General features: G+C 43.3%; 2 protein-coding genes across 5 annotated transcripts; both read left to right on the forward strand.

Moving 5' to 3' along the window:
- Nucleotides 1-3,351: 3,351 nt before the first annotated feature.
- NPHP1 (nephrocystin 1) lies at nt 3,352-68,069 on the forward strand. 3 transcript variants are annotated; one of them, XM_004435796.3, is made up of 20 exons: nt 3,352-3,427; nt 6,005-6,078; nt 12,121-12,181; nt 13,272-13,396; nt 20,227-20,458; nt 20,773-20,874; nt 25,847-25,947; nt 26,281-26,323; nt 27,192-27,279; nt 28,892-28,986; nt 30,605-30,733; nt 45,390-45,464; nt 47,192-47,302; nt 48,349-48,431; nt 50,330-50,406; nt 51,374-51,473; nt 59,331-59,443; nt 61,521-61,594; nt 65,233-65,277; nt 67,376-68,069. In XM_004435796.3, exons 1-20 carry the CDS (start codon nt 3,359-3,361, stop codon nt 67,646-67,648), a joined length of 2,070 nt encoding a protein of 689 aa, XP_004435853.1. In that variant the 5' UTR covers nt 3,352-3,358; the 3' UTR covers nt 67,649-68,069. The 3 variants fall into 3 exon arrangements, with proteins under 3 accessions (XP_004435853.1, XP_014647108.1, XP_087282251.1); XM_014791622.2 differs by having other exon boundaries at nt 27,195-27,279; XM_087426125.1 differs by having other exon boundaries at nt 67,468-67,639.
- An 11,564-nt stretch (nt 68,070-79,633) lies between these two features.
- Nucleotides 79,634-106,329, forward strand: MALL (mal, T cell differentiation protein like). 2 transcript variants are annotated; one of them, XM_004435798.3, is made up of 4 exons: nt 79,634-79,741; nt 100,414-100,581; nt 102,749-102,871; nt 104,693-106,329. In XM_004435798.3, exons 1-4 carry the CDS (start codon nt 79,634-79,636, stop codon nt 104,753-104,755), a joined length of 462 nt encoding a protein of 153 aa, XP_004435855.2. In that variant the 3' UTR covers nt 104,756-106,329. The 2 variants fall into 2 exon arrangements, with proteins under 2 accessions (XP_004435855.2, XP_087282481.1); XM_087426355.1 differs by lacking the exon at nt 79,634-79,741 and adding an exon at nt 88,377-88,568.
- The last annotated feature ends 26,526 nt before the right edge of the window (nt 106,330-132,855 follow it).

The raw sequence follows: 132,855 nt of genomic DNA on the forward strand, positions 1-132,855 counted from the left end.
CTTCCCTAATAATACAAAACTTTCCCGAGTTTCCAAACTTCTACTCTTCGTGCCTTTTCCAAGTTCCTCAAACTTCAATCCTTGGTCCTGTGCTCTGTCCTTTCCTTTGGCTACCCCAGCCATTCTCTAGGTTCAACTATCACATCCAAGCAGACCCCCTCCAAGATCTTAGTATCCCACCTGATCCTTTAATTCCAGCTTCACACTTTCAACTGCGTAGTGGACATTTTCTTTGAATGATTTTACTCTAGAACTCAAATGCAATGTGTCCAATTGTCTACAGTTCCATTGGCAGGGAATTCTGTACACGAGGTGATACTTCCGTGACAATCTTTTGTAGTTAGTGCAACTTCACGTTTCTAGTCTGATACCCTAGCTCATAAGCTCCTTGAGGCCAGCGCCTTAAACATCTTGTCCCACAGGTCCAACCAGTGCTTTGCAACAGGTGCTCATAAATATTTGTCACTTTTTGTGTGTGTGTGTGTGTGAAGTAGACTAGCCCTGCACTAACATCTGTTGCCAATCCTCCTCTTTTTGCTGAGGAAGATTGGCCCTGGGCTAACATCCGTGCCCATCTTCCTCTACATTATATGTGGGACGCCTGCCACAGCATGGTGAGCAGTGCATAGGCCCGCGCCCGGGATCCGAACCTGCGAGCCCGGGGCCGCTGAAGCAGAGCATGTGAACGTAACCACTACGCCGCCAGGCTGGCCCAATATTTGTCACTTTTATTTGAAGTAGATTGTTTTCTTGAAGACCCTGAAATGGCAAAATGTCTCTATCCTCTTTGCTATAATCAATCTCCTGTTGGTTGGTTTCTAACCACCTTGTTCTACTAGTTCTACATTATGAATCTCTTGGAAGCCTTTAAATTCTTTTTCAGTGTCTCCCATGAGGACGCAATACAAAATTGATATTCATGTTAACACTGATGGAAGGAAATCATAAGTTTTATGAAGTAGCTTGATCTCAAGAGAAACAGTGGCCATGGTTTGCTTTGGTGTTTTGGGCTACCTCACTGCAAAGCTTTCTTGTTTTAGGTTACTTTGATTTTCATAATGGCCTCAAGGGACGACAACAGAAGCAATGACTAGCATTAAGGTGAAAACGCTGAGCATTACAAGAAGTCAAAAGAAATGTAAATTAACGAAAAAGGAGGCAGTTAGCCGAGTAATCTCATCCCTTATTGCATACTAAATACCTAAGTAGTATTTCTCAAACTTGAATGTGCACATGAAACATTGGGGTATTATTAAACTGTAGATTCTGATTTTGTAGGCTTGTGGTGGGGCCTGAGAATATGCATTTCAAACAAGCTTCCAGGTGATGTTGATGATGCTGATCCAGGACTCGAATAAATGCTTGTAACTCTGAATAAGGTACCATAATGTATAAAGTCAAAGTCATCTTTCCACCTGAGGTGAACGAGAGTAATAAACTTTTGCATTCTTCCTCATTGCTCATACATACACACATATCTAGGGGGCTTATTAGTTTATTTTTACCAACATAGAATTATACTATATTCATAACCCTGTAATTTTTCCATTTAAAATTTGGAAATGCCTATAGATCAGATATAGAATATTTTTCCTACTTTATTTATGGACATATATTTAATTTAAAATACATAAGAATTTCATAAATGGTGGATTGTCTTCTGTGCACTTTTTTTTCCTTTTTGCTGACCTCTTACAAGATCGCTTAGAAGTCTGATTTATTAATCCATTTAAAAGTATTTTATAGCACTCATTATTTTCTCATTTGTTCTTATAAGCATTTTTAATGGAAATACTATGTCTGGCCATTTAAGTGAACTTTTAAGTATTATGAACCACAATGGAGAAATTAATTCAAAATAAAGACACGAGCTACAAAAAAAGCAGACAATACCGAGCATTGTCAAGGATATGAAGAACTGAAACTGATACACTCCTGGTAGAGTGTAAATTACAACTAGGCGGTATCTACTAAAGCTGAATATAGAACATGCCCTGCGGCTCAGCACTGTGTACATATGTTCACAGTATGTATGTATGCAAATAGCAGCACCGTTTATAAGAGCCCTGACCTGGAAACAACCCCCATGCCATGCCCAGCAACAGTAGAATGAGTGAGTGTATTAGGGTGTATCATACAATGAAATGTCAGAGAGCAACAAGAACGAACAGACTACCACTACACAGAATGATATGGCTGCATCTCACGGACGTGCTGTTGAGTGAAAGAAGTGAAGCAGCCAATACTCACTGCATGATTTCATTCTATAGTTTTAAAAGAGGCAAAACAAATTTTTGCTGTTGGGAGTTAGGACAGTGTTTCCCTGTGGTGTAGGCGGTGGAAGTAGGTAGACTAGGAGACTACGAGAAAGGAAGACCACTAGGGTGCTGGTAATGTTCTGTATCCAAATCTGGGTGATGTTACATGGGGCGGGGGGGGCTGGGGGTGGGGTGGGGGGAGTCTGTTCAATGTGAAAATTCAGCGAGGTGGACACGTGGTTTGTCCCTCTATATTGTCCTTGAAGGAAAAAGTACGTAAATAAATGAACAGTAAGGCAGCGGGGCCTGTGGAATCAACTTAGGTGTTGTCTTGAAGAACATTCACTTATATTAGCGAGGTTCATCAACTGCAAAGTGAGGTCAGATCATCATCATTCTTATTCGGCGAAGTGGAAAGAGTTTGGGAACTGGATTTAAAGGATTCAGTCCCACTTGGGGAAACGTCATGACGCTCTCCCTGAGAGTCGATGTAAAACGGGGCTCATCATTCCTTGCTCACAGGCTTGCTGTAGAACAGACAAAATCACCATCCTCACAGAATTCAGGACAGCGTGCAGAACCAGCGCGAAACGAAACGTCAGCACGACCTCCAACAGCAAAGAATTAAAAACTGCCTTTTGACGTGAAGAGTACGCAGCAGAACCACGCATCATCCCGTGAAGGTCACGCAGGAGAGCTATCCTTGCAGTTAATGAAAGAGTTTTAGGATGCCGAAACTGTATTCCAGGGTTAGTGTAGCAAAAGTGCTATCAGAAAACAAACGCCGTGGTGAGACTGAGGCGTTGAGACGTGTCGTTTCGCCCGCCGCGGGGCCTTCTGCTGCACCCCTCACTCCAATCCTTCGGAATCGGCAGGGAAACTAAAGATGACGGCCTGCGCAGCCACCCTTAGCTGAGGGCTCAGCACCTGGGGGTGGCGGGTGGCACCGCCGGAGAGGACTGTCCCCGCAGCTCCGCCGTCCCGCCTTCTCGGCCCCGGCACCGCGCGGCGGGCGCGCCGTGATGGCGTCACCATCCGGCGGGCGCGCCGTGATGGCGTCACCTTCCGGTGCCGCCGCTTTGGTTTCCCTGGCGACGGAGATGCTGGCGAGGCGGCCGCGCCGTCCCCTCCAGGCCCTGCAGCGCCGCAGTCAGGAACTGAAGCAACAGGTACCGTCCGGCTGTCCCGCGGGGGACCTGGGCACCGCGAGGCGGCCTGGGCTCTGGCGGCGGGCGCCAGAGAAACGGGGCGCGCCCCAAGCCCGGGAACCTACCCCAACCCACTTACCTTCCCGAGTTGTAACACCCCGCAGCATCCCAGCACCGAACTCCGATTCCAGCCCCTCACGCTCCCAACCCAACCCCCAGCTGCAGGTTGTACCTCCGGAAAATCGTGCCCATCGACTAAGCGCTCTTCCCACCCGCCTCCCCGCCCTGACGTCTCAAGCTCTAACACTAACAAGCCCTTAACCCCACTCACCTCGAATCTCAACTTCTAACGGTGACCGTTTCCAACCAACTCTGCGCCCAACATCTCTCCACTCGCCATGCCCCCTTTCCTTTGAGCCGCCTTCGGTTGTTGCTTCACATGAACTCAAGCGAAGTAGGGTCAAGGAATAGTCCTAATATGTAAGAAAAATATTAAGATATGACTAATGAGCAAAAGACATGAACTAAAGAAAAAATACCAGTAACTCATAAACGTGAGAAATGTTATCCTCAAAGATAATCAAGTAATTGTAAAGGAAATAAGATATCACAAACATTTAAAAAATCACAATACTCAGTATGGGGAGGGTGTAATGAAACAGGTACTCACACGCACTGCCTCGATGTATAAGGCACAGCATTTCTGGAAAGCAGTTTGACAAGGTGTAGCAAATGTTCATGCTCCTAGGCTGGGTACTTACATTTTTGGGAATTTACCGTAGGTAATAATAAAAAAATTGGGACAGAGATTGATGTATAAAAGTGCTCGTCACAGTATTACTTATAGTAGAAAAGACTGGATACAACTCAAATGATCAGTAATAGGGGAATGGATAAGTAACTTATGATGGGCTAATAATCCTGTGATTAAAATTTTGTTAAAGAGATTTTAATGTTAGGGAAAATATTTGTGATAAAATGTTAAGTTAGAAAAAGAATATAAAGTTGAATATACAGTATTTACAGTAATACAATTTTTTTCTATATATAATATACATAGAAAAAAGATAGACGGAAACATGCCAAAATGGTAATTCTGTGTTTCTTTTCATACTTTTTGATCTTTTCAAAATTTTGTATACTGAATGTATATTACTTTAAAAAATAAGAAAAAACTAGTAATTAATGAATTGTTAATTTATTTTCTGAAATTCTTATTGCTCTTTACTAATTTTACTTTTTGTTTTTCATTTGATCTATTACCGAGTATAGTTTCCACTAAATAAAATTATTTTATAATCTTTGGCAGACAAGAAATTTACTGAACGCTTATATTTTATTCAATTTTGGACTCTTGTTTAAAAAGTACAAAAGATTTGATGGATAAATATTTCTCAAGTGATTCTATTGGAATTATGGTGGGGCAACAAAAATACTCTTCTGGTAGAAATAAATGTAAAACTTGAGGAGGCATTGACTTTTGCTGAGGTTTGGCTAGCCGTATCTAATTTTAAATTTGTTGGGCAATTGGGAGAACCAGGAAAAGCTTCAGAAGTAAACTACAAAAATTATTATTAAAACAAAGATGAAACAAACAAATGATTATAAGGATTATTCAGCCTGGAAAAGAATTGGCTCAGGAACCTTTTGACAGTTTGGGAAGGGCTCTTGGATAGTGTGAGCTGATTCTTCCCTGTCCCCACAGAGGACACAGGACAGATTTCCAACTCGATGTCCATCGGACAAGTAATCAAGAGCACATCTGGGGCATGCCTGTGTTGACTGACTCTGTCACTAGATGTGTGCGAATTTTGTAAATAACAGTTATATAGATACAAAATAGAAGAGTAGAGAAGAAGCTATGGAACTTCTATTTCTCTTTTTTTCATTCACTTTTTTTTCTCCACATCATCTATAGAAAAGAACCCCCAAAAGAAGTGTGTGCCTCTTTTGTGGGTACATTGGCAAAGTTACATGTAGTGTTTGGAAAAAACAGGTCAAGATAACAAGATATAAGAATGAGGATAGGCAAATTCCTGGTATATTCTTACAATGAATACTACTCAGCAATAAGAAGGAATAAACTAGTAATCACACAGCAATATGAAAGTATCTCAAAAACCTGAGGTGTGAAACGATTACACAAGAGTACATACTTTCTGGGGTAATGGTAATTTTCTATATGCTGATAGGGGTTTGGGTTACCCCGATATATGCATTTGCCAAACCTCAGCAAATGTATACTTAAGATTTGTGCATTTCATTGTATGTAAATTTTACACCAAAATATTGAACTCGAGTTAGTGATACCCATGGTGCGTTATTTTGCGAAAGTGTACAGATGATTGTGATTTACTTTGACGTACATAAAAAATCAGATGGATCGATGAATGGATGGACCACATAAGTCTAGTAAAATGTTAAAGGTAGAATCTAGGTGGTGGGTATACGGGTGTTCACTGTAAAATTCTTTCAACTTCATTATATGTTTAAAAGTGTTCATTATAAAATGTTGGGAAAAGAGAATTAAAATTTTATTTCCTAAGGTTATATGGCATTTAACAATATGATGTTTTAAACTGTCTCCATTTGTTGCAGGTTGATAGTTTGCTTTCTGAGAGTCGATTGAAAGGAGCTCTAGAAGCCAGTAAAAGGCGAGATATTTACCAAAGGTAAAGCATACTAAATTACTTAAACTTTCCAGGAATTGTACTTACATTCCAATGAGCAGTATTTACAGCCTGGAAATTGTTTGAGGCACTATTTCCTTCCTTTTATTTATTAGTACAGTTTCCCAAAAGACAAAATGATAATGGGAAATGATACATATTAAAGTAACAGTGAATGAAATTTCCCAAAACGTATTAAAATACTTCTTGCCATTATCTGTATGTACTGGGTCTAAATATTGAAATGATAAGATTAAATAGAGAATCAAAAATGTTTAAAAGAGGCAAGTTACGTTTATTTTGTACTATGTATGTACCAAGCAGTGTGGTCCATGCTCTAAAAACTTTTTCTTAATTAATTTTTACAATAAGCGTGAGATACTTGTTAATGCAGATGAGAAAATTAAGGTTCACAGTGGTTAGTTAGTACATCTAACATTACTATGCTATAAGACATTGAAGTGGGAAGACAATAAAAATGTTTTAAGACGGCTCAGAAATGCAGAATTCAGTCAAGCAAGGGAAGGAACTTAACTGCCGTCTTCAGTGGAGTTTCCGGCTTTGGTCCCTTTGAATTAAATGGAAGAATTACATCATAGTTAACTGGATCTAGGAGAAACCAACCTAAACCTGAAGGTTATGGACTTGCTGTTGTGACAGCAACTATGAAAACTGTTCAGAGGGAACGTCTGTGGCTTAGGCAGAATTACAGTAGGCCCTTGGCCTATGTAGCCCCAGATCTGTGACCTGGTCAGAAATCTCTATTAGCAGGATGGTGACTTTAACTCTCTTGAAATGGGAAAACTGTTCTCTCGGTGGGTAAGCGTTTTTTTTTGTTTTGACATTTTTTTTAATCCATGGGAGAGTTTAAAATTAAATTGAGTTTAAAATTCCATAGACATGATGAACTAAATCAAATTAGATTTTTAATGCTTTTGTATTAAGTTTAGGACATCATTAAGATAATCTGTATGTTGTGGGTATTTAAAGAGTTTATAACATTCAAAAGAACAAGAGATTCATTCTATTAGTTTAAATGATTCATTAGAATCACTTGGAAAGTTTTACTTCAGTCAGGCATTCAAAATGTTAAGAAATAAAATTAAATTTATTTTAAAGTGTTGAAGGGAATTTAATTAACTGTATTTATTAGTAAGATTGATTGTTTAAGGAATTTAGTTCAAGTTGAATTCATCAAACAATGAAAGAAAAAGTGAAGGTGATTGCACTTGCTTTACTAGATTTAAAAATAGAATACGATTTATAGGCTGAATTTGAAGTCCCAGGGAAATCTAGGTTTTTAAATTTTATTTTAATAAACTAATAAGTATTTTTAAACCCAAGTAACCATAAATAGTCTTCTCTATGTATAAAGTGATCCCCTCACAGTCATTTAAAAATGCACATTGACATTTGCATGTCTGAAAATATCATTTTGCCCTTATGTTTGATTAATAATTGGCTGGATGTGGAGTAAAAATAATGTCTACTTAAACCTTTGAAGCCTCTTTACACTCAGTGATGCTGATAAGTTTGATGATCATTCCCTTATAATTGACCTGTTTGGGGCTTTTCTCTCCAGCTTTAGTGTTTTGAAATTTCATCATGATGTATTCAGGTATTGTTTTTGTCCTGCTCAACACTCAGTGGGTCTTTTCAGTTTGAAAATTCTTGTCTTTCATGAGTTCTGGGAGATTTTCTTTTACTAAAAGATTATTTTTTACTTCTGTTTGTTTCTTCCTGAAACACCTTTGAGTCAGGTATTTAATCTGGACTGTTGCTTAGATCTCTCATCTCCCCCTTAACGGTTTACGTTTCTTTGATTTTGTTTGTGCCTGGGAGATTCTCTTGACTGTTTATTTTAACTTTTCTATGGAATGTTTTATTTCAACAGCCATATTGTTAATTTACCAGTGTTTTTTCTTGTTCTTTGTTCTTTTTTCATAGCGTCATGTTTTCAGATTATCTCCTACTTTTATGTTAGGCGATTTTTTTTTTTTTGTGTGTGAGGAGATCAGCCCTGTGCTAACATCTGCGAATCCTCCTCTTTTTGCTGAGGAAGATTGGCCCTGAGCTAACATCTGTGCCCATCTTCCTCCACTTTATATGGGACGCCGCCACAGCATGGCTTGACAAGCGGTGCGTTGGTGCATGCCCGGGATCTGAACTGGCGAACCCCGGGCCACCGCAGCGGAGCGCACGCACTTAACTGCTTGCGCCACCGGGCCGGCCCCTAGGAGATTGTTTTTTAAGTTCTCTTCTATTCTCTGAGTTGTCTTTGGTTCCTCTGGGCTCAGATTATTTATTTATTTACTTTTGGTTAGTTTTAAATTTTATCTTCCATGTTGCTGGTTTTCCTTATTATGCCTGGTGGTCCTTGGGTTATCCACTTTTATTTAAGAATAAGAGACTAGGTTGATTATTCTAGGGAGCTGTCATGGGTTCTTCTGCTGTTGTGTGTAGGTCTCTTTCCTACTACTGCTGTCCTCTGAATGAGAATGCCGTTCTTTGTACACGGGCAGGGCTTCTCAGGGGCCTAGAACTAGCCTTTAGTCTGAGGAGCCCCCAGTGCCAGCACAGGTTTATCCCTGGGTCTGATTCTCTCCAGGTCGTTCATTAATTTTAGAAGGGCCTCGTGGTAAGTAGAGAGGGATGAGGTAAGAGAAAGGGAAGCTGTCAGGTTTTCTGTAAAATAGACTTTTTAAAAAGTCAAAGACCTATTATAAAAGGGCCTTAACTACATCTAAACTTAATCGGTATCTTTACTCCTTCCCTGAATAATGTAAAGACCTGAGATTGTCTTAAGGCTGATTTTCCTCTTAATAGCTTAGATGTTATGGATATTATTTAATTTACATAACATAGTATAGAAAGCAAACCCCAGCCATTGTGCGTGTCTTTTCATCTGTAGACCTTCATAATGCACTGCCTTAGACACACTTTGGTCAACCCTTCTGTCCTTCATACCTGCTGACCCAAATGGTGGCGTTTTCTGCCTGGCAGATCATGTCCCTCTTATGCTTGTGTGGCTACTTCCTCTCTTTATAGAAGAACATGGTTCCATCCTTTTTCCATGCAGCAGACCTTTGTTGAAATCTCTTATTGACAGGTGGTCCCTCTTTCATTCTCTTGTGTCCAGGGTACATTACCTTTTAAAATGTTGTAATCATTTTTGTGGGGGTTTCAGGAAGCAGTGAAGATGAATATGTGCTTAGTTTTTATCCTAATCCAAAAGTCTTAAAATATCTGAACAGTTTGGGGATTTTAATAATTTTATAGATAGGAAGGAGATAATTATAATAAATAATTTGTTTTATTTGTATAGTATATGAAAATAGTTTTCCACTCTGGCTCTTACATGAAATCTCTGAGTCTGAGTTTCGGTTGGGATTCTTTTGGTCAAGTAACAGGACACCTGTTACAGCGAGTGGCTTTGCTGTCAGTCTCATGCAACGAAAAGTCTGGGGGCAGGTTCTCCCAGGGTAGGTCGGTGCTCTTGATGCCCTCAAGGACCCGCCCTTGCCGTCCTTCTGCCTCGTCATCCTCAGCTTGTCAGGAATGGCCCCCCTCACTGTTACCAAGTCCGCAGCATCAGTATCTAAAAGCAGAAAGGAGGAGGATTCTTTACATGCTGCATGGGGGGGGGAAATGGAGGAGGTGCCTAACATGTTTCTTTGCTGCTTCATTGGCCAGCGCTTGGCCACACGCCCGTCCTCCCTGCAGTGGTGGCCGAGCGCTTGGGTGTCAGTGGGAGGCCGCCCTGCCCGCATAGAGGAAGGTGGCAGAGGGGTTGGGGTAGGTGACCAGCAGGGTCAGCACAGTTTGATGTTTCCGCTTCTCTTTTTCTGCCTCTTTCAGAAAGCATTTTTGTCCCCTTTTTCACTGCTTATTTCATTAGCCCCTGTACAAAGAAAAAAGAAACGGCTCAAACAGCAGAAAAAATACGGACTTTTGCAGGTTATTGTCTGAAAAAGCGTTTGATTTCTGAAAACTCACATCATTAGCTGTAGCCCATTTTCAGTAATTTTGGTACTTCTCATTTGGGTGTCAAAGACTTCAGCTAAATTATGTGAGGTGTCTATGGAATAACTAAAACACTGTGCCCGTATGGACAGGCCAAGTTCAAAGGGGAAGTGTGCCGTGGTGAGAAGAGGCCAGCTGGAGAATCCTAAACTCTTCCTTCACAGTGTTCCTCTACCGTGACTGGCTGTGGTCACTTTTTAGAACCTCACTGTCTTCAGCTGGAGTGACGGCTGTTGTGAGGCTCAAATGAGGTGATGCTTGTAAATGCTGGCCATTTTGCTCATGCACAATAACCTGTAGCTGTTATCGTCATTATTAGTTGTGTATCCTTGGCTAGGTCCTAGGTTTATGGAATTTTAGAGCTGGAGAAGCATTTTAAAGTCCAGTGCTTTTCTTATTTTAGAGATAGGAAACTGAAGCCCAGAGTCACTCAAGCTTTCTGAAACTTGGGTATCGTATGTGTGTACCTTAGAGCTTGGCTGTGAGGATCACCCGAGCCAATGGGTGGAAAAGCACTTACATGGGAATTTTTATTTATTTTATTTATTTATTTTTTACTGATGTCTTAATAGTTTATAACATTGTGAAATTTTGGTTGTACATTTTTGTTTGTCGATCACCATAGTATGTCTCCCTTCACCCCTTGTGCCCACCTCCTACCCCCATTGCCCCTGGTAACCACAATACAGTTTTCTCTGTCCATGTGTTGGTTTATATTCCACATATGAGTGAGGTAATACGGTGTTTGTCTTTCTCTTTCTGGCTTATTTCACTTAACATAATATGCTCCAGGTCCATCCATGTTGTTGCCAATGGGACGATTTTGTCTTTTTTTATGGCTGAGTAGTATTCTCTTGTATATATACACCACATCTTCTTGATCCAATCATCAGTTGAGGGACACTTGGGTTGCTTCCACTTCTTGGCTATAGTGACTAATGCTGCAATGAACATAGGGGTGCATAAGCCTCTTTGGATTGTTGATTTCAGGTTTGTTGGATAGATTCTCAGTAGTGGGATAGCTGGATCATAGGGTATTTCTATTTTTAATTTTTTGAGGAATCTCCATACCATTTTCCATAGAGGCTGCACCAGTTTGCATTCCCACCAGTTGTGTATGAGGGTTCATGTTTCTCCACATCCTCTCCAACATTTGTTGTTTTTTGTCTTGGTGGTTATAGCCATTCTAATGGGCGTGAGGTGATATCTTAATGTTGTTTTGATTTGCATTTCCCTGATGATTAGTGATGTTGAACATCTTTTCATGTGCCTATTGGCCATCTGTATATCTTCTTTGGAGAAGTGTCTGTTCATTTCCTCTGCCCATTTTTTGATTGGGTTGTTTGTTTTTTTGTTGTTCAGTTGTGTGAGTTCTTTATATGTTATGGAGATTAACCCCTTGTGAAATATATGTTTCGAAAATATTTTATCCCAGCTGGTGGGTTGTTTATTCATTTTGATCCTGGTTTCATTTGTCTTGTAGAAGCTCTTTAATCTGATAAAGTCCCACTTGCTTATTTTTCCTTTAGTTTCCCTAGTCCGAGTAGACGTGGCATCCGAAAAGATTCCTTTATGACCAATGTCAAATAGTGTGTTGCCTATATTTTCTTCTATGAGTTTTATAGTTTCAGGTCTCACCTTCAGGTCTTTGATCCATTTTAAGTTAATTTTTGTGAATGGCAATAGCAGATGGTCCACTTTCGTTCTTTTGCAAGTGGCTGTCCAGTTTTCCCAGCACCATTTATTGAAGAGACTTTCCTTTCTCCATTGTATGTTCTTCGCTCTTTTGTCGAAAATTAGCTGTCCGTATATGTGTGGTTTTATTTCTGGGCTTTCAATTCTGTTCCATTGATCTGTGTGTCTGTTTTTGTACCAGTACCTATATGGGAATTTTTTAACATTGTTCATACAATGGCTAATTGCCTTACCTGCTTGAAGACTTAAGTATGACTTTATAAAATAACTTTCTGGTTCTGACAATAGAAAAATTAATGTTTTTTTCCTGTCTTTTTTAAAATTTAGATGTATCCAATTAAAACAGGCAATAGATGAAAATAAAAATGCTCTTCAAAAACTAAACAAAGTAAGTATTACAGTTAATCTTATTATAAAAAATCTGTTTTTATGCAAGTATTTTCATCACGTGGGAGTTGATTAGAGCGGGTAAGTTCCTGGGTTTGTGCTCTGCTCGTGACGACGTCTGACGTGGTCAGCGCTGGCCTGCCCGGCACGCTTACTGCGTGCGTGCTTCAGAGTGGAAAAGCCAGGGCTCCAAATACTGGTGAAAGTTCAGCTTTGAGGAACTTGCCCAGCACTGAGGACTCAGAAGATCCAGGAAGAGCTATTTTTATTTTTGCATTGTGTAAGTTTTATGTTTTACAGTGTAGAGTTGTTTTAACTTTAATGACATTGTGGGGAGAGAGTACGTAATCTGTCCCTGAGGGTAAGTGGTAAGGAAGCTTCCGGTGCCACGTGGCAGCTCGGATGTCGATGACGCTGTAGGAATGGAAGAGCTGGAGTTTACTCTTGGCCGTCCCCTCAGGACTTTTTCTTTTACCATGAGCATGAGCTTCAGCTCGGGGTCCAGGGTCAGAGACTCATCGAGCGCCGGAAGTGGAAGGCATCTGAGAGTCATCTCCCTGCCTGTGTAATGAACCTACTTTACTGCATCTGAGACAAGTGGCCACTGAGCGTCTCTTCTGAATTTCTCCAGTGACTCACAACTCTTTAATTTAGGAGGCGGGCTGACCTTAAATTTGAAAACCTAATTGTCCCCGTTTCACAGAGGAGGAGACACAGGAGTCCCAAAGATGAAGCAACTTTCCCAGTGTCTCACCTGGGAAAGTGGCAAAACTTGGGGTTGGCACCTGTCTTTTTGACTGCAAAGCCAGTCTTCTGTCTGGAACCTATCTCTTCCTGAATACAGAGAGTCTGCAGTACCCGGGCAAGAAAACAAAACAAAACAAAACGTATTATTTTATTTTTTCATTTGGTTTGCATTCCAACATAATCATGTACATTTCTTTTAATCTTATTTCTCTAAGGTAAGTGTAGTCTCATATTGATATTTACTTTGTCTTCTAGCACTTATTGGAGGTTTTTTTCTTTTAAAATAAATATAATAGGAAACTGAAATAAATTTTTAAGTGAAATAGACTTATATTCTCTCATAGGCTGATGAACCTGCACCTGTTGGGAACTATAATCAGAAAAAAGAAGAGGAGCACAGTCTTTTGGATAAGCTTACCCACCAATTGCAGGAGCTTGCTGTGTCCATGAGAAGAGAAAATATAACAGAGTATGCTTCTTTTCTTCCTCTTTTTCTTTCAGATGTTATGTCACCAATAGTTTTAATGCTTGACTTAGAATAAAGACATATAACAGTATAGATATAAACAAATGGCGGTAACAGTATAATCGATCGACATTAATTTATTGTGTATAGTAGAAAGTGTTAGGTCCCATGAGACATACAAAGAAGTGGAAGTCAATCTCTGCCCTCAGGTAATTTATAATCTAGTTGGGGAAACAAAACAGAGATCTGAAAAGTAAATAAACAAATGTTAGAAAATAAGGATGATGCCTTTAACATCAGTGTTGATATGTAAAAAGAAAATTATTTGGATTGTCTACTTGCATATTTCTTCCTTTCATGAATATTCTTTAAAAATTAGAGGCAGAAGCATGCATTGTTTTTCTGCTGGATTGGGTGTTAATAATAGCCTTTGCAAAGTGGGAAGAAAAATTGATGGTATAAACAAACCCAATTTGTGAGAAGCCAAGAGAAAAAATCAACTATTGAGACTCTTCATATGCTGTTGCCATACTTTTACACTATATCCTGGGAAAAATGCTTAAGGATGAAGATACAAGAATTCTAGAATTTCCACTGATTTCCAGTACTGATAATGACAAAGTAGCTGGTATGGGACTTAACCTTCCTACCATAAACAACTATAAAATCTGGACGAAATATACAAAACAGGTGTTTGAAGTCATTGAACATCAACCAAGCAAGCCTGATATCCTTAATATAGGGAGACACAAGAGATGAGTCCTACATTCCCCAGACCCTCTCTGTGGGGATTTTATGGGCTATGGTGCAGGAAGATTGATCCTAAACAGGGAGCAGCAGCCTCACTGGGCTGAAGAGGCAGAGAGCAAATTTTGGAGTTGCTAAGGCCACTGGGACTTGTGGAGAGAGAGAAGGGAGTTGCAGAGAGACAACTCCAGAAATGTGAGTGACCTCCTGGGCTACACAGAGCATCATTCCAGAATGCCTGGCAGAAAGCACCTGCTGGGAGACTGAGAGCTTAAAAGATTCTGGAGGTCGCATAGTCCTGGAAAAATAGTGGAGTTTGTACCAGCTAGAGTAAAGAGACCTTGGTGAATGCTTCAGGCATTTAGTGGTGATCATGGAAGGCCCATGCTCTAGGAGTGAGGAGAACACCCTAGTATTAAGAACTGTGATCTTGGAATAAAGACAAAACTGAACTAGATCTTCTCCAACAAAGCCTAAAACCAGACCTTAACAGGAACAAGATAATTTAACTGTGTAACAAGACAAAATTCAACACTCTTTTAAGGAAAATGACATAATCCAAAGTCTCTATGTGTATCATCCACAGTGTCCAGTAATAAAAAAAAAATTACTAGAAATGCAAACAAGCAGGGGAAAATAAATGATCCATAATCAAGCAATAAGACAGTCAATAAAAGCAGATCCAGGTCTGAACCAGATAGCAGAGTTAGCTGACAAGGGCTTCTAAATAATATGATTAATATTTTAAAGAAAATGGAATAAAAAATGGATGAAGTGGAAAAAAGGTGGAGTCTTTTAAGAGAATTCAAATGTAGAAAATAATCAAATGAAAATTCTACAACTGCAAAATATAATATCTGATAAAATAATGGCTGAGAACTTTCTAAATCTGATTCACTATATAGATTCAAAAAGGTAGAAAGTGTCTTATAATAAAGAGACAAAATAATCAGTAGAAGCTCAGGTGACCCAAATGTGAGAATTAGCAAATAAGAACTTTATTATAAAACAACTATTTTGAATATATTAAATAATTTTTTGGAAAAGATGGAGAGATTGGATAAATAGAAATCTTAAGCAGAGGAAATGGAAGGTAATAAAGACCAAAATGGAGATTCTGAAACTAAAAAATACAATATATGAAATTAAAAAAAAATTAAAAAGAAATTATTGGATGGTTAACAGAACATTGGATACAATAGAGGAAAAGATCAGTGAACCCAAAGACAGAGCAATAAAAAACTTTGAAACTCATGCACAAAAGGAAAACAAGAATGCAAAGAACAGAACAGAATGTAAGAGAGTTGGGACATGATCAAAAGTTATAAAATACTTGTAATTGAAGTCCCAGAAGGAGAGGAGAGAGAAAGAATGGAGCACAAGAAATATTTAAATAAATATTTAAATTGAAATCTAAAAAAGGTATCAATCTGCTGATCCAAGAGTCCCAGAGAACTCCAAGCAGAATAAATATAAAGAAAACTACACATAGGTGCATCATAGTCAAACTGCTGAAAACCAATTATAAATAGAAAATCTTAAAAGCAGCCAGGGAAAAAGGAAACATGTACAGGCATACAACAGTTAGAATTAAAGTTGACATCTTATGAGAAAAAATCTAGGACAGAAGACAATAAAAGTGTTCAAAGAAAAAATCTTTCAACCCAGAATTCTGTATCCAGCAAAAGTATCTTTCAGAAATTAGAGTGAAAGAAAGACATTTTCAGACCAAAAAAAAAGCTGAGGAAATTTGTGAAGCAAAAGCTGACGAATTTGCCAAAGGAAGTTTTTCAGGCTAGGAGAAAATGATCCCACATGGAAACTTGGATCTGTAAGAGGGAATGAAGAGCACTGGCATATGGGTTAATATAAAAGCCTATTTTTTCTTTTCTAAATGCCTTTAAAAGACACTTGATTGTAAAGCAAAAGACATATTTGGAGATTTATAATATACAGTCAATTCTCATTATTTGCAGTACTTATGTTCCATAAAGTTGCTGCAAACATTGAATTAGTGAATACTAAACTGTTGCTTCTAGAGGAAATACAGATTTAGGTTCCTGTGAGGCTCTGGTCACAACTTTTTCGTCAACTGGGTAATACATATCCTTGTTTTATGTGTGTTTCTGTTTAAAGATACCTTATTTAATACATATTATTGATTCATTAACATTGAACTCACAGCCAACAGCACTATAACTCATGCCTGAACAAATCTTATCTAACACTAATTTTCTCCATTAGGCACATCACGGTCTTCTTGTGCATAAGAACACTACACAGCATTTCAGCAGTATATTTGGGGGCCATTTTAAATGGCAAAAGCACCAACAAAAAGCACAGAAATGCAAAGAACATGGCAGTAAATAGACAAAGTAGATGAATTTGCAAATACAAAATTTGCAAATAATGAGGATCACCTATATGTAGAAGTAAAATATGTGACAACAATGGCACAGCAATTGTTAAAAGGGCAGGGAGGGTAAATGGAATGATATTATCTTAAAGTTCTTTTAATTTTGGTGAAATGTAATATTAGTTTAGGTTAGACTATGATAAGTTAGGGATGCATATTGTAATATCTGGAACAATTACTAACAAAATAAGAGGAAGTAGCTAAAAAAAACATAAAAAATAAGATGGCATACTAAAAATGACTCAGTTAGCCTGAAAAAGACAAGAAAGAAGGAACAAAAAAACAGAGAAGGCAAATAGAAACTAAATAGTAACATGGTTTGAATGCAGCCATGTGGATTAAATCTAAATGGAATAACACTCCAATTAAAAGAAAGAGATTGTCAGATGGATTTTTAAAAAACCCAAATATATACTGTTTTGAAGAGATACACTTTAATATAAAATCACAGATATGTTGAAAGTAAAAGTCTAAAAAAAGATATTTTATGTGAACCCTAACCAAGACAAAGGTGATGCAGTTATATTAATATCAGGTAAAGTAGACTTTAAGGTTAAAAGTAATTTAATAGATAAAGACATTTCATGGTAATGGAAGGATCAATTCAATAGGAAGAAATCATCCTAATATGTATACACCTAATAACATAGCTTCAAAATATATAAAGCAAAAGTTGCCAGAACTGAAGGAGAGCTTAACCACCTTTACCTAATTACATATGTATTTACAGAACACTGCATTCAACTAGGTAATACACCTTTTTTCAAAGTGCACATATAACATTAATCAAAATGAACCATATTGGACCATAAAGTAATTGTCAACAAATTTCAAAGGATTGAAATCATGTAGTGTAGTCTTTGATGACTTGGAATTACATTAAAACTCAATGACAGCCTAAAACTAATACAATGTTATAAATCTATTATATCTCAATTAAAAAAACTTCAATGACAGAAAAATAACTAAAATGCTCAAAACATTTGCAGATTAAGTTGCAAACTTCTATATAACTTAAGGGTCAAAGAAAATATTACAATAGAAATTTAAACATATTTTGAATGATGATAAAATACAACTTGTGGGCTGCAGCTAAAGCAGTGCTGAGAGGGAAATTTATAGCTTTAAGTGCATAGTTTAGAAAAGAAGAAAAGTTGAAAATCAACGATTAAAATTTCCAACTTAAGAAGCCAGAGAAAGAACAGCAACTTAAACCCAAGGAAAGTAGAAGGAAGGAAATAATAAAAATAGGATCAGAAAACAGAGAATAATAAACAGACACACAGGAGATAAAATCAATAAAGCCATAAGTTGGTTCTTTGGAAAAATTAATTAAATGGATAAATTCCTAGCCATGCTGATCAAGAAAAGAGAAAGAGAAGGAAAAAAACAATGGAAAACCAGGAATAAAAACTGTAATCACTACAGATCCTACAGAAATTAAAAGGACACAATGAAGATATTATGAACAAGTTTATGCCAATAAATTTGAAAATTTAGATAAAATAAATTCCTTGAAAAATAAAATGTACCCAGACTGACACAAGATGAATAGAAAATCTTATTAGTCCTACTAAAATATCTACTAAAGAAGTTGAATCTATAATTAAAAACCTTCCCACAGAATAAACTCAGGTGGCTTCACTGATGAATTATTGCAAACATTTAAGAAAGAAATAATAACGGTATTACAAAATCTTTCTGGAGAGTAGAAAAAGAAACATTTCCCAAATTATTTTATGAACGTTAGATAACTTTGAGATCAAAACCTGACAATATTATAAGAAAAACAAGGCCCTCGTGAACAAATGCACAAACCCAGTATAAAATGTTAGCAAATAGAGTCCAGGGGCATATCAAAATGACAAAGCATCATGATTAAATGGGATTTATTCCAGAATGCAAAGTTAGTTTAACATTCAAAAGTTAATAATTGAAATTCATTATATTAACGTAATGAAGAAGGACAACCATAAATAATCACGTCAAGTTCCTGTTACCCTTGGCAGCATTTTAGAAATATTGACCCATATAAAATATGTGTGAAGTATCTCCTGAAAAAGGAAAGGAGCACACTGAAAATCAATATGACACATTTTATAGATTTTTATTCTTGTGGTGTACAAATTGTTTTTTGTTAAGTCACTTTTTATGTTTGGGTCTGTGTGGTGTGAGAGTATCCTACAACTATTTTAAACAAAGTGAACCCAATACTCCTCTTTTTTTCCAGAGTATATCTTATATTTGGCTAGTTTTATAGTAAGTAATGTCCATTTGCATAAGTATTATTATCCCCATTCTAAAGATAAGCTTCTCTGATAGAAGCTTTAGGAGAGCGACGATCTGTTTTGTTCATTCATATATCCCAAGCACTAAGTGTCTGTCACACAGTAGGTGCTCAGTAAACGTTGGATGACTATGCTGAATGTTGAATGAATCAACTCAGATTTAGTGACTTATCCAAGCTAGGATTATTCTAGCTCCTCTCTCTTCCCTCACCTTCCGTTTTGCCTCTTAAATATCTTTCCAAAGCATCTTTCTCTTCATCCCAATGCTGTGTTCTTAGTTCATACTGCTGTCGTGTCTCGCTTGTAACAGCTGTCTCTGCCTTTGGCCCTTGTTCCAGTCTGTTCCCCACACTGTAGCCTAGTCATCTTTCTAAAGTGCAGATCAGATTATGCTCTTCCTTTGCTTCATTTTTAGGGACTGCCTTAGAGGTAAAGCTCACATGGGCTGCATTGTGCTCACCTCTTTCCAGCCTTATCTCTTACTCATTTCTGTTTCTCCAAGGCTTGTCCTACCATTCATGAGCTACTTGAAGCTCCCTGATCTTGAGCCTCCTTTTCTCCACTCCCTTCCCTTCCTTTCTACTTCCTTTTTACCTGATTAATTCCAACTCATCCCTCAAGACCTAGTTCTAAGCCTTTCCTGATCCCCTCCACCCATGCAGTCTAGGTTAGGTGTCCCTCTTGTGTGTTTTCTTGGTGGTATCCTGTGTATACCTCTACTGTAGTGCCTATTGAACTAGATCTACTACTGTAGTACCTATTGTCTTCTTGTGAGCTCCTTGAGGACAGAGAATTGTGTCTGGTTTGCCTTTGGATCCACTGTGTCTGACATACAACATCATCATCATAGCTGATTTTTATTAAAAGGTTGCTGTGGGCAGGCACTGTTCTAAACACTTTGCAAGTTTATAACTCATCTAATCCTCAGGTCAACCTTATGAGGCAGGTTCTATTATTATCTCCACTTTACCATTGAGAAATGAGAGCTTAAAAGAAACCTACCCACGGTTACTCAACAGGGAGGAGATAGAGCCAGAATTAAAACTCAGTTCCCATACTCTAACCATTATGTAATAGTGCTCGAGCAGCATTTGCTGACTGGATGAATCCAAGACTTAAATACCAGTCTCTTGGCCTCAAGTCCTGTGCGTGCTCTTTCACATCACATACATTCCTCAGATACATTAACTCCTTCACCACTCTCAGTCCCTCAAGTCACATATTCTTAGCTAGATGGTAGAAACTATTAGTTGTACTTTCCCCTTATTTCTTTAGTCTGCCAGTTCCAAATATGGCCCAGTTCTTCTGTATATAGAAGTTATACTTGGTCTGTTCTTGTATGTTATTTCAAGTGGTCCTCATCATAAAACTATTTTTTGCAGAATTGGGGCACTTACTGAAAGAGAGGAAGATGACAATTCTGCTGAAGAAGATGAAGACGACGACGATGACGAAGAAAGTGAGGAAAGTGAAGAAAGTGGTGAGGAGGAAGAAGAGACAGAAGAGGAAGAGGAAGAGAAACAGGAAAATGAATCCCACGGACAGGCGACAAGTAAAGAATACATTGCTATTGGAGATTTTACTGCTCAGCAAGTTGGAGATCTTACATTTAAAGTAGGTAGAAACAAGACTGGAACCTAACCTAAGGGTAAATTTTCATTCCTAACAGAATAAGAAATCTCTGCTTGTGTACCTGTATTACATATTCCTGACATTAAGTTTTTTCAGACTCAATGTGTTTAAATAAAGTCAGTCATAATTATGATTTACAGGCAGTAGTCATGTGAAATTCTGTTATCAAAGTTACCTGGTAGTAAAATGGTAAAAGAATAAATGCTTCTCTGTTTTTGAAAATAGTTTTAATGCTGATAATTCCTAACTTAGGGGTAAAGTTTAATTAAAAAATTTTTACTTTGTTATGTTTTAAGAAAGGGGAAATTCTCCTTATAATTGAAGAAAAACCTGATGGTTGGTGGATAGCTAAGAATGCCAAAGGAAACACAGGTCTCATTCCCAGAACCTACTTGGAGGTTAGTCTTTGTCGTTTTCCTTTGCTTTTTCTCCTTCAAAACTTTTTTCATTTTTAATAAAACATTAATCTATATTCTTTGATCAATTGACTAGTGAATGACTGGAAATATAGAATTTGCTTTAATTTTAGAGAGAGTCAGGGCATGAGAAAAATACTATGTGTTGTGTCCTGGGGACCTGTGAAGGACTCGTGTGCAGGCAAGCCCTTGTACGTTATCTCACAATGAAGATGATTTGTGGATTAATGCTGATCACAAAAATTAATAGGCATTTATTGTTTGTTGTAAAACATAACCACAATGAACTTTGTGTTAACTTCTACAAATATATGATCCCTTACTAAGATGTGAACATACTATAGATGCATGTTTGTAGCCTATTTTTTTCATTTTTTGTAATATAGCATGGCCATTTTCTGTGCTAGTCTAGATATCTGTCTGGATCAGTGCTGTCCAGTTGAAATATAGTACAAACCACAAATGTAATTTTAAATTTTCTAGTAACCACACTGACATGTCTTTTTTTTCTTTTAAAACATTTGTAACATTTACATTTATTTATTTTTTATATTTGAATCACTTTTATTTTTTATTTATTTTTTTTAAATTTTTTGTTTATTGCAGTAACATTGGTTTATAACATTGTAAAAATTTCAGGTGTACATCATTGTACTTCTATTTCTGCATGGACTACATCATGTTCACCACCAAAATACTAATTACAACCCATCACCACACACATGTACCGAATTATCCCTTTCACCCTCCTCCCTCCCCCCTTCCCCTCTGGTAACCACCAATCCAATCTCTGTCCCTATGTGTTTGTTTATTGTTGTTATTATCTACTACTTAATGAAGGAAATCATACGGTATTTGACCTTCTCCCTCTGACTTATTTCACTTTGCATTATACCCTCAATGTCCATCCATGTTGTCACAAATGGCTGGATTTCATCGTTTCTTATGGCTGAGTAGTATTCCATTGTGTATATATACCACATCTTCTTTATCCATTCGTCCCTTGATGGGCACTTAGGTTGCTTCCAAGTCTTGGCTATTGTGAATAATGCTGCAATGAACACAGGGGTGCATGTACCTTTGCAAATTGGTGTTTTCAAGTTCTTTGGATAAATACCCAACAGTGGAATAGCTGGATCATATGGTAGTTCTATCCTTGATTTTTTGAGGAATCTCCATACTGTTTTCCATAGTGGCTGCACCAGTTTGTACTCCCACCAGCAGTGTATGAGAGTTCCCTTTTCTCCACATCCTCTCCAACACATGTTGTTTCCTGTCTTGTTAATTATAGCCATTCTGACGGGCGTGAGGTGATATCTCATTGTAGTTTTGATTTGCATTTCCCTGATAGTTAGTGATTTTGAACATCTTTTCATGTGTCTGTTGGTCATCTGTATATCTTCTTTGGAGAAGTGTCTGTTGAGGTCTTTTGCCCATTTTTTAATTGGGTTGGTAGTTTTTTTGTTGTTGAGATGCATGAGTTCTTTATATATTTTGGAGATTAAGCCCTTATCAGATGTATGGTTTGCAAATATCTTCTCCCAATTGTTAGGTTGTCTTTTCGTTTTGTTGATGGTTTCCTTTGCTGTGCAGAAGCTTTTTAGTTTGATGTAGTCCCATTTGTTTATTTTTTCTATTGTTTCTCTTGCCCGGTCAGATGTGGTGTTTGAAAAGATGTTGCTAAGACCGATGTGGAAGAGCGTACTGCCTATGTTTTCTTCTAGAAGTTTCATAGTTTCAGGTCTTACATTCAAGTCTTTAATCCATTTGGAGTTAATTTTTGTGTATGGTGTAAGGTAAGGGTCTACTTTCATTTTTTTGCATGTGGCTATCCAGTTTTCCCAACACCATTTGTTGAAGAGACTCTGTTTTCCCCATTGTATCTTCTTGGCTCCTTTGTCAAAGATTAGCTGTCCATAGATGTGTGGGTTTATTTCTGGGCTTTCGATTCTATTCCATTGATCTGTGTGTCTGTTTTTGTGCCAGTACCACGCTGTTTTGGTTACTATAGCTTTGTAGTATATTTTGAAATCAGGGAGTGTGATACCTCTAGCTTTGTTCTTTTTCCTCAGGATTCCTTTAGCTATTTGGGGTCTTTTGTTGTTCAATATAAATTTTAGGATTCTTTGTTCTATTTCTGTGAAAAATGTTGTTGGAACTTTGATTGAAATATAATACAAACCACAAATGTAATTTTAAATTTTCTAGTAACCACACTGACATGTCTTTTTTTTCTGACACCACTTCTAACACCATGTGGTTTTTCTCTGACACCAAATGCATGGTGTTTTTCCACACCAGTTCTCTGAAACCAACCAAGTTCCAACAATTCAATTCAATTCTGACACTAACCCCTGGAGTTAGTGCAGACCCCACAAATTAATGGCTCAGTCTCGCAAGACTGCCCTACTTCAGATGCCAGTCACAAGTCCCATGGGCCACCCTGTACTTCTGAGTGACAGGCTATAAATTCAGAGGTACCCGCACCCCTCCTCAGGTTTGATAATTTGCTAGAGAGACTCACAGAACTCAGGAAGACACCTTACTTGTGTTTACCAATTTATTATAAAAGATACAATCCAGGAACAGCCAAATGGAAGAGGTGCATAGGGCAAGGTATTGGGAGATGGAGGGAATGAAAGCTGGATCTTCCATTGGTGATTGGGTTCAACCTCCAGCTCCTTTCCCCTCCCTGAAGATGAGCAGGGAGGTGCACTGAAAGTTCCAACCCTCTAATCACCTGATTGGTTCCTCTGGCAACCAGCACCCTCCCCCTCCAATCCCCATCACCTCATGAGCATAAACTCAAGTGTGGTTGAAAGGGGCTCTTTATGAATAGTGAAAGACACTCCTGTCACTCAGGAAATTCTGAGAGGTATAGGAACTCTTGCCAAGAACTGGGAATAAAGACCAGCGGTACATTTTTCATTATACCATGCGCATTTAAAAAAAGTAAAAAGAAACACATGACATTATTTTTGACAATATATTTTGTGTTATCCAATAGATCAAAAATATTATCATTTCAATATATAATCAATGTTAAAAAATACTTTCTTTTTTTCATACTAAGTTTTCAAATTCCAGTGTGTATTTTACACTTAAAATAGCATATCTCAGTTTGGACTAGTCACATTTTAAGAGCCAGTAGCCACACGTGACAAGTGGCTGCTGTATTTCACAGTTCAGGTCCAGATCATCTTTTTCAGTGGTAGCATAGTATTCCAATTTTCATGTAGATGGACATTTAGGTTGTCTTCAACCTGTAATAACTATAGATTGTTGCAAAGATGCTATGATTAGCTTCCACTATGCGTTACAAAGATCCCCAAAATAGTGGCTTAAATAAGGTGGGAGCATATTTCTGTGGTGCATGGAAGAAGTGTGGAGGTAGACAGTCAAAGGACGGTAAGACCCCATCTAATATTTTACTCTGTAGTCAGCATGAGGCAGCTCTTCCTAGGGTCATCTCTTTAAGTTGGCTGCTAGATCTTTTAACACTTCCAAGCAGCAAGAGAGGAAAGGAACAAGAGGTCAAAAGGCATGAGCTGCTATCTTTTTAAGGTTTCCTGGAAGTTACACAAAAACTTCCAATTATATCTCCTTGACCAGAAGTTAGTTTCCTGACAGCACCTAGCTGGCAGGAGGGCTTGGAAAATATGTTCTTTTAGCTGGCTCCCTGCTAAAATCAGGGGTTCTGTTAGAAAAGAAGAGGTGGAGGTTAGGTGGTAGACAGCCAGTGCCCTGTGTGGTGATCGGTCTGCATAGACATCTGTGTAGACTTGTCTGATTGTTCCCGTAGATAAATTCCTAGATGCTCATTGCTAGTTCAAAGGGTTTACACCTTTATATTTGGATTTAATTTTCCATTTTGCCTTCTGGAAAAGTTAATGTCTATCTATCCTCCCATCCCCAGCATCTGCGAGTACTTGTATCCCCAGACATTTGCCAGTAATGGCTGTCATCAATCTTTTTGCCAATGTGATAGGCAAAAAAAGGCTCATTATTGTCTTTATTTGCATTCATTGTACGACTAATGAGGTTGAGCATCATATCATATGCTCTGTGACCATTTCTATTTCTTCTTTGTAAATTGCCTTTTCCATTCTTTTGACCATTTTTCAAAGGAATTTTTAAAAATCTTATTGATTTATAAGAGTTTTTATAATATTTTAATAATAAGGATATTAACTCTTAGAAACTTGTGACAGATATTTTCTTTGTTGACTTTCAGCCATGTTTATTTTTATGTAGCTAAGTCTGTCAATGTTTCCATTTAGAATTTTTGGTTTTGGTATCATAATTGGAAAGGGCTTCCCTATCTCAAGATTCTTTTCTTTTTTTTTTTCACTAGGCAATTTTTTTTTTTTTTTGTAAGGAAGATCAGCCCTGAGCTAACATCCGTGCTAATCCTCCTCTTTTTGCTGAGGAAGGCTGGCTCTAAGCTAACATCTATTGCCAATCCTCCTCCTTTTTTTCCCCAAAGCCCCAGTAGATAGTTGTATGTCATAGCTGCACATCCTTCTAGTTGCTGTATGTGGGATGCGACCTCAGCATGGCGGGAAAAGCGGTGCGTCGGTGCGCTCCCGGGATCCGAACCCCGGGCCGCCAGTAGGGGAGCGCGCACACTTAACTGCTAAGCCACTGGGCCGGCCCCAAGATTATTTTCTTCTAACGCTTTTGTAGTTCTTTTATTTCTATCTTTACTTCTTTTTTTTGATTTGGATAAATTGCATCTGGAATTCATTTTGATTAAACTTACTCTCTACCTCTGTCCTTATAATTTTTTCAAATAGTGAAGCTATCAACCATGTGTTGAAATCGTTTTCCCACTGATTTTTGATATATTCGTCATAAACTAATTCCTCTCTACACTTGAGTGTTTCTGAAAGTATTTTTGTTGGTTGATTTTTGCGTTAGGTAAAAAGCAGTTAATATTTCAATATTTTTTCAGCTTTATAATAAGGGAGGCGGCCAAGAATCCAGTGAAGAAGGCAGTGAAGAAGATGCAGCAGGGGGGGATGACACAGCAGAGGGAGCGGAAGTTAAACAAAGGTAAAAAGCCTTCAGGGGATGTCAGAGGAGGTGTAGGAAACTTTTTGTTTATTTTTACTATCATAAATAAAGAATTTCTTGAAATGGAGACAACTTACAGTTTGAGAACAGTACTTTTCGTATTACTCTAGTATTGCTTAAAGATCATTACTGCTTTAATTTTGTGATTATTTTTAGTGCATGATATTATACTATCTTGGTTTCATCTAGAGACTGTTAGGTTTTCAGAACTTACTGACAATGATATACTTTGTTCTTTGATTACTGAAGTTCTCTAACTGAGTGAGTAGGCATGACCTGTCTGTGCACTCACCTTGCTGTTTTGTCTCCCAGAAGCGATTCTCACTGGAGTGCTGTCCAAAAAGCTATCTCAGAGGTTTGTATCTCCTGTCTTGTTAATGATATCTCGTTTTATTACCTAATAGTTCTGAAAGAGTTCAGATTCAAAGCAAGATGGAGACTTTGGAAGATAGCATTGGATCTTAAACAGGGTACAGGGCATGGAATATACAGAGCATAGAACATATATTTCTGGTTTAGTAAGCCTGTGTTCCAAGTAACATTTCTCATTAGGTCTTTTCTATGAGAAGAGTAGATCTGAGGGCTTGGAAAGTGATTCTGCCTGAATTTTCTATCATTTGGGTAAAGACTGATGTTAAATTTCAGTTAATATGAAAAACTCCAAAAAGCTCAAAAAAGTAAGGAATTATCCATAATGCTATCATTTAAAGAATTACCTAACAAAATGAAAATCCACTCCCCCCGTAAGTAATCACCATTAACATTTTAGGCAAGTGTCCTTTCTGATCTTTTACCCTACTTATCACTTACACGGACATGCTCTTGCGTGTGTGTGTGTGCACACATATACGAAAAAGCCATGAATTCTCCAGCGCATTATCAATTGATGATGTTGACTCGTCTTTGTTACATGGAAGTCCATTGTGGACAGGACAGGAGTCGGGACGTTTGATGAGGGATGTCCAGGGAGCAGCTGGTTTGGAGCACAGGGCTCTGCCCACTGGGCACTGCATGGGGCTTAGGTCCTTAGGAGAGGCCAGGATTCAGTGATGGCATCCTCTCAGGAGTTTGGGGTTAAATTGCTGTATGCTTCCACTAAAGTCTGTTCATTTGTGTTTTCCCTTTTTGGATGGTAGTTGCTATAGTGATAAAGAGAAAGTATTGTAGAGACAAGGAAACGTGAATGAAAACGAGCAGATCAATTTTGTTTTTACTGTCTTCAGCAGATAAACACTGTTGACGTGTTAACCACGATGGGAGCTATTCCTGCAGGGTTCAGGCCTTCCACACTCTTCCAGCTTCTGGAGGAAGGTAACAGGTGTCTGTCAGCCACCTACACTTTTAGTTAGGCAGTCAAAGTTTACGTCTAATTTTCTGTCACTGCTGAAACAAGTTGTCTTTTTAGATGTTGAATCCCACATCTCTTTGGCGCTCATCCTTTCCTTCATCTTTCCTGTGACGGTGGAGAAACGATTCCTGATCCCAGCAGAGGTCCATCTGTTTACCTGTGCTCTGGGTTATAGCTCCTTTCCTTTATTTCAAAGACATGACTCTTAATCATTGGTCCTTTCCTGTATCTTCACCCCGCCCCTGCCTTCCCCCCACTGGCTCATTCCCTCATCAGTAGTACTAGCATGCCTAATACCTCCCACCTTTAGGAACTAGCCCCTCCAACCCTATCCCGTTCTAGCCGAGGCCTCCGCTTCTTTGCTTTTCTTCACACCAAGACTTTTCCAAAGAGTTATCTCCATTAGCCGTTGCTGTTTATTATTCATTCCTAGATTTCCCTGTATTTGGAAATGTTTGTATTTAAGCTCATTTTAAAGAGGAATAATGTCGGGGGAAAGCTTTCCTCTACATACCCCGAGTTGGTGTGTTATCTGTGGAAGGGCTGCTTTGAGGTTGCCTCTGCTGGGAACACTCTGCTCAGCCTTCCCTGAATGCCTAGCTGCTTCTCATCCTTTGGGTCTCAGAGTACATTCCACCTTCCTGGAGATGCCTTCCTGAGTAATTCATGTAGGTTCCCCCTACTCCCATCTACTTGAGCACCCTTTATAGGTCTAAGTCAGCTTATAATTATTTTATTTATTCTTTTGTCTACCTATTTTTTTAAATTGTTTCCCCTGCTCAACTGTAAGCTAATGAGGGCAGGGGCCATTTTTCTCTGATTCACATTTGTATTTCCATCTCCTAATACCTGGCACAGTGTAGGAACTCAAAAATGATTTCTTGAATAAATAAATGACTTTGTAATCAGTATTCATTGTGACTAAAGTATGGAAAATGCTTTTGTGTTAAGAAGTGAAATTAATGATTAAAAATTTTTTCTAAAATCTCTAAAAAGCGTTTACAGATTTTCCACATTTTACAAAAATATTTGAATGGATCGTCTTCATCATGGGGCGATTTATTGGCCTGTCTTTAAGATATTTCTTAAAGCTGCTTTAAGAGCAGCTCTTGTGTGCTGCTATCTTTGTGTTTTCTGCTGTTGTTTTTATGCATAAGTCTCTATTGGTACATCTGTCTTAGAAAGCAAGTTCCTAGGGGCCAGCCTGGTGGCGCGAGCGGTTAACTGTGTGCACTCCGCTGCGGCAGCCTGGGGTTCGCCGGTTCGGATCCCGGCCGAGCACCGACGCACTGCTTGGCGGGCGATGCAGCATCCCATATAAAGTAGAGGAAGATGGGCACAGATGTTAGCCCAGGGCCAGTCTTCCTCAGCAAAAAAAAAAGAGGAGGATTAGCAGATGTTAGCACAGGGCTAATCTCACAAAAAAAAAAAAAAAAAGAAAGAAAGCAAGTTCCTAGTAAGCAGCTTGGCATTTTGGATGCCTGTTTTCTAAGTTTGTACTATAACATCATGGATTTTGGATTTGAATTTCATTCCTTTCTTTGTAAGAAAATAAAAGAAACATTATTTTTGCAGGGAATCAATTTCAAGCAAGTTACTTCTTACAACCAGAGCTCACTCCTTCACAGCTGGCCTTCAGAGATCTAATGTGGGATGCTAAAATGGGCACTGTAAGTGTGGTTACTATCAGTAAAATGATAATGTTTCCAGATTTTGTCATGGTTGCAAGTATACAAATAATATCTACATTGATGAATGCGTTATAGAAAACGAAAAAATATTGTTTCTGTATTGTAATTTTGAAACAGTGATAGTTTCATAGCTAAGACAAAGCTTGGGTTTGTTACCTTATCTTGTTTCTCTTCTCCATTGCTATCTTCTCCCATTGTTACGAAAGAAATAATACTAGGTATCTATCTTAACCATTTTTGCCTCAATTTCTTCATTTGTAAAAAGGGAATAATAATAATAATAATAAATAATAATATTAATACTTCCGACATAGGGTTATTGTGAGAATTATATTATATGCGTAAAGGGCTTAGAACAGTGCCTGGCACATGATGATTACTCAGTAAATGTTAGCCGGTATCATTAGTAGTAGTAAATTATTTTAATTAAGTAGGAATGAGGAAGTTGGCAGTACTTTATGATTATAATCTTTTGGGGAACACTTAGAGTCAAGGATTCCTGGTATCCCCAGTATTTGAAGTAGGAAATACTCTTGCTACTTAATTCTACTCTCCTCCTTTTTGGGAGATATAAACCACAGTGGAGCACATCACTCCCCTTCCTATTTACCTTCTGCTTTTCTCCCTTCCTCCCCCAGAGTCTCAAGGGAAGAAGAAGAGGACCCAGTGTGGTCAGGTTTTGTGGCAAGGGGTGGTGCAGAATTTTAGTGTCCTTTTTCCTCTCAACCTAAGGATTGCCTAGAACCTTCTTAGTATTAAGTTTCTTTTATTGCAAGTCAATGAAGATGTTGTATTTGGTCTGTTTGGTGTACTAATTGTACTAATACTTGAATAAATGGCGTTTAATATTATGAACTTGTACCCAGATAACTAAATATTCAGCTCTCATTTCTTAAATTGAAAAGATAACAAGCTGTTAGATACTGTGTTATTTTTTCAATGATATGAGTTATTTAAATGGAAAGGCTTATGACCAGAAAGCAGATGTTAAGAATTGAAGATGTTCTTAAATAGGAAACCAGAATGCCAATTTATTTATTGACATTCTGAACTATACCTGTGAAGTAGAATTGAATAATCACATCCAGTGGTCGGTGCATTCTGTCTGTCAAAACATCTGTGTAAGAAGCCAAAGAACAATGTAGATAAATGTTTATATTAAATTAAGACAAGGAGGAGCTAGCTGGGTAATATTAATGCCCGGTGTCATTGGTTATATGCTCTAGTGACTTTCTATACTTAGCCACATTATGTAAGAATGAACCATAAGAATGAACCTGGAATACAGTGATTCCATAGTCAGGTCATGCATTTTACCTGATTGTACTGACTGTTCTTTTCATTACAGTTTTTAGGTGTTCACCTAAAAAATGCAAATGTTTCTAATATGAATATTTATGAAAAATTTAACTGAAGTTTTGACTTGAATTGAACAGACTATTGAAACTTCTCTTATGCGTATATGTTTGTGTGTAAAGTTTTTCCTTTTGTTCTTTTTTATTCTATCTATATTTTAAGTACAAAAGATGCTTTGAAAATGAATTTGTCTTATAAGTCAAAAAAGTAAACCTTTTTTTATAATTAATTTTTCTCTCAGATTAGGTCAAGACCAAGTCGCGTTTCATTGATTCTGACCCTCTGGAGCTGTAAAATGATTCCTTTTCCGGGAACGAGCGTCCAGGTTCTCAGCAGACACGTACGCCTCTGTCTATTTGATGGTAATAAGGTGAGCTTACTGAGGAGTTAAATCAATTCACACCAGGATAGAAAACATTTTGTTAATGCCACATATTAAGCATGTACTGCACAGGGTCTGTCTGTCTCTTTCTCTCTCTCTCTGTATATGTGTGTGTGTGTGTGTGTGTGTGTATGAGTATATGCATATGTATATGTATATATATAAAATAATATTTGGTAGAGTGCACACCACATGGGTTCTGAGGACACAGGCTTAACTCCTGGCTCTTCCAGATGCTGAGTGTGTGAAGTTGGTACATCACAGTTAACTCCTCTGAGCCTTATATTGTTCACCTACAGAAGGGCACTGATGCCTGTCTTCTAGTATTGTATACAGTTCAGGTCTTAAGAGTACAGAGTATTGCATTTTTGACAAACGGACACACCTCAATAGCCAACATCCCAGTCAAGATATGGAGCATTACTATCACTTTACAATGTTTCCTTGTGTCCTTTTTCATTCTATTCTTCCCTGATTCCTAAGAGAATATTTTTTACCCAGTACCAAACAAAGAATTTGAAAGACTCTTAAAAATTAATTGATTTATTTGTGAGATACAGCTTAAACAGTGCTTCGATGGAAATTTATAGCTTTAATTGAATATACTGGACAAAAAGAAAGTCTTAAAATCAGTGATCTAAGCTCCAACTCAAGAGGCTGGAAAAGAGTGAGTTAAACCCAAAGAAAGTAGAATGGTGGAAATAATAAAGATAAGAGTAGAAATTAATGAAATAGAAAATAAAACAAAATCAAAACAGACAAGAGTTTATTCTTTGAAAAGATTAATAAAATTGAGAGATGCCTAGTAAGACTGATCAAGAAATTTTAAAAAGAGAGAAAGGAACAAATGATCGGTATCTGACATGAAAATGTAGACCTCACCACAGATCTCGCAGACATTAAAGGGAGAACAAGGGAATATTAGAAACAACTTTATGCCAATAAATTTGACAACTTAGATAAATAGATAAATTCCTTGAAAATTATAGTTTACTGAAACTGACACAAGAAGAAATACAAAATTTGAATAACCTCTGTCAAAGAAATTGAAACTGTAATTAAAAATCTCCCCATCAAGAAAACTCCAGGCACAGATGGCTTCACTGGTGAATTCCTCCAAACATTTAAGGAAGAAATAATACCAATAGTATACAAACTCTTCCAAAGAATAGATAAGAGGAAATGCTTCCCAGCTCATTTCATAAAGCCAGGAAAAACATGATACCAAAATATGGCAAGACATTACAAGAAAGAAAAAGTACAAGACCAGTATCCCTCATGAATATCGAAATTAAAATCCTAAACAAAATATTAGCAAATTGAATCTAGCAATATATAAAAAGGGCAACATATCATGACTATTTGGGGTTTATTCCAGGAATTCAAATGTACACCCGTGTGTAACCAACATTTAACATTTGAAAATAGATCATTGTAATTTGCCATATTAACAAAATTAAACAAGAAAAATTATGTGATCATCTCATAGATGTAGAAAAAAGCGTTTGACAAATTTCAACACCCATGCATGATTTTTAAAAAATTCTCACCAAACTAGGAACAGAAGGGAACTTCAAATTGGTAAAGGACAACAAGAGAAAACTAAAGCTAGCATCATCATACTTAATGGTGAAATACTGAACACTTTTCCCCTAAGATCAGGAACAAGTCAAGGATGTCCAAGAAATAAAAAGGTAACTCGTTTTTTTTTAATGGGCAAAAGACTTGAACAGGCACTTAAAAAAATATGAAAAACCAAATAGGCTTATAAAAAGATACTCAACATATAATAAGTCATTGAGGAAATGCAAATTAAAACCACAGTGAGAGAGAGCCAACTATATGCTATGTACAAGAAACTACCTTAAATATAATAATGTAGGCAGGTTAAAAGTAGAAGGATGGAAAAAGAGAATACCATTCAAAAGATATTAATATCAGATAAAGTAGACATCAGAACAAGGAAAATTACCAGGGATAAAGAGGGAAATTACATAATGATAAAAGGGACAATTCATGTCTTCACGTAGACGTAACAATCCTAAATGTGTACATACCTAACATCAAAATACATGAGGTAAAAACTGATAGAACTGAAAGGAGAAATGAGCAAAGCCACAATTATAATCGGAGACTTTAACACTTCTATCACAGTAATCTGTAGAACAAGTAGACAGAAAATTAGTGAGGATATGAAGGCACTGAATAACACCATCAACAAACCGGCTCTAATTCACATTTGTACAAGACGTCACCCCAAAATAGTAAAATACACATTCTTTTAAGTGCATATGGAACATTCACCAAGATAGATGGTCCTGAACAGATTGAAAAGAATTGAAATCATACAATGTATGGTCTTTGATCGCATGGAATTGAATTAGAAATCAGTAACAGAAAGATAATTGGAAAAATCCATAAACACTTGGAAATTAAACAACAGATTTCTAAATAATCAATGGGTTAAAAGGAAATCTCAAGGGAAATTAGAAAATATTTTGAATTGAACAAAAAATGAAAATGTAACATAGATTTATAGGATGTTAGCTAAAGCATTGCTTAGAGGGAAATTTTTAGCACTAGAAAGGAATTTTCAAATCAATAGTCTAACCTCCTGAGGAGGTGATGCTTGAGTTGAGATCTGAGGGGTGAATAGGCCTTAACAAGGTGAAGAGAAAAGGGAAGTGTGTACCTGCCCAAGGAACAGTACAGGCAAAGGTCTTGGTGGGAAAGGACTTGAGAAGTAGTAGGCCAGAGTGGTGAGTGGAGAGAGCATGAGAAGTGTAGGTGGGATGAAATGGGAGATGTCAGGAAGGAATACAGTGTAAGGCTTCGTAAGCCACGATGTAGGGGAGTTTTGTCTTTATTCTAAAAACAGGAGAGTCGTTGGAGGAAGTGACATGATTTAGATTTATGTTTTGGGAAGATCTCTGGCTCCTCTCTGGAAATGGATTAGAGGGGGGCCAGAAGGGACCTGAGTAGACCATTTGGGGGCTGTGTCACAGTGTGTTGGCCAAAGGGCAGCAATTGTCACTTTCAAGAAAAAATCGAGCCAGCTTGCCTAGGATTAACCCTGGCTCCAACAGCTAGGTGTGAGACACGGACCAAATTGCTTGACCTTGCTCTCTCTCACTTTCCTTGTCTGGTACACATCTCTTAGGGTCGATGTGAGCCATAAATGAGTTAATATAAGTAAAGCACTTGGAACAATACGTAGAACATAGTAAGTGTGACTAGATGAGAGATGATGATGATAACTTAGATTAGGGAAGTGGAGGTGGAGATGAGAGCTAAGGCTAGTGGGATATTTAAGAGGTAAAAACCAACCCAAGGGGGCTGGCCCAGTGGTGTAGTGGTTAAGTTCGTGTGCTCCGCTTTGGCGGCCTGGGGATGGCAGGTTCGGATCCTGGGCGTGGACCTACGCACTGCTTGTTAAAGGCATGCTGTGGCGGCATCCCATATAAAGTAGAGGAAGATGGATGTGGATATTAGCCCAGGGCCAATCTTCCTCAGCAAAAAAAAGGAGGAGAATTGGCAACCGATGTTAGCTCAAGGCTAATCTTCCTCAAAAAAACCTCACAAAAAACCAACACAATTTGGTGATAGTTTGGATATGGAGAGTGAGGGAGAGTCCGGTGTCAAGCATGACACTAGGTCTCTGAGTTCCACATCTGGAGGGATGGTGGTGACATTCAGTGAGACAGGGAACATTGATAGCGGATCAGGTTTGGAGGAGTTTGTGGGTCTAGCTTTGTTCATGCTAAGTATACTTCTAACTCCCAGCGTGAGGAAAGTGCCTTTCTTTCATCTGAACTGGGAGTAAATAAGTGAACTTGGGGTCTTATAGTGACCCTCCTTCACTTCTACACACTGCACAAAGCCACTGCCATAAATGAGCCAGTAGGTGTCATCAGTGACCAAGAAACGGTGAATTGCCTTCATTTACTTAGATCTGATTTGATACTTCTTGCTGTACCTCTCCCTATTCTCATATATGAGAACATAAAACAAAGATTGGAATTTTATTTTAAATAACATATCAAAATAATAGAAGTTATTTTATATAAAAATAATAGAAGTTAATTTATGAAACTAATTTATGTCAAATTTTCAAATTGAGAAAGAGTATGGAGATTCCTCAAAAAATTAAGAACAACACTACCATATGATCCAGCTATTCCACTTCTGTATATTTATCTGAAGAACATGAAAACATGAATTTGAAAAGATATATGCACCCCCATGTTCATTGCAGAATTATTTACAATAGCCAAGATATGGAAACACCCTAAGTGTCCACTGACGCATGAATGGATAAAGAAGATGTGGGGTATATATACAATGGAGTACTACTCAGTCATAAAAAAGAATGAAATCTTTCCATTTGCGACAACATGGACGGACCTTGAGGGTCTTATACTAAGTGAAATAAGTCAGATGGAGAAAGAAAAATGATTTCACTGTGAAATCTAAAAAAATCAAAGCAAATGAACAAACGAAATAAAACAAAAACAAACTCATAGATAGAGAGAACAGGTTAGTGGTTACCAGAGGTGAAGAGGGTTGGGTCAGGAGGGTCAACTGTGTGGTGATGGATGGTAACTAGACTTGTGGTGGTGATCACTTTATAGTGTGGACAGATGTCGAATTATAATACTGTACACCTGGAACTTATATAATAAAAAAAATAAAGGAGAGCCTTCCTCTCCTAAAAAAAGAAGACAGACGGGTTAATGATATAATGGTATACCATCCACAAGATAGACCAGGCAAACACCAAACATAATTAAACTTGTGTAAGCTGTGTTAGTATCAGAAACAGTAGATTTCAAATAAGGAGTCTTACCAGAAATAAGGAGGGTCATTTCATAATGATGAAAGCAGCAGAGTATAGTGATTATAGGCAACAATAGTGTATTATATACTTCAAAATTGCTAAGAGACTAGATCTTAAATGTTCTCATCACAAAAAAGAAATGATAATTATGTGACATGATAGAGGTGTGAGCTAAAGTTACGGTGGTCAACATAGGGCAGTATGGAAATGTATCAGATCAACCTGTTGTACACCTTAGACTCATACAATGTTATATGTAAATTATATCTCAATAAAAAATCAATCAGGAGAAAAATTTTTCAAATTAAGGAGTTCTAGAACATATTTAATACTTACCCAAGTACTCATGCTATTTACTTAAGAATACTTCTTTAATAAATCTAAGCCTAGTTAAAAATAAAAAGTGTTATTATTAAAACTAATTAATGAGATGCCACTTCCAATAATGTCTGAGGAAGTTCCTCTGGGAACAACTTGCCCAGTGATGACACCTATAAATTTTGGGTAATATACAAAAACTACCTGAAGGCACTGAAAAGCGTCCAAAAGCAGGCAGATACCAGAAGAGAGTCTTAAATCTTTAGCCAGCTGTGTTTTTTTCTCTTTATTCCCTTTCTTTTTCATTCCTCTGTTTTCTTTTTCCTGCCTTTCTGTGTGTTACTTGAACCTTTTTTAGAATTCCATTCTGAATTATCTGTGGTGTTGTTGTTGAGTGGATCTCTTTGTATAGGTTTTTTAGTGGTTGCTCTAGGTATTATTTTATGCTAACCTAATTTACCGCAGTCTACTAGTGTCAACATTCCGGTTTGAATGACCTATAGAAACCTTACCTCCCTTTAGTTCTCTTGACCCTCCCTCCTTTATAATATAATTGTCGTAAATATTTCTTCTGCATACATCGAGGACCACGTCACACAGTATTATAATTTTGCTTCAACTATCAAGCATAATTTAGAAAACTCATGAGAAAAATCTATTGTATTACCTGTATTTTTACTTTTTCTCTTGTTCTTCCTTCCTTCCTGATGTTATAAGATCCCTTCTTTTATCATTTCCTTTCTGTTTAGAGAATTTCCTTTAACCATTCTTTTAGGGTAGGTCTGCTGGCCACAAATTCTCTTAGTTTCTCTTTACCTGAGACCCTCTCTGTTTTCTCTTCATTCCTAAAGGATATTTTCACTAGATATAGAATTCTGGGTTGGCGATTCTTTTCTTTCATACTTGAAAAATATCGTGCCACTTCCTTCTGGCCTCTGTGGTACCTGATGAGAAATCCACTGTCATTGGAACTGGTTTTCCCCTAGCAGTACATCTAGGTGTTGTTTCTGTCTCACTGCTTTGAAGATATTTGTGTTTAGTTTTTAGAAGTTTATGGTGTACTTTGTCATGGATTTCTTGGGCTTATCCTGTTTGGGGTTTGCTTGGCTTCTTAAACTGTGGCTTTATGTCTTTTGCCATATGTGAGGATTTTTCAGTCATTATCTTTGAGAATACTTTTCCAGCTCCAAACTCTCCTCTCCTCTGGGACTCTGGTGACATGAATGTTAGCTCTTTTGTTATAATCCCACAGGTTCCTAAGACTCTGTTCATTTTTTCCCATCTATTTTGTCTCAGTTGTTCAGATTGCATAATTTCTATTTTCCTATCTTCAAGTTCACTGATTCTTTTTTCTCTTTTCTATTCTGTGGCTGAGTCTATCCCCTATGTGTGTTTTTTTTATCTTGGTTATTGTATTTCTCAGTTCTAAAATTTCCATTGAGTTCTTCTTTATATCTTTCATTTCTTTGTTGAGATTTCCTTATTTCCTTCTTGAGACTTTGTATTTCTTTGTATATTTTAAATTTGTTTCAAGCATGTTGGTAGTCACTTACTGAAGCATTTTTAGATGGCTACTTTAAAATGCTTGTCAGAGAATTCCAACATCTGTGTCATCTCAGTGTTGGTGTCTGTTGATTGTCTTTTCTCATTCAAATTGAGATTTTCCTGGTTCTTGGTATAATGAGAGATTTTTTTTATTGTATCTTGGACATTTTGGGTGTTGAAAGTCTCTGGATCTTATTTAAACTTCTGTTTTAGCAGGACTCTGACACCATGCTGGATGCCACCTCACTACTGCCAGGTGAGAATGGAAGTCCAGGTTTCCCACTTGGCCTCTGTTCACAACCCTGGGGGAAGGTGTGCCTCCTCACTTTTGGGCCCTGGTGGAAGTTCAGGCTCCTCGCTAGGCCTCCTTGACAGCACTCACTGTGTCATAAGTCAGGACCTGTGACCCCTAGACAGTCCACTTTCCTCTCTCCACTCTGGACATTATGTATAAGATAAAAATAAGGTTTGTGAATTTCATTATATTAAATTTTACATCAAAAAAAGAACCATGGGCCCTGCCCAGTGGTGCAAGCAGTTAAGTGCACGCGCTCCGCTGTGGCGGCCCGGGGTTTGCTGGTTCGGATCCCGGGTGCGCACCGACGCACTGCTTGGCAAGCCATGCTGTGGCGGCGTCCCATATAAGGTGGAGGAAGATGCGCACGGATGTTAGCCCAGGGCTAGTCTTCCTCAGCAGAAAAAGAGGAAGATTAGCAGATGTTAGCACAGGGCTGGTCTCCTCACAAAAAAAAAAAGAACCATGAACAAATAATGAACTCCAGTTAATGATATGCATGCTAACATATTTAGGGAAAAGTTTACTAATGTTTGCAAGTTGGCAGTGCATCAAAAAATAAGGTGAATTGATGGGTGGATAGATGATATCTGTGATAAAGCAGGTGTAGTAACATGTCAGTGGTAGAATCTAGATGTTGAGCATATGGGAGTTCACTGTAAGGTTCTTTTAACTTGTCTGGTATGTTTGACACGTTTCATGATTAACCACTGTTGTATGTTTCACTCTTTTAAAAATTAATTGAAAATCCTTAAGAACTCATTAAGAAATAGTACATCCTTTTCATATATATATATTTTTATATTTTATAATATTTCCTTTTATATATATATATTTCTACCCCAATCTGATTTTTATTGGAATTAGCAATATTTTTAAAATTATGAACTATTTCAAATACCCAGAAATGTGTAGAGAAGCATAACAGATACCCATGGCCTTATCACCTAGTTCTATTGAAGCCTCTCAGTTTGCAATATGTACTTCTGACTTTTTCAAAAATAAAAAATAAGTACTTGCTTAAGCTCTCTGTAAACCTAAAATTTTTCTAAAAAAAATAAAGTCTATTAATTTAAAAATAAGTGCTGCAAATATGATTGAAATCCCCAGTGTACCCTTCCTCCTCCCCGTTTCTTTCCTCCCTCCATATGGGTAACCACTATCCTAAACTTTGTTTTATTAATTTTATATAGCCTAATTTTTAATATTCTCATGCTTTATAAAATGATATCTTATGCTTGTATCCTTCTGCAACTTTCTTTTTCCCCTCAACATTATGTTTTTGAGATTTATCCAAGTTGACAGATTTTGTTCTTGATCATTCTTTTTAACTGTTGAATGATATTCCATTATATGGATATACCACAATGTATTTATCCATTATTCTGTTGAGGAACATTTTTACTGTTACAGACTTTCTTTTTTTTTTTTTTTTTTTGGGTGAGGAAGATTAGCCCTGAGCTAACGTCTGTTACCAATCCTCCTCTTTTTGCTGAGGAAGATTGGCCCTGGGCCAACATCTGTGCCCATCTGCCTCTACTTTATATGTAGGATGCCTGCCACAGCATGGCTTGATAAGTGGTGCATCGGTTTGTGCCTGGGATCTGAACCTGTTAACCCCAGGCCGCTGAAGCAGAGTGTGTGAACTTAACCACGACACCACTGGGCCAGCCCCTGTTATAGGCTTTCAATGAACATCCTTGTACATGTTTGTGTACATGTGAGACAAGTCTTTAGAATATATACTTGGGAGTAGACTGCTGGATGGTGGAGAGTGCACATCTTCTACTGTTCTAGATAATGCCAAATTACTCTCCTAAGGGCTTCTTCCAGTTTATACTGCCACTAGCGGTGTGTGACAGTCCCCATTTCTCCACATCCTAACTAACGCGTGGTATTATCTTGCCAATATTTTGGGTATGAAATGGAATCTCGTGGTTTTGGTTTTCATTTCTCTGATTACTAACAGGTTTTTGAATATGTTTTCATATGTTGATCAGCCAATTAGATTCCCTCCATCATGAATTGTACTTCATATCTTTTGCTCATTTTTCTTTTGGATTTTTATAGATTTAAAATTTTTAGTTAGGTTTTCAAATTTCATGTAATTTAATATAATATAACAATATTACATTACATATATAATTTTTTTTTTTAATTTTATTTATTTATTTTTTCCCCCAAAGCCCCAGTAGATAGTTGTATGTCATACATGCACATCCTTCTAGTTGCTGTATGTGGGACGCGGCCTCAGCATGGCCAGAGAAGCGGTGTGTCGGTGCGCACCCGGGATCCGAACCCGGGCCGCCAGCAGCGGAGTGTGCGCACTTAACCGCTAAGCCATGGGGCCGGCCCTACATATATAATTGATTTGTACTTCTGGATAAATACTGGAAATTTTGTTGGTTATTTGTTTTCCAAACATCTCCAAGTCTGTGGGTTGTCTTTTAAGTTTGTTTATGCTGACTTTCAAAGAACAGAAGTTTTAAAGTAGTTAGGTGTATCAGTCTTTTCATTTATGGTTTATGATTTTTGTGTCTTGTGTAAAAAATCCTTCCCTATGTCAGAATCATAAAGATATTCTCATATATTCTTCTAAATATTTCTCTCCACTTGGTATTGAATCTACCTTGAATTTATTTCTGTGTTCTGTAAAGTAGAGATTTAATTGTTTCTATTTATTCCCATTTTTATTTCTCTTCCATTCCTATTTATAGCAATTGTCCCAATTACATTTATTGAAGAATTTGTCCTTTCCCCATGACTTGCAAGATGGCTCTTTCGTGAAACAAGTGTTCATCTGTGTGTGGGTCTGGTTCTGGTCTCTGTTCTGATCAGTTGGTGTATTTGTCTTTCACTGGACCAATACTACAGTCTTCATCACTATGGCTTTGTAACGTGGTACATCCCCTCAGTTTGCTTTCTATATAAATTATTCTTAACTAATCTAGATCCTTTGCTTTTCCATACGAATTTTAGCATCTGCTTGTTAAATTACATGATGAACTATGTTGGGATTTTTAGGAGAATTGCATTGAATTTATAGATTAATTTTAGTAGGATCTTTACAATATTAAGTCTTGTAGCCCTTAAACATATGGCATGATCTTTCCATTTATTATGATCTTCATTTTTATTTTATCATAATGTTTCATAATTTTCTCCATAAATGTCTTGCATACATTTTGTTAAATTTAAACCTAAATACCTTGTTTTTATTGTTACTTTTAGATAAATGTACAGCCATATTTATTGCAAATTAAATCATTGTCCAGCACTCAAATAACAGTAGCCACTAGCTGAATGGCTATTTAAATTTAGGTAATTTATTATTTAAATTAAATTTAAAATAATTTTAAATTAATATCAATTGAAGACAACTAAAATTAAATAAAATTTAAAATTTAGTTCCTCAATGTCATTAACTACATTTCAAATGCTCAATAGCCATATGTGGTTAATGGCTAGCCACCCTATTGGATAGCACACACAGAACATAACCATCATCACAGAAAGTTTTAATGGAGTTCTCTTGCATAGCACTGGGTCATTCCATCAAAAGAATAGTATTGAATAACACATTTGATATTATGACTTTAAAATGTAGTAAAACGTGAAGTCACCTTGGTAATAGATTAACATGGTTATTTCTAATCTGATCTTGTCTTTTCATTTAAAAATCAAATTTTTATCATGAAACGTCAAACATTCACAGAAGTAGAGAGAATAGTATAATTATCAAGATTTTGCTAAACTGGCTAATCTATCCCCAGTGTTTTCCTTCAGTTTTTATAAAAATGTTGTAGTGAAAACTTGTGACATTTCATTTTATTTCTGCGTATGTGCATCTACATTTATACATGTATAAAAAATATCAACATTTTCTTACATAGCCACTTTTCTTATATAACCACCATTATCACACCCTGAAATACTAAGAATCATTCCATATTTTCATCTAATACCCAGTCCATATTCAGATTTCTCTATTCTTTCAAAAATTTCTTTTTGTAGTTGTTTTGTTTGAGTCAGGATCCATACAAGGTCCGCACACTGCATTTGGTTGTCATGTATCTTAAGTCTCTTTTAATCTAGCAGTCCCCCTTCTCTCACCTTTTTTGTGCCATTGACTGGTTGAAGAAACTGGGCCCATTGTCATGTAGAACGTCTCACGTTCTGGAGTAACACTGTCAATAGACCTTTCTGTGATAATGGAAACGTTCTGTCTGTGCTGTCCAGTGTGGCGACCACTAACCCCATGGAGCTGTTGAGCACTTGGAACATGGCTGGTATGCCTGAGGAACTAAATTTTTAATTTAATTTGATTTTAAGTGATTTGAAGTTAAATAGCTGCATGTGGCCCGTGACTACTGTCTTGGATAGCACGTTTCTGGGGGATTTGTCTGTTCACTCCCTCGTGTTGTCATTTAACTCGCTTCTCCATCTGCCCTCTCCCCGTTCCGTTACTTCCTAAAAATCAGCTACTTTTGGTGGCTGTGATAATTGGAATCTTTTTCTTCTCATATTTTCTAATTGGTTACGATTGATGTATAGAAAGCTATTGTTATTTGCAAGTTGATCTGCTATCCTGAAACTTTACTCAAATCGCTTATTATTTCTACTACTTTAAAAAAATAGTATTATTTAGACATTTTATATAATCTCTTAGATTTTTTTATGTATATAGTTGTGTACTGTATGCTTGCAAATAAAGACAGTTTTGTCTCTGCCATTTTTATACCTTGTATCTTTTTCCTGTTTTGTTGTTTTGGCCAGGGACTTCCTTGTCTTCTTCCTGATTTAAATGTGAATACTTCTAGAGATTCACCATTGAGATGTTTGTTGCAGATTTTTCAGATACCCTTCCTTAGGTTAAGTTGATTTTGTTCTGTTCCAAGTTTTCATGTTATAAGTGAATGTTGACTTTTAGCAAATTCTTTTCTGCATCTGTTGAAATGATCATATGATTTCTCTTTTAATTTGTTGATGTGGTGTACCACAATAACAGATTTTCTGATATTGAAACATCCTTATACCCTGGGATAAGCTCTTCTTGATTATAAATTTTTTATTTTGTTTAAAAACAAAACATTGCTGAGTTAGATTCACTAATAGTTATTTGGGATTTTGCGTTACTGTTTATAAGTTAAATAGGCTTATAATTATCTTTTTTTATATTGTCTATATCTGGATTGAGTAAATAATGTTAGACTAACCTCATTTGTTATAATTATCCATATATTTGGACTTATTTCCCCCATTTGTGTGTGTGTATTTTCTGTTTATCATCTTTTTCCTTTGTTTTTGTTTCTCTCAGCTGTTGAAATGTTGTTGTCAGCATTCCATTTTTTTCTACTGTTGGTTTGAAATCTATAGATTATATTTCCCTTATTTAAGTGGTTACCTTTAAATTTTTAGCATACCTACTTAACTACAAATTATTCTCATAAATCTAAAACCACTGTGTATTTCTCTCTTCCTTCTTAACACACCAAAGATACTAACATGCTTTCGCTACCTACTGCCCTCATCTTGTTCTTTTTGCCTAGAAATTTTTTTATGCAAACAAATTTGGCTTTTTTTTTTTAATAATCAAGATTTAATTACATATACCAACATATTTTGTTAATTTCTATGCTCAGGGTTGTTTCCTGTATTGTTTGTATTTGATTTTGTCATGTAAATTTAGAGGCACATTTTATGTGGAAGATACTTTGCTCTCTTTTCCCCTCTCTAGTAACGTTGTGGTTACTACCACCAGTACTACCTCCCGACCCCGGTCCAGAACCAGATCTTATAGTGGAGTTTAGAGTTCCTGATCTAAGATGATGTCAGGAATGTCACCGGTTCATTAAAAGACCCACTTGTTGACTTGGTTCTGATCCTGGTGTCGTGGCTCCATCTTTGTCCTCCTACCTGCTTAGGCTCGCTACTTCCTTTGAGGAGGAAAGTTGGCCACCATTTCTTTTTCACCCTGCTGGCTTTAAGTGGTAAAGCTGGCTCTATTCCTCTATCATATGTATTGAGTACCGTTAGCCTCTGTGACATACAAGTCCATCTCCTTGCCACCATATCCTGCTTCTAGACTCAGAGCCCAGGAGACCCCCGGTTTTAGTCTCACCCTCTCCTTTGCTTGTCTTTTCTCTTTATGGTCCATTGCAGTGTTCATCTTACTTTTGAGTGCTACTCTGTCTTTGTAACTATTGCTGCTTTATGTTTGTAGCAGAGCGGTTATGTTGAAGCATAAATGCATCTTGAGCAGAAGTCCTTGTGCGTTCTTAATGCAGTTTGCTAAATGAAAAAATCTCAAGTTTTTGAATCCTCGATTACTTTATCCTTTGTGTTCTGGTTTTGTGCAGAAAACAGACTGATTCTCAACCAGTCACTCACCCTCTCTGGCTACATTTTTCTCAAATGTATAATGAGATGGTTCGACTAAGTCCTTTTTAGCTCTCCGAGTCTATAAATGAAGAAAGATGTAAAATTACCAAGCAGAATAATTTACTCCTGAATCTAAAGAAGTTGCTCCTGAATCAAAATCAGCATTCTCCAAGTTGAAAAGATAAAAGCAGAGATAATGTGAGATCTCAGTTTCGATGATTGCAAAGGACTTCTTGGCTGTTAGAAGTGGGAGACACTTCTTGAAAAACCAAGAGGGACCTTAGAATAGATAAAACGCAGTTTTACATTAAACACCAGGTAATAATCAGAAGAAATTTTCACTCTAAGAGTCCAGGTTGAGAATATATATTATTTGGGGAAGAGTTTAAATAATTCATTTGTATTAGTTGTTAAAGGTAATTGGGATTTACTTTATGTGGAAACAACTTGGCTGCCCATAAGGTACTCCTTTTGCTTACCAATAGGGACACGGAGGACAATGTATTGAATTTGACCTAATATGATGTGTTTGGGATTATTTCTAATTATTTTTAAAGCTTAGTTTTAGAAGTGTTATACTAAAACATTTTTATCTAAAATAAAAATTATATATTATCTGTCCTTTGGAAGATGTCAATTTTGGCTATAGCATTCCAGAATTTGAACTCTTTACAGTTTTTGCTCCTTTTGTATTTCATTGTTTTATGTATGTTGTAGGATTAACTTCTTGCAATAGCATTTTATAAGAGATTAAATTGCAGGAAGACTATAATTTATGGGCCTAGAGATCTTGAAGAAAACTGTAACTGTGTATCTGAGCTGTTAGCATTGTCTGTCTTAGGGGCAGGGTAATGGACTACATATGAAATGCTTTTATGGGTCACATTTGTTAAAAGGTCATTTGTACCTGAAATTCACTTACTTTTCTGGTAAACCTATCTCAGATATTAAGTATTTCACTTACTATAATTTATTACTAGTGCAAAGATCTGAGTCTGAATTCATTTTGTCAGTTCTTCATTGTTTTATTAATAAGTGCTATAACACTTGTTTTGTGTTAATCATTTTAAAAGTTATATATGTACTTGATGTAAAAAGAAAAAAAATTACAAAATTGCACAAAGTAAGAAGTGAAAGTTCCCCCTCCTGTGCTGTTCCACGCAGTGTGGCCACTGGTTAAGTGTTTGGGACCTGGAACTGGTGATGCTTCAGACACCTTTGATCATGCTTTCCACAACGTGATTTCAGATGGGAAAATCTCATTTCAGGTTCTGAGCAACATTCATACAGTCAGAGCCACATGGCAACCTAAAAAGCCCAAAACATGGACCTTTTCTCCCCAGGTAAGTAATCTGCTGAGTGAATGGAATGAAACATGAACTACTTTTACCTGATGAGTGTTATACGATTAATTTCTAAAACGAATCTGTCCAAGTGTATTCCTGAAATAACGTTTTTATGTTATGGACAGAATATATGGGGCCAGGTTTGAATCTTTAGATTCTTTAATGTTCTTTGAAGACTTTGACAAAAATTACTCATGTTTTTGACTCACCAAAGTAATAATTCCTATGAGTCATCTCATTCAATGGATTTCAGGGTTCAATTCTAGAAAATACCCTTTGATGAGAAATGAAAAGAAAAAGATAAAATTTAGGAAGTGTTTTTCAAAACTGGAGTGTCCAACTGTGCTAATGAGAACTGTGCTTTCTTCGGATACAATGAAGGGTGGCACCTAGAGGCCTGGTGCATTATACCAGGTACTGTCAACACTGGAACAGAAGAGACTGGAATGGGGTTAGGTGCTTTCGAACCACTGAGTCAGTGTGAAGACGAAGATATCTTTATGTTGTTTTGATAGTATTAATTGTCTATAGTTTATTTTACTTTACCTTTTTTTCTACCTCCAAGGTTTCATTACTTTAGTATTTATTTCCCTCCCACAGCTAACTTCCTTGTGTCACCGCACCCTAAGAACCCTTCATTAACCTTCCTCTTACTGCATCAAAAGATATTAAAGCAAGATAGAGGTTCAATGAGAGGGCGCGGGACATGGAGGAGGCCCAGCCACCTCGCTTGTGTGCTACGTCTATCTGTACTTGTCTGTAGCACAACTCCTAAAGTCCGGTTTGATCTGCTGAGCACCTCTCTCCTTATATTTTCGCACAACACTTCACAATTCTGATATTGCATCTCTGTGTATGTGAAGTGTTTAAGGTAGAATTTTCTAGTGTTTTCCTGAATATAAAGAGGAACTATTTGGAGGGATAAATGATAAGAATGTGTGACTTTGTTGAATAAACCTAAGCATCTGTTAGGTGCAAGGCATTCTTCTTAGGCATTGTGGGAACTTACATGTTAGTAGGGAAGAAACGTATACACATATAATAACAATATCCTTTATTTTTGGAGCTCTGACTACATGCCAGGCACTCTGGTAGGCCCTTATATGTATTATTTAGTCCTTAGCGTAGCTCTTTGGGGTGGGTACTGTTGGTAACCATTACAAAGGCAGGATGTAATGGTCATGGGGCTCCAGGTGCTGTGGAATCACAGAGGAAGGTGAAATTAATTCTGGTCCTTAGGCTCAGGGAGGCTTTGTAGAAGAGAAACTACCCTTGAAGGATGGGTGGGATTTTATAGACAAGAAAGAGGGATGCAGTTGTCCAGGGAAAGGAAATGGAATAAGCAAAAGGGAAGGGAAAGGAAAATTTACAAGGCACACATCGGGAAAGTTGCGCAAATGTGTGTATGCGGTCTTTAATTTTAGTTCTGTTTACAAAGAACAATAGTTAATATAAATATCTTATTATATATACATACTATTTTCATAACACCTCTGGGAACCCAGCTACAGTACTTGTTTCACATTGGCCTCTACGCTAAGCAAAGAGTAAGTGAAGGTAAAGGTATTTCCTTGGAATAGATGAGTCCAATCCGTCTGCTTTTGGTTTCCTTTAAAAGACTTTATGATGGTGCAAAGGCGTAAACCATTTACAGATGAATAGAGCAGAAACCTCCCTCCCATCTTTAGTTTTTATTAGTAACTTTAGTTTCCTTATTGTTTCAGGTTACTGGCATCTTGCCCTGCTTGCTTGATGGTGATTGTTTTATCAGATCCAATTCTTCATCTCCGGATCTTGGACTATTATTTGAGCTTGGAATTTCTTATATTCGCAATGTATGTCAGTTGAAAGACAAAGCTTTCTAATGTATCAGGGAAGTTTTTTTTTTTAAAAAGTCTGTATTTACAAGTAAAATAATTGAGGTTTTTATGTGTAATAGAATTTTAATCTGCTGAGGAATCAGAAGGGCAGTGACTCTAATTTTATATCTAGTGCTGCTTTTTCAGTAGCATTTAAAATAAAAGTGTATTTGTTTACATTTATGGCTTGAGTGAACTCCAGTCCTTTTCAAGATTGAAGATTTGAAAAGGATGGGACTTTGCAGAAAGTGATAAAAGATGCTCAGTGGCGTTCCAGCACTGACCCTAGAGGGTCAGGGTGCACCTAACCTTGTGGCTGAGGGTTCTAATTAAGGGACCTGTCAGAGTGGTAATTTTTATAAAGGGAATTTATTAATTTATGTGTAGGTCTGTGATAGTACTTAAAGGTCTCCACATTCTAATAATACTTTGATAGGTGTAGTACATATACATGGCCTCGAGGTAACCCAGAGAGCCAATTGTTGTTACGTTAATGGTATTACGCCATCCTTTCATGTCTTTGAGGCAAATTCATCCACATGTGTTATGGGTGGGTAGGATATGAGAGGGGAGTATGTCCCCCAAGCCAGCCCCCAGTGGCCTTTGGCAATTGACAGTAGGGGTAGAGTTCTGGGCAAAAAGACCCTTGAATGATTTAATTGTGCGTTCCATCTCTCAATGAGACAAAGCTTCATAATCCCATGTAGTATTGATGTGGTTTGAGATCATTCCACAAAATAATTTATATCACTCAAGAAACAATAGCAACAGTTACTGTGTCATTAGGTTTAGGGGATTTTCAAGAGCAATTTGACAAGATAGGATTTTCACTTGGCATACTGCCTTTACCATCTGACCTGCAAGTAAAATGGGACTCCACTGTGTTTCACTTTATTTTCTTGTGAAGAATTTTTTCGTTCTAAAGATGAAGACTAATTTTTTTCCTTTAAAAGGACTTGGTATGTGCTTAATAAATTTGACTGGTTCAAACATTAACTTTCATACACCTTTTTATTTCCTAGTCAACTGGTGACAGAGGAGAATTAAGTTGTGGCTGGGTGTTTCTTAAACTTTTTGATGCCAGTGGAATTCCTATTCCAGCCAAGTAAGTTGGCTATATATTCTTTCCAAATGAGTAATTTTGTAGAAATTTATTTTTTAGAATCTGGATACCTCAGGTTTGCAGAGTGTATGTTCTATTAGCATCGCAATAACTTGTGGGGAGAGGCCTTTGGACGTTGATTTTAATGTTCTTTGAGGTAGCATATGAAAACAGCATGCCCAGTCTCATCCTAGGGAGGAAGAAGTGCCACATAGGGAATAGGGATTTTAAAAGATGTTTGCACCAGCTGTCTGCTGAGCATATTCCTTCAGTAATCCTCTGTGGTATTTGCACATTTCACAATGCTGAAACAGAGCCTCATTCTCAGCCAAGAGTGGGAAAGCCAAATCCAGGGTCCCTAGGTCTTTTATGACTCCACCTTTCTTCTGTAGGTGATTCATTGAAATCGTAGTGGCAGCCACTGTAAACAAATTTAAAATTCAAGACCAAAAGGCAGACTGGTAGCAAATATTTGCGATATATACATAACAATCAGCAAGTTATTATTCCTAATATAAAAAGAGCTCTCAAAAATGAATAAGAAAAAGACAACCCAAATTTTTAAATGGGCACACACAAAAAAATCTAAGTCTAGGAGATAAACAAGAAATTCACAAAAGAGATGCAAATGGGCAGTCAGTAGGATGGTGATTGAGATTCCAGGTTTGGAATTATAAAATTCAGAGCTCTAGTCCCAGCACTGTCTGTGTTAACTGTAAGCAGTTTCCTTAATGTCTCCAAGCCTCAATTTCCCCCGTATTTAAAATGAGTGATTATAATAGTCCCTACCCTAAAGGGTTGTTGTGAAGATTAATTCTGATAATGCTCCCTGCCTCCTGTGCCTCCTAATTAACCCGCAGGGGTGGGTATGGCCTCCTTACCACAGGGCGGAGATCCTCCTCTGACATCACCCCAGTGGAAGGGGAGGGGCAGCTCATTCCCCCCCAGGGGATGTAGAAGCCCAGGATTCTTGTGATTTTTTTTTTTTTTTTTTTAAAATAATGTTCAGGGTTTTTAGTTGTAACTAGTGAGAGGGAAAAGTCTACTCCATCTCTCTCAAAGTGAAGTCACAGCTGTTTTTTTAAATGAGGTGGAGACCTATATATTGGTTCAGAAACATCTCCAATGTATATTATTATATGAAAAAAGCAGGTTGCAGAATCGTGTGTATACTGTGACTCTACTTTTGTTCATGAAAACCTGTATCTGTGTGCGTATGTGGGTGGGATCTATAAACTGTTCCCGGAGGTTGTTGCCTCTGAGGAGCAGAACTGGGGAGGTGGTGCAGGAGGATTAAAGAGGCCTTTTGCCGTCTACTTTCAACACTTGGATAGTATGCACCCTGCAAAGAAAACATGTGTTAGTATTGAGATATACTGTGTTTATAGATTTGTTTGCATCTGCATAGGAAAAGATAGGACAAGAGACTTACCAAACTAGGGGGGAAGGAATGGGAAGGGATTTTTCATTTTCTACCTCTCATTTTTCTATGCCATTCACACTTTTTACAACAATCCACATGTTACTTTTATATTTTAAAAATAATATAAATTCACAGTAGCTTTATTTCAAACGATTGTTTAAAACATTTGAAAAATACATTTAAAAACATCATTAACTTGTCGTTAACACAGTCATTAACACAAGTCAGAACACTTGAATGACTCAATAAATCTTTCTCATTTTAATGTAGAAAAATGTATTTTCTGCAAGAAAGAAAGAAACTGTTTATGTACTGAGATAATACCTCATGGAGGAATCAACAACTTTGATTCTCATTTACCAATGAGACAAAAATAAAATGCCTGTGAATGTGCCTGTGCTAAAAAATACCTCACTACGGACTCCATGTTTCGAACTGTCCACAGTATTTATTGTCATAGTATATTATTCTTTTGTAGAACTTATGAACTCTTCTTGAATGGCGGCACCCCTTATGAAAAAGGTGTGGAAGTGGACCCTTCAGTGTCCAGAAGAGGTACAGCTCTTCTGTGTTTCTTTTCTTCCTTTCCTGAAAAATTAAACAAGCAGAAGATGCATCAGAGAAGATAGCTATATTCAAATAGGCATAACATTTTTCACTAGAATTCACATTTTAAAAAATATGTCATTTGATATTAAAATCTTAATCCATTTTATCTAAGTGCTTGTTTTCTTGGCAGCACGTAGGAGACTCTAATGTGGGAAATCAGGCAGCATGAGGACCCTGTGTTAATTCCTTTTCGTGGAACATTGGGCTGATACTTGTGACCACGCAGGGTCAATAGAATAGGCTAATTCAGAGATTGCCTATTGCTAGTTAAAGGGTGTGGATGTTTCAGATTGTGATATACATGCCAAGTTGCCTTCCAAAAGTACTGAACATCTTTTAATGTCTTCATTGACCAGGCACTGTGCGAGGTGATGGGAAAAAGGAGAGTAACACGGATATGGTCTTTGCCTCATGGAGCTCAGAGCCTGACAGATTTGAAACTCCCCTTTTGCTTCTCAGACATCCCTCTCTTTCTTTTACGATTTAGGACACACAGCACTGCTGCTGCCCTGGCGGTGCCAATCTTCACTTCCTGAAACAGGAAGGAGTTTGGAGTCTGGGAGACAGTTGGTTCTACCTGGAGTCAGACATGTGTTTTAAACCCCCTTTTTTTCTTTGTAATTTGGCAGTGATGATGCTGTTGAAGCATCTGATGTAGTGGCAGCTCTAGGGGCCAGTTAGTTACCCTTAGGGAGGCCGATAGGCATTATCACACTTGATCTCTTTATCAGCTCATTAGGGTGTGTGGGTGACTCCTGCTTTTCATACAGTTGTGCACCATGGGTGCTGAAAAATGCTTTGTTTTATTATTTAAAAAATACTTTTTTTAATTATAAAAAGTACTTTGTTTTATTATACCCACTGTTCCAAGCACTTTAAGTTTTGACATTTATTTTTGTTTTTGTTTTTAAAGCACAGGGGAGTATTTTCTATCAGATGATGACGATGAGAAGGCAGCCTCAACTTCTAGTAAAACTGAGATCTTTGAACAGAAGATCAAGAAACATACTAAGGTTGGTACCTGCTTTTACCTGTCCAGTGAACGTTAGGTCGTTCAGCATTTGTCGACCATCTCTACTTTTGACTTCTCCTCCTGCTTGGTCATCTTTTGTTGGTTATTTTTTTCCTCACTAATTCATCTGCCAAAGATCAGTAGGGAAATGGAATAGTAATAAAGTTCAGATTCGCTTGCTCTTCTGTTTACTAGTTAGCTCAATTGATAGATTTGGTCAGAAATAGTGTAGAAACTTTGACTAAATGGGGCTTAACATTCATGGTTTCAGGGAACTTTTTTTAATGTCGTTTGTTGTACAATTTATATGCAATAAAATTTACCCATTTTGGTTTACAGTTGAGTCTTAACAAATGCATGGAGTTGTCTGACGACCACCACCATCAAAATAGAGAGTATTTCTGTCACTCTAAACAGTTACCGCATAGCCCTTAGAGTCAACTCCTCAGCCCCAGCCTCAGGCAACCACTCATGAGTCTTCTTTTCCAACAGTTTTGCCTTTTCCAGAATGTCGTGGAAATGGAATCATGCAGTATATAGCCTTTGGATTCTGGCTTCTTTCACTTAGCATAATGCGTTTGAGATTCATCCATGCTGTTGCATGTATTAGTAGTTTATTCTTTTTTGTTCTAAATAGTATTCCATTTGATGGATATACCATAATGTGTTTATCCATTCACTAGTTAATGGACATCTAGGTTGTTTCTAAGTTTGGGCAATTATGAATAAAGCTGCTCTAAATATTTGCATATGAGTTTTTTTGTGTGTGGACATATATCTTCATTTCTCATAGGTATAAATACTTAGGCATGGGATTGCTGTGTCATCTGGTGTTTTTTAAACTTTGTAAGAAATTGCCAGACTGTTTTCCAAAATGACAATACCATTTTACACTCTCACCAGCAATGTATGAGAGTTCTAATTACTCCATATTCTTGACAACACTTGGTATTATCAATTTTTTCCTGTTTTTATCATTTTAATAAGTGAGTAGTAGTATCTCATGGTGGTTTTAATTTGCATTTTCTTCAGGGAGCTTTTATGCTAGTAGAATCCCAGATATATCAATTTCTAACTCAGTAACCTCTTGGACAAGTCGTTTCACCATCTCTCACATGGTCTCAATGTCTACATTTTTAAAATGGGCATAATAATAATATTAACCCCATAAAGCTGTAATGAGGTTTAATGAAAAGAAAGTATATAAAACACTTAGCTTGTATTTATAGTGCATGGCACACAGTAAAACACAATAAAGTGTTAGCAATAATTATTTACTATTATCATTATATGTATAGATAAATGCAAATATAATGCTAGGTAGATGGTGCTGTATATTGTAAAATTTGTTCAGATGAAGATGTACTGTGTAGCTAATAAGATCAGGGGGAATTTGAAATAGGCTTTGAAGCACTGGAGAGATGTGCCCATGTAAAGCTGTGAAGATGTGGAAGAAAGGAACTTTCCCCAGAGAGCACCCAGTGGACAAGAGGGGTGCAGAGGAAGAGTGTGGCGTGGGAGCAGAGACTGATGCAGTTGAGCTGTCCCACCACGACCTCCTCACTGCTTGCAGATTATCAAGAAGTGGGATGATACTTGAAAGCTTGGCATACCCCTCTGAATGGTTGCTTTTCTCATTCTAGATCATGCTCTTAGTTTAAATATCCCTTGTTCTTATATCTGATACTGAAATGTGTTTTGTAATTATAGTATTAACAGTTAAATCTTTCAATAACTGTTAATAATATGTTCATAGGTATTATTTATTCTCTTGGCTTTTTTGTTTTTTACCTCGTGGATGTTCATAGAGCCTGTAGATTCTCTTTTTTGGCCAATCTGTCCTTGGAAGATTGTTATTTTTCAAGATTGGGAAAAGAAACACAGTAGCAGTCTTTGCAACAGAAACGCCTGAATCCTGTTTGGCTTTATTCCTCCTACTTCTTCAGCCTCCCACTACTCACCTCGTTGATAAGCCTCCGCGAGTCCCAAAGCACTCCCAAGTGTATCTTTCAAGTACAGCTCTTACTAGTGTTTCTTTGGCCCAAATACTGGTTTGCAGATACTTTTTACAATCTAGAGGTCAGATTTGATGGGGAGGTGCAGAGGTCAGATAGGCAGGCCCGTTCTTCCAAAGCGGTGAACCGTTCTCTGTACGCTGGCTTCTTAGAGGGGGGTCCTGAGTCCTTGCCCTCCAGACCTCAGGAACTGAGGCACGTGTTTGATTACAGCACACAGTAGGCACTCGAAAAAATGTTTGTTAAATATTTTCAGAGTAGAGATCTTCCTGCTAGTGTAAAAGTGTACTTCTCAGGAGCTCTCCTCTGCCTCCTGCTGTCCCCGCCCTCTCCCTCCTCCTCTCCACTCCCGCCTTGTCTTGGTGTGTGCTCTTTTCTCCTCTTAGAACCCACAGAGAGACTTGAGCACTGCTTTGAAATTGCTACTCCACTTTGCATGATCCGGAAACGTGCATGCCTGGTAGTGTCAAGTGTGGGTTGGGGCACCCTGCTGGTGTGGCCCCAGGCCCAGGCTGGTTCTCATTGAAACCAGGCCATGGACCATGGTGTGAGGGCTGTGCTGTGGGTTCAAGGTGAAAGGCTGGGCACCAGCGTGGGTTGCTGTTGGACATCACTGCTCTGAGCCAATACGTCCTGGAGGTAGAGACTAGGCAGGACTGATCTATCTCAGTCTCCTCTCCCCTGACCTGCCACCTTCAGTGAATGGGAGAGGAAGGCAAAAAATGGGACCCACAGTCCTCCTCCTCCCCTCCTTCAAAAGTACATCCCACCTCTATCCCCACCCTCCCTTGCTTAAAAATTTCACCTTTATTTAGCCAAATTTCTCTGCTTAAAGGAGAAAGGACAGAAGCTCTTTCCATTATGCCAAGAGACATACAGCAATGGGGACAGGGCCAAGGGCAGGAAGCCCAGTTAGAGTTTGCCTTCGTGTCCATTTTTACCCCTTATCCTTGCTAGTGGGCTTCATACTGCCCTCTCACCGGTCACCAGTCTTACATGTGTGTATCCTTTGGATGTCAGGAGACTTGTGAAAAGGCAAATGAATTGATGTAGACTCATCTCCTTTACCAAAGAAACAGCATCAGAGTCCTGCTCATGGATCTCATTTTGTGGAGACAGTTGTGAACACGGTGACCCTCTCACCATAAGACGAAAGAGGGAGCAAATAGATCCTTCAGTTTCACCAAGACTTGTCTTTCTGATTTTGGAGCTGTTTTCCAAAGGAGTTTAACTCGATGTGGTTTGGCCAAAGGCACGCTTCTCAGGCCTTGAGGAGGGAAAGTCCTGATTTTTAGACTCAGACTCCCAGTGCGTGAGTTCTGAACACCAAGAAACACTGGTCTGTAGAAGTAGGCTGTATGTGTATGTATAAATTTGCTATCAATTTATTTTCCTTCGTCTTTTTGATGCATTCCATCTTTTTTTCCCTCTTTTGCTTCCATTGTATTGTTGCTAAATATAAATGAGATAATAGTGTTACTTACATGGGGCTCGTGATTACGTTAGTTGCACTCCTGCCACCAGAGTTTCCTGGTCTCTGTGAGGTCAGAAAGCAGCGTGTTGCTTCCCCAGCTCAGGCTCCGTTTAGGAGCTCAGAGCTTTCTGATCATCTCGGGTTTGGGAAAATGAGAGGATTTCTCTCAAGAAGACTCTAATAAAGAGCAAGCAGCATTGCCTCTTGTTGTGGGGAGGTGCCGGAAGGAAAGGAGTGCCCGCGCTGTGGGAGGACCGAAGGCCTCTCAGGCAGGCTGGAAGCGGTGCCTGCCGGACAGATAGAGCAGGCAGGTCTCTGAGAGAAGGAGGGGGTAAAATGGAAGGAAGGAAGGAAGGTACCACCTCTTCCCGTAGCAAAATCTATGGCTGTTCCTCAGCAGGAGACGTGAGTTTGGGCATACAGCTGAGGCACTGCCCACATGAGCCCTAGACCGGAGGACAGGGTGTAGAACAACCCTTGGGAATCACAGTGTGGACACGGAGAAGGCATATGGTGGTATCAGGGCAGCTTAAATGTCCCCTGCAGCCGGTCGTTGAAATCTGGGTCAGATACACACCAGATCAGAATTTTAGCCAGGGTTGGAAAAGATGGTTTCTGACTTGTGTACCAAATGCTATGGATGACTCTAAGTGTGGTAAGAGAATTTGTCTTGCAGTTTTGGATGTTTCTGGAAATGCAGGGGTTAGGGAGTGGTCGAGGATACTTATTTAAATTCCATGAAACTAATTACCCATGGGGATCCATTGCTCCCGCACCATCATAGGGGTCACATTCTTTCTGTTGTCTGCCAACAGGCTGGACGCCTGTTACCTCTGTGATTAACTTTTTCTTCTTAAATTCTCATCCTAGAAGTTAAAACAAAGGATTAATTTATAAAAGTTAAGGTCTCTTTCTAAACTTTTGGTGGTTTTTCTTAGCCCAAAGACATTCCTCTTTGATAGAGAACGTTGTTTGCAAGGTTTTTGAGATTTCCTATATGGTCATTCTACATGCTTAGTGACAGAGTTCATGTATTTCTAAAAATAACATTTAGAAAATGTATATTTAGAATGACTCAAGGCATTTCTTGAGTGTCTTCTAAGATTGACTCTTGTGCTCAATAAATTCCCAGTAAATATTTAGTATGTGTCATGTGTCAGGATTTTAAAGCATTCACTTGTCATGTTTCCAGATTATTATTTGAAATCTCAGTATTGAAATTTTGCTTATATTTTATTATTCCTAAGTATTTTCTTCTTTTTGTTGCTATTGAAGTGGAATTGTTTTAATTTCCTTTTCAAATTGGTTGTTGTTAGTATGTAGAAGCATGACTGATTTTTGTAGGTTGATTTTATATCCTGAAACTTTGCTAAATTTATTAGTTCTAACAGTTTTTTTGTGGAATCTTTAGAGTTTTCTACATTTATGTTCATGTTGTCTGTGAACAGGGATAATTTTACATCTTCCTTTCCAATTTGGATGCCTTTATTCATATTTCTTGCCTGATTGCTCTGGCTGGGACTTCCAGTAAGATGTTGAATAGAAGTGGTGAAAGCAGGCATCCTTTTCTTGTTCCTCATCTTAAAGGAAAAGCTTTTGGTCTTTCACCATCAAATATGATGTTGGCTGTGGGATTTTCATACATGACCTTTATTATATTGAGGTAGTTTCCTTCTATTATGAAAAGGTATTGAATTCTGTCAGATGCTTTTTCAGCATCAATTAAGAAGATCAGGTGGGTTTTTTCCTTCATTCTGTTAATGTAGTATACCACACTGATTGATTTTCTTATGTTGAACCATCTTTCTGTTCCCACTTGGTCATAGTGTATAAACTTTATAACATGCTTTGAATACTATTTCATTGAAGATTTTTTTATCAATATTCATCAGGGATATTGGGCTGTAGTTTTCTTTTCTTGTAGTATCTTTGTCTGGCTTTGGTATCAGGGTAATGCTGGTCTCTTAGAGTGACTTAGAGAGTGTTCCCTCCTCTTCAACTTTTTGGAAAAGTTTGAGAAGGATTGGTATTAGTTCTTCTTTAAGTGTTTTGTAGAATTCCCCAGTAAAGCCACCAGGTCCAGGGCTTTTCTTTGTTGGGATATTTTTGATTACTGATTCAATCTCCTTACTAGTTAGAGGGCTATTCAGATTTTCTATTTCTTTGTGATTTAGTCTTAGTGGGTTTTGTGTTAGTAAGAATTTGTCCATTTATCTAGATTATCCAATTTTTTGGCTTACAGTGGTTCATACTATTCTCTTATGATCCTTTTATTTCTGTAAAATCAGAATTAATATCCTCATTTTCAGTTCTCATTTTAGTAATTTGAGTCTTCTCTCTTTTTTTTTCTTTTGGTCCATCTAGCTAAAGGTTTGTCTATTGGGTGATCTTTTTGAAGAACCAACTTTTGGTTTAATTGATTTTTTTCTGTTGTTTTTCTAGCCTCTATTTTATTTCTCTCTGCTCTAATCTTTAGTATTTCCTTCCTTCTGCTAGCTTTGGGTTTAGTTTTTTCTTCTTTTTCTAGTTCCTTAAGTTGTAAAGTCAGGTTGTTGATTTAAGATCTTTCTTATTTTTTAATGTAAACTTTTATAGCTATACATTTCCTCCTTAAGACTACTTTCACTATATCCCATAATTTTTGGTATGTTGCATTTTCTTTTTCATTCATCTCTCAGTATTTTCTAATGTAGCGTGTGATTTCTTCTCTGGGCCATTGGTTGTTTAAGAGTGTGTTGTTTAATCTCCACGTATTTGTGAATTTTCCAGTTTTCCTTCTGCTGTTGATTTCTAGTTTCATTCCATTGTGATCAGAAAACATACTTTGTATAATTTCAGTCTTTTAAATTTATTAAAACTTGCTTTGCGGCCTAACATATGGTCTATCCTGGAGAATGTTCCATGTGCACTTTAGAAAAATACGTTTTCTGTTATTGTTGTCAGAGTGTTCGGTATATGTCTGTGTATTACAATTGGTCTACAGTGTTGTTCAAGTGCTTGATTTCCTTATTGACTTCCGTCTGGTTGTTCTAGCCCTTATTGAAAGTGGGGTATTGAAGTCCCCTACTATTATTGTAGATCTGTTTGTTTCTCTCTTCAGTTTTGTTGATGTTTGCTTCATGCAGTTAAAAACTCTAATGTTTGGTGCATATGTATTTATAATTGTTATATCTTCTTGGTGAATTGACTCTTTTATCAATATATAGTACCATTCTTTGTCTCTTGTAAGAGTTTTTTGTCTTAAAGTCTATTTGGTCTGATATTATTATAGCCACCCCTGCTCTCTTTTGTTTACTATTTTCATGGAATATCTTTGTCCATCCTTTCATTTTAACCTGTGAGTGTCCTTAGAGCTAAATTGAGTCTCTTCTAGGTAGAATATAGTTGGATCCTGTTATCCATTCTGCTAATCTATGTCTTTTGACTGAGGAATTTAATCCATTTACATTTAAAGTAATTACTGATAGGGAAGGACTTACTATTGCCATTTTGTTATTTGTTTCCTGTACGTCTTATAGATGTTTTTGTCCCTCATTTCCTCCCTTACTGCCTTCCTTTGTGTTTGATGTTTTTGTAGTGACACATTTGGATTCCTTTTTCGTTTCCTTTTGTGTATATTCTATAGATTTTTTTCCTTGTGGTTACCATGGGGATTACATATAACATCCTAAAGTTATAACAATCTATTTTAAACTGATACTAACTTAACTACAATATTGAATTTTTTTTTCTGTTTTGAGCCCTTACTGTGTCCCAGGCATTGCATTAAGCACTCCACGTTTACCTTACTTTAATGCTTTTAGTAACCTTCTGAAAGGCAGGTGTTACTATCTGCATTCTGCCAATGAGGAAACCAAAACACAAGGAAAATAATGAATAATTAACCCAAAGTCTCATAGCTAGGAAGTAGCAAAGTCAGAATTGAGTCCAGGTCTGCCACACCCTCCCATGTTCCACCCAGCACCATGAACCATCTGAACTCATGTTTCCTCCACATTCATCACATAAAGTTGGGTGGCCACATGGCTTTGTTAAAACTTGTAGCTGACTAGTCCCTTTCTATCCAAAACACGTAATTGATGACTTTTCTTTTTTATTTGACATTTACCATGGGTGTGTGTGCTCAAATGGAAGCACATGAATGGCAACACGGAGTTGAGACTTGAGAGTGTACACATAAAGATATAAGTTATCTGAAGTTTAATGTGGCCAACTTATAGTGGAAATTTTCCTTTAAATTGTTGCCATATTTTCCAATAATGAAGCAAAACTTGGAATTGTTCATTAAGGTAAAAATTTACATTTAAATAACATTGTAGGTTGGAGTGTAGGGGTTGTTTAATGAATACTATTTTTTCTTCTTTAATAGTCTACTGCCAGAAACATTAATTGGAAGTATGTGCTCCATTCATTTGTTGATATTTTATCGCCAAATTCTTGGAGATGTACTCCTGAAAGACAGGACGAGTATGAAAAGTGCTGGTAAGGGATCTTTGTAATTTCCTTATGTTCAATAATGCATCATACTTTGAGTAAATGTAACCTATGCCAACCATATCTTCTGTTTCTGAAGGTGACATTTGAAATAAAATATTCAGAATAGCATCAACATGAATACATTTCAGATATAAAATATTGTACTCAGTGTGTATTCTCTGTGAGCTCAGTACATATTCAATTCATTACAATATACATACTTTCACGTTTCAAATTATGGAGATCTGAGATCCTAAAACTCAGATATAATCACATTTTCCCTGATTATCTCTGAATAATCTGTTTTTACCATGTGTTTGATATGCACATCATCTTTTTGGGAAAAGACTGAAATCACCCAAAATAACTGGTTCTTAACGTGTACAATCAGTGGATTAGTTAAGATTGGTGAATCCAGGTGAGAGATATTCAAGAGTTCTATGTACTATTTTTATTCTTGCAACTTTTTTGTAAGCTTGAAATTTTTTCCAAGTAAAATGTTAAAAAATACTGTTAAAAAGTCAATGAGTTGTCACACATGATTGAACTTGCAAAGAGGAATGAATGAGTTACAAGAATTGCTTCCAAAAAACGTTTAATTTTATTGGCTATTCTTTGAATTCAGTAAATCAGTATGCAGATAGGTATTGAGTGCCTACTGTATGCCAGGCATTGTGCTGGGCCCAGTGATGAATGAGACAGGCACGGTCATGCCTACCCCAGTGGAGCAACAGACCTCAAACACGAATACATGAGTCATCCTTTTCACCTTTTAAAATAAGTGATCTGAAGGAAAATACACAATGAAAGTATGCAGTAGGAAGACCTGAATTAATGTGTAGATGAGGGAAGCCTTCCCTGGGCAAGTAATATTTAAGATAAGACCTGAGAGAGGAGTTCGAGATTTGGGTGAGGTTGGTGGAGGACAATCCTTTCTGGATAGAGAGACCAGCATGTCTGAAGACCCAAGGCAAGCAAACGTGGGCATGTTGGAGGGATTGAAATTGAAAGCAGGCGAGGGTGGGTGGAGCAGTGAGTGACAGGGAGAGCCCTGTGATGGCTTAGCACCACGGACAGTAGAGTTCGTGGTTAGACAGGAGTCCTGTCCCAGGGATTCACCACCTGGACAGGTAAATAGAAATGGAACTCAAAGTCAGAGAAGCACAGACATTTCTCAAGGAATAACGATAACTCTAAAGAAGGACAGTTAAGCCTTTTAATCATCACTTGCCTTTGAATTTATTTCAACGACTCTAGCAAAACTTCATGACTGACATGACTTCTTAAAGAGGATAAGGCTTATTAGTTTTCCTATAGGTAAGGAGGAGTTTCTTAGAATTATTGACTTCATTTGAGCCTGACCATCAGAATAAACCTAGTAAAATCTGGAGAAAGGATTTTTCTCTACTAAGGACACAAGCTTATAGAGTATATTGCCCTCGCCATTTCAAAAGTGTTCTTCCTGGTGTGCTTCTGTGCACAGGGTTTTCATGTGTCATGATTTATGGTGAAATATCCATATTCTCCCATACAGTATTTAGGCATGTGGCCAGAATCTCTAATACGTGATTCCTTCTAGTTTTTCCACCATCCGTTGACCCCCAGACATAAGTCTGGGGTCCTTCCCTGAGCTCTGGTGGACTGGAGTCAGACCCAAGCAGCCCACCCTGCACCTCCTTTCCATTGGTGCTTCCTGGTTCCTGCTCAGCCTTCCAGGAGCAGGGGTGCCTCCTAATTGGAAGATTCCTTTTACCACACCACAGTCATAAGGAAGAAAGAGGGGTTGAAAAAAATCCTAGAAAGAAGAACAAAAATTTCTAATCTTATTCTGTTGGAGCTACTTCACTCCCACCCTAGAAGTTCTATCTACTTGGGCCAAGACTCATTCCAGAGCTCCCTGGGGTTTGGATGTAGGGGCAGGTGGAGGTTGAGGGGACAGCTTTGAGCTCTCCTAGAGGTTAAAGAGTGCAGAATGTGTTATGAATAAATCATGTGGCACAATAATTTGATGTTTTATGTCTATTGCAGTAAAATAGATTGGATAAAGTTTGTGTAAAACCCTTTTTCTTCTTTTGTATTTCAGATTTAATGAGTAATCCTGTGCTGGCCACCTTCCCCACGCTCTTGGAGCAGCCTGACGTGATGGATGCTCTCAGGGTGGGTAGAGGGCATCATGATGGAAACCTCATGGGTTCTGAAACCAGTTAAACTCACCACATTAGTGAGTTCTGACACCTGCTCTATGTTTCTTTTTCCCTATTTGGATGATGTCTCCCAATCCTTGTCCACTGTCTAGCTAACGTGGTCTCATCCTTCCTGTCTTAGTATGAACGTTGCTTCCCCCGGGCTGACCCAATAAGCAGATACAGTGTGTGCTACGTACACTATTGCAGTCTCTTACCTGTCATTTGTTCCTTGGCTTAAGATGGCCACTGATGGTGTCCTAAGAGCACAATTGCAAACTGGTTTGTTAGATAAATCAACTGAGTTTTCAGGCAGAGTAAGGGCATGTATATCATTTTTACCTTAATTTGGTATCTACTGTCTATGAAATGGCAGCTGGATCTTAGGTTGACCCATATGAAATCTTTAATTTTCAGCTGTTTTTTGACCTTCAAAAATGGCAGTTTCATAAATTTCAACTTGATATCTCAAGGGCAACAAATATTAGAAGACCCGTATGCCTGCAAGGCAGATACTGAGATAACATGACAAGTGTCCCAGGGGCAGTGTCATCCAAGTCCTTGGAGTTTTAAAGAAGGAAGCAAATGAGGACCAGGAATCTGATGCATTAAAGAAGTTGTCAGTGAGATGGACCTAATAAGAGGCTGAGGGCCCAGTCGGATTTTGACGTGCTGAGGTGGGAGTGGAAGACACTACAGGTGGAAGGATCAGCGTGAGCAAACATTCTGAGGCAGGACAGAGTAGAGCGTGTTCTTGAGAAGAGCTAATGATCCAGTTGGCACGTCAGGTGTCCTCTGTAGGTGGGCAAGTCCATCAGGGTCTCACGCCGAGGGTGGGGGGTGTGGTAGGGGTGGGTAACCCGTGAAGGTGTTTGCTTTAGGAGAACTCCTGACAGCACAGTGAGGTGGAGAAGCACCCGTGCAGGAGGGAGGTGAGCTGTGTTAGGAGGGGGCTCCTGTTGATAAGGAGGGAGGTCATGTGGGCCTGACAGAGACGTGGCCGGAGGAAGGAATCACCTGCAGAGATTTGTGTTAGACTTTGAAGCTGATTTCGTGTGCTGCTCTGGCTAGGGTGAGGGTGTCATCAGTAACAATAAAGTTTCCAGCAAGAAGACTTAAGAAAATGTTCATGGCATATGATTACCCGTAATTTCAGACAAATTCATTTGGCAGTATAGCTAGATAACGCAGAATTTCTCATTCTTCCTTTGTAAGATCATTAGTATCGTAATATTTATTCATTATACAGAACATATGTTCATTGATTCATTCAACAAATATTTCAGGAGAGCCCGTTATGGCTAAGGCCCTGTGCCAGGTCTGCAATATTTCTCTAGAAGTAGAATGGTCACAGAATCTGGACTTTGGTGTCAGGAGGAACCTAAGGCTGATCTGGTCTAAATTCTGCATTTCCTGATGAGCAGGTGGCTCAGAGAAGTGCAGCGACCTGGCGACCGTGGAGCCAGCAGCGGCCAGGCCAGGACTGTCGCTGCAGGTCAGCTCTGGGTGTCCAGATCCACCACAGGCTCCTCGAGAGAAGGCCTGTGGGTGAAGTTGTTCACAGATATTACAAAGTGAAAACACCCAACTTTGAGTTATAATAGTACATTTAAACATATATATGTGTATATCTGACTGTGAAAAGATCTGAAAGAATGTACCCTAGGAAGGTAGCAATGATTACCTCTGGATTTTGTTGATCTGTATTTTCTGAATTTTTCCACAGTGAATTATTTGTATAATGAGTCCTGCCCTCTTGAGCCTTCTCTTCATGGCATCCTGTGTTACTTAGGATAAGCCAGGCTGTGTGGTGGTAGCTACACAGGTTTATTTCTCACTCGTGGTACCTTCCAGAATGGGTCAATGGAAGACCCTGCTCCATGGTCACCCCAGGGCGCAGGCTGGTGGAGGCTCCACTTCCTTACAACATCATCTGAAGGAGTGGCTTCTCTGCTGCCAGCTGCCCCTCCAGGAGAAGAGGGAATGGAGAACTGCCCTTGGACTCTCCTCTGCCTTTGCCCCCAGGCAGCATGGGCACTTCTGCTCAGAGTTCATTGGCCAGAACCAGTCATGTGGCCCCACTTAACTTCAGGGAGCTGGGAGGTCTACTCCTCTGTTTGCTCCAGAAGGAAGGGAGAAGAAGATCTTGGTGCATAATAGTGATTCCCCCACATGTTTGCTGTTCCCCCCTGAGTTACTGTGAGTGAAACACCCTACTGCTCGCCGGGACTCAATGCAAATGAGGTGGGACCTTGATGGTTAACTAACAAACAATAGGCAGATTTACCAGACAGTAAGTCAAAAGTTGGCTAGTGATACTCATGTTAAGCCAGATACCTTTCAAGTTTACATTATGAAGTGTGTGAGCCTCCTTGTGTTAATTTAGGTAAGTTCAGTTTGTTGTTGGTGTTTTAATTATAATAGTGGCACCTGGCCTGTTTAGTAAAACACTCTGGCTCTCTAAGGGTCCTCTTCAAACTCTCCAGGACCCACAGGCACAGTAGTCAAGAGAGTGGAGGACCACAACCCCATAAGATAGGTCTTTCATGGTAATAACCATGACCATTCCAAGACGCAACTCGTGAGGGCACAGCCTGTGGTCTCTTGGTGGAAACTTCTCCTTTATTTCATGGAGAATCTCTTCCTTGGTGCCATATGTCATATTCACCCCAGGGGCTCCCTCTTGAAAAAGGGCTGATGGCTTTCACATAACTCACGAAATCAGGCACCAGCAGGAGGATGCCTGTAAACAGGCACAAAACTGAGGCCCTGGAAGGAGCAGCTGGGAGACTGGGCACATTCCCCACGCTCACAGTTTGCCCAGAACTGGCACTGTGAACGTCTTCAATTCATGCTTCTGTGGGATTAATTGAACTCTTGTTTTTTTTATTTCTTTAAAAAACCTTTGGGGCGCCGGCCCAGTGGCACAGCGGTTAAGTGTGCGCACTCCGCTTTGGCGGCCCAGGGTTTGCAGGTTCGGATCCCGGGTGCGCACCCACACACTGCTTGTCAAGCCATGCTGTGGTGGTGTCCCATATAAAGTAGAGGAAGATGGGCACAGATGTTAGCCCAGGGCCAATCTTCCTCAGCAAAAAGAGGAGGATTGGCAACGGATGTTAGCTCAACACTCATCTTCCTCACCAAAAAAAAAAAAAAAAAAGCTTTGTGAAGACTTGTGGACAGATTGAGAATGTTTACTTGCAAAACTGTCTTTTAATTTATTTCACCCTGACCATTGTCATCAGGGCAGAGAGAATTGTAGAGAACTATGGTATTTGGCAGTTTTCTATTTTCATTAGTGTCTTACCCTAAAAGCTTCGTAGTATTCTATTGTTTAGATGGTGTGTTTGTATGGATGTGTTAGGGTTTCACTGATTCTGTTCTTAAATTAGTTTTGACTTGTAAGAATCATGGGCTCTGAGGTATCTTGCACTGCCTGGTCAGTCTGTCTCTGGGTCATTAGGATAGATGCTAAAGATTCACTTCTTACATGTGTCGGTTCTATACAGTGTTTTTAACCCTGTCCATAAGTTTAATTACAGTGAAGTTGCAGAAGTGTGGCAGAGACTTGTTAATACTCGGATTAATATAATATTTCTGTCTGCTTTTTAGAGTTCATGGGCTGAGAAAGAAAGCACATTAAAGAGATCAGAGAAGGTAATCTGATTTTCTACGCTGAGCTTAATATTTTCTGTGCTCACTGTTTGCTTGCACATTCTAATAATACCTCTTTTTTAGCTAAAGTAGCCATAGTTATAATCCCTCTTAATCAGTTCAACTATGTCATTATGGTTGTAAAGACACTTTCCAAGAAGGGTGTGGGTGATCGATTCCTAATGTGAAAAGAAACACTGGATCAAGACAGTCATTTCAGATCACTGAGTTTTATTGAATTGAGGGAAAGTTTCTAAACTAAAAGCTCCCAGTTGGCTGTCAAAATTCTCTTGTTTTTAAAAAATTCCTCCATCTCTGAAAGTCTATATCAGATAGGGAGAAGGAAAAATAAAACTGGCCTGAGCTGAGTGGTACATTGGAAAAGTTCACGGCTCCTGCTTACATTGCCGTAGAGGTCTGATCATCACCACATGGAACTTGCATCAGTCAGTGTGAGTAGTGGCTTCACTGCTCTGACCCAGGCTCTACAGACTTGTTCTGTAAAAGGCCAGAGAGTGAATATTTTTCATTTTGTGGGTCATAAGGTCTCTGTCACAGCTACTCACCTATGCCATTGTAATGCAGAAGCAGCTAGTGACAGTACACAAACATCTGAGCATGGCTGTGTTTCTATAAAACTTCATTTATAAAGAGAGGCAGTGGGCCACATGTGACCCATGGTCCATGGGTTTTGGACTTCTAATCTAAAGTGTTAATTATCTACAAGGAACATGGGAGAACAAACAAACTAAAAACTCTAAAAATTGGAAAAAAATATATTCATATTGTATCCTTATTTGAGCTTCCATTTGACCAGTACCATCTACACTTGAACTTTGCTAAAATTGTCAGGTTTAATGCGATTCTGGTACAGCAGTGGACAAGGTGCTGGGCCTCAGGCCTGTAGAAATTGCCCCTGCACATGTGCTGTGCGTGGAGAGGTGATGTCTGTGTGCAGACCCTGCTGCGTACAGACACCTCCACCCTCTGACCGCTGTGCTCTCTGAGATCCCGCCCCACCTGTCGGGGTCAGGGGCTGACTGACTGTGCTGATACTGCAGTCCTCGTGTTATCCGGGGAGGGTCTCACCACAAATCCTTACTCCCTGGGTCTCCTTTCTCTGGATTTCATGCGGAGCGCTTGCTCCCCTTCTCTTACAACAACTCGACAATGATCTCTGAGATGCTGAATCGAATTAAGTGCATACAGCTGACTTCACATTGTGTCTGAGTTATATTTACCTGGAGCCACATCCTTGTCACCAGAATTAGATTCCAGCGCCCCATTTTCCTTGATGGAATGTGTGGGACACCCTCAGTGGAGCTTAGGAGACCCCCTGGTCTCCAGGAGCAGCTCCCAGACTCTCGGGGAGGAGTGCTTGTCTCTACTCCATGGTGACTCTTGCTGCTTCCCCTTCACAGAGTGCTGCTTCCTGACTGAGTAACTGGTTCAGAGCCATCACCTGCCAGGCGCTAATGGCCCCTCCGCACCCCTTAGATGGTGTAGTGGAGGAAGACAAATCCTCTACCCTCTAGGTCCTTCTGCCTGGGCTATGAATTAAATTGACATGAGACAGAATAACAGAAGAAAATCAAACAAAGCTTTATAACATGTATACATGGGAGAGACCAAGGAAAACTGAGTAACTCACCAAAATGGTGGAGGCTCTCATTTTAAATACCATCTTCAGCTAAAGACAAAGGGGGATGCTGGGGGTAGTGTTTTGGTACTTCAAAGGGGAGGAAGGCAGTTCACATGGAGATGGAAAAGCAAATGTTTGGTAGACAGAAGTTTGATAAGAATGGGCCTAGCAAGGACCCTTACAGTCTACCAATACCCAGAGTTATCTATGGTGATGGCCTGTCCCCAGGACAGCCCTTTTATCTTAAATTCTTTTAGGCACTTAGGGGGAAGGTCAAAGTTTCTTTCAGAGTCTTTCGTTCTTAAAAATAATCAAGCCAAGCCAAAGAGACACATTTTGGGTTGGCCAATTCTGAGCCCCCATAATGGCTTCTAGTTAACAGAGTCCATAGAGTTTAACACTGAAAAAATAATGATGCAGATCCACTCATAGTTATTTGTGGTGCTGATATTTTCCCAGAGAGACAAAGAGTTCCTGAAGGCCACGTTTCTCCTGGTCTATCACGACTGTGTGGTCCCTCTTCTCCATTCTACTTCCCTGCCCCCATTCAGGTGGGCAGAAGAAGAGACTGAGGCTGCCCGATGGAAAGCAATCGCTGACTTCCTTAAGCAAAACCAAGAAAACGAGGGCGCCCTCCCAGCTCTGCTGTCCCCAGATGGAGTCCATGAACCTTTTGACATTTCAGAGCAGACCTATGACTTCTTGGGTGAAATAAGGAAGACTGCAGCCTGACAGTGGTGGCCCTGGTGGACCCTCCATAATGGCCTGAATAAAATGACAGAACCAAAAGAAACTGTCACTCTGTAACTTAGGCTTTACTCTTTTTTGTACAGACCACATTCTATAAGAAATATTTATCTGATAATTTGAATATGTTTTAATACAATAAAATTTTTATAAGGAATACTATTATATCTAAATTTAAAGAACTTTTTTCAAAAACCAAGTAACTTGAATTTAAGTTGACTGTATCTATAGATTTGTATAAAAGCAAGATTTTATCAAAAGCTAAATTTATGATTATTCAAGCAAGTGAAAATATGATCCACACAATGGGAGAAGATATTTACAAATCATATATCTGTTAAGAGTCTAGTATCCAGAATATATAAATACATGATTATTGCTAATAAAATTTATGTTGTGAAATGAAGGGAAAACCAGAGTAATCTATTTGAGAAAGTTGTGTTATTAATCACTTAATTCGGCCTAATATTTGAATGTGAATTATCCTCATTAGATATGAAAGCAGAATCTAGTTTTGCCTTTTCAAGTCTATATAATAAGTGCTCTTTAACAAAAAAAGTACTTTCAGGCTTTGAGGAATGAGTTAATCCACCCCTGTGTCAAAGAACAAAGGTTTTTTTTTTTTTTTTTTAATTGATGTTTTAATGGTTTCTAACATTGTGAAATTTTGGGTTGTGCATTTTTGTTTGTCCACCACCATATATATGACTCCCTTCACCCCTTGTGCCCACCCCCCACCCCCACTGCCCCTGGTAACCACAGTCCAGAAAGAACAAAGGTTTTATTGCATTTCAAATGAACTTGTGACTGCTGGTAAATTGTCCCAAGCCTCACTGTTCATAATAATAGTACAGTGGGCATTTCTTGAGTGCCTACTATACTTGTTCTCAATTAACTTGGTTAATCCTCACAGCTCCTGTAGGAGGTAGATACTGGGTTTTTCTATGTTACTGCTCAAGAAACAGGCCAGGCAGGTAAGATAATTTTCCTAAGGTCAGAGCTAGCAAGTTGCACAGCTACTATACCAAGTAAAGATACGATGGATCATTTCCTACAACCTAAGATGTTACCTCATCTGTGCAAATCTTTAAGAATTGCATGTGAAGATAAAACATGAGAAGGCTGTTTGTAGAAAAACATGATGAAATCAGAAAGAGTTTAACCTAAATAATCAGAGTACCATTTGAGGTACTTTTTTTGGCAACCTGCCGCTTCAAAAGAGGCATTTACTTTTAGAGATCCATCATCTTAGGAAACTTCTGGGCTACATCCTAGTTAGTTTACCCTGAACCCTTAACCTAAACTTAGCTTGGGCCTTCATCTCAGAAATTGACGTGGTATGAAAGAGTTCCCACCACAAACGTGACACGAGAGCTTGGCCTTGGAAAAGAGATTTCACTCCATCTCCAAGAGCTGGTTTCCAGAGATTCTGTCCCTCTGCATCCCCTCTGCCCCCAGTGACACGGGAAGCTGAGCGTCCAGACACCGTTCATTTGCCCATCACGATGCAGCTGCCCCGTCCCCTCCTCAGGTGATGGCTGCCCTTCCTCTGGGACCCTGGCCTCCCTGCCTCCTGCTTGGCCAGAGGGAGAGGGTTTTTGCCTTTTCAAATGGAGGTGGCGAGAGAGTGTCTGGGACTTTTCCCCACTCTGTCACTGAGTTGCCTCCTCTTAGGCCCCTGCAGTCCTGTGTAAAGGAGATGAAACCATGTCACTCCCCAACGTGAAGGTCATTTTTCTGTAGAATCTTTAATTCCTAATTTCCACCTTTTAACTTTTTTAATCACTTAGCTTATTCTTAGCATTAAGCAGAGGTGGGGCATTCTGAATGAAAGAAAATATTGCTGGTGAATCCCTTTCAAAGAGTGTACAGCATGAAGAGAGAGAGCTTTCTTTAGAGTGTGTTTTCAGAGACTGTCTTCCGTGGTCATGTGAAATGTGCTGTGATTGATGAATGTGAGCAACTTTATGGTTTCTGACACTGAGAAAAATATGGGGACATGAGAGAAGACAGTTTCAGTAATGCTTGGCCAAAAAGTGAGGCACAAAGGCAGTTAGTCTAAATGGAGGGGACAATCCCAGAGGGTGAGGGCGTCTGCCATTGAGAGACTCATGTTTCCTCTTCAGTCAGTGGAATCTTTTTTTTTAAACAATGAAACCTCTCTGGCTTTTTAAATGCCACTTTTTAGCTTCCAAAACAGGAAGAGGTTGTCAAGGAGCCAAAAACATCCTGGAAATGAGTCCTGGGGTTTGTGTCAAGGAGCGTGACTTGGCAACCCACTGAATTATCATGAGAGCCGTGGTCGCGGAGCAGGAACAGGGCAACCAGCAGGCCTTTGCTGGGCGACCGTGTACATATGCGGTACCTACCAGTGAGGCCAGGGGACTCCCCACATCAGGACCACGCAGGGTGGGCAGGGCGGGGATTCTAAAGTGTAAACTACGTGGCCTCCTCTCCCCATCCTCCCAGCCTCTTATAATTGGTTGAGTGTCTTCATCCATCAGGTCTGCTGGAGGTGAAAAATGTTGCATTTCCCTTACCTGGGTGCTTGGGCTGGTTGGCGAGGGGACGGGGCATGTACTAAAGAGCAAGGACAAACTCAGTCTTCAGTGGTTTTATGGTCTAATGTGTGAAGCCAGAACTCACGAGGAGCCAGCTGAAATAAAGAACAGCACACACAAACGGAGCAGGTTTGACTTGCTAGTCCAGTAGCATGTGGGAAGCCCATCACTTTGACAAGGGAGGGAGCTAGAAGTGTCATCTCCCAGCTGAGGGCTGTGTTGGTTTGCAGCCTCGTAGGATATCCTTTGCCGTGGACTGGGTCAGCATCCTCATGTGTGAAGCATGCCAAGTTGGGAGGTTTTCTTGGGGCATGGAGGTGATCAGAGCTGGCTGTCGCCTCGCGGCTTTGTATTCTGTTTCCTCAAAGCAGAGAATCAGTGACAGAACCCTCCTTACTAAGGCCCTGTGCATCTGAGGACTGTGGTTGTCCGTGTAGTCTTCCATTTATTCAACATACATTTGTTGAGCACCTGCTATACCAGGCACAGCATGAGGGTTTGAGGACATAGTGGGAGCAGCCTTGATGTGATCCCTGTGCTAACAATGCATGAGGTGGACAGTCATTACACAAAAGAACCACAAGGGAAGGGTACAAATTGTTAGATGAGCCTATCATTGTGTCTTTTCGTTGTTGCTGTTATTTTTAAACCCCAACAATACTGTGGCCTGGGATAATAACACTGCAGCAGGCACACAGTGAGCAGTCAGTATAGGTGTTCTTTCCTATCTGCATTTTCCCTCTCCAAACTCCACCATCCAGCGCGAGGGACTCAGATTCAGGTCAGTTTTCCAACAAATCCACTATCTGAAACTCAGGAACACATGGATTCAATAACCTGGTATTCCTCCACATGCAGATTTGCTCTCTGAACTCCTGGTATTTGAACGCAGTCACCCAGTAGCTGTGGATGGGAAGGGATGGTGGAACAATAAGTCAAGGGCGAGTGAAGGCTGTGCCATCTCAGGTGGGAAAATGGAGGCCCTGGGCTCGATGGCCCCGCGATGACTGACACTGAATGAGGGCATGCAGGTTTGCGTGCAGCAATATAAAGTGGAGATCATTAATGGAACGCAGCTCCAACTCAGGACTTTGGTAGTGTGTCTCTTGTTTCTCACGTTCTGGAAGACAGAGTGGACCTTAGCCTGCGCATTTGTGTCTGACTTTGCTGGCAGAGATTGACTTTGCTAGCAGAGATTAACTTTGCAGAACTTTGTGCTTTCGAAGAGGCCACTTTGAGGGATAACAAAAAAATGCTCCAAGCTCTCTGAGCTCTTCTCCAGGTAGGTGTCTCTGGATAACCCAAACATTTTCCCACTGCGTCTTTCCTCTTTCCTGCCAGCTGTCCTTTGACTCTGAAGTGTTCTGTGCCTGCCCAGTCCCCATGGATACTGGGAGTCAGACTCAGTTCTGCCTGACAGCAACAAACAGTGTTAACCACAACCTGCTCCCAAACCTGGGCCTATCTGTGTGGGCACTGTAACTCCCCCATCTGAGAGTCGAAGTGACCTGGATTTATAGAGATAGTGGCTGCAATCCAGTTGTGTCTGAATCAGCAGGCGAGAGCAATGGGGCATATGTGTCCCTGCAGCATAAAGGGGGACCCCACTTACACACACACACACACACACACACACACACACACTTTTATCCCAGCTCCAGGAGTGGGTTCTGATTGGCTCAAGCCGATCAGCATATCCCATTCCCCTGGTCACAGTGATTGGATTGGGAATGGGCCAAGAGAGATCAAATTCCAGAAGATTTACTCACCAGAGCACTCTCGTTCCCTGCCCAGTATAGTGGGAGAGGTGAGATCTGGAACCACTGTGTGCTATGGCGATTTCTCACCAGGAAGGGGGAGCCTAGAGCTGTGTGTGCATGGGGGGGACGGGGTGTGTGTGTGTGTGTGTGTGTGTGTGTGTGTGTGTGTGTGTGTGTGTGTGTGTGTAGGGGTGTGGTGACACTGAATGAGGTTAAGAATGAAGCCAACTGCAGTGACAGTGACAGGCAGAGCCTGTCAGAGGGATTCTAGGTCCTTGGTAGCATTGTTTGACTCTCACCTGAAGCCAACAATCCCTCTGAACCTCTCACTTACCTAGGGTAATAAATTCCCTTCAGGGGCCGGCCCCGTGGCTTAGCGGTTAAGTGCGCGCGCTCCGCTGCTAGTGGCCCGGGTTCAGATCCCGGGCGCTCACCAACACACTGCTTCTCCGGCCATGCTGGGGCCACGTCCCACACATAGCAACTAGAAGGATGTGCAGCTATGACATACAACTATCTACTGGGGCTTTGGGAGGAAAAAAATAAATAAATAAAATCTTAAAAAAAAATTCCCTTCATTGTTAAAGCCAGTTAGAATGAATTCTAACCCTTTCCATGGGAAGAATCTTAATGGATAGAACTGTCTTCTTTCCCTAAGCAACTCTGGCTTTCTCCTGGCCTGCCCCTTATTTGTCAGGCAACCAATAAAGCTTTTTTGAAAAATGTATAAAGCAATTTATTGGTAGGGAGAAAAAAAAGATATAGGCAGTTGTCTCCAAAGTCTTTATGACTGAGAGGGTAGATTCAATCATTTGAAACATCTATTAAGTGCCTAGTGTATGCCAGACAGTATTCAATATGAACAAAGTTAGTGGTCTCCTGAAGCCAACATCCTAGGAAGGGACAGGGGCAGGGAGACAAAGAATATGCAAATGAATCAATAAACAATAAAAATACTAGGTAGTGATAGGTGCTATACAGATAATCAAAACAGGCTGGTGTAGTCCTGATTCTGGTGAAATCGAGATGGATATTCCACCCGCTCCTCCTCTCCTCTGAATGCAACTAAAAGCCCTGGAGAGAATGCATGGAACAGCGATCTCAGGACTCAAAAATAAAAGGGAGCAGGAAGATTTGGGCAGGAAACTGGAATTCAAAAACTACCAAACTGGTGATGAGTTTCCCATTTTCCTTCCCCTGAGATCTCCAGGCCTGGGCTCAGGGACAACATGAAACCCTGAACTGTGCACAGGGTACAGACAAAAAACATCTCCAAAAGAAGCCCTCTATTTCTGCTCTGGAGAATGAGAAAGAGAGCCCCTACACGTCAGAGAGAGTGTAGAAAACCTTGTTTATTTTTGTTTTTTCCATTCTTTCCTGCCCCAGTCCCCAGGAAACCTAGTGACAATAGTAGTGGCAGTGGCAGCCAGACAGATGGCTAGAACTCTGAGGGAGGGGAACTCTTCTCTCTGACCAAAAGAACTGTGGTCCTAAGAGCATGAGGGAAATCCCTGTTGCTTTTTTTTCTCCTATATATCTCTTGTTGCTTTTTGGCACAGCAGGGCAGGGAAACTAAAACCCTGGCCTTTTAACCAGAGGGCCAGGGTGAGGGTGAAGGGGGCAGGGTCTCCTGGAAACTGGAAAGTGTTGGGGGAGCGCATGGAGAGGAGGGGCTAAAGAAAGTGACCCCATAAAATAGTGTATGAATGTCTGAGCCCACCCCAAAGCAGACCCTAACAGCATACCAAAGGATTTTAGAACGAGGCCGCCCCGGTCCAAGACTAGCACACACACTGAACAGGTGGGACTAGCACTGCAAAGCCTTAAAAATTGAACTAACATTGTTGTTTTTTTTTTTTTTTTTGTGAGGAAGATCAGCCCTGAGCTAACATCCATGCCAATCTTCCTCTTTTTACTGAGGAAGACCAGCCCTGAGTTAACATCTGTTGCCAATCCTCCTCCTTTTTTTCCCTTTTCTCCCCAAAGCCCCAGTAGATAGTTGTATGTTGTAGTTGTACATCCTGCTAGTTGCTTGACATTGTTTGGTTTTACAGCCTAGAGAAGGCAGCCAGCAACTTGCAGCCTGAACCTAACTAGGCAAATTGCCTGATAAAACAAATAAAAAGCAACATTTTCCATAAGACTTAAATAAGACCCATAATCCCATAACAATATTCAAAATGTCCAGATACAATCCAAAATTTCTTGATATTCGAAGACCTAGGAAAATCTCAACATCGCTCAAGGGAAAAGACAATCAAGAGACAACTCTGAGATGACACAGCTGTGGGAATTGAGACATTAAAGCAGCTATTATAATCATGCTCCAAGAAGTAAGGGCACATCTCCCTAAAATGAATAGAAAGATAGACAGTCTCATAAGAGAGATAGATGATACAAAAAGAACTAAATTGAAGTTTTAGAAATAAAAAAATAACAAAATTGAAAAAATATAACCAAATTAAAGTTTTAGAAATAAAAATATAATATTATAATTCATTTGTTACATAATGAAAATGAAAAAATTTATTGGATAAACTCAGTAACAGAATGTAGATGACAGAGAAAGAGCCAATGAACTTAAAAATAGTTCAATAGATCAATATAAATCAATATAGATAAATCAATATAAATTGTCCAGCTGAACAACAGAAAGGAAATAGATTGAAAAAAATAAATCCTTAGGATCCTGTGAGACAATACCGAAAGGTCTAACATTCTTGTCATCAGAGACTCAATAGGAAGGAGAAAGTGTAGTGCAGAAAAAAACTTTTTGAAGAAATAATGGCTGAAAACTTCTTAAATTTGGTGAAAGACATAGTTACAGATTCAAGAAGCTCAATGAATGCCCAAAACAGCAAACTCAGGAAAATCCACGTTCAGCCGTATCATAATCAAACTACTAAAACTAAAGACAAAGACAAAAATCTTAAAAGCAGCCAGAGACAGATAATGCATTAAATTTAGGGAAAAACAATTTGAATGACGGCAAATTTCTTGTCAGAAACCAGAGCTCGGAAGGCAGTAGAAAGTTTTTAAAGGACTGAGAAAAAAAACAAACTGTCAACCCAGAATTCTATATTTGGCAAAAATATCCTTTAGGAATGACGGTGACATAAAGGTATTCTCAGATAAAGAAAAACTAAGAAAATTCATTGTCAACAGACTTTCTCTAAAAAAAAATGCTAAAGGAAGTCTTTTAGACAGAAGGGAAATGATATCAGAGGGAAGCTTGGAGCATCAACAACAGCAATGGCCAATATCTGGGTAAACATAATGGATTATTTTTTTCTCTTGAGTTCTTTAAAATATGTATGATGGTTGAAAGCAAAAGTCATAATATTGTCTGATAGAGTTTTCAATTTATGTATATATAATACATATGACAACTACAACTGAAAAGCAAGAAGGTAAAGATACCTATATGGTCAAGGTGTCAAAAGGTTCTGAGAGGACCAAAAAGTTATCCGTGTATATTGTAATTCCTAGAACAACTTCTAAACAAATAACAGAGACATGGTAAAAAACTCAATAGATAAAGTAAAATGAAAAACTAAAAATGTTGAAAAGATCCAAAAGAATGCAGGAAGGAGGAAATAAAGAAACACAGTGAACAAACAAAAACCAAAAAATAAAATGGTAAACCTAAATCCAAATATATCAATAATTACATTCTATGTAAATAGTCTAAACATACCAATTAAAGGCAGCAAATTTCAGAATGGATTAAAAAAAGAAACCCAACTATATCATAACCACACACAAAAAACCCAGTATAAATATTGATGTATGTAAGTTAAAAGTAAAAGGGTGGGAAAATATGTACCATGCAAGCACTAAGCGTGCTATAATATTCATGTAAATATCACTTATAAGCAACAGCATTTGCATACATTGTTGGTGAGAATATAAACAGTTTAACCACTTTGGAAAATAGCTTGACATTATCTTCTAAAAACACATACCACGTGACCCACAATTCCACTCTGAAGATATTCTCAATAGAAATGCATACATAGATACACCAGAAGACAAGTTCTAGAAAGTTCACGGCAGTCTTATTAATTATGACCCCAAATTGAAAGAACCCAGATGTCCATGAACAATAGAATGGATAACTAGAGTGTGGTATATTTGTACAACGAAATACTATCCAGCAGTGAGTGAACTACAGCAATGCACGATGACGTGGATGAGTTTCACAGGCATAACATTGAATGAAAGCAGCCAGACACAAAGAAATCCATTCAAAAACAGCCAGAACCGACCTACGGGCTCAGACATCATGAGAGCAGGTGTCTTGGGAGGAGCGAGGGAGAAATGATTGAGAAGAGTCTGGCAACATTCTATTTCTTGCTCTGGGTGGTGGTTCCATGGTCTGTATGTTTCGTGCACTTTTTCTGCAAGTGATTTATACATCAATAAAAGCAATTTTGAAACAGTTTTTGAAAATCAGGATGGAAACATTAACAGAGGGTGTGCTGGTCTTGTTGTGGAAAGGAAAGAGAGCCAGAAGAGAAGTGATTTCAGGATTAGAATTAGATAAACAAGTACTTATTAAGCATCTGACATATGCCAGAACTGTCCTGAATGTTTTCATATATATTATCTCATTTAATCCGCCCCAACTAACAAGTGAGAAAATGGGGACAATGATAATAGTAATCAACTGTGCCAAGTACTGTTTGAGTGATTTTCAGGATTAACTCTAATTTTTAGTCCCATGAGGTTGAAACCAGCAGGGCCTTCACAGAGGAGTCCCCAAGGCTCTTCTTCTGTGCCTGGCATTCCCCACGGCCTCACACCAGACTTCTGACCTTGTCTCCAAGTGCATTTACACCCACAGTCCCAGAGACGCATTGACTGGCCTTTTTTTTTTTTTGGTGAGGAAGATTGGCCCTAAGCTAACATCCATTGCCCATCTTCTTCTTTTTTTGCTGAGGAAGATTAGCCCTGAGCTAACATCTGTGCCCATCTTCCTCTATTTTGTATATGGGACGCCTGCCACAGCATGTCTTGGTAAGCGGTGAGTAGGTCTGTGCCTGGGATCTGAACCTGCAAACCCCAGGCTGCCAAAGCAGAGTGCGCGAAATGAACCACCATGCTACCGGGCCAGCCCCTGGACTTTTTTTTTTTTAATTAGGAAATATTTTATTGTACAAAATTGACATTTGTTGTATATGATGAAAAACATGGCAACACCAACCTTTTGTTAATCTATTTTCCTTTGAGATTTTCTTTGAAAAGTGAAGACATTTCCTAATACATTCTCAGACAATACAACTTTTTACATAGAATGTTTAACAGTTGTATTGGTAATAAGCGTCTTGGGATATAAGGTACAAAACTGAAAACAGATCAAAAAACCGCAGAGGGAAGACCACTGCCAAAGAGCAATCTCCAAGAAGGTGGCGTTTTCCACGGCAAGGCAGATGCTCTGGGGTCACGCCCTAAAAGTGGTTTGATTATCTGAAGCCATTCATTAAGACCCTCAACGAGACGTAATGCATCTGGGATATTGTCTCCTTCTGAGACAAATTTCAGCAGAACCGCCACTGGGATTTCTTTGAGCAGCTTTCATCATAGAGTGCTTTTGTGATACCTCCTCCAGGAAGATGGATACAAAACTCAGAATTATTTATTTCAGGAATGCATGGGCTTTTCCCCGTTTCTTCCCAGTTCAGGCTGATCTTACAGCTGTAAACATCTGTCCCTCCTTGGGATCCCACTGTCTGCGGCGCATTATGAATCCTGTAGTTTTCTTATAAATAGGCTGGGCAGAGTGTGCCATTCTTTGTTGCATATAATAAAACATTACTTGGTTAAACGTAAAATGTTTAAAACACGCCAAAATTTTTATAACCTTGTTTTGTCACATCTTCATTTCTTAATATACACATTGCCTCGGAAGGTGGAAGGGCTCAGGCCCGTCAACCTCTAAGGGGCTCCAGGTTCTCTCATTACCTCCAATTCATAGATGAGAAATGACCCTGAGAAAGGCTGTTTTCCTTCTTGCTTTCCAAGCTGTTCCCACTACAGCATGTTGTCAGTGGTCAAGTAAAGGCATCCTACAGCCCATAAGAGTGGCACAGGGCTTATTTACAACACTCAGGAGAAGTGGCAAGAGCTGGGATTCCTAGGGCAATGCCTGCTTTGCCTGGGCTCATCCTGCAAACGAGATGGGGCCAAATGGCAGGTGGGACTGCGGCCTCACGTCCTCCCTAGACCTCCCAGGCCTGGAAGAAGGGCATCACCAGGCTGGCCAGAGGTTTACTCGGGGCCTGTTGCCTCTCCTGGCAATGCCTCTGCTTTGGACTTCATTTGTCCAAACTCCTGTCTCCCCTGGCTCTCCCCAGACCAGGCAAAGGCTGGCTGCTCCACCCACGTGTGCCCAGGAGGGCAGGCCCTGGAATGCACTGCTCTTGCTAATGAACAGACCCTTGCCCCTCGTGGTGGATATCTCATGACTCAGGAAGCAAGGCAGTCCTCCCCACAGCCCCTCCACACCAGGGAGCGGTTCCCCCACTGGGCTGCCCAGGGAGAGACTGAGGCCACGGAGGGCAGGGAGAGGGGACCTCGACCCAGAGCATCCTGAGCAGACTCTGTGGCGCCAGGTCATTCTGCAGGGTGGTCGACTCTAAGGCAGAGAGGAAAAGGGCTCCAATCTCCAGGACCTCTCTTTAGAGTGAAAGGAGTTGCTTGGCAGCTGGGTCACAGCCCCCCAGCTCCAGGAGCAGGCAGGCAGAAGGCAGGAAGGAACCGCCTGGCCCCAAGCCCGGCTCCTGGCAACACTGGCTGGGGGTCCAGGGCAGGGAAGGGAGGAGGGCTCCGGCTTGGGGCAGCACCCAGCCAGCCAGGCCCTTCTCAGGTGCCTGCTGGGGCGGATTTCTGCCAGAGAGCGAAGCCCCCTCCATTTGCCCTCTGAGGTACGGAGGAGAGGAGGGCGGAGAAAAGGGTGCAGAGAAAGAAGGAAGCCCAAGTCCCCAGGACAAGACAGGAGCTGGAAGTGAGGGCGGCTCCTGCCTCTGGTTTGAGGCTGCAGGTGGCCCCCAGGGGTGGAGAGGGAGGGAGCCACATGCCCTGCCCCCAGGGGCAGAGGGATGTAAGACCCAGCATCACCAGTGACCAGCTCTGTGACCTTGACTTGCCCTCGCAGATTCTTGGTTTCCTTACTTGGAAAAGGGGCGAAACAGCCACGTGCAGGACTATGGGGAGCACCAGAGTCGCCTGCAGATTGCTTGGCTCATAGTAGGTCCTTAATAAACGTTATCTGTCCTGGCAGATGGCCTCTTCGCCTATACTCAGGCACAGGGTTGGGGGGTGGCGTCTGTAGCTGGCATCCCCTGGAATAACATGCTCCAGGATTCAAACATTCCTTAGGAGGAAAAGTCTAGGAAGAGACCCCGCTTTCCTCGCCTCCGTGCACCCAGCGGCCCTGCCCCAACCCAGCGCAGACCAGCTGGAGCGCAATACGCATTTCACGGAGAACTCTTGGCTGGAGCGAGTGGAAGGACCTGCTCGGCTGGAACGTTTTTTTTTCCCTCCCAGGCGACGTCCGATGGGTGTGTCGGGCAGGAGGTGATATTTGAAGGGCTGCGGGCACGAGCCAACTTCTGCAGAGCCACGGGCGCCAGGCAGTGGCTGAGAGCATGGCCTCCCGGGACCCGCCGCCCGCCACCAGCTACGCCCCGCCCGACGTGCCCTCGGGGGTCGCGCTGTTCCTCACCATCCCCTACGCCTTCTTCTTGCCGGAGCTGGTGAGTGCGGCCGTGCGGCCGCCTGCAGAAAAGGAGGGGCCGGGAGGGGCCGGGAGAAGCCGGCCTGGGGCTGGAGCGCGCTTCCCGGGGCAGGCGCACCGCGGCCAGGGCTGCTGTGGTCCCCCATGTCCCCCGCCGGACTCAGAGCCGGGATGTTTCTTCCTCCCTCTCTGCGCGCCTCTCGGTTCTGCAGTGTGGATGGGTTTCTTCCTTCCCAAAGGAAACCCACCGCGGGTGACGGGCAGGCCACGTGGTGATTGGAGGGGTGTGGGAACGCTTAAAACATCCTGGATCCTCAGAAAGATGTTGGAAATGGACTTTTACTGTATGGTTTCCTTTCTCCAACTACTTGTTTGTGCTTTTCTGAAGTTCAGAATGGGGGGACTCTGTCTTTCCTGCCGAGAGGAGGTCTTCCAGTATTTTCTTAATTCTCATATCAGCTGACTTTGAACTTTGGCTCATGTGGACTGCCAAGAGGGGGTCATTTAAGACAACATCTGCCGTAAAGCAGTGTGTGAGATGCCCCGGTTGCACATGAGAAGCTGTCACAGCATTACTGTCTCAGTGCCATGCAGCTGAATTGTGGCCCTAATCTCTGCCAGGTAGCTGGCATATTCCAGTCTGCAGGGCTCTGCACAGGGTGTTCAGAAGAACTCAAGTAGAAGAGTTCGAAAGACCTCTCCGAGCCAGCTGTCAGCGTCCCCTTTTCACTGATGGGGACACTGAGTTCTGGTGAACAATTCAGGGCAAAGGAGTTTGTTTTTCAAACACTCTCTGAAGTGTCTAGCTTGTGGGTGATATTTTCTTACCAGGTCTGAGTTTGGCAGTGCTGCCCCTGGCAGGAAGGAAAGATAGAAAGTGGTTCCAACTTTCAATTGGACCTGAGCAGCCCTCTCACTCTTGTCATCTCCCTGGAAGGCTGGGCCTAACTGAGTGACCTTTTGGCAAACCGGTTAAAGGGTATCCATTGATGCCAAGAGGAAAGGGAAGCCAGGCAGGGCAGGCCCAGCATTTGGATGGCTCCAGCTGAAGCCCCACCCAAGAGGCAGGTTTCTGCCAGGCTTGCCACCAGGAGGACACAAGCCTGGGCATCCTGCCAGACTTTTGACATCTTAGGCTGATGTGAGTTCTCTGTGCCGGGACCTGGGCGTGCCCCTCACCTCAGAACAACCACATGAATGCCCAGGATCGTGGTCGACTCCACCACTTTTTATTGAGCACATGCTTTGTGTCAGTCACGCAAGCCACTGGCGACAGGGCCACTGCCTTCCCAGGTTCCCCGTCTGCTGGAGAGAGACTTGTGAGCACTTCCTCGCCACAGTCAGACTGTCCTGGGTGTGGCATCAGCAAGGAGAGATATCCGACTGTGTCGAGTCCGGGAGGGGTCCAGGCCTGTCACTGAGGAGGCAACTTGGGAGTTGTACCTCAAAGGACAGGCCAAATTTCCAGCCTGGGGGGCAGGAGAGGCAAAGGCCTAGAGTCCAGGAGAGACCCACAGGCAGGAGGCTGGAGGGAAGGGGCTTCCAGAATCAGGAAAGCACCCAGGGTGCGAGGGGCCGTCTCGTGCAACTACCCCCGCTATGCTGCCTCCTGCAAATGGACTCCCCGGCGGGGTAAAGTGCGTGCTTATGCTGGGCTCTGGGCGTTAAGCATCTTAGCAGATGGGGTATTGTCATGGGTTCAATTTTATTCATTCATTTTTCTTTTGAAATAATTTTAGATTCATAGCAAAGCTTCAATAATAGTACAGAGAGTCCGCTATAGTCTACTTAGCTTCCCTAAGGTCCACATCTTACCCAGGACAGCCATCAAAAGCAGGACCTTCACACTGATGCTCCACCATCAACTGCTCTGATAAACCTCATTCCAGTTCTGCTGCTTTCCCCCCTGGTGTCCTTTTTCTGGGTCCGGGGTCCAGTCCGGGAGTCTGCACGGCCTTTAGTTGTCCTGTCTGCTTCATCCCTTTCATCTGGGGCAATTCCTCCCTCTTCGTCTTGATACTTTGGAAGAGTACTGATCAGTTATTTTATACGATGTCCCTCATTCGGTCTATTGGATGTTTCCTCATTACGGCTTTAGATTTAATTCACAGATCATCCTCATTCATTGTTGAAAACTGAGAAAATACAGAAATACATATAATCCGTATATATGCATATACTCATATATACACGTATATATTTAATGGGGTTATTCTGCACCTGCTGTTGTGTACCTCTTTTTCCTTAAGTGATCGTTCCTAGCACAGAATGTAGAACCACGTGTGCCTCATATCTGGGTGCGGGATGGGGAGGTAAACGGGAGAGGAAGGGAGGATGTCAAGGTGGATGGGTGATTCTGATCCATTGAGCAGAGGATATGCTGGGCTGGAGAGAGGAGGGCAGAATCAGCCTCGTAGAAGCCCCTCTCTGTCCCTGGCAGCCTGAGTATGCCGCCCGCTGCCGCTCGCTGGGGCTGACCACAGAGCACCAGGCCTTGGGGCTCCAGCAGGTTCTTAGTCTTAGGGCCTAAGGCATCACAGACAGGCGTCATGTTTTTCTCAGGACATGAGTCCAGCGAGTGGCTTCTAAAACTGGAAGCTCAGGCCAGCAAAAATGGGAAGAGAAAGTGAAACTCATAACCTGGCTTCAGATGTCTCCATGATAGGGCGGCCCAGGGTGGACATTGCTGGTGTCTGCAGGCACACTCCCACCTAAGCACCCACCGTGAAGTCTGGACGGCAGGCCCTGTGCTGAGGGCCTTCCCACGGGAACAAGGTACCAAAAATACAAGGAGAGCAGAATTAAACAAGGGCTCCAAAGAGGCTCGAGCTCTTCCCCCTCGACTCCCCTGCTCCGAGGCCTCGAGTCACCCCTGCTTCAGGTGAGCGGCAGCCTTGTGCTCTTTTGCATTAATGATGCTGGCTGACTCGGCGAGGATCTGCATGTTCACTGCCTGCTCTTACAGATCTTTGCCTGAGTCGCTTTATTTTAGAGTCTTTAACGTCAAGATGTGCATTTTTAAACCTTTTTTTTTTTTTTTTTTAAAGATTTTATTTATTTATTTTTCCCCCAAAGCCCCAGTACATAGTTGTATGTCACAGCTGCACATCCTTCTAGTTGCTGTATGTGGGACGCGGCCTCAGCATGGCCAGAGAAGCAGTGCGTTGGTGCGCGCCCGGGATCCGAACCCGGGCCGCCAGCAGCGGAGCGCACGCACTTAACCGCTAAGCCACGGGGCCGGCCCTAAACCTTTTTTTTGTAGTAATTATAGATTCAAAGGCAGTTTCAAAGATAGTTCAGAGAGATCTCCCATACCCTTCCTCCAGCCCCCCACAGTAGTTGCCTCTTTCCTAACCCTAGTGCAGTATCCAAACCAGGAAACCGACGTTGGTAGGATATGTCTATTCTTCTCGCCATTTTCTCACACATGTAGAGTCATGTAACCACCACCACAATCAAGATACAGAACTGTCCCATAGCCTCAAAGATCTCCCTCCAGCTTCTCTTTTATAGTGCCCCCTGCCATCCTCCCTCACTCCTGGAAACCACTAATTCCATCTCTATAATTTTTTTATTTCAAGAAAGTTATATAAATAAATGGAATCATACAGTATGTATGATTTTGAGATTAGCTTCTTCCACTCAGCATAATGCCCTTGAGGTCCATCCAAGTTGTTGTGTGTGTATCAATAGTTCCTTCCTTTTGATTGCTGCGTAGTATTCCATGGTATGGATTTACCATAGTTTGTTTAACCTTTGACCCATTGAGAAACGTTTTGGTTGTTTACAGTTTTTAGCTATTATAAATAAAGCTGCTATGAACGTTTATGTCCAGGCTTTTGTGTGGATGTAATTTTCACTTCTCTGGGGAGATGCCTGAGTATGATTGCTGGGTTGTGTAATAAGTGTATGCTTGATTTTTATTAAGAAACTGAGAAACCGTTTTCCAGGGCGGCTATAGCGTTTTACATTTCCACCAGCAACAGATAAGACTTTTGGGATTTTAACATTAAAATTCATATTTTGTTCGGTTTACTTAGTTGAATTCAGATTTCTCATTTGAAAACAATATTAATTTCAAAAGATAATCTCCACGTGTGAGGAACTTTTGAATCAATGCATTTTAAGGTGAGAACAGACATCATTTATTCCCTCTCTCCTTCATTCAGGGAGCGTGGGAGCCTGCTGGTGCCAGCGCTGGGCAGGGCCTGGGGACCAGGTGACTCACAGCCCATGGCCTTGGTCTTCAGAGCAAGTAGTGTGTGAGTGGCTGGCATGGGGGGGACCACGTGACACCCGATTACCTGTGTGGGGTGAGCTGACTCATCAGCTTTTTACAGGATGAAAGGTGGATGCTGAGAGCTGCCCCAGGTGGCTCTGACTGAGAGAGTGCTTTAAGAATAAGAGTCCACGGAAGTCTTTTAACCTTCAACCTTTTCATTAATTAGCTGTTTGACTAATTAAAAAGAAGCAGCTAAGAAGATTTCTAGAGTCAACCAGTGAAAAGGTGAGACGATTCGAACACTGGTGTTTGATGTTTTCAGCTACCTCACTTGCCTGCGCAGTGGTCAGGAGGAAATACTCTGACGCCCCTGGAAGGTCATTCCGGAATCTTCCAGATGAGGAAGCGCACCCTTATGTCTTAGCTTATGAGATTAAGGCTCACCTGCATTTCACCCTGCTGCCTCTTCTACTCTGTTTGTGTGTAAAAGCCTGTTGGAAAACTTACTGACCCCCCAGCCACCTGGGATCACCTGCGTGGCCTGAACTTACTGCGTGGGGCCGAGAAGGAATTAGGGCTCATCTTGGGCCTGGCTTAGGGCTGGTAGTCGCTGTTTTGTCGTAACATTTCCTTACTCCCTTAGAAGTTGTGTTTCCCAAAAGGAAAAATCCTTCCCCTTGTTTTCGCCTGCTCCCCTTTCAATTTTCCATACTTCTGGGGAGTAGCAAAAGTAAAGTCAATTTACCCCAGTTTTGCTTTGTCTTTGTTGCTTCTGTCCTTCCCTTCGCTCTGCTCCTTACCACCACACGGCCTCACCCCTGGCTTCCTGGCACCTTCCCGGCCTCCTTTACTCTGGGAGGCCCCCGGAGCACTGAGGTTCATTAAAATAGTCTGTCCGGACGGCTCTGCTGCTTTGAGACCCTGGGCAGGTGACTTGACCACTCTGAGCCTCAACAATGGAGAGAGTGACAGTAAAGATCCCCTGGGACAGCTCTGGGGTTTCGACAAGGACTGTCACAGGAAACGTCAGCGTGTTTCAGCTGTTCCAGGGTGTGAGCCCGTAATATTTCATTGTTTTTGGTCACCTGGCCCCTTACTAGAAAGCGTGGGTCTCTTGTGAGCAAATTCCAGCTGTAAACCAACCAGTATTTACTGAGATGCATCCCGTGCTATAGCCCCCTGCTCTCAGGAGGACACAAGAACAGAAGGGGATAACAGAGGGGACAAGGAGAGTCATGGACCCTGTCTTAACGGAATGATGCGTGAACACGTAGACAACACCCCAAGATAGAAACGGAGAAAAGCAGGGGTGCACAGGCTCCAGGAGCTGGAGTAGTTGTCAGGATGGGCTTACCAAGGGGGGCTTGGGTTGGTTTGGATTAGCTAGTGGCTTGTTCAGACGAGGACTTCCTAGGACCAGGAGATTAACAAATTTATAAAGTTGGGCTGCTCGGAAAGAGGAAGACCACCCCACTTAATCCCTTGGATTCACTCAACAAACACATGTTGAGTGCCTACTCTGTGTGAAGCACAGGGATGTAAAGACGGAGAAGACAGACATGCCCCTGCCTTGTGGAGTTTGATGGCTAATGGGGCAGATGCAGACCAGCCAAGGAGATGGATAAATGGGGCTGTGCCTGTCAGGGTGCGGGAGGGAACAGAAACCAGGATAGGGAGTGTGCGCAGAGGGTTTCAGTACAGGGAGTTGTTATGCAGTGTGGAAAGGCTGGCGGAGCAGAGAGGAGATGCTGAAGCCACTGGAGAATGAGAAGCACACCAGGTGGCTGCCACCCTTGGTGTCGGGCAAGTGGACTGGTGCTCAGACCTCCAGAGGAAGCCCCGCCAGGCTGGTACTCAGGCCTTTGAGGAGGCGGTGCTGGAAGGCAGTGGTCACACCAGGGGAGGGGCAAGGGATCATGGGGCTGGAGCCAATTGCTGCTGCTGCTGAAGTGACAGTGGCAGGACCTGGAAAAGCCAACAGGAAGTCCCCACTCCTCTCCTCCCGTTGCAAGAGTCCAGCTTCTAAGGGAATTGGGCACTGTGGCTTGCAGAGTTCCAGCCCGTATCGCAGAGCAGACCATAGAAGGATGGGCGTGAGCTGAGAGACCCTTGGAACTGATCGGCACGGTCCACATCCACACCCTCCCCTCTGCCCATGTCTGGACTTCTGGTCCTGTTCTCCCCCTGACCTTCCCGCCACACCATGAGCAACCTTCCCTGAATCTGCCCCCTCTCTCAGTTCAGAGGAGACAGGCAACCAAGCCCGCTGCTGGAAAGTCAGCCCACCAGGAGGATTTCATTTAACTAACCGTGCTCTGAGGGAAGTAACTGGGTCCTCTTGCAGAGGGTGGGAGGGGCCCAGCGCATTCTGACCTGCTGGACCTGGGGAGCCCCAGATAAGAAGTCTCACTGATAGGAAGTGCCCCACCCGCATCCAGTGCCCATCTAGGGGATTTTCTCCTGGAGAACTTTCCCCTAGGGCAAGGCAGATCTGTGGGAGGCAGGAGAGGTTTCTAGAGTCTAGTCCAGATTGGCAAGTGGCAGGAAGCAGGCCAGAGTAGGGGGCGATGGAGGAGACCCACACTGGGTTCCCTGGCCTTTACCTCCTCATCTCTCACCAGCCCCTCCCTTGTGCCCTCCCATACCTGCCAGCCAGTCTTGTCCCTCAGCTGTCACCACCTGGTCAGATCTTTCCCATCTCGGTCACAGTGGACGGCTACTCGAGGCCCCACAGGGCACGGGCTCTGTTGCAGCAGAGCCAGCCCGTACCCGCGTTCCAGAGCTCCTTGAGACACGAGTCCCCACCTTCCTGCCTCCAGCTGTACCTAGAAGGCACTGAGGGGGCCCCTCAGGGGGCTTCTGTCCAGTGGGATCAGTTACCACGTGTTTGAGGCTCCAGTCTTCTGACCTATTTCAAAGAAGCCCCTCCCCTTGGAGGGTTTCTCTGAGCTTGGCTTTTCTGCCTCCGCGCTACTCATAGGCTCCCCTGCCCCCCACCTGGACCCTGCCTCTGCCCAAGTAATGCCGGGCGGGCGTGGGACGCGGGTGGCGTGTTCGTTTGAGCATCGTCCTCCCTGACAGCACATTTTTGTGTGGTCCTTCCTATGTGCCAGGGAGGAGGCTGGGAGTGGGGAAAACCCTCCCAGGGAGGCCCATCGGCTCTCCGAGGGAAGACGCTTCGATCTGGAGAATTTCTACGGCCTGGGAGGTGATGGAGCAGGAAATGGGTGGGCATGACACAAATGAGTGTTTGTCCCCATTCAGTCCAGGCTTCTGAGAGAAACCCAGTCCGTGTCTGGGCCACAGTGGCAGGCCCAGAAAGCGTCAAGTGGTGCCACCTGTGTGGGAATCAGGTCCAGGAAGACGAGGCTGAACAGCTAGCGAGCGGAGAGCCCAGCAATCCGCCTCCTGCCTCTTCTCAAGGTGGTCAGCAGCATGTACCGATCGCCTGCTTTGTGCCAGGCTCTGTGCCCTGCACTGGGGACATGTAGACCACCGGGCAGAGTCCTGCCCAGGAGCTCAGGGTCTGGGAGGAGGCAGTGAAGAGAGACAATGGCCACGAGGAGGTCACCCAGAGTGCACTGAGGGCTTAGCAGTCAGGAGTGGCTTCCTGGAGGAGACGACATTGGTCTGGTCCCCGCCCTCCGGGGTCTGGTCCTAGGCGGGGAAGGGAAAGGGGGGGCTGAGCAGCAGTCAATCAGGACTAGAGCGAATGGTGATGTCCTTGGGTCCTCCGCGCCTGATGAAGGGCAGGAACACAATCACTGTCATGCAATGTCTGTAGGTTCCCCAGGGAAGGAGGAGATGGGGGACTTTCCCTGAGCCTGCCTCCCGGGCTCATCTGGTGACTTCCCGAAGACATGTGAAGGGACACGAGGTTAATGAACGTTGTGGGAGCCACAGAGGGAGAGGCCAGGGTGGAGGCCTGGCAGGTGGGGAAGCCTGTCCACGAGGCCACTGTGGGGAGCAGGGTTTATCCCACTTCTTTACATCTTTTCTGTACTTTCTAACTTTTCTAAGGTGTACAACTAAAAAAAAAGTAAAAGAAAAATTTGCCCCTGCAACTGCTCAGTTTTTTTCTGCTTTTTTTTTTTTTTAAAGAGACAAGGCAGAAAAGCCCTTTAGACTTTGGATGGATACGAATGCTTTTATTATTCTGTTTTGTGTTACATTATAAATCTGTGCTGTTTTAGTCAATAAAAAGCTGGGTCACTGGGGGGCCAGGGGGTCTGAACGGGTGGGTGCGGTGCTGGGGGAGGAAGCCATGGAGGGAGGGGCGGAAGGCAGAGGAGGCCTGGCCCCTGACTCACTGGCCCCTCCCTGGCCGTGGCATCCTGCCCCTCCCTGCACACACCCCAGGGCAGGCACTAACTTTCCCTGGCGTGCGGCCAGCCCAGGCCCGCGAGCACTTGTGGTACCAAGGGCTCCTTATATGACTTGTTCTGCTAGGAGCAGTTGTGGATGGAGCTCTGGCCAGCACTATTGTTCCTGGAGTGGACCGGATAAGACGTGGGCCCTCACCGGGGTCCAAGGGGACTGGGCCGGCAATTTCCTGCTAACCTTAAAGCCACAGAGAGAAAATTCTCACTCCGTGAGTCAGGACACAGTGACTCCGTGTTTGGACGTGTCCTAGGTTGAATTATGGAGTGTGGAATTTCCATATGATGCTAGCTGTTTTGGGGCCCTGGATTCCGGTCCAGGCCTGCCATGCCCCTGATGGGTAATTTCGGGAAATCTCTTGGACTCCCAGAAAGGGTTTTCTCCCCTGTGCTAGAGATGTAACAGTTCCTGCTCAGAAACCTTCACAAGGCTGCCGGACCCCCAGACACAGGGATGGGAACCACCTCATGGGTGAACAGCACCTCCATGCGCACTGGGGTCTCTGAGCTGCCCACTGGGAGGCCTGCAGCCAGGTGAGGACTGCCCAGGGGCGCCCAATCCTCAGGGGTAGCTGGGCCCCTGACCCTCTAGCTGTGGAGGCCCTGGCTCCTTTACACTGACCTCCCGTCGCTGCAGATACGGGACTCTCCAGGACTCCTCTCACTTGTCCCGACAACCCGCCCTCCCTCTCAGCAGTGTTTCCCTCTACCTTCTTAGTGGCTCACGCTTCCCATGCAGGCCCCAGCGTGCCCGCACCCCCCAGCCCCCGGCTCCTGGGCTGAGACTCCTGCTGCAGCAGCCAGGGCTGTGAGCTTACACTGGGGAGTGTCTTTGCCCACTGGGACGGGCTGTGAAGGAAAGGAACCATGGAAAGAGGGGGCACACACCAGCATGGGCAAAGGCCCTCGGCCAGAGCAAGGGTTTCCACGCTCTGACTGTGATCCACAGAAGGGATATATTTTCACAGTGACCTGGTACATTGTGTGTGTGTGTGTGTATGTGTGTGTGTGTGTGTGTGTAGCTGAAACAAAAGATTCAGGCAACAAAAGGTTGCCCTTTCCTTTGGCCAGCCATCTACTTCATTTTTTAATGCTGTTGGTGACTGACTAAATGGATTTCACTACCACTAAAGGGTCTCAGCCCACATTTGGAGGCCCCCATGCTGGGGGCACTGAAGGGGGCTCAGGGAGACTGGCACAGAGCGGGGAGGGGCGAGGCGGGCTGGGTGAGGTTGACATGCAGTCATCACTCCGGTAGTGTCTGCCATGACCACAGTTTGGCCTGGGGGTCACGGGGGGGCCAGTGTGATGTCCTCAGAGGGGGCGAGGGGTGTAGGCAACATGAGCAGACTCACATCCCATGCGGTCCTTGGTGGTGCTGTGACAAGGGCTGTCGCTGGATCAGACTGGCTTTAACAGAAGGGAAATGGACTGTCTCGCACCCTGGGAAGTCCGGAGCTCGGGGGCTCTAGCTCTGGGCTGATTCTTCAGGAGCGCAGTCGTGTCATCAGGGCCCAGGCTCTTTCCATCTCTCTGCTCTTCTATTTCATAGCTCCAGGCCTAATACCAGACACAGCAATGGTCACACAAGAACAGGGACTGTCTCATCCTGAGTCTCCTTAGGCAGGAAGAAACCCTTCCCAGGAGTCCCCAGAAGGCTCCCACGCATCTCATTGGCCAGGACTAGGTCACATATGTGTCCCAGCCACGGGATGCCATGAGCCTATTGGATGTTGGGAAGTCACCGGCTACACTCCCTCCCTGTCCACACCTCCTACTAGTAAGCCCAGCTGGGGAGTATGCCCCAGAGAAACAATTTAAAAGAAGACAACTGTCTCTGCATCAAGTTATTTAGTGTAGCATTTTGCATCACAGGGAAAAGCTAGAAGCGTCCAACATACTTGCCCTGGAGCCTAATTGGGTAAATGATGTTTTATCAACTTGATGGAATGGAATTGTGGCGTTGAAAGTACAGTTGATCCTCATTACTCACGATTCTGTATTTGCAAATTCACCTACAATAGTCTCCCTTATTGAGGGGCATATGTTCCAACACCCCCAGTAGATGCCTGAAACCAATAATGGTATCGAACTCTGTATATACTATGTTTTTCCCTATACATACATATCTATGATAAAGTTTCATTTACAGATTAAGCACATTGAGAGATTAACAATAACTAATGATAAAATAGAACAATTAAAACAATATACTGTAATAAAAGTTACCACAGATCTGAGCAACCTCAGCATACGATTTTTTTTCTTTCCTTAAGTCAAGAATTTTCACCTTTTCACTTAAAGGAAGCCCTTTACAAGGATTCTCTTTGGCACAACCCGAATTGCCAGCATCACTACTCTTGTGCTTTGGGGCTGTTATTAAGTAAAATAAGAATTACTTGAACACAAGCACTTCGAATCTGAGATGGCTACTAAGTGGCTAATGGGTAGGTAGCAGATACAGCGTGGATATGCTGGACAATGGGGTGATTCACATCCCAGGTGAGATGAAGCGAAATGGCGTGAGATTTCATCATGCTACTCAGAACAGCATGCCATTTAAAACTTATGAATTGTTTATTTCTGGAATTTTCCATCTAATATTTTCTAACCTCGATTGACACGGGTAACTGAGACCACAGAAAGCGAAACTGTGGATGAGGGGGGACTGCTGTACTCACTAAAATGTGTTTGTAACCCCGAAATCGATACTTGCAATGTGTTCATGGTCATTCATGGACGTGTGCAGAGCAGCAAAAACTTTGAGTCTCTCAACACACATGTTCCCACCTGGGAATGAACAGGACGACACTCGGCTTTCTTGTTTTGGCTCTCATACTGTAAAGGAGTGTTCTTTTCAAGGTCTGTTTAGTGCCACGTCTTTCATATTTTTGTGCTTTTTGTAGGTGATTTTTCTGTTTAAAATAGCCCCCAAGTGTAGTGCTGAAGTGCTATGTTCCTGAGCACAAGGAGGATGTGATGTGCCTTACGGAGAAAATATGTGTGTTAGATAAGCTTATGGCTATGGTGCTGTTGGCGGAGAGTTCAATGTCAATGAATCAACAATATATATTAAGTAAGGTGTCTTTAAACAGAAGTACACATAAAACAATGTCATGTGTTGATCAGTTGACCACGGGCTCGCAGGAACCTAACCCTGTGTTTCCCCTGGGAGCAATGGTTCAGCATTTGCTAATTCAGTGCTTGCGGTGACTTGATAGAACTACCTCGAGTAAGAAAAATCGACTGTATTATTAAGCCATAGAAAATAAAATAAAAAATATAAAAAGGAGAATACAAAATGTGTGTTCATCATGATTTACAACTTTATAAAAAATATGTATGCATAAGCACTAGGCCTGGGAAGAGCCATGACATACAGAAGAATTGCTTTATTGTTAACATTGCTTTTACAATCAATTGAAAATCTTAGGGTTGAAAATAATAACAGCTCTAATTCCTGCCCTGTGGTTTTGGTTTGAGCTGTTGAAATCGCCCTGGAGTTGAGGCGTTTTGAGTGGACAGCACAAAACCCCCGAGGGCTACCTGCTTCAGCCACAGTGGCACGGATACAGGGTGTGTGTTTGAAGGAGCTGTGACTCTTGGGACGTTTTGCACCGGAAGTGCCCACTGGAATCTGAAGCATAGTCCCAGGCTGGGTCTCGGCTTATTTTTTCCTTTCAAAGGATGTGCATTGAACAGATAGTTGTACCTCCATGTTCATAGCAGTACTACTCATAATAGCCAAAAGGTGGAAGCAACCCAAGTGTCCACTGATGGATGAACAGATAAACAAAAATGTGGTATATTCGTATAATGGAATATTACTCAGCCTTAAAAAGGGATGAAATTCTGACACATGCTACAACATGGGTGAACCTTGAGGACATTATGTTAAGTGAAATAAGCCAGCCACAAAAGAATAAATACTCTATGATTGCACTTATATGAGGTACTTAGAGTAGTCAAATAAAAAAGAATATGGGGGTAGGGGAAAAGGAGAGTTAGTGTTAATGGGTACAGAGTTTCAGTTTTCCAAGATGAAAAGAGTTCTGGAGATGGATGATGGTGATGGTTGCACAACAATGTGAATGCACTTAATATCACTGAGCTGTACACTTAAAAATGGTTAATTTGGGGGGGCCGGCCCGGTGGTGTAGTGGCTAAGTTTGCATGCTCCACTTCGGCAGCCTGGGGTTCGCGGGTTCAGATCCTGGGCGCGCACCGACGAACTGCTTGTCAAGCCATGCGGTGGCGGCGTCCCATATAAAGTAGAGGAAGATGGGCATGGATATTAGCCCAGGGCTAATCTTCCTCACACACACAAAAATAGTTAAGTTGGTAAATTTTGTTCTGTGTATTTTACCACAATTTATTAAAAAGTGGGGTATACAACGGCCAAGAGACCCTGGACTTAAGCAACATGGGCTGTGGATATCTGCATACGAGGGACAATAGTTTTCCTTATCTTGGAACATCGCAGTGTCAGAGGGAGTCTTCAGGGAGTCCTGGTTCCCACTGTGGGCAATGCCAGAACTTGTCCTTCATGGAGCCCGTTCCTCCCCGGTCATCAGTGGGGCCAGGAGCCCCCAGTTCACTTGGCACCGCTGACCTCCTGGGCCTCAACACCTTGGTGTGGGCCGTTTCCGCCCAGCCTGAAGTTTCTGAGGTTTCGTGGTGCAGCCTGCCTTCACCCAAGGGAAGGAGCGAGTGTGCTGCATGAAAATTCAGACAAGTGGTAAGAAAAGGAATGCAGTGCTGTTGGTGAGCGAGACCCGCCGTGCTGAAATACCGCCCAGCTATGCAGAAAAACCTGCCACGGGGGCACCGCCTGTGGGTGTCGCTCCTGCCTGGTTCTCGGCTCCTGGTCTGCCCCATCCGAGCCCAGCCTCCCAGGCTCGGCCAGGAGCCCCAGCCATGCAGACCTGAGACTGGGCATCTTTTTGGCTCCTCCTTCACTCTTCACATGGGGTCATCAGTCGGTCAGCGCAGTGTCTGTCTTCAGAGCCTTCTGGTGTGTGGAGTTCAGCCGCAGCAGCCCAGCCCCTCCCCTGCTCCTGCCCATCAGAGGCCTCTCTGCTCCCAGCTGTGCTCTCCAGGTGGACAGAGCCAGCCTCCCATATGGAAAGGCAAGTCTCTTCTTGTTTCTCCCATTCAAAAGTCTTTTGTGAGCCTCTGTTGTCCAGCCCAGCATCTTTCTTCTTTCTTTTTAAACTTAAATGTTGGTTTTTTGGCTTAGTTCAAACATTCAAAACCTTGTTGCTGAGCCAAGCAGTCTTCCTCCCCCGAGGCCAGGGCACTGACTGTTTTATTGGATCTCATTCCCGAAATATTCTGTGCATCTACAAACAGATGCACATAGACACCAACACAAACATACACTTTCTTCTTTTTCTACACAAATCAGGCACATTGGGCTCACTGGTCTGTGCCTTATACAAATCTTAGAGTTTGTTCCATTTTGGTATATGAAGTTTTTCTTTTTCTTTTTGAAGGCTGCTAAGTGTTACCCTGTACAGACATAATTGCTTTAATGGGTTCCCGCTGGGTAACCATTTAGGATGTTTCCTGTCTTTTCTGTAACCAGCAAGGCTGCAGTAGACAACCTTGTTCATTTGTCATCTTGTTCATGTGCATTATTTGCAGGAGAAATTCCAAAAAGTGGAATTACTGGGTCGAACAGTATGTGCGTTTAATGTTTTGATCGATGATGTCAAAAAAATAGAGCAGTTGATGGCACCGTAATTTAACCTGGAGATGGCAATGGACTTCAGCCTGGGGGCTTTGAGGGTCTGTGAGCCCCAGATTTGTAGACTAAAATTGTAGGCATATTTAGGTATGTTTTTCTGGGTGGCCAAAGTTTTCATCAACTCCTCAGAAAGGTCTGTGCACTCTAAATGTTACCTCATTCATCCAGCTGATTGGTGTCCCAGCTCTTCCAGAAGTGAACTTTCCATCCCTCAGGAAGACGGACCTGGGACATGCCCTCCTCTGGGTTTTTCTCAGGGAACATTCCCTCCCGTCTTCTGTGCCATTCCAAATGAGTATGGCTAATATGGCCAACAATGGTTACACAACACTCACCGTGTGCCAGAGAGAGATTCGTCTAGTTTGCATGAGAACCAGATGAGAGAGGGGTCAGTGTGACCCACATCTCCTCTGTTTGATGGACAGGGACATGGAGGCACAGATGAGTTAAATAACCTACCCAACAGGCAGAGCTGGGATTGGAACCCAGGAGGGATGATGCTGCATGCCGCATGCACTGGAGTGGGTGAGCCTAGAAGCAAAGAGGTGGGCTCTGGAGTTCTCAGTCCCGGCTGCGTCATAAGGGGAACTGTTAACCATGCAGCCTCCCTCACCAGTTCATTCAGAATCTCTGGGGCAGGATCCAGACCTTGGGGCTGTCTCAACGTCCCCTGACGGTTCCAGGAGTAGCAGGATTCAGAATGCTGCCCTGAGGGTAAGATTCAGGTAGTATTTTAGAAGCTCCTTACCCTTATGCTATATTTTTGGCTTAATTCTTTTCCTTTATTATACATTTTTCAAAATAATAAGCATTGGTGGTACCATGGTGAGCAGAGCTGCCTTCCAAATTAATAAGCATCCTTCAAAAGTGGCCAAAGAAGAACTTTTTTTATTTTTGGTGAAGAAGATTAGCCCTGCGCTAACATCTGTTGCCAATCCTCCTCTTTTTGCTGAGGAAGATTGGCCCTGGGCTAACATCCGTGCCCATCTTTCTCTACTTTATGTGTGGGACGCCTGCCACAGCATGTCTTGATGAGCAGTGCATAGGTCCACACCCCGGATCCAAACCTGTGAACCCCAGGCCGCTGAAGCAGAGTGCATGAACTCAACCATTATGCCACCGGGCCGGCCCCAAGAAGGACTTTTCTTAAACTATCATTTTCAGCTCATGGATTTCGACTTAGTTGATGTAGTCCAATCCATTGTAGCTATAATACTTATTTGAAGGTCAGATTGCCTCATCTTTGGTCAGCAGGAGCCTCTGAATCCTTTTGACCTAACCCAGGAGCCTTTGAAAGTTTCCTCACTCTCTGGTGTGATGAGCTGTCTAGGCCCAACTTCCCCGCCCCAGACCTGGAATCAGCCGTTTCTCCCGGACTCCAGTCTGTGCTCTGTTCCTCCAGTTCTTATGTGCTGGTTCTTTAACCTGCTTTCTAGACACGAGGGAGCTGTTCTCCATGTTCTAGAGAAGGAGTAACCAAACTTATCATTAGGCTCCATCCTACTTAAAAGATCCTTTCAAGTTTCGGTTCAGCCTTTGTAAAATTTGTAGCTGATAATCTGTGTTTGTTCATAAGAAACAAACTCTGCCAAAATCGTACTTGAAATACACTTGATCGAAACGTCTAACTGTAACAAAGTGTTCTTCTACTTTGACGGTGAGCCGCAAACACCTAAAAATATCTCCTGCTCCTGGGAAATACAAACTGAGGATTAAAATGAGAGAGCAGTTTAGGCTCTCTATAAAGAAAGCCTAAAAAGAAAATTTGGAAAGCTAAATATGAGTTAAAAAAAAAAAGTAAAGACAAATACTCAAAGTTGTCTTACCTGTAAAGAATCCAGTCTAGACTGCTCGGGACAGAAACGAGATCAACTCTACCAGGTTTAAATTCACCTGGGGTTTGTCCTTGACCCTGGTCCTTCTACTGTTTAGAAGGTGGAGGGGGTGGAAATACAAAGTAAATAACATTCCTGTGTAACGTTGATTATGCAACACTAGAGCCATTTCGGAAGACTCCCGTGTACTCTGAGTAGATTCCCAAATGCTCAGAGGCTCCTGCTCTGACGGTGTGAAATCTGGTTGTGAGGAGAGACCCACAGGTGTCCGAGCCCTGTGCTGTGTGACCTCAGGCCTCAGTCCCCTCCAGTACGGCACCACCTCATAGTCTGTGGTGAGAATTAAGTCCAGACATGTAAATAATGTGCATATGGCAGTGTCTGGCCAGGGCAGCCTCTGATGCCAGGAGGTGGGCAGGTGACCCTTTTGCAGGCACCTACAGGTGTGGTGGGGCTGAGGCACCCTTGCCCACCCCAGGCCTGGGGCAGGTGAGCTGTCAGTATCACCAGGTATCAAGTGGCAGCTCTCGGGTCTTAGAAAGCCCAAGGGAGTTAGAATTGCTGTATAGACTAAATGAGGCAGTCTGAGTGAATGTATTTTATAAACTGTAAAGCACCTAGTGAATGTGGGGTGGTTGTGGTGTTATCATTGAATAGTTCGAAAGAATGTTCTCTGATCTCTCCCTACCTACTTTGTTCCAGTCCTTGTGCTGGGCACCAGGAATACAGTAGTGAATGGCACAGACCATTCTTTGCCCTCTGAGGTCTGATGTGAGTCTAAACTTTTACAAGTTCTGGTGCAGTCACAAAATCTTGAATGCCATTCCCACTATAGTTAGTATTGTCTGGGTGTTGACAGGGTGCCAGCTTTGTACACACCTCCCATGGCTGAGCCGGGAGGATGCTCGGCAGGTGCCGTAAAGCTGAGCCCCGGCACCTCCCCGCAGCATCAGCAGCCCCTGTCACTGGGATTGACATGTGAGAGCCAAGTTCAGGGGGGCCAGAGGACAGCAGCTTCTGTCCCTCCACACCCCTCCTCAGGACAAGGCAGCCCCGACTCACTCACAAGTTGTCCCAGACCCCCCCAGGACTCTCAAAATTCACTTGGAGATTGATTGTTAAGGTCTTGGGAGATGTGCTCCCAGAGCTGCTGCTGTAAGAGAGGGCCAGGCTTCTGGAGGTGCTGCCCAGCCCTATAAGAGCCCAGGAGTCTCTGCCTCGTGGTCACTTCCTGGTCTATTCTGGCTTCTCACATCCTGCTCCCTTTCTCTCCTTAAGAGCCCATGAGTTCTCCATAAATTCAAAAGTGCTTTTCCTCCCCAGGACGGCAGCAGTGGCAGCGTCATCAGGGATGGGGTGACATGTCTATGTCTACGTATTGTTTGTTTGTGGAATGAGACCTGCCTGTCCCAGAAAGCCAGGGGTATTTATGAAAAGAAGAACCTGAAACCTGCATATCTTTCAGCTGAGCTGGACAGGAGTGAGTGGAGTTGTTTAGTCCAGAAGGTCTCTATAACAGCCTCATTCAGAACTGAGCTACCTCACAGTCATGAGCTCACAATCAAAGTTCACTAAACATGGGAGGGAAAAAGGGAACAGGAGTGAAAGTTAACAGAAACCACAAACTGCAGAATCAGGCTACCAAGACTGAAATAATGGAATTATCAGATATGGAATATAAATGAATATCAAGCAAAATTGGTAAAAAGATACCCACACCTCAACACATTGTATCACTATTGCATAAACTGCAGAATAGCAAGGACAGAGAGGAGACTCTTACAGCAGCCAGATATAAAAGACAGAGTCCAACAAAGGAGCAGCAGTTCAGCTGACAGCTGACCTCTCAGCAGCAACAATGGGAGTCAGACTACAGTGGAACAATATGGAAAGGTCTAGAACACAGGGGAAGATATCTTAGAAGTGCTGAGAGGAAATAATTGTCAGGGGAAAATAAGGACATTTTCTGACAAATAAAACTGACTACCACCAACTGACCTTTCCTAAAGGAACTACTAACAGATGTACTTCAGGAAGAAAAAATATAATCCCCAAAGGAATATCTAGATGCAAGGATATCATCGTGACTTAAGGAGGGAAGGACTTCTTCAACTTGATTAAAAAAACACAATCTATAAAGGAAAATATTAGCATATTCAGTTACATTAAAATTAAGAACAATTCATTAAAAGAGATGATAAAATATGTGAGATGTGCTGTCAGAATATATCTGCAATATTTATAATAGTCAATGAGATCCCCATTGTTAGAAAGAATTCCAAAGAATCGGTAAGAAAAAGACAAACCTGCAACAAATTTTTAACCAATAAAAAACAATAAAAAATTTCACAGAAGAGAAAATATGAAATATATGAAAAACTTAATTTCATAAGTAACCATAAAAATTAAAATCTAATGAGATACATAGAAAATCCCAAGGAATCTACCAAACAAGAACCAAAAATCTCTCCTTGAACTAATAAGTGAGTTTAGCAAGTTGCAGGACACAATGTCACACAGAATAGATCAATCATGTTTCTATTTACTAACAATGGACAAATGGGAAATGAAATTTTAAAAAAGTGATACTGTTTACAACAGCTCTCCCAAAATGAAATAGATAGGCATAAATATAAGAAAATACCTGTAGCATCTGTATGCTAAAAACTATGAAAAGTTGATAAAAGAAGTCAAAGAGCATCTTAATCATTGGAGAGGCATACCATGTTCATGGATTAGAGGATTCATCATAGTAAAGCTGTTAGTTCTCCAGAAATTGATCTATAGATTTAACCCAATAAAAATCCCAGCAGACAGATATCATTGATATTTATGAGCTGATTCTAAAATTTATGTGGAAAGGCAACAGAACGAGGGAAGGGGATGAGCTCTCCTGAGATGGGCAGAAATGTGAGCCACCTGCTCTGGCAACTCTTGTGATTACTGTGAATGTATAGAAAGTGTTGACATCTGGTGGTGTGATTCCTCCAAACCACAAACCCAGGAGCCATCCTTGGCTCCCCCTCCCCATCACCACAAATCCCCAGTGGTCTCATAGTCCAACAAGTTCTTTTCCTTTTTCAAAATTATTTTATTACTTTATAGGAGATAAACTCCTGTGCACCCACTATATGGTGTAAGAAATAGAACATCATCACGATCTTTGGAGGCCTCTGTACCCTCATTCACAATCCCATAGTCTCTCTCAGCAGGTGCTGAGGCGGGTGGGTTTGAAGGAATTTGGGAGTGCCAGTGAGCTCAGATTTTTGCACCTGTTGGATTTGAGGAGCTTGAGGGGCAGGGCCAGGACTGGGGGGAGGCACGTGAGGTTCCTGGGTGCACAGTGTACTGAGGCACTCTCTCTCAGGGTCATGCAAGTGCAGGGTTGGCCCTACAGAGGGACAGCCAAGTGGAGACGTCCTGTGGGCAAGTGGATGTGTGGGCTGAAGGCCACAGAGAGAAATGGGCTGAGGGGGGTTCCTGGGATTACCAGCCTATGTGGGGCCTAAACACACAAATGTAACAGGAGTGAGGAGAGGAGAACTGAGGAGGCTCACAGTGACATCCCAAGGAGGCCCAGGACGGAGAGGAGCTCAGAGTGTCTGAGATAAACCAACAACAAAACACTCGGTGCTCATGTCCATCTTCTCTCCAGGCCTCTAACTAAACACGCCATCAGGTGGACATTTACTTCCTCCCTTGGGCTCACCGACATGGTGCAAGCCCAGACCCAAAGCAAACACAGGCAGAGCCGAGAGAGGACAGGACAAAGGTGTGGTTTCTCCACCAAGGGGATAATCAGTGGCTGGTTGGAGTTGAGCGGTGATTACACTGGAACCGAATCACCCAGCTGGTAACTGACCCCAGGGCGTCAGATACTGTAACCCTGGCGGCACCAAACCAAATGCCCACAGGACCAGGCAGGCACTGTCAGTGGGTGAAGGGAGCCAGGAGAAGGAAAGAAATATTCCACAGTGACTGTGAGCAACAGGGAACGTGCCATACAATGGCATAGGGCTGGGGCAGAGGAGACTGTGATCCACTGAGGACACCAGATCCTTTTGAAAGAGACAGTCACAACTCATTTCAGGCTACTCTGGCCTGGGAAATAGGTTCACTGTGGTGAGAACTATGGATTTCTCAAGAAATGTCTGATATCTGGATTTTTCATGTGAAATATCCAGTTTTAAATGTTGGCAACTTACTCAGAAATGTTTAAAAAACTGTATAGACCAATGCCATTTGGGCCAAGAAGACACGTCCACAGACCAAATTTGGCCAAGTCCTTCCCTCGGCAACCTCAGTGTAGCCCCTTGAATTTTCTAACAATAGGACCTGAGTTTACTGTGACTCAGGGACCAGCCTTCCTTCCCCATTCCCTCCCTTCCCACCTAACTTCACCCGAAGAGCTTTTAACCAGAGACGGAGGAGAAGAAAGATGCCCTGCACAGGGAAATGTGTCTGCACAAGCAAATGAAGCCCCTTGTTCATGGTTTTGTCTTACAGGTGTTTGGGTGCTGGGTCTGGATCCTGGTGGCCGCCACCCAGGTAGCAAACCCGTTGCTGCAAGGATGGGTGATGTACGTCTCACTCACCTCCTTCCTCATCTCCTTCATGTTCCTGTTGTCTTACTTGCTTGGATTTTACAAAAAATACGAGTCCTGGAAAGTCCTGGTAAGAACCAGCGAGGGTGGCCCAGGCTCTCGCGCTCCTCCAGACCGATGTCCTGGGTGATGTGAGGACAACGGGCCTTCTGGGAGGGGAGGGAGAACCAGAGACCTTTCCTGGGCCTCTGATGGAACCAAGACTTTTTATTTTAGTGTGTTTACTATTAAACTGGAATGAAAGCATTCCTCTCCAGAGTAAGCCTTCCATTGCCGTCCCCTCCATTGCCTCCCTTGTCAGGAGCACACACAGTCTGTATGTTCCTGCACCAAGCACATCCTGACACATTTCCCTGTAAGTTCTATTTACGGTAAAATTATTGGGACATCATTGAGGGAAACATTAGTAGGAAAAAAAATTCACCCCAATCTCAAGGTCCTATCACAATCACTGGCTTCATTCTTCCATATTTCTGGTAAACTTTATGCAAAATGGATATATAATCACACTGAACCAATAATTTTGGATGCAGATTCTTTCTTTTAATATTAGGTCATTAATTTTTTTTTCCGCTTATCACGTCATCTTAATAACCATTTAAAATCTTTCTGTATTGAACAATTTGAAACATATACAAAAGTAGGGAGGGTCCTATTATGGACCCTCATGTAACCATAACCCAGATTCCAGCATTATCAAGATTTTACTACACTTGCTTCATTGAACTGTTTTTTTCCTGAAGAATTCTAAAGCAAACCCCAAAAATCACGTCATTCCATTCTACACTCTTCAGTACGCCTCACAACCCTGCAAACTGGGCTGGCCGGGTGGCGTAGTGCTTAAGTTCATGTGTTCCACTTTGGCGGCCCAGTGTTCGAGGGTTCAGATCCCTGGTGCGGACCTACACACCACTTGTTAAGCCATGCTGTGGCAGCATCCCACATACAGAATAAAGGAGGATGGGCACAGACGTTAGCTCAGGGCCAATGTTCCTTATAAAATAAAAAAACAAAAAAACCTGCAAACTTTCTTACATTATCACACTGACATAAAGCTAACAGGAATTCCTCTGCACCATCTGAGACCCAGGTCACATTCGCATTTCCCCGGTTATATCTGAAATGTCTTTTGCAGTCGATCTGTTTGACTCAGGGTCCTCCCGGGGGCCGTGCGTTGCACTTGGTAGTTATGGTTCTCGGGGACCTTCTTCTAGAATGAGTCTCCCTGCTGGTGACTTGCTGAAGACCCTGGGTCGGCCGTCTTGTAGAAGGTCCCCATGTGGGTTTGTCTGTTTGCTTCCTCCTGGTGTGATCTGAATTGCTCCTCTAGTCCCTGAATTTTCTGTTAACTGGAAGTCGGCACTGAAGGCTTCCTTGAGGACGGGTTAAACCTTTCTGGCAGGAACGCTTCATAAGCGGCTTCACGTCACATCACACACAGTGACTGGTGGTCCCTCTTTCAGTGTGACAGCCTTACCCCATCAATCTTTTCTCTAATGCTTTCTTTCATCTACAGATGAGTTTTCCTGAATTGGTTATTTCATTTTGGGTTGCGAAATGTTGATTCACTTATTATGACATTCCTTCCAGAACTGATCATTTAATGACCACATGACATTCTTGTTGAATGAAGAACACTGCTGAGAGTTAACACAGAGACTCAGAAACGGAAATCTAGGGTTAGATGACCCTGACTGAGTCAGCTCTTCCACGTGTTAGCTAAGCCTCAGTTTCCTCATCTGTGAATTGGAGGTAATGATAGTAGCAGCCTTACGAAACTAGCTGTGGAAATGAAATGAGACAACATGTGTACACTGTGAGGACAGTGCCAGCACATGGTAGGTCTTCACAAGGCTCATGGTTAAGAGCATTGCAGTTATTGTGGCCTGGGTTCAAATGCTGGCTCACCCATTTATTCATTGACCTTAACCCTGAGCTTCCATTTCCTCAAAATTGACAAAGTTAAGTGAGATAAATGAGAGAAGGGCTTAGCGTAGAGCTTGGCACAGAATAAGCACCCAATCAGTGTTGGCAGGTGTTAATATTATTATTGCCATTTATTACTCCACTATTGTTGGCTACATAGACGTTTCATTGGAAACACTGCCAAAAAATAAAGCAGGAGTTTCAGGAGCTGGCTTGTCTTTTTTCCTCACTCTTCTCACCTATATAGTCAGAGTGGGAAGTGCTCACCTGTCTACGTGCCACGTGACGAGGCCTCTGCTCTGCCTTTCCAGGACAGCCTGTACCACGGGGCCACTGCCATCCTGTACATGAGTGCGGCCGTCTTACAGGTGCATGCCACGATCGTCTCTGAGACCCAGAACCTGAGCAATTACTACATCAACACCACAGCCTCGGTGAGCGCTGGACAACACGACCACCATGGAGGGAGGGCATCATCTGAGGCTGAGTTCGGTCTCATGTGTACAGACAGCCTGACCCTCAGGCTGACGGAGCCTGGAGGACGGAGGAGGGGTGTGTGTGTGAGTGTGTCTGTGCGTGTGTAAACAGGTGTGCCCAGCTCACGGAGCACCAAGCCCAAGTTCAGGGGACACTCTCGTCTTCTGTTTTTCCCACCTCAGCCTTGAGCCCTCTTCCATCCACTACACTGTCCTTGGAATATTTTTTTTCCAAAACGCAAACTGGAACATATCTTTCTCTTGTGTTGAAGATCCTTCGATGGCTCCCACTGCTTGTGGCATGGAGCCCAAAGTCCTCAGCATGGTGAACTGCGTGTCCTGCAGTGACCGAGGTCCACAGGAGGACGGTGGTGGCTGATGGACCCGAGGCAGGTGGTCCAGACGAGTCGTGGGAGGAGCAGGACCCCGAGACCTCAGGCCCCCTGGGACCAGAGACTCGAGGCCAGCTCTGCCTCCCCTCTCCAGGCTCTGCCCAGCGGCCTCTTTTCTGTTTGTGGAACGGCGCCCTCACGTGGCAGGGAGCTCACAGCCAGGAGATTCCTCCTCTGGAGCAGCCTAACCCTCCTCCTTAATCCCACCTTGAAAACTTCCCGGGAAGCACTCGCATTCACAGGCTGGGTCTGAAACCATCCCTGACCAGTCACTGTGAACAGAAAGGTCGAGTCTTGTGCAGTCTGGGGGCTCCTGCAGGAATCAGGTGGCAGGAGGAAGGGGTCCAGCATGGGGTGCTGTCCCCAGCATGAGAATGGGGTGGAGGCAGCACTGTGACCCACTGGGGGGCCACAAGGTAGTTGAGCTGCCTTCCCGGCCTGTCTGCCTTCTTTCCGTCCTCATCAAGTCTTTCTAACTGCCCTAAACTGACACGTCCTGCCATGGCCCCCCCGGCCTCCAGGGCCTCGCCCAGCACCACCCCGACCTCCCCTCCTGCTGCTCGCCCTCAGTCAGCTGTTCCGGCCACACTGGCCTCCCGCTGCCCCCTGAACACACAGACACGCTGTGGCCTCAGCCTTGGCAAGGACGCCCTCCTCCAGGAGGCAGCTGCCTCGCCCCTTCTGTTCTTTTCTCACGTGTCGCCTTCTCAGTGAGGCCCTCCCTGTCCCCCCCAGCATCCCCGTCCCCCATCCTGCTTTATTTCCTCCTGGGCACCTATCCCCGGCTAACCTACTGCCGTGCTGGTTTACCTGGTTTATTTTCTGCTTCTGCCACTGAAATGTAAGCTCCACGAGGACAGGAGCTTTTGAACGTTTGATCGCTGTTGTAGCCACTGTCATTTTTGAAGTAGAGCAGGTCCCTAAAAGATATCTGCTGAATGAAAGAATGAATGAATGAATGAGATCACAGTGTGAGTGGACAGTGGGGCAGAGTGAGGCTGGAGCGGGCGGCCGGGCGGCCGGGCCAGAAGGCGTGTTGGGGCGATGGCCTCTACCCTGAGAGGCGGGAGGCATCACAGGGTTTTACTACATGATGCAGCCACGAGCGCACGTGTCCTCTGCGGTGGATTAGAGGGGCGGAGGGCAGAAGAGGACAGGCTGAGGCCACGAGGAGCCCTGGCGAGGGACGAGGGCGGCTGAGACGAGGGAGAGGTGGACACACCGGGAGGCGGTCAGGCAGGACGATCAGGCGACTCTGGGGGGCTCTGGCCGTGGCGGGTGGGGAGGAGGAGTGGGAGGGGTGGGGCTGAGGGCCCTGGGGGGGGGGGCCGCAGGCGGTGGCGGCGTCTGGCATCTCTAACACGGTCCTTCTCCCGTCCTCTTCCAGTTCTTTGCCTTTATCACCACCCTGCTGTACATCCTCCACGCCTTCAGTAACTACTACCACTGAAGAGGCGGGGAGCCGCGCCGACGCGAGAGAGGCTCCATAAAACCCGGATTATTGGCTCCCAAAAGCAGTGATCAACATTCGCCATCTGGATGATAAACAGAAGATCAACAAAAACAGGGATTATCAGACCATCTTTTCAGACTCAAACATGAAGTCACACTCTGGCATGACTGTTTGGACATTTTAGTTTATAATGAATATGAAAAACTTGTGTTTTTGTGTTTTTTTTTTTTTTTTGCCTGGAAAAGTAACTGTGTCTTGGAATTATCTGACAATGAAACTCCATCTTCTGGAAAACTAATATCCGAAGCCCTCACTGTTGAGAATCCCAGACCTCCCACCATCTGGCCTCTCTGGGGATTCCTCCTCAGCAGTGAGGTTCCCAATAGTGGGTTTATGGGAACATTCAGTCTCATTTTCTTAAATCGACATGGTGCCGTCAACGCCTCCAGATCCAAAGAAGATCCACAGACCTTGTTCCTGCTCCGCGGTTCCGCCTCTGCTCTGGAGAGTGGTCCAGACCCACTCCCCCTCCTGGGGAGGCTTACAGGGACGAGCACACTGCCCGCCCCCCGTTCCACTTCCTTCCCTTCCCTCCCCGGCTTTGGGATCCAAGGGAAATCTGCGTAAAATCAACTTTGGGGTAGATTTGCGGGGAAAATAAGTGATTGACTCTACAAAATTGTCAGACAGGAAGACCTGGGGAGGGGAGGAGGGTCCAGGGAGAGGAGGGTGTAACCCGCTTCTCCACAAGTCAGACCTCTCAGAAAACTGCGGGGCTGCTGGACGCCTGTGTCAGGCCTCCAAGTCCCCACTCCATAAGGACTAGAGTCTCCTTGCCCCTCAGAAAAGACCATCAGGGAAGGCGGCAGCACGTTATGTGCAAGGATTCTCCTCTGGGCTCCTGTCACACCAGTGGGACATCTCAGGAGGCTGGAAAGGACCCGGCCCCAGGGCCCGTGCTCTTCTGTGTGTATCCACTCCCCTCCATCCCCTGAGTGGTGTCGACTGGGGGCCTGGACCACTCAGCGCCTCATGCATGAAGGGCTCACAGGGGCCTGGACATGCAAAGGCGTCTGCAATGTGGGGCCATTCTCAAGGAAAAGGCTGGCGTTGTGCACACGGAAACGCAGCATCGAGGTGCTTGGTTTCACAGGAAGTGTTTTTCAACAGAAAGCTGTGCTCTGATGTTTCTCCACCTGGGGGGGGCTCCAGCCGCTTGTGCCCGGGTCTCTGTGCTGGGGCTCCTGCCCAGGCCAGTCAGGAACAGCCCCGTGACCGCACATGCCTGCTGTCGTATTGAAATGAAATGAATTGTTACGTGGAAGGGACTTGTCCCACCGGCTCTGGGGCTTACAGTTGTGTGTCAGCTTTTTCCTGCTCCTGGCGGGGGAGGGGCACAGGAGTCACCGAAGAGAAACTCTGGCTTCTGTCCTTGACGGCTCACCGTCTAATCGCCCGGAGATCTTGAAAATCCACCGTTTATCTCTCACCTTATTGCCTGGCAGCCGTCTGGGAGGATCCCTGTTCAAGATTTACTGAGTAGCCACATCCAAATAAAGGTGTTGAGACGGTAGAAAGTATTGAGTTGGTGCTTTTGTGACGGCACAGCTGGAACTGGCCACCAGGTCATAGGTCCTGACAGCAATTCCACCACAGCCCCCCGTGGGGGATTTGAAGGCCCAGCCCACCCGCCTTGCTTGTGGGGCAGCCGCACGGGGAGGCCGAGTGTGTCCCCAGGGCTCGGGGCTTGTGGTGTCACTTCAGGAGGGACCGTTTGGGTGAAAGTTCAAGAACCAAACCCATGCAGCTTAGGCAAAGTTGGGGATGCACTGGCCGGGCCTGGGAGGTGAGGAGGCCTCAGTGGGCGGGGAGTGGACCCCTGCCGGCCTCTGCCTCCTGTTCCTGCTCCTCTGCACGGGGTGCTGTCCTGCTCTCCCCACACTGCAAGCCCCCCACCCACTGTAGGACACTGTGGACCAGCCCTGAGCCCAGGCCCCGAGTCACCTGCAGCTGCTGCAGTTCCCAGCTCACCGCCCCCTCCCCGCCTTGGGGGCGGCTCCCCTCTCTGTCCAGGGCCTCCCCAGGCTCCTGTCTTCTGCAGGGAGACCCGAGGGGCCACATGGTCCTCAGAGGCCCCAGCAGGAGTGCACCCCTGGGCCGGGGCTCAGGCTTTACTGGCTCTTCTCCTTTACCTCATCTGCACCCCACTCCCCACGGGCTCCTGGGACCCTGCACCCAAGTCCTGCCTCAGGGTCGGCCTTGGGGGAACTCAGACTATGACATCTCACAGCTGTGTCCTGAGCACTGAGCATGTGCTGGGCCCTGGGGTCACAGGGCGTTGGGACGCAGGGTCCACAAGCCATGCCCCACGCCCCAGGCTGAGCAAGCTGGTGGCAGGTTTGGTCTGTGGCTTTGTCCAGGACAGCCAGAGGTTCTGCTTTGGCCAATAACCGGGCTGTGATCTTTTTAAAAAATAGGAAAAAATAATAAAATGTTAAAATTTGAAAATCAAACACCGTCCTCACCTCTGGGGTCGGCCACAGCGGGACTGGAGAATCCCTCAGCTGACGGGGTGTTGGTCCCCTCCTCCTGCCCCTGAATCTGCCCCTGCCCCTTGAGTGAGGAATTGGAAGGGGAGCACGTCTCAGTGAGAAGTGGACGCTGACCGTGGAGGCCACGTGCAGACTCGAGATCAACGTGATGGGCGGTGAGGGAGCAGCGCCGACTCCCCCAGATCTGCAGAGCTCAAGTCCCGTGTTCTGCTGCTGGATTCTCCCTCTGCTGCATCTGGTCCTTCCTGGGACCCCAGAGGATGACAAGTCCCCTTGCTCCCCGCACACCTGTCCCTCTGTCACCCATCTCCAAGGCTGCGTGTCCGTCCTCTCTCCAAGCCTGGTCATCACACAGCAGCTGGACCATCACTTCTCAGCAGTTCACAGCTGGGGGGTGGGGTGACGTTTCCATGGTGAGGCTGGACCACCCAGAGGCTTAACTCCCAGGAACGTTTACTGACTTAGGGGACCAGGGCTTCATTGCATTGAGGTTTATCTCTGTGTGTGGGTCTGGACCTGCACTGTAAGCCCCTCCATCTCCCACCTGTGTGTGTCCTCAGAGAAGGGGTGTCGGGGTTAGTGATTACGCCCCTGGGATGAGTCAAGTCCCCACCTCAATGCCTCTTTTATTCTAACACACCCACCAGGGGCGTCTAGGAGGCACACTGGTTTCTGTCCCCACAGAGTGTCACATTGACTTGAGTCCCCAGACCTTCCACCTTTGCTCCAGAGCTAGTGGCCGCATCTCACAGGGGATTGGAGCAGGAGGGGCATCTCTGGCCCCTCCTTCCCCTTCCTGTTCTGTCCCCACGGAGCCCCATCCCTGCTCCCCAGGCCTCTCCACCAGGCCCTGCTCCCTGTCTCCACCCACTCAGAGGCACCTCATCCTCACCCTACAGAAGAGGGAAGGTCCTGGATTTCACAGCCAGAACGCTGCACTTTCAAGTCACAGATCAAGGCCTCTTAACCGTCAACCCCTGTCTTTCTCCACGTTTTCTTCCTTGTCTTGACCCCTGGCCATAAGGAGAGGTTTTCAAAGCATAGGAAACAGAAAAAAGTGGCCCAGTTTGTCAAAACATGCAGAATGTGTCCCAGGAACATTAACCAGACCTGAGCCAGGCTCTTTTCCCACTTTCACATCAGCTGCAGGTTGATGAATTAAGCGTGTGACACAGTGAGGCCCTGACACCCATTTCTGGCTTCTCCTTTGCTAACATGATCCTGCTGCTGTCAAGGGCGGCAATGTGCCCAGGCTCTCTCCCAGCTCAAGCTCAATTCTGGCCACTGAGAGAGGAGCAGAGATCTGCTCCAGGGGAGGGCGGGGTGGGGGGTCTGGGAGACCTGTTGCTTTCCTGATAAAGGGCTCAGACAGAACTGGCTGTCTTAGATGGCGTTTCCTGGACACAGACTCTGAGACCGAGGCTGTGTGTGCAGGTTTACTGGGGAGGGCTCATGGAAGATGCACCTGGGACAGGCGAGGGAGGCAGGACTGGGCAGAGGGGGGAGCTGGCCCACGGTGAGTTTACTTCCGAGGCCTCAGCTGATGAGCTGATGGCCCCTGCAGAGTGTCCCTGCCTGAGTCAAGAGGGCAGAGCCTGTGTTTCCCAAGTCAGCCGTCATTGATTCCAGGGTGGGGGCTTAATGTGTCAGTGGTGACTGCTCTCCCCAGCAGCTGGGGGTCCATCAGCCTGAAGAGGTGACCTGGGCAGGCCCCACCGTACCCGGTATACTGCCACCTCCTCCTCCTGCCTTGAACAAGGACGTCATGGCCGGGGCTACTGCCAAGGAGATGGCAAGGCCGGCCGGACACTGATGACTGTTGGACCAACACCAGCCCCCTCTCTCCTCGGACTTGTCCTTATGTGAGAAAGACGACAGTCTGTGCAATCCCTCGTGGTCAGCTCACTGATGCAGCAGCTGAAGACACTGCCTCCTGAGAGGCGGACTCCTTCCCACTTTCCCCTCTACCTCCAAAGCCTGGACTCCCTCAGGCCTGACCCCAGAGACTCTACCTCCTGAAGGATCTGGAATCCGTCTTCTCCCTACTGCCTCCCAGGCCCTCATCACTGGGAATCCCAGGACCTGTGTCCCTAGAGCCAGGCACCACCTCCAGGAAGACCTGCCCAGTCCCCCAGCCACGGATCAGATTCTGTCCCTCCCTGGCCCAAAATCCCTCACTGCCCTCAGATAAAGCATAAACCCCTTGGGAAGTGGCCCCCAGGCCCTAAATGCAGGTCTGACCCCAGCCCCATGTCCAACTCCACCCCTGCCCCGCCCCACCCTGCCCTCACCCAGCCCTGTGTGTCAGGATGGCTGCTGGGGCAGCTCAGCCTGCTGCTGTGTCCCTGCATGTGGTGACATTCCGCTGCCTCCTCCCAGGAACACGAAGGCCCTGACATTCTCGTCTACAGGAAAACTCTGCTTTATCTCGCAGGACGTCTCTCTAATCCCTGGAGTTAATCCTGCCTCCTCCGGCGGCCTCTGCCCCTGGCGCGTGTGCTGCTGTCCCCTGCGCTGCCCCGTGTGCTATGGGGTCTCCTCGCTAGACCAGGAGGTGTCAAGGGCAGGGGTCTGGCTCTTGGATGTTTTTATTGTCTTTGCCCTTCCCCACCCTCCCTGGCTGGGCCCCCCAACCTGAGCTCTGAGTGCTCTGTCCCAGCACCGGTGACAGGGATGGGGACTTGCAAAGGCCACAACCAGCCTGCAGGGACTGATGGCAGAGGTGACTTCTCAGCCCTCCAGGTCCTCAGCTCCATCCCACCGTCTGACATTCCCGGGGAACAAAGGGCTGTTCTCTGCCCCATTCCTTTTCCTCCTGGACTTCCCCGTGGCAGTTCAGCCCCTGTCACCCCAGAACCTCATCTACGATGAGGAAGAGCCCGGCCGCCACCCCCAGGCCCAGTGCAGCTCTGGGGGCCTTGCGGGGCCCTGCTGCGGGCAGCACAGGGACGGCTGGAGCTCCCCGGGCTGACACTCGCTCCCCAGTCCGCCCCTGGCCCTGGGCCAGCACGGAGCAGGGCTAATAAACAGGCACTAAGCGTCCCGGGAGCCCCGAGGGCCCGCGTGTCAGGGAGCTCTCCTGAGGGAGCTGCTGAAACCAGGCCTCCAGGATGTCAGGGCCGAACTGAGAGGCGTGTGGATGTGGGGCCAGGAGGGGCCACGGTGGCCTCCTAGTGTGACTGGCCAGGGTCCTCGTCACTCCCCGTGTGGAGGAGGCTGGCAGCCGCGGCAGCTCTTTTTACGCCCCTCATTCCTGCTGCCTTTGTTTCTGTACCTGGAGACCCACTGCCCCCTCCAGGAAGAAGGGAGGGCAGGGCCCCCTCCCTGGGGCAACTCCCCCCAGCTCCCTGCCCGGCCCGAGGGGGCGATGGTGGAGGGCAGCGAGCAGAGGGCAGAGGAGGCTGCTCCTGCCTCTTGCAGCCGTGTGACCTCAGGCAGGGATGTCACTGCTTCAAGACACATGTCTTATCCATGACCTGGGAGGCATTGGTGTCCCCACCCTGTAACACCCAGGTGCAGGCACATCACGATGGAGATGTGTCAGGCGGGGTGATGCCAGGGTGAGGTTGGCAGAGGCACCTGTATGTCCAGGCACAGTCAGGTTCAGGTGTAATTCCGCCAAGGTGTAGCAACGTCACGGTGCCTTTACGTCCAGACGCAGCTGTGCAAGATTTAGAGACGTCAGGGGCAGCTCTGTCAAGGTGCTGAGAGGTGAAGGGGCAGCTATACCAGGACGCAGTTACATTAAGCCGCATTTACGTCAGGCCATCTCAGGGTGCAGTTAGGGTCAGGGCGGCTGCAAGGTCCATGTGAAGCCAAGTCAGCAGTGGGTGTGGGAGCCTGTGAGGTGTGAGCATCACTGACTTGTATGATCGAAGGAAACAACTTCACTGCCATTAAGATAATGGGACTATTTCTCCTTTCTGAATGAAGACTCCGTTTTTTGTTTTTTTTGCTGAGGAAGATTCAGCCTAACAGCTGTGCCAATCTTCTTCCTCTACTTTGTATGTGGGTCACCGCCACAGCATGGCCCCAACGAATGGTGTAGGTTTATGCCTGGGAACCGAACCTGGGCAGCTAAATCAGGAACAGAATGCGCCGAACTTAAGTACTAGGCCGTGGGGCCAGCCCCTGTGAAGGCTCCTTTTAAGGGAAAATCATTCAGAAACTGGTAGAAAGAGCTCAGTGCAGTTACCCAAGTTCTCCACTGGGTGGCGTGTGAGCTCCACTCTGATGCCAGAGGAGCTGTCCTTCCTTGTGGTACCAGGTGGTCAGAGTCAGAAAGGGAAGGGGTCTCACTCATGCAGAGTCTTTGGGGATCTCACCAGCGAAGGCCGCCTCTGCCACACAGAGGTGCCCCCTGCCCTCGGAGCTTTGCCCGCTGCCTCACATATGGGGAAACTGAGGCCCAGGGACAGACTGCCTTCACACAGTTTGCATGTTGGGTCAGAGCTGAAGGAAGGGGTGGGTATTGCAGGGAAGTCCCCTCTGTCCAACCCTTGTCATTGTGGCGGGTGATGGCTGAGCCCAAGCCATGGGAAAGGTCTGCTGTGCCTGGAAGGGGGAGGAGGGGGTCCTCTCTGATGCCCTTCCTGCCCATCCCCACCTCCCTGCCCCTTTCTGCTCAGCTATGTTCACCAAATGCCCACAGCCTCCTGGGACCTGGGTGATGGTCCTGTGCTGGAGAGAGACACGCACTGGGCAGGAGCTGAGCCACGATGGCGGCTCCCAGGGGCAGCTGAGGGAGGGAGGGTGAGCATGTCAGGTCACATGTTTACATTGTTAAAAACGAACCTGTTCCTTTAATCAGCTTCTGCCTGTCTGATATATGCCCAGGTTTCCAGAAGCTTCCAGTGGCACCCCTGACCTGCCCCAGCTCCCCAGTCTCCCCCTCCAGTGCCCCTGAACAGACACATTTATGCAGGCATTTAAGGCCTCAGCCCAGTTATCTGGCCATAATGTTGCTGAAATTCTGCACTGGACCCAAGGAGGGGCAGTCCCATGTGCGCTAATGCCCACAATCCTGTACACGTCCCTTTTCTCTGTGCCTGGGTCTACTTCTCATGGACTGAGGCGCATGCAAAGATGCCCTCCAAGACCCTCTGGGGCCACTACCTCCTCTGAGAGAGGGAGACAGGGAGGGTGGAGGAGACCATCAGGAGGGAGACCCCAGGCTACTGTTGTGCAGTGAGAGGCAGGTCATAAGGCCCAAGTCAAACCCGTGGTCCCTCTGAGCCAGGCTTCTTTGTGTGGATTCAGGCGACATGAGGGTGGGAGAAGCCAAGACCTTCGGGCAAGGTCAGAGCCCTGCTGGGGCACGTGCATTCTGGGAGCAGCCATGCTGTTTTCTTTCTGCCAAAACTCTCAGGTTTGGTCCTAGTGCATGCATGTTTGCTGAGCGTCTGCTGCCTGCCTGCCCTGGGCAGGGCCCCTGCTCTCAGGAACCTGGGAGTGGGGTGGGGCGGGGACTGGAGGGCTCAGGTCTTAGGGTGACAGGGCACTGACTCCAACTGGAAGTGGAGGGGAGGGATTTACAAAGGACCTCCTAGAAAACAGGACCTCCAGAAAGTTACCAGAATGATCAATGGTCAACCACATACCATTCCCTGGCCTAGAGTCGTCCCGGCTGGAGATCCAAAGGATGAAGTGCAGCCGGGTGGGGAGGGCAACCAGGATGGGGAACAGTGTAAGGAAGGGTCTGGAGGCTCAAAGCATCCATGTTTCAGGAGCCAACAGCAGCCAGGCTTGGGTGGTGAGAAGGGACAGGGCTGGGCTGGAGTCTGTGGGGCTCACAGTGCTGAGCTGTGACTATGATTCTCCTGAGGGACAAGGAGCTTGGGGTGGAGGTGGGTGTTCAGGCAGGGATGGCAGGTCCTTGTGCCTGCACTGGCCACCCTGGCCTCCCGAGCAGGGGGCGGACACTCAGGGAGGTGACCAGTGCCTCCTGGAGGTCTTGTGTCCTCAACAATCTGTGGACTCTGAGTTCTTTAAGAACTAAACACCAGAGTTTTTGATTCCACATCATGCTACACATATAGAGGATTACACTTTCCATGTTAGTAATAAATTAGTAGTTTATGTCAGTAATTATGATAATAGCCAACATTCTCTAGAACTTCATGGGACGTAAGCCCTCACATGGATGTTTCTCCATGGCCATCAGGATGTCTACCTGTGAGTAGAGGTGGCAGGTATTAAGTGACACCCTCGCTGTCTCCCAGCAAGTGAGTGGGAAGTGCTGTCTTCTGGTGGGGGCTTCCAGGCTGAGGGCTTGTTTCCAAGGCGCCCGTCCTGGCACAGCCAGCTCAGTCACCCGGTGCCCACCCTGGGATGGAGGTTTGGGTCCTTGCTCTGTGTGGGCTGAGGGCTCCTCCCCTGACCTCCCCGGCTCCTGGGTCCTCAGGTGGCTTGTGTGAGAAATGGACTAGCAATACCTCCCATGCATTCTAGAAGAGGGCAAGATAAAGCAGGGGTGAATGGCCCCAGCTCTGGGGGGCACCTTGTCTGCAAAGAGGGGGGCTGCCCCCAGGAAGCTGCTGGCTCCCCTCTGGCCTGAAGTGCAGTCACAGTGCCCAAGGCAAGTGGATTCATCTGCCCAAGAGTGGCACCTTCTGTGTCTTCAGTGCTGGATTAGGCCAGAGTGTTCTGCAGCCCCGGGTGGAGACACTCGTATGGCTGAGACCAGCCAGCCTCACAGGCGTCTCTTACTGTGCAGTTTAAATGGAGCATGTGCCTTTCATTTCACAAGTAGAGGTGAAATAACGTTCTAGAAATAAATTCACACTGGAGTGTAAATGGTGGATACAGGCCATTCCTTCCTCAGCAAGTGTTTATTGAGAGCCGATGGGCTGGCAGCCAGAGGCTCCATCCTGGGCAGTCACTCTCTTTCCTGCCCCTCTGTTGTGAGAACTAAGTGAGGTGTGTGGATGACAGCCTGGCACGTGGCAGAGCCTCCTGACACTTTACTTCCCAATCTTTTACACATCATGGATCACACAGAAAAGAATGCAAATTTTTTCACATTGAGATAAACTGGGATAGCTATGTTGGGCTTAGTGAAAAAATTCATTACCTTTGTATATACATTTGTATATACATTTAATTATGATAAAAATAAATTTAAAAATACTAGAGGCCGGAGACGGCCTGGTGGTGTAGCGGTTAAGTTTGCATGCTCCACTCTGGCGGCCCCGGGGTACCCAGGTTTGGAGCCTGGGCTCAGACTGATGCACCGCTTGTCAGGCCATGCTGTGGCGGCGTTACATATAAAGTAGACGAAGATGGGCACAGATGTTAGCCCAGGGCCAGTCTTCCTCTCTCTCTCTCTCTCTCTCACACACACACACACACACGCACACACACAAATACTAGAGGAAATATTAAATGTGGAATTCTTATGAAACATCAAAATAAACTCTTCAAAAAAACTGGCACTTGCATCTTTCAACAAACTTTTTGGTATAAGTGTGTTGCTTGAACTGGCTACAGTCAATTTCCATCAGGATCTTTAGATCACTGCTCAGCTGAGTGGGTGGAATGGCCCCAAGGGCTTCAGGTACCCCGGAGGGGAACTGGCCTCCCGGCAGGTGCCCACATGCCCATCTCAGAAGGACTGTGCGTGAGTTCAGAATGTCTAGATACTAGAGTCTGGGTGTCAAGAAGGAATCTCATATCTGGAATTTTATGCAAGTAATGGATTGGAGATTTGAGACCCTCAGACTCTGGGATGTAATTGCATAATTGCTTTAGACACGTGGTTTTAGCTGAAGTCTAAGTTTGTAAACAGTGTTGCAACATTTAAGACAATGTAAGGTTCATCATATTTCAAATTCAATATTTGAAATTAAAAGGCTCAAAATGACTTTGCTGTCAGACTGCTGAAGTACTTAAAAAGGAAAACATGTATATTAAACTTATAAAGGCAGTTTAAAACATTGGAAGGTATTTCCTTAAGGAAGTTTTTAATTGAAACCAGGTGTTAATCAAAGGCCCATGAAAAGTGATTGCTGGCTGTACTCTACCAATGAACAACTCAAACATAAAATTAAGAAAATAATTCCATGTTGAATAGCATCAAAAAGAATAAAATACTTAGAAATAAATTTAGTATAAAAAGCATAAGACTCGTGCACTGAAAACATTGTTGAAACAAATTTTAAAAGACCGAAATAAATAGAAAGACATCCTGCGTTTATGGATCAGAAGACCTAATGTTGTTAGAAGGCAATATTACTGAAAAATAACCAACAAATTCAGTGAAATCCCTATCAAAATCCCACTGGCAGTTTTTGCAGAAATTGACAAACTGACTCTCAAATTCATATGGAAATGCACAGGACCCAGAATTGTCAGAACAACTTTGAAAAAGGGGAACAAAGCTGGAGAACTCGCATTTCTCAATTTCAAATCTATAATACAAAGTACAGTAATCAATACAGTGTGGAACTGGCAAAAGGTTAGGTGTATAGATCAAAGAAACAGAATTTAAAATCCAGAATTACACCCTCACGTTAATGGTCTATTGATTTTTTTTCTTTAATTATTTTACTGAGGTCACCTTGGTTTATAGCATTGTGTAAATTTCAGGTGTATGTTATTATATTTCAGCTTCTGTATAGACTGCATCGTGTTCACCACCAATAGTCTAGTTCTTATCTGTCAGCATACATACGTGCCCTTTTACCCTTTTCACTCTCCCTGCACCCCTTTGCCCTCTGGTAACCACCAATCTATTCTCCTTGTTTATGTGTTTGTTTGTTTATCTTCTACATATGAGTGAAATCAGACAGTATTTGTCTTTCTCTCTGACTTATTTTGCTTAGCATAATACCCTCAAGGTCCATCTCTGTTTCACAAATGGCATGATTTTGTCTTTTCTTATGGCTTAGTGGTATTCCATTGTGTATCTATACCACATCTTCTTTATCCATTCATCTCTTGATGGGCACTTGAGTTGCTTCCAAATCTTGGCTGTTGTGAATAATGCTGCTGTCTGCCCACACGCCCAGTTGGTGTGCTGTGCAGGATAATTTGCGGAGAGACCAAACAAAAGACACGGAAACAGTGAACGAGACATATAGGTTTATTGGGAGTTACTTACAGGCAATGTCCAGTGGTGGCCAACTGGACAAAAGTGTGCAGCTGGACAAAAGTGTGCACCTGCAATCACGGGTGGAGAGGGGATGTTTATATAGGCAGGGGCACAAAGGCCATGTGCTTGCCGAGAGCGGCTGTCCTTGCTATGGCCAGCATTCCCAGGAACAGTAGCTCACGTGGAGGGGCTGTGTGTTTTTTTAAGACGTGGTGATTTTTTTTTTTGTGAGGAGATCAGCCCTGTGCTAACATCCGCCAATCCTCCTCTTTTTTGCTGAGGAAGACTGGCCCTGGGCTAACATCCATGCCCATCTTCCTCCACTCTACATGGGACACCGCCAGCGTGCCTGGGATCTGAACCGGCGAACCCCGGGCCACCACAGTGGAGCGTGCGCACTTAACCACTTGTGCCACCCGGCCGCCCCAAGACGTGGTGAGCTTTGAGTGAGATAAGGTAAGATCTGGGCTGGCCAGGCCCTGGATCATTACAAATCCCATTGTCAAATAATGGGCGTCCTGCCCAGAAGGGGGCCAGAAGGACACATGGCTGTTAAAGGGTACGCAGGCTAGTGCCTCTACAGCTGCGATGAACATAAGGGTGCATATATCTTTTTGAATTAGTGTTTTCATGATCTTTTGATAAATACCCAGAAGTGGAATCGCTGGATCGTCTAGTATTTCTTTTCATAAATTTTTGAGAAATCTCCATACTGTTTTCCATAGTGGCTGCACCAGTTTGCACTCCCACCAGCAGTGTATGAGAGTTCTCTTTTCTCCTCGTCCACTCCAACACTTGTTATTTCTTGTCTTGTTAGTAATAACCATTCTGGGGACTGGCCCCATGGCGTGGCGGTTAAGTGCACATGCTCCGCTTTGGCGGCCCGGGGTTCATGGGTTCCGATCCTGGGCGTGCACCGATGTACCGCTTGTCAAGCCATGGTGTGGCAGCGTCCCATATAAGGTAGAGGAAGATGGGCACAGATGTTAGCCCAGGGCCAGTCTTCCTCAGCAAAAAGAGGAGGATTGGCATCAGACGCTAGCTCAGAGCTAGTCTTCCTCGTAAAAAAAAAAGCAAAACAAACATTCTGATAGGTGTGAGGTGATACCTCATTGTAGTTTTGATTTGCATTTTCCTGATAATTAGTGATGTTGAACATCTTTTCATGTGCCTATTGGTCATCTGTATATCTTCTCTGGGAAAATGTCTATTCAGATCCTCTGCCCATTTTTTAATTGGGTTGTCCATTTTGTTGTTGAGTTGTATGAGTTCTTTACATATTTTGGAAATTAATATGGTCAATTGATTTTTGACATGAATGTCAAGACAATTCAATGGGGAAAGAATTGTCTTTTTGACAAAAGGTGCTGGGACAACCGGGTATCCACATGCAAAAGAATGAAGTTGGACCCCTACCTCACACCAGACATAAAATTAATACAAAATGGATCAAAGACTTAGATGTAAGAGCTAAAACTACTAAAGTCTTATAAGAAAACATAGGAGTAAATGTTTGTGACCTTGGATCAGGCAATGGTTTCTTAGATATGACACCAAAAGCACAAGCAAAACAAAGAAAAAATAAACTAAGCTTGACAAAAATTAAAATGTTGGGGGCCGGCCCAGTGGCTTAGCGGTTAAGTTCACACCCTGCTTCACTGGTTCGGATCTTGGGTGTGGACCTACGCACGGCTCATCAAGCCATGCTGAGGCGGTGTCCCACATAAAGCAACTAAAACGATGTGCAGCTATGACATCCAACTATCTACTGGGGCTTTGGGGAGAAAAAAGGGAAAAAAAAGGAGGAAGATTGGGAACAGATGTTAGCTCAGGGCCAATCTTCCTCAAATAAAATAAAATAAAATAAAATGTTTATGCTTCAAAGGACACTATTAAAAGAGTGAAACGACAACTCACAGTTGGGAGAAGATATGTGAAAATCATATATCTGATAAGGGACTTGTATTGGAATATATAAAGAACTGTTACAGCTCAATAATAAAAAGACAAAATCCCACGAAAGGCAGACAATGGATCTAAGCGAAAAAAAGGATATACTTGGCCAATAAGCCACTTATTGGCCACTTGGCCAATAAACACACGTGCAAAGTTGTTTAACTTCATTCACCACTAGGAAAATGCAAATGAAACCCGTACAACTATCAGAATGGCTAAAATTGGAAATAATGACAACACCAAAAACTGACAAGTATGCGGAAAAACTGGAGCACTTATGCATTGCTCCAAACATCATATCTTCACACAACAGGGTCCAAGGACATAAAAAAGCCACACTGCAGAGCACCCCTCTGTGGTGTAAGGACTAAAACTAAGGCCCCACATCATGTGCTGCCTTGACGTCTGGTGAAAGTGGGGGGGACTTGAATGGCTTAACTGTGTGTTCTCCTCCCCACTCTGCCCCCATAGATAGGCCCCGAGCCAAACCACCCTCCTTATCAAGGGGCCCAGGCACATTTTCTGTTGTCCCTGAGTAGCAGGTTTCAGTTCCCTGCCAGCCCAGGAAATTACTCAGACAAGCCCATTTGATCTGCCTGTGTGAACCTCCTCCCTGACCCTCTTGCTGCTGTGAAGCCTCCCAGGGCCTCTTCTGGGTCACTCTCCTCCTGGGGGCACTCCCCACACACAGGCTGCCCCTCCAGCTCCAGCTGCCTGCTCCCCTGTCCCCAGGGACAAGCCCCTGTGTGGCCCTGCCTGGCAGCTTGCCCTGGTTTGGAGCTGTAAGCAACAAAGAGTGTGTCTTTCATCTAAGAGTCTTTGTATTGTGTCCACCATCAAAAGAACCTTTAAATCTCATGAACCCATTGGTGCTGTGACAGGATGGTGTGGCCGTGACCTCTGGCTCTTGGATGGCCTCGTCAGGAGACTGCTCTTGGTTTGTTAATTGGTCCAGACCACAGCAGAGGGCTTGGCACAGAGCTTGTGTTGGCCTGTTGCCCGCTGCTGTGTCTGCCAGTGGTCGCCACTCTCCTGACCCAGATTTCCTCAGTGTGGGGATATTCCAAATGAGTGGTGCTAATTGGCCCAACTCTGGGGACTGCATACCAGCTTGGGTGGGGCCAACCTTAGGGCACTGCTTCAGTGTCATGTGTCTTTATTATTATTTGGGGCAGAACCCTGGTGTGTTTCGGGCGACCCCTGTGGAAGAAGGCGTTGATTGGCCTCCCCTGTGGTGGAGAAATGGCTCCCTGGTCTCACTGTGAATGTTGTTCAGGTGGGGTAGCGGCCTACCCGTCTCTCTGCTGCTCACACCTGGCTGCTGTCACCTGCACACTTCCTGCCCCCAGATCCTCAGGGGGTTGTGAGTTACACCCCCCCCCCCACGCCAACACCTGCAGAAGTTACCGAGTTGCTGCAATACTGCAGGGCCCCCAGCCAGTGTGCTCGGGCCTGAGTAAGGGCCCCGCGTGTCAACATGCAAAGGGCCTGGTCCCTCAGATGGGGGCTAACTGTGCTGTCCAAGGAGAGGCTGCTGTCTCTCCTAAGAGCAAACCAGGATCTCTGGGAGGGGAGGCCCCTCCCCCTCCTTTTCCTGTAACCTCCACAAGGCCCGCACTATGAGTTATCAGAGACAAAAACTAACAACCACAGCTTTAGGCTGCTGGAAGCCTCCCTTCTGAAAAAAAAGAAAGAAAGAAACTTGCATATGGGGGAGGGGAAGATGTTAAAATATATTACATAAAATAATACATTTATATATACGTATACATAATTAAATTGAAACAAAAGTCCATAATCTGACTCATTGAAAATCTAAACTTTACGCTAAAAAAAAGGCAAAAAAAAAAAAAATAAAAGAATGCTGATTGGCCTTTTGCCTATCCAACATAGATTCTAAATTAACTTTAACAGTTGTTTAAATGCACCAATTGACAGTTTCATGGACTTAATCAATACTGGGTTTCAAATTATAGTTATACCTCGGGACCCCACTACAATTAAACATGGTATCCCTATAATCTTAGGAAAGAAACTAAATATAAGATAGAAAAGACAGGTGTACCTCCCTTTACCTGTAGCCTTGGGTAATTTCCCATAGTTTTAGTACCCATTGCCCTAAAATGTCCCACAGACGCTCTGACACAATGAGTAGTAAGCTAAAATTAAATTGTCTTGGACCCTTACAATTTGTTTAACAAAATGAGACCCTATGGACCCCCCGTTACAATTGTTACTATGGTCCTGTGTGAGTTAAAACAAGGCCTTCAAGGATCAAAACTTATTATATAAGATCTAATTAATGAATGGGTGATTATCCCCACTGGTTCTCCATTGACAGCCCAGTTTTGCCTGCTCTAAACCTGAAAAGATATATGGCACCTCATGGTGAATTACTGCAGCCTTAATGCTGTGGTCCCATCCATTAAGACCTCCACACCCAGTACCCATTGTGGAAATCACTAACTCCATCCAATCAGCAGCCAGTGAATATTTTGCTATTATAGGTTTGGATAGTATGTTATATTCAGTGCCTATTTCAGTAGCCTCTCAGCTGCAGTGTGCCTTCACCTCTGTGTAGTAACTACATTTTCTTATTTTCTATATTCTTGATGCTCTGGCATCTGAGGTCTTGCTGATAAGGGGAGACTGCCCCTCCCAGGGTTAGCCAGTCCTTAGAGATACAGACAACTCACTTGCAAACCAATTAATCTAAAGCCCGTACCCCACCACCTCCTCTGCCTGGCTCTTACACTCCAGAAGTCAGTATTCCTCTGTCCTGATCACCCAGGGCCAGGTCCCGGACAACTAGGGACACCCCTCTGCCCCAGAGCCCGCTGAAATGATGCAAAGTAGCCAATCCTCAGCCTGCTTACCCCGCCCTGCCCATTCCTTCCTGCAAATCCACAGTAAAGGCTCCCCACCCCCTCCTCCTCCTCACTGACCTTGATGCTTCCCCATGTGACCCTCTGTGGTGTGGCACGTCCCCTCCTCTTGGGACTGTGAGTAGCAAACTGTCTTTTCAACGAGAGTCTGACAGCTTATCTGTTGTTCCCCATACATGAATAATAACAGAAGTTATGTTTTAAAACACTCCAAAGGGACACAATATGCTTTTTTTGGGCTACCCATGGGGCACCTCAATAGCTCTGCCATTGCACAGTCTTCTCAGGCTACATCCTAACTGCATCCCCCTTTGCCCAGGAGTGCAGCTATGACGTCACATTGATGCCTTCCTCCTCCAAGGAATTTTGTTTAATGCACTCGTTGAGGACTTACAGGTCCAGCATCTTTAGTCCTTTTTGAGTCCTGGAGGCAACACATTCCTCATTGACAAATTCTACTTAATCTCACTGATGCTGCTACTTACAAATCAGCCCTCTTTCAATGGGGCTCTCACCAACAAAGGCTCTGGGAGCTGTCCAGAAGAAAATCAACAGCCCTCCTGCTAGGGCTCTCAGAAACTCCTTCACTGCAGACGCCATAACAGCCTCCCCTCGGGCCTCCTGGGGTCTCTGTGCTGCCCAGAAGTTGCCCATGGGCAAGAGATGCAAGAGACTGCCCTTCTCAGCTCCATGCGATACACATTAGAGCGCAAATGGTGACCAGATACTGGGCTTTCCTGCAAACAGAGGATCTCTCAGACCCTGAGCCTGTGACCCTCTGCACCAAGCTGCCCTTGGGTCATGCAAGTAGCATCCCACAAACTCATTACAGCTATGGGGGCCTCCTTGATATAGGATGGAGCCAAACCTAGGCCCTCTGACATATTCCCCCTGTAGGAGGGGTGGCCTCCCCTGTCCTCAGTCCCTTGCCAGATGCTTTTCATCTATCCAAGTGTCAGTGTGTTGTTCTCACCATGAAAAGAATCTTTAAATTTTATAAAACACCAGTACACCAAGTGCTTTCTGACTCAGGAAACATCGTGAAGCACTGGGTCTGGGAAGGTGCCGTGGAGCTTATGGGGGCCCAGGACCTGACCAAAATCTGGGTCTTGGGCAAGAAAGAAGGCAAGTTGGGGATGGATGTGGGTAGGCTGCCACCAAGGTCAGCTCCAAAGGAGAAACTTTGCTGCCAGTCCACATTTGTCCCCTGCATGTCCTGTGTCAGAACCATTGTAAAAGTGCTGTGACAGCCAGGAAGAATAAATCATTCATTAACTCACTCATTTATTCACTCACTCACACACTTGGTTATTCATTCACTCACTCATTCCCTCCCTCCCTCACTCATTCGTAGACTTAGTCGTTCACTTGTTTATCAAACATAGATGCTCCAGCCTATAAGTCTAGAAAGATGATAACATTGTTTTTACCTTGAAAAGCTCCAAAGTGTGTTCTGTGGGTTAGTAAATAATTAATGTAGAAAAAATGCTCGGTGAATAACATGCCACAAGAGGCCTTGAAGGAGCTGTCCCAGGGGTGCAGGAAGGAGAGGTGTGGCGGCCACACAGGTAGTACCCGGGGTCAAGAGGCGTCAAGTGGGAGAGAGGGTGGAAGGCGAATGCACAGATGGACAGAAGGGCAGGAAAGTTCTGGTCACTGTGTGAAGACCTGTAAGTGTCACATCAGACATCAGTTCTAGGGAAAAATGAGTGCACACTGAGGGAATGTTGACTGATCTCTGAGGGAGAGGAAATGTGCATCAATAGAGAATATGGTGATGTTGATTGGAGATTTAAGAAGGTAGGGCAGCCCATGTAACCAGCGCAGATCATGAACCAGACTTTAGACAGTTCAGAACATGGCACCTCCTGACCCTGCTCACAGACCAGCAGTCTCCATGCCAGGACACTGCTGGGGGCGCTGACTCCAAGAGAGCTTGGCATCAAGTGCTAACTGCAGGTTAATTCTCATCGGTGTAAACAAAAGGACCAGCTGTGCTTTCTGAACTAGGCTGGCTTCCAGTTTCTCAGAGGATCTCACCTCATTACCTTATGAGACTTATTTACTCACCCAGCAACTGTTTATTGAGGGCCTTCTCTGTGTCAGCGTTGTTCCAGGCTTGGGGAACAAGGCAGGCATTCCAGAGGGTGAGCATCCATTACACAAGTAAATACTGGACAATTTTCAACAGAATAAAGTGCTGTGAGAAGTGATCAAGGGGACATAAGTGATGTGGGGAGTGTTGGGGAAGAGGGAGAGTTCATCCCCTGACCTTTCCCTTAAGGTTCTTATGGCTGACCAAATAATTAAAAAGGCTGGTTAGCAGGAGAAAATAAAGCAAAGTTTAATGACACGTATACATGGGAGAGACCCAGGGAAACTGAGTAACTCAACAAAATGGCCGAGGTTCTCATCTTAAATACTACCTTCAGCTAAAGACCAAGGAGGATGTTGGGGTGGGGGGAGTCAGCTATGGGAGATTACCAGAAAGCACAATAAACAAGAGTAAGGTTAATATGCAGATTTAAGTCCTTGACTTCAAGGTTATCCCACCTTATTCTTGGCACAGAGAGGCAGATACCTTTACAAATGGAGATTTCCCTTATAAATGTAAATATCTCTCACAAAGGATAACTTCTACTTTTGCTTGGTTTTCAGAGCTTTGATAAGAATGGGCTTAGCAAGGACCCTCCCAGTCTATCCATACCCAGAGTTATCCATGGTGATGGCTTGTCCTGGGGACAGGACTTCTATCTTAAATTCTTTTAGGTAGTTTTGGGGAAGGTCAAACGTTCTTTCTGAGTCTTCTGAGCTTTTACTGTTTTCAGCTGGAAATAATCTGCATACCAGAGTGGTGCATCTTAGGGCAGCCTGCCCTGAACTCCATCAGTCCCCTCCTCTGAAACTTCCCTGGAAGTTTCACATATTAAAAGCTGAGCTGGTGACTGTGGAGAGAGAAATCCAGTTAGTATCTGAGTGGTAAGCAATCTGTAAAGAGAGAAAAGAACATAGATAAGACTGAGGATAAACAGACAGAAAAGAACAAATCGGAGCATATTTCTCCACACTCCATTAAACCAGTTCCCCAATCCTGGAAATAAGTGAGTCCAATAAAATGTGTGAGCTTCGTTTATCTAATGGAAAATGTCAATATTTTCTTTTAACAGATATAAGTTAGATACTACTAGCCCTATTTGATTCACATAAAAGCAACATTTTTCACCAATGATTGCACAAGCTCCTTCCTGCTGGGCAGTCAGTGTATCCAGAGCACGTCGATTCTGGAGCACCACGGAGGCTGGGCTTTCAATCTCTGACTGGAGTATTTTCAAAGTTTGCATAATGGTGTTGAACTCCTGCTCCATTACCATAGAGACTTAAGATCACCTTTTCTAATTCATAATCTCCAAAGCTGGGAAATAAGACTTTCAATGCTGAAAAGAACTTGGAGTTGTGAGACACAAGCGGATTTTCCATGATTTCTAGACTGGCACATTTATGTGGCACAATCTTATTAACAAAGGAACCCAAGTCTGTAATTTGGCTGGCACTTAAGGTGGAGTATTTGGTGACAGAAGGGGCCGGGTATCTGAGTCCACATCACCCTGACCAATTAGGTGGGAATCCTTTATATACTTTGTTGCCACATAAAGTAACATGACCAGTGTGGTTTAAAGACAAGATTAGAATTGAATCTGTAGTTCCCAGGATCTGGAGTATTCCATGACCTTTGCCACTGATACTGTAAGTGCCTGAACATCTCCACTTCCCATGTGCTCCTATCAATCTGTGAGAACAGAACAGATTGCAGAATAGCTGGTACAGGAGGCCTGCAGTCTGATTTTGGCAGCTATAAAGCCTGATCCTGTCACCTGACCAAGTGAGTCCAGATTTATGATCCACCCAATATAGTCTGTGGTATTGGGCAGCTTAACTAATCAGGCAGCTGCGATACCCCAAGTTGTACACCGGTGGCTCGTAAGCCATCCAGAGCACTTGGTGATTTGGCAAATGTTTGTGCCAAAGGGAGTAGTGTTAGAGTCACTTACAATGACAATCCTTGAGTTTCTGTGGAGACTTTCTGGGTCCCAAGTGACTCACCGGGGGAAGAGGCAGAGTGAAGTTGCCCTTGTTGTGGATACCATACCCTGTTGTTCATCCATCATCTGTACTTAGCCCACCGGGTGTTCACATCAGCAGGAACATAGACGAGTTCAGGTTCTTTTGCGCTGCCTAGCTTTTGACATAACCAACAGTCAGACTGATTACTTAGTGTGGCCAGGGCTTGGTAAACTGGCATAAGGGGGTGTTTGGTCTGTGCTCAACCTGTTGAAAAAGAGTTAGTAAAAGCAAGACACAGATTGGAAAAGAGCCCCTAGTGGAAATTAAGAGAGGGGAAGAGGAACTGATAGAGACCAGCACTCTCCAGTCAGCTTTCTAATAAAAGATTAAAAGGAATATGTATTCGTTTAGGTGTTTGTATATGTTTGTGTGTATATATGTGTATAGAGAGTTTTAAAAGTAAGGGAGAGAAAATAGGTGAAGGCGAGTTTTCTTGATCTGGGATCTTTGGAAAAGCTGTTTACTTCGAGATGTCAGTTGCTTCTGGGGCCTGGGTTTTGGCCCTGGAAATCCTTAGTTTAAGGTCACCTGTGGGGACTGTCTCCCACTTGTCTCAGGAATGATGTTCTGGGTCTATTTTGGCGTGGCTTGCATGGATCCAGGAAGATTTTTCCTTTATTTTGATGGCAGTGTAGGTGGTCAGTATGACTTCATAACGTCCTTCCCAGAGAGATGACAGTGTGTGTTTTCTTCTAAAGACCTTGATGTACACATGGCCTCCTGGTTGGAAGAGATGGCAAGGCTTGTCAGAAGGAGGGGGCCATGCCTCTTTTACCTGTTGACGATGTGCTTCAAGTATACTAGTTAATTTTTGTATATAACTAGTCATAGCATCAAATTGTTCACCTAAGTTCCCCCAATATTTCCTCAATCCAGGAATGGAAGGTTTAGCGATGCCAGTAGGCATCAGGTGTCCAAAAACTATTTCAAAAGGAGTCAATCCATGTCTCCTATTTGGAGTATTTCAAATCTTTATATGGGCCAAGGGCAGAGCTTCTGGCCATTTAAGTCCAGTTTCTTGACAGACCTTTCCTAAAGTTCTTTTTATGTCTAGATTTTTAAAGTCCACTTGCACTGCTGACTGAGGGTGATGCGGGATATGAAATTTTAAAAATAACCCCAGAGTTTTTGCAAGCAAGTGTTTTATCTCTGCTGTGAAATGAGTTCCTTGGTCTGATTCAATCCATAAAGGAATGCCAAAATGAAGAATAACTTCAGTTATTAATTTCTTTACCACTGTCATGGCATTTGCATGTCTAGTCAGATAGCATTCAGTCCATCCACTAAACATGCAGACGATAACCAAACAGTGAGAATAGCCTAAAGCTGGGGACAAGTCTATAAAGTCCATTTGGAGTGCTGCCAAGGGCAGCGTGGGCCTGGGAGGACGTCCTGGGGCTCAATGATTTCTCCCAGAAACTTAGTAAGATTTGCAAATAGTGCGCTGGGAAATAAATTGGTCAGAAACTTTGTGGATACCAGGGAAAAACCAACTGTCTTTTAGTTCCTTAGCTATCCCCCGTTTGCACATATGTCCCATTGGTGGGAGGTAAGTGCAAGCCAAAAAGTCAAAAGAAAAGGAGCTACAGGAAGTCCATTTGGCCCAATGTATAATCCATCTGATCATTGTTTGGCACCCTTTTGTATCCAATTGCCTTTTTCAGATTGTGGGGCATTTGCCTGATAGTTAATAATATCAATCAGGGAAAAGGCAGATTTAAACATTGGGTGGAAAAAGGACAGGGGGTCCGTTGTGAACTGCATGCTTAGCAACACTGTTTGCCCTGCCATTTCCTGCAAATATGACATCAGTCTCATTAGTATGGGCTGAACAATGGACAATGGCAATTTTAGAAGGGAGGTGGATAGCTTATAATAATGAAGTGTCCATTAGCAATAAGAGTTCCTGCAGAAGTTAAGAATCCACGGGATTTCCAAATTGTGCCAACAGCGTGGCAGACTCCAAAGACAAGGCATATTTGGAGTCTGTGGAAATAGTGGCGGTTTTTCCTTTTGCTAACGTGCAGGCTCTAGTAAGAGCTATGAGTTCAGCAGCTTGGGCTGATTTTACAGTGGGCAATGAATAATCTTCAAGAGTTTCATGTGGGGAAACTATGGCATAACCAGTTATTATGTTTCCCTGGAAATTTTGTTTACAGGAACCGTCACAAAACAGAAGAAAGTCTGGATTGTCTAAAGGGGTGCCTGAAAGATCCTCTCGTGGCTTTGAGACCATTTCTGTAGTTGCAAGGCAATCATGTGGAATGGAGTGGGGCTCTCCATCATCAGGAAGGGGCAGTGGAGTAGTTGGATTTAAAGTGTTACAACGATGTAAGATGATGGAAGGGTTAGTAAAAGAGCCTGCTCGTAGGTGGTCTGTCGCTGTGTAGAGAGTTGTTGTGTCCTATAAAGTCACAAAATACGGGCACAACATGGGGAACATAGAGATGAGTGCGAGAGCCTAATGTAAGGGTACTGGCTTTGTCAATCAGGGTGGCAGCTGCAGCCACCACAAGTAAGCATGGGGGCATACCTGATGCCACAGGATCTAGTTGGCATGAGAAATATGCTATAGGATGTATTTGAGAGGCAAAAAATTCTCCTAGAATGCCTGCTGCAATTCCATTATTTTCATGGCAGTATAGATGAAAATGTTTGTCAAAATTAGCTAAGCTGAGAGCTGGAGGCATGGGCAAAACTAATTTTAAGGCTTGAAAGGCGTTTAATGCCTCTGAGGGCGAGGAAACAGGCTCTGGAGTGATATCTGGGAGAAGAGCATGCAGAGGTTTAGAAAGGGCCGCAAATTAGGAATCCATTGGTGTCAGTAACCAGCTGCTCCTAGAAATTTACGTAGCTGTTTCTTCGTTTTTGGGAGAGGGATGGATAAAATTGACCCAAGGCGTTTGAGGGTTAGCTTTTGAATGCCTTGAGATATCTCATGGGTGAGATATCTAAGCAGGTAACGTCGCTTGCACCCACTGAAGTTTAGATCTGGAAGCTTTATGGCCTCATTCAGTCAGTGCCTTCAGGAGAATGAGAGTCTGTAAGAGCCCCCTGCTTAGTTTGATTACAGAGTAGAAGGTCATCCACGTATTGAAAAAGAGTGAAACCTTGAGTAAAGGCTACAGAATCCAAGTCAGCTTTAAGGACTTGGGAAAATATTGAGGGGAACTCACAATATCCCTGAGGTATGCGAGTCCATGTTACTTGTCTCCCTTTAAGTGTAAATGCAAAAAGAAGTTGTGAGTCAGGGTGCAAAGGGATTGAAAAGAAAGCTGAGCAGAGGTCAACTACTGTAAACCAGGCTGCATCTGCAGGAATTGAGGTCTGTATGACAGCCGGATTAGGGACCGCAGGGCGCTGAGGAATTACAAAAGAGTTTATGGTTTTGAGGTCTTGTACAAATCTATAGATTTGGTTCCCATCTGAGTCAAATTTGCCTTCATTTTTTACTGGCAAGTTTGGAGTGTTACACGGTGAGAAGTAAAAACTAGTACACCCTGTTGCAAAAGGGAGTCTATTATGGGTGCAATTCCTCACTCAGCATTTCTGGAGAGCGGGTATTGGTCTACTGATGGAAACGGTTTATTCTTTTTCCAAGTAATGTGCACGGGTTTTGCACTAAGAAACAATCCTACCTCATTTGCCTGTGTAGCCCAGAGACTAACTGGGACATATTTTAAAGACTCATCCTCTTCAGAGGAATTTAAATCAGGATGAGTTTTCAACATGGAAAGTAGGAGATTTGGGGTTTGGTTAGAGGGCAGGGAGATAAAAACACTTCTTTCATTACAGTTTATAGTGGCATTAAATTTACATAACAAATCTCTGCCAAAGAGGTTTGCTGGTGAACAGTCAGAGGCGGGGAAGGCATGATGAGTGCTAAGGGGGCCTAAAGATACTGGGGTGGGCTGAGATATGGGCACTGAAATATTTTTCAAATATAGAAGCATTTCCAATTCAAAGGATCCACCATCTGGTCATTGAAGCAGAAGATCTCCATTTGAATATTTATTCCAATAGTGACTCAATCCAATAAGCCTTTTTAAGGAAAGGCCCAGAGGTAACTTTCCAGGCTTAGAATAAATCTTTACTATGGATGCAAGAGGTGTCCCCAGAGAGGCTGCAGATGATATGGTCCCCATGATCCAAAGAATTCATTCCCAAAGATAGAGAAAGTAAAGACCTTCATAGCACAGTTGGTAAGGATGGTGTAGTGAAAACGGTGTCTCTGGTCTCCCACAAGAGTGTGGGATGTCTCCAGTCACAGACCCACTAATCTGCGACACCGGGCAGGCGATAGTGGAATGGGATTTTTCCAGCACTACCAAGCAACAAACGTTAAGATGACAAAAGCCCTTACGGAGTGGGCCCTTTATGACAAAACTCTCCTGAGAGCTTGGCATAGCCTGACAAAGAGAGTTTGGAACCCCAGTCTATTTGCCTGGCCACCAAGGTGCACCCTGGTAAATGTACCTTCGATATGGTGGAGACCAAGGAGAATATTCTCACTGGTCAAGAAGCCAAGTTCTCAGGACATAGAACAAGATGGAAGGGAAATCCTCATCCAGTTTTTTTTTCTTATATGCACAATGACAGCTTTAGCTAAGCCTTGGGTCTCTTGGAGCCAGAATGATACCTAGGGGCAAGGTGCCACAGGGTTGGGGATTGTGTGTGCTTTACAGAGTATCTCGTCATTGCACAGACATTTTCTTGAAGTTGGCAGGGGACCTGTGTCATCTACCCTGTTGTATGACCAACTGATTCTTTCACAGACTTCTTGAGGTGGCGAGCACCCTAATGGCTTTTAACTGCTCGACCTGTGCCTACCAAATTTGTGGCCTTTTGGCTTCCAAGATGCCCTTAGCTACAGCTTCTCACTTCATGTGCATGTTAACCCACAGCAAAGTTTGTCTAAATAGACACCAGGAGGAAAAAGATCTTTAAAACCAAGAGTACTCTACCATATTTACCAGAGTCACTAAAAGCACAAGAAACTAGTTTCCCAAATATTTTCTCTTGCCAATCTAAATTTAGAAAAAGAAAAAAATTCTCACCACTTGCTTCCACCGGACCCCCTCAGACAGAGATTCAGGGAGGCTGACGTGGTAAGAAATGTTATCTTTTGCCAGCTTTCATCAGGCGACCCAGGATCTCCTCATCTGCAGTAGTCCCAAGGAGAAAGCATTTCTTCCAGCCAGAAAAGACAACTTGCCAACCAGTGGGGATTTTGCCAGACTACACCAAAACTGTTGGGGAAGAGGGAGAATTCCCCCCAACCCACTCTTTCCCTTAAGCTTCTTATGGCTGGCCAAATAATTAAAAAGGCAGGTTAGTAGGAGAAAGTAAAACAAAATTTAATAACATGTATACATGGGAGAGACCCAGGGAAACTGAGTAACTTGACAAAGTGGCAGAGGTTCTCATCTTAAACACTAGCTTCTGCTAAAGACCAAGGAGGGTGTTGGGGATTGGGGAAGCCAGCTGTGAGAAATTACCAGAAAGCACAGTAAACAAGAGTGAGGTTAATATGCAGATTTAAATTCTTGTCTTCGGCACTGATAAGAATTTCTAGAGATGAGGTCATCCCCCCTTCTTCCTGGTACAGAGAGAGATACCTTTACAAATGGAGATTTCCCTTATGAATGTAAATGTCTCCTAAAAAGGATAACTTCTACTTTTATTTGGTTTTCAGAGCTTTGATAAGAATGGGCTTAGCAAGGACCCTCTGTGTCTATCCATACCCAGAGTTATCTATGGTGATGGCCTGTCCTGGGGACAGCCTTCTATCTTAAATTCTTTTAGGTAGTTTTGGGGAAGGTCAAATGTTCTTTCTGAGTTTTCTGAGCTTTTATTGTCTTCAGCTCAAAATAATCCACATACCAGAGTGGTGCATCTTGGGGTGGCCTGCCCTGAACCCCATCAGGAGGAAGGGGCTTCTGGAGTGGGCATGTCAGGGAAGGTCTCTCTAAGAGGAGATCATGTGACTGAGTCCTCCAGGAAGAGGTGTTCCAGGTGGAGAGAGCACAAAGGCCGTGACATGAGGACAGGATCCTCAGTCTGAGGAGTGGAGAGGAGGGGTGGTGAGACCTGAACAGCCCAAACAACTGAGATGAGGTTGGGTGGGCAGGGGGGAACCACACAGTGCTGCGCAGGAGAGGTCATCAGAAGGTGGTCAGCACAGGCTGGAAGTGACCTGAGCATAGCTTGAGAAGTCTCCTCCAGACTAGGAAGGAGGCTGTGCAGTGGACATAGGCAGGGAGGCCTCAGGCTTGGACCAGGGGGGTGAGGGAGCAGGAGAGAATGGACAGATGGGTGAGATCTTTTGGAGACTCCATGGGTTTGGTGCAAATCTGATGAGTGGAAATTATGCTGCTTGATGGGTGTCTGCAGGCCTGGTTTAGAGCAGGAGAGAGGTGACTTCTGGCTTCAATCTCACTTCTGCTTCATAGGACTCAATATGCCCTACTTTCCCACCACCCTGACAGTCCCCATGGCCCCCATATTTGAGCCAATCTCCTCATTCAGTGACATAAATGTACTCCTTATCACTCCCTCCCTCACTCAGAAGTGAAGACCTGAGCCAGTGGTTTTCAGGTTGTAAGTAGCATCAAATTATGGTAAGAAAAGTATTCCAATTTCAATTTTTTAAAGAAATCATTCTTTTTATTTTATTATTAGTTCAAATGAAACCCAAAAAGTACAAAATAGTGTATGGAGAAAAATAATGTTTCTTTCCCCCTCTCTCCCCCAACCACCCACTGGGCCTCTCAGGAGGCAACTGCTGCTACCAAGTCCTTGTGCATGTGTCCAAAATATCCCAGGCATCTAACAGCAGGTTCTAGAGCAGTGGGGGAAGTCTGGACTATTCAGGGAATGTTGCTGGGACAATGATCCATCATCTGCAAAAATGAAATTGGATCTCTACCTTCACCACACACAAATGTCAGTTCTATGTGGATTGAAGTCCTAAAGGAGAAAAGAAAAACCATGATCTTGGGATAGGGAAGAATTTCTCAAGACACAGAAAACACAAACCATAAGAGAGAAGCCTGTTATAGTCAGCCATTAACAACAAACAAACTTCTGTCCCAGGAGTCACAGACTGGGAAAAGACATTTGCAAAACAGAAAGCTGTCATAGGACTAGTACTTGAAAATATAAAGAACATCTATAAATATCATCTCAGATCCCTTGGATGAGCAAAATTTAAAGAACTCGACAATGCTAGGTGTTGAAGACATGGAGTGACAGGATCCCTAGCCTGGGGAGGGAGAGTCAGTTCACCCCACTCCACAGGGAGCTGCAGATGAGGCTATACCATGAGGGCCAGACGGTCTCATCCTTTTCATGCTGTCATTTTGGCTACATCTCCTCACTTTCTCAGGCCCCGATGGAGGCCCTGGTTTGGCCACAGAATCTTCTGGAATGTTATCCTGCTATTTGGTTTTCATGGTATCTATTTTCAAGCTCCTTTCTATATAAGGAGGA

This window comes from Ceratotherium simum, chromosome 40 (genome assembly GCF_057802395.1).
Source record: "Ceratotherium simum simum isolate JZ-2026a chromosome 40, ASM5780239v1, whole genome shotgun sequence".
Taxonomy (NCBI): domain Eukaryota; kingdom Metazoa; phylum Chordata; class Mammalia; order Perissodactyla; family Rhinocerotidae; genus Ceratotherium; species Ceratotherium simum.

Coding starts and splice junctions, on each gene's coding strand:
- NPHP1 (XM_004435796.3), top strand. CDS start 3,359: ATGCTGGCGAGGCGGCCGCGCCGTCCCCTCCAGGCCCTGCAGCGCCGC. Junction 12,182..13,271: donor CTCTTCAAAAACTAAACAAA/GTAAGTATTACA, acceptor ATTCTCTCATAG/GCTGATGAACCTGCACCTGT. Junction 59,444..61,520: donor GACGAGTATGAAAAGTGCTG/GTAAGGGATCTT, acceptor TTTGTATTTCAG/ATTTAATGAGTAATCCTGTG.
- MALL (XM_087426355.1), top strand. CDS start 88,377: ATGACTTGTTCTGCTAGGAGCAGTTGTGGATGGAGCTCTGGCCAGCAC. Junction 100,582..102,748: donor ACGAGTCCTGGAAAGTCCTG/GTAAGAACCAGC, acceptor CTGCCTTTCCAG/GACAGCCTGTACCACGGGGC. Junction 102,872..104,692: donor ACATCAACACCACAGCCTCG/GTGAGCGCTGGA, acceptor GTCCTCTTCCAG/TTCTTTGCCTTTATCACCAC.